Source organism: Corapipo altera, unplaced genomic scaffold (genome assembly GCF_003945725.1).
Source record: "Corapipo altera isolate COAL_440 unplaced genomic scaffold, ASM394572v1 60935, whole genome shotgun sequence".
Lineage (NCBI taxonomy): Eukaryota > Metazoa > Chordata > Aves > Passeriformes > Pipridae > Corapipo > Corapipo altera.
This window is the reverse complement of record NW_020885003.1, coordinates 998,170-1,121,284: the sequence shown is the minus strand read 5'-3', so window position 1 is coordinate 1,121,284 and position 123,115 is coordinate 998,170. Positions and strand designations below refer to the sequence as shown.

At 39.5% G+C, this 123,115-nt stretch overlaps 2 protein-coding genes across 3 annotated transcripts; one reads left to right on the top strand and one right to left on the bottom strand.

Moving 5' to 3' along the window:
- The first annotated feature begins 9,631 nt into the window (after window positions 1–9,631).
- CAMK4 (calcium/calmodulin dependent protein kinase IV) lies at window positions 9,632–97,980 on the top strand. Its single transcript, XM_027667220.1, has 10 exons — window positions 9,632–9,706; window positions 31,900–31,962; window positions 32,515–32,597; window positions 47,411–47,483; window positions 81,832–81,922; window positions 83,008–83,082; window positions 86,417–86,492; window positions 91,584–91,710; window positions 93,777–93,929; window positions 96,289–97,980. Exons 1-10 carry the CDS (start codon window positions 9,692–9,694, stop codon window positions 96,451–96,453), a joined length of 921 nt encoding a protein of 306 aa, XP_027523021.1. The 5' UTR covers window positions 9,632–9,691; the 3' UTR covers window positions 96,454–97,980.
- A 12,630-nt stretch (window positions 97,981–110,610) lies between these two features.
- Window positions 110,611–118,128, bottom strand: STARD4 (StAR related lipid transfer domain containing 4). Of its 2 annotated transcripts, none has more exons than XM_027667236.1 (6): window positions 117,776–118,128; window positions 115,223–115,272; window positions 113,998–114,124; window positions 112,805–112,919; window positions 111,971–112,252; window positions 110,611–111,876 (listed from the first exon to the last, which is right to left on the bottom strand). In XM_027667236.1, the coding sequence occupies exons 1-5, from the start codon at window positions 117,878–117,880 to the stop codon at window positions 112,026–112,028; spliced, it is 624 nt and encodes a 207-aa protein (XP_027523037.1). In that variant the 5' UTR covers window positions 117,881–118,128; the 3' UTR covers window positions 110,611–111,876; window positions 111,971–112,025. The 2 variants fall into 2 exon arrangements, with proteins under 2 accessions (XP_027523037.1, XP_027523039.1); XM_027667238.1 differs by lacking the exon at window positions 117,776–118,128 and adding an exon at window positions 117,576–117,743.
- Window positions 118,129–123,115: the final 4,987 nt, after the last annotated feature.

Below are 123,115 nucleotides of genomic sequence, written 5' to 3'. Positions count from 1 at the left end.
TTTCTGCTGTACACCAGTGTAAAGTAAAAGCCACATAAACAATTACATCCACAAAGGCACAACAAGATATTTCTGTGCAAGCATGAAACTAATATGGTTAAAATTTATTCTGATGTGAGATTTTTCATTCCAGTTATCACTCTGTTTTGCCCATGACAGTGATTTTAGTAGACCTCTCTGTCCTTATCTCCACACTTATCTCAGATTTTCTGTCAAATTTCACCCACCACAGTCATGCATGGGGAACATGTGTCTCTGAGAAGGAAGGTATGTGTGGTGAACCCAGCTTCCTGCCCTCTTTGTCCCTTGGAGTGGGTGAGACCAGAGTGGGTGGAGGGGAGTGCTCCAGGGCATCTGCAGGGATAGCTAAGGACTGATGCAGCACCATTCCTCTCTGTGTTCGTAGAAAATCCAGTATTTAGAGAAGATCTACACCTACTTAAGTCTTTCCCAGCCACCAGAATCAAAGTCTACACAGATAGAAAGTTTGGGCCTTATACTTTTGGAAGATCAGGCCTGACTTGATACCTCCCCTACCCTTTCAGTAAGTTGGCATTCAGTCATCAGACTTGGCAGGACTGCAAAACTTATCACTCTAATGGAAATAACCCCTCTGACAAAACCTGTACTAGAGTATATTGCCTTAATGTCATCTTCATTTTCTCAAGCATTTTTTTTCTGTTTTATATGTAGTAACAATGCCTCTCTGCTGCAGCTTTACTGTGTGCAAAAGCTTACTGTAAAAGCTACTTCCTATAGCTTTGTTAATGCAATAAAATAACAACCAAGTGTAAGTCTGCAGATTATTGTTATGACAATGACAAATTAGGTTTTCTGACTGTTACAAAAATAATAGAACAGATAAAAAGTACTTTCTCTCTTATGGAAAATCAATTATTTCAGCTTATCTTTTGAGAATGTATATAAGTATGATCAGAATACACAAAACATTATAAAAGGTGTTCATTTAGGGAGCATTAGCAAAATACCATACATTCCTCCCAACTCTTTTGCATTGTCTGGCTTTCAGTCTTATATCTTATGTTTAGAAATGTCTGTCCCACTGGTTTTAAAGAAGAAAATATGGAGAGTGGCTAGAAAAAAGCCCAGGAACTTTTAAATCTGCTATGTACTAAAATTTTATTTGTTGTCTTGTGGGAAAGGATTTTGGGATGGCACTGAACATAAACTTCTTGGGAAAAGCAATTTATTTCAGAGAAGCCATTGCACAGGAGTTGATGATTCAGGAGAACACAAAACCTCAAGGGGAAAGCTGTGTAGCTTACCAAAATGAGAGCTATTCAGGATAACCATGGGCACAAGAGCTTGTGGAATCCCAAAAATGACTAGGCCTAAATTAGCTGATTAAGAAGTTTGTTCAAAGCTGGATTAAGCTATACAGACATGAATAGCTGAGAGTTTTCCCCTATCTGATTTTAAAAGGTTACTTTTTTATATACAGGGCAAGATGTTAAAAGTTCATAACCTCTGTTCTACTCCCCTTCCCTCGACCAGGAAAACCAAGAGTTATTAACATATGTGTGAAGATGTTCATACTACCACATGTTGTCATTTAGTGAAAAGGCCAGTTTGCCTTCTGCACCTGGAGATTATCATGAGGAGCAGTAATCAATGATGTTGACACCTGCTCAGCGTACAGGCTGTTTAAAACACTTCTTGAAGGAATGTGTCACCAGAGAAAAAACAGGCAGGTAATTCTGCAATGACCCAGGAAGGAAGGTCTTGCAACCCACTTCAGAAGGTTTTACAACGTTTTTAGTGCTCAGTGCTCTTTCTCCTCACATGTACTCTTCATTAGGATTGAATAAACGATGTTTATTCTTCATCAGTATCTTTTAAGAGGAGAAGAAAAAAGTGCTGCTTATGAGATAGTGTTTTAAATGGTGTTTAAAGTAAGACATGTTTCCAGGGAAGCTGTGTTCATTGTTTCAGTCATCAGGCTTCGTGTTGTGCTTAGAGAGGGCCAGCAGCTGCAGGGAATGTCACATGGACAGGAAGTGTAGGCACAGCATCTTTGGCTGTAAGAATATGTCGAAGACCGCCAACCCAAGGATTTGGGTCTGCATCTTACACAGATAGTGTAAGCACCTGATTTTGAAAACATGCCTCACTGTGTCCAAAATTCAGTACCAAGGACAAAAATATGCATGCGATCTTAAAAATTACTTTACTTTGTCCACTCTTCTACCTCCTTTTCTTTGTTCTCCCTATTTCATTGAACTGCCTAAATGTGAGTAGGTAAGTACTGCCTGGTCCCTGAAGAGAGAATAGTACTCTCAAATAAAACTCAGTTCTAAATAAAATATTCAAAATCAGTTTCAGGATCTGTTGGACTCGTGAACTTCATGTTGAAAAGTCAACTTCACACTATTATGAGTCCATTTTCAGCCAACTTTCAGTGGCAGGTTTTTTCCAGACTTGGTAGCAAAGAAATTGGTTTTCCTGTTGAGAACTTGCCTGCTGTTTTAGAAATACAGCTTTTCTTACGTGCAGTCTAACTCATCTTTTTGAAGAGGCTACAGGAAAAAGAGGAAATAGTGAATATATTTTCTATATATTTTTCTTACTCAGTGCTGTAGGAAGTACTCTGATCTTCACCTCATATCTTCATTTCAGCAGTCTTACTGAAGGAACAAACCTTCTGAAAGTTCAGTTATTCTGAGGAGCGCAATGTACGCACAGTATAGTAGTAACCTCTGAAATTCAGTGTAGTCTAAGTTTTCCTTCCATGCTTTTAAATCAATGTCTGACATAATGATTCTTGCACTTCTAGTAAGTTTGAGTCAGCTGGTTCTATTTAATGAAAGGCAGGGAAGACAGACGCAGTCTGTTTATGGTTCTCAGTATTTATCTACCAGCTCGACAGATTTAAGTAGCATTTGAGATGGGGGAAATAATCAGATGTTAACATGGGTATTAGACAATGCAAGTTAAAGCTAATTTGACTCCTAACTGAAAGTCTGCTATTTAAAAAGGCAGTAATTCCAGGTGTAACAAGAGAGTGTTTAGACTGCTTGTGGAATAGAAGTTTTTTTCTATAAATTTCCTGCAATCCTTGAAGGAGAAGCCCCACTGGAAGTGAGTTAGAAATATACTGCTGCAATCCCAGCAGGAATTAGCAGCTGCTGGTCTAGCCACCACAGCAGGAGTGGCTTGGACTCCTGTATTTTAATTAGTTTTTCACCAGCCAACCTAGACCACGTCTAAGAGATTACAGTTCTACAAATTGTTATCTGTAGCAGTTATGGGTTCAAGAATATTGGCAAGCACTAGTTTGATTACAGCTTCTTTCAAAATGGTCTATGTCTTTTGTTGTGCTCCTTTTGTTTGTCTGCTGAATGCAGTGAAGGCTGAATATAAAAAATATATTGTTGGTTTATTGCACTGCCTTTGCAGGCCAGCCTGAACAGAAATCAATTGCTAAAAAGGCTTTTCACCTCAAATACTAGAAAACGAACTCAGCAGCTTAAAGTCACAGAATGAAAAACTGAAAAGGTATGGATGTTTTCATTCTCAAAATCATGTTTTCATTCTCAAAATCAAACCAGCCAGAACTTTGGAATGCAATGGAATTAGCTTTCTTTTCCAGAACTGTGTATGCTTTTTCCACTAACCTTGCCTTCTTTAAAGATTAGTTTCATTCCTGGTAGGATGTGGGAGTTCAAAGGTTTTTTCCTTCTCCTAAGTTATGTACGTTTTTTGAAATTTTACATTCTCTTTACAAGTTGTAAAATAATGAGGGGGAAAGGAGGGCTGCATTGTGTGCAGTTGCCTGTAAGTCCTTTATATGTTGGTGTTGGTGTTTAGAAGAAGCTTTTAGATTAGATTTGAATAATTTAAGAATTGTTTTCACATGAAACGAAAGTTGTGAGAATTTCCTAATTTGCATGTATGTGCTTTTCTAAGTGAAACCAATAGCAGTAATGCCATGGAGTATGCATTTTTATTTTATTTTCATTTCTGTGTGTGTCAAGAGCTTTGTCTCTTTTTTTGTTTGTTTTTTGTTTGTTTATTTTTGTTTGTTTTTTTCAGTAGTTAACTTCAAAAAGGACATTTAATTTTGAAGTCTAGGAACAGTAATTTCACTTCTATAAATGCATTTGACCTAGTTTATATGTAAGGAAGAGTAAATTAATGTGGTTTAACTTTATACTTCTGTAAACTGTACAAAAAAAATCAGTATTCTTTGTGGAAACCAATACTGGATTTTGACCTGTTACTGCAGTTTTGGTAGCACAGATTTCCATGGCTTTGTACCAAGTACAGTTTTTTGGGGACTGATCATTCTTTCACCTGACTTGTTTTGGACAAATTAGATTGTGTAATCATTGTTTGACTGCATGAAGCACAAATCAATTTATTTTTCAAAAATCAATTCAGAACTTAAAGAATTTAATCTAAATGAAATTTGCAGGAGATTACATAGAGGACTGTATTAGTCCTGAGTTGATTCAAAAGGCAGTATAAAACCCAGGTTGAGGGAGCATGGTGTGGAGATGCTGACCTACTTTTGAAAAGACCACATATCTTTCTTCCAGTAAAATAAAGTCAGTGTCTGTTTATTTTATTATAAAAACTGCAGCTCTAGGAATTCACCTGTCCTAATTACTATGAGCAAGTAAACACATGGCTGCATTTCATTTTGGTCGCCATTCCTGTATCAGAGGCAGAAGCTTTTTGTGGGTTTGGGGAAGAAAGGCTTTTTCCAAACTGGGTCAAATTCTCTCTTTTCTTGCTTTGCCTTTTGTCTCTCTGCCAGTCTACACTGTGGGATCCTGCAAATTCCATCTTCTCCTTTATGTGCAAATTCTGCTGATCACTTCCACCTCCTTAACACCCCTCCTGGGCGCCTCTGCCTTCCTTCCATCTGTGCTGACATCACTATTTTTGACTGCATGTATTTGAAGTGTGACCATGCCTTTTCTCTCCGTTTCACGGTCTGGACTCTGTAGCACAGGCAGGGCACTGTGGTGCCACTGTCCATCCTCTAAAACAGTGTCCTTCTAAACTAATTGGAAATTCAGTAACATGTGAGGATAATAAGAAGAAAAATAATCCATAACACTCAACAAATTGTATATTGGGGAAGGGGGGGAGAAGTTTTGCACATATATCTTAAATATTTCAAAAATTTTTTTTGAATTTGTGTGGAAAGCAATGCAAATGCAGAGATCAGTCATTAAATCTTAGTCTATTTTCACATATTAAATGGCACTTTTAATACCTTAAATTTTTAAGGCAATCATTTGACTAATGAGTGAGTTTATCGTGTGCTGAAGTATTTGTACTTCAGTATTTTGTACTTCACTATTTCTGTGCTAATACTGACTTTTTTGTGTCACAGCTGTGATACATTCCATGCACAGGACATCATAAACTTTCTCATGAGTTGTTGGCCTCATTTTAGGTGGTGCTTTGGTTGTTCATTCTGACAAAGTAGTTAAGATGTATACATTATTTTTAGGCTTTTTGTAAATTCAAAACTGAGTATAAAAGTACATTTATGTAGTAAAGTATATGCCACATGCAATAAAATTATCTGGGTTTTTAGTAGTTGTTGTTGCTGTTGTTCTTTAGCATGTTCACACTTATACCCGGGCTTTTAAAAGTAAATCTTTAACAGAATTGTTAAGCAGCTTTCCAAACAGAAACATGAATGTCAGTAAAAGAGAACAACAACATTTTCAACCATGAAGGAATTTTAAATAGTATTCTCTAACTTGGCCAATTACAAATTTGGAGAATATGCCTTTTTTTTGGTATTGTTCCAGCCAACTTCAAATAATTTATATTTTGAGTTCAGGTAGATTGTTACAGGCAGAGATGCAAAAAAGCAGCAGCCGCTGAATGCACCTTTAAGCCTAATTTTCTTTAGAGGCAAATAAATGCATGCTTACATCCACAAATATACATAATCAAATATTTTGTATAAATCTGTACAAATATGTGCAAAGACAGATACATATGTATATATTCACGGACTATAAAGAGGGAAGAACTAACAGAATCAATTCCAAATAGACAAACACAATACAGTGAGTAATCTTATGGAATATGACAGGCTTAATTTCTGGCTTCTGGGCTGAATTTGGAATGAGTTTCTTGTCAGTCACACACTGCAAGGTACTGCTGCAAGTGATAGTAGCTGCTTGGGCTTAGGGTCCTCTCAGTTTCTTCATAGGGTCCTCTCATTTAAACTGTTAATGCTGCAGTGTTGTTATCTGCTGCTTATCAAATCTGTGCCTTAACCTTTGAATTTAGGTGATCTCTTTCTATAGCACTATTGATATTTATCACTTAGGTGAAAGGAAACACCACCTGCAGAAAATGGGACATTGAGAGCCTTGTGGTCTTCCTATCTCGCCATGAATTCCACGCCTGAGGAAAGTGGCATGTTGCCACAAGAATTCTTGGTTTCTGCATATTTGTGTATTCTGACCAAATGTATCAAAGAAATTTTCCATTGATGCAAATTCCAGAAGAGGTTCTGAGAGCCTAGTTGATGACAGTCAAGGTTTGATGTGAAAAAGCTTAGGATAAGGGCAAGAGGTTAGCAGCTTTTCAGTTGCACGTGAGATTTTTGCAGCTGAATCTTCCCATTGCTCTTTGGTGGTGAAAGCTTGAATTGCTCCAACTGGTGACCTTCTAAGTCACACAGTCTCAGGAAAGCTGTATGTGCTGATTCAGCAGAAAACTTGCTGAGCTCAAGCAGGAAGCCAAAATAAGCCCTTATTTGCATGAGGCAGTTCTGTTTGAACATTTACGTTAAGACCCATAGGCTGATTTCTGCCCTTGAAAACCCCACCACCTCCCACCACCTTTTTTTTTTTTTTCAAATGGGGAGAAGCAAAGAGATCCTGCTATCACCAAACAGACAAGGAGTCAGGTCTACACTAGTAGTAGTTCTCTGTTAAGTTTTGCACCAGGCATGGTGTAAGCAGGTTGCCATCCTGTTCCTGAGTTCCAGTGCTGGTTTCTGGCATGGAAGATACGGCAATGTTAACTGCTACCTTGGTGATCTCTTTCCTGGCTGGTGGGAACATGACTGTCAGAGCTGGGCATAGACACATAAACTAGAAGTGAACTCCTTGAAAATGTTTCCAAGTCCTGTGATATTTTGTCATAAATATTTCCCCAAATTAGGACTCCAGGGATGTGCTGTCGGAAGTCTCTGCAACAGGGAATAATTTCTAAAGTAGTCCCTCTGTGTGTGTTTTGAAGAGTGACCAGTGAGGCTGATGTCAAACTGCTCATCTGGATTCACTCTTGTAAATTCCCGTGTCCTCAAACTGTCATATTCCTTTTTCAAGCATTATACTGCCTGTCTTCCAGCCTTGGGTACAGTCAAGTTAAAGGTGGTGTGATAATATCCTTGGTGGTGTAGCTGTCTGTCTCATCACCAAGGCACTGCTGTTAAATCATCAGGGGTGTTCTGCTGCATAGGTTCTTATTCACATTGAAGATTTTGCAGCACCAGGTTACAAACTGGTAAAGCAAACAGTGGCACAAGCATTACTGAGAGACAGTTACTGCCCTCCATTGCTACAACATCAGTGAACACCTAGAAATTTGCACAGGAATGGTAACCTATTTATTTGGAACATCAGTTGCACAGCTTATCTAATTCCGCTCTCACTCAAATACAATAATTATTAGAAAGTGCGCTACCTACTTAGTAAGAACACACGTAAACTACTGAGTATATATAAACTATAATGTTTATATTGTACTCTGCATATGTGAAGCACGGTACAAGAGTGATTTGCAGTTTATGCACTGACTTCTCCGTTACAGTCCTGAAGTGAAATACTGGAGATAGAAACCTTATTACAGCAGGTTCTTAGAATTCTACCTTTTAACATTTTTGTTTGTATTTAAAAGATGTGAGGGTTTTTTTTAATGTGGTAGAGTTTTTTCTACTTGCTACATAGAGCCTTCTTGGATTTGGCCAAGGAGAGAAGATCTAATTAAATTCATGTAATGATTCTGGGAGTCACTTAAGCTTACAGTACTCCCACACATTTATCAATATACTGTTATGAGAGACAAATCATTTTAACATTTGAGATGAAGTGAAGATTACTTTATGTGTGATGCACACAAGACCTCAAATGATTATACTGCATAACCCTTGCCATAGGTCATCCTTCCTGATGAAGAGGTCTCTCTGGAACAAATCTTCTCAATCAAATGCCAGTTCTTGTGCTCACAGATGTACTCATAAAAATATGGATGTGCCTACTCAGAGCCTTTTCTGGCACCTGTGCCCATGCTGAGGGGGCAGAGCACGCATGGCAGTTTTGTACAGCACCGCACTCAGAATAATAAAACTTGTGTCACATCTTTATTCACATAGTCAAGAATGGCTGTGCCGTTCTTGTTGCTTGTTCAAAAGAAAGCTGCTCATGTCATTGTGCAGCTCATGGTTGTCTCCTATAGACATATTGAAGTGGGTTTCCTCTGGTTCAGAGATCTGCTATACAATTTGGTGTGGGGTATATATGAAATTAACTCACTGCAGAGTTGCTGTATGCAGTTCTGAAGTGGTTATTCAGGAAGTCATGTATGAAAACTGCAGTTCCCTCTAGCTTAAAAATCTGCAGCTACTCAAAAGTGCTGAGTCTTACAGTGGGTGACAAACTTCCTGAGGGCAGAAGGCATTCAAAAATGCCTTAAATTCCTTGCTGACACATAGCACTTCAGTGCATTCATTTTGTGGTATCTGAATAGTCTGTAGTCAGTATGGTTTTCCAGAGGTTTTTTCTCTGTTTAACTAATTGACAGAGTACTGGTCCCTTCCTTGACAGTAAAAAGTAAAGCACAGCAAGTTGAGCCTGCTTCTGCAGAATGTCTAGCCCAACCTCCCACTCAGAGAAGTGCCTTCCACCTAGCAGAGTTATAATTTTATGTTATGAGTGCTCAGATTTAACACATTCAAGTGAGTACACCTTGAAGGCAACCAGAAGATGTAACTCCAGTTTACTTTTGCTATGAACAAGCCCCACCAGTTTCCACTGAATTAACCAAAAGTGCTGCTTGCTCCATCTGGTCCCAAAATTGGCTGGTTTTGCAACTGGGCAGGGAGCAACACAACAATTGTCTTTTCTGTCTCAGCATTACTGCCATCAACAGTTAGGGAAAACTCCAATGCAACTAATTTTTGCAAATGTTGCCTTAACAAAGACAAGATAGGTTGCCACAGGTTTGGGGCAAGATATGTTCACTTGATACCCTGAGGAAACCTTCAGGAATTGTCAGGAGACGGAAAAGCTGTGACCAAAAAAGTACCCTGAGCTCTCAGAAGTTCTGTTGGCTGAATAACTATTGAAGTTCACTGGTTCATCAGAGAGGTTTTTTGGTTTGTTTTGGGGGTTTTTTTGTGTGTGTGGGGGTTTGTTTGGTTTTTTGTTATTGTTGTTGTTGTTTGGTTTTTGGTTTGTTTGGTTTTTTTTTTTTGCATTTGTGGAGAAAAGTGTAGTATTTTTGCCCAAAGTGGGAGGAATAGAAAATGTAGTTTCAGTTAGGCAACTCTGTTTTCTGACAAGTTCAAAGAGTTGTATATACAACTATTCTTGTGTTTTTGTTTTTGTTTTTTTCTTAATTTAGTGGGGCTACATCCATTGTCTACAGATGCAGGCAGAAAGGGACCCAGAAACCTTACGCCATCAAAATGTTGAAGAAGACAGTAAGTAATTTTATTTTGTTTTGCTTTGTTTGCTTTGGAATATGTTTGGGATTTCCTCGGGGGTTTTTTGGTTGTTGTTGGTTTTTTGGTTGTTGTTGGTTTTTTGTGTGTGTGTGTTTGGTTGGTTGGTTGGTTGGTTGTTATTTTTCTTTTGTTTTGGTTTGGTTTTCTTTTTTTGATGCAGTTTCTTGGTGTGGGGAAAACGTGCTAGATTTAGGACACTGCTAAGCTTGTATTTTATGTGACTGAGTTTCTTTGGCTCCTTATGACTAAAACAGCTGTTAGAGGTAGCAGTACTGTACCAGGAATGCTTTATCCCCACAAATCTTGTTTATACCTTCATCTGGTGTTATCTATATAGACTTAGATTTGGGCAAAACATTTTAGACAAATACATCTTTTCCTTTCACTATAGAAAAGAAACACATTCTGAATAATTTAAATGTTCAGTGGTTTCACTTTGATTTAATATATTGTTTTGCTCAAAAAATACCATGACACAATTTATGTTTTTCAGAAACTGATTAAAACACCAATTCAAACCCAAGTAAAATTAAATATTTTGTGGAGGTTTTTTACTCCTGGAAAATTGTAAGAGAATCAGTTGAGATTATAAATTCTTTTCAGAGCTCCACATGTATCACACTTGTACCACAGCTGGTTTTGTGTGTGCTACAAAATACATGCTGTAAAGCATGAAGAGAGACTAGAGAGGAAAGAAGAGTAATGAACTGAGAGACTTCAAGCAGAAAGAGAGTGTGAGCATAGGGTAGAGCTGCTCATATTCCTAAGAAGGGGAGTTTGAGAAAAAGCAAGTGAACTGTGAGGCATGGACATGATATTTATTCATGAATGGGTTTGATTCAGTTTGTTCTAGTGTTAAATCCTTCACTTTTCCATAAAGTTCAGGAACATTCACATGTAGAAACATAATGATTGGTGGGTAGGTGTAAACATGTCTAAATGGTGGATTAACTGGTGGTCTCAGTGCAAGACATAATGAATGGGTTTCATATAAGTAAAATGTTGGTATTAATTTATCATCTTTGAAAGTAAGTCAGAGTTTAAGCTGGCACAAAAATTCAGTTGTGTGTGCTGCTTTTGAATTTGTATCTGGTGCACTGGAAGAAGCAGAGCATGTGAGGAGGATCACTGCTGCCAGCAATGATCTACCTTTCCTATGGAAAAGCAGAGAACTTAATTTTCAAGCTTTTATCAGTTCATTATGCCAATGATTCCCATAGTGTTTTAGGAGTGTACTTTCCTATAATCCTTGTTCTGAAATGCACAAGGAGGAACTGTATTACTTAAAATTATTTCTTTGCCTTTTGATTTTTTCCTTTGTGGAAATTAATTCATGCTCACAATCACCATATTAATGTTAGATGTACCTATTTGTGTCTGAAACTAGTCAATTTAGACTTTTGGTAGACTTACTGTAGCACAGATTTTTTTTTTTGTTTAAGTGTAGGAAGAATGGCAAATGAAGAAGAAAAACTTGTTATGTAAGTTGTTTTCACAGCAGCAGTAGGTTGGCTTAATGCAGCCATGATTATAACAGCAGTGTGGTTAAGCAATTCACAGAGCTAAGTTGCTCCCACTGTAATTGATATACTTTGGGATGTTTTGTTATGAGAACAAGTATTCCTCTTACACAGTTGAGCTTTTTTTGTATAATTGAGAACATGGGAGACAATGTTGCAAGGATGTGCCACTGCTTTGTCTGTCCAATTTGGAGATGTAATTTTTTTTCACAGAGACAGAACTATTTGTGTTACAGTGCTCCTACAGCAGAAGGTTTGATCTTTGCTCAGAGTATCTCAGTATAAAATTAGCTACATGTGAGCCAAATCATGCACCAAAATGTTGATCGGCTTAAGTTTTCTGCTAGCTTTTAAAAATAGTTAGAAAAATAGATGGCAGTCCGCTAATGGAGAAGAAGGGATGGGAGGAAAAGAAGAAGAGCCTGTGATTGTCTGCTTTTGATAAGAGTCTTGTTTCTTCAATTACCTTCTTAAATGCACATAAGGGATCTCTGAAGAATGCATGAAATTAGAAGAAGTCAAAGGAAAATGACAAAAGAGGAAAATACTCTGATTTTTCCATTCAAATTCACTGAGTTTAAACACTGCACTAAACAAGATTGACTCTGAGGAGAAGGTCTGTAAAAGTAGGGTGAAGGTCAGGGATAGGGTGGTCCTGCTTCTTCTGGAAGTGATAACAAGTGATATGTGATTAGGAATCTGGTGGCTGATGGTCAGTTCCAGATTTGTGAGTGATAATCACTACAGTGCTGTAACTTGAAGTAAAGAGTTAGAAATTATTACTTTCGTCCCACGGGACAGCTTAGTTAAGAACTAATGATCCCTTAGGATTGAAGTAGCTTTCTAGGAACAGACTGCAAGAAACAGAAAATGCCTATCAGTGTTCTTTTCGTTTAAATAGTAAGGGTAATTTTTAATTTGCCTGATTCTGAATCAAGAATGAACACAATTTTGGGCAAGATTTATCAGCTAGTTCTAACAATACATGCTTATTGAGGGATGTGAGTTTTTAAGAGGTTTTGTAATTAATATTTCTTCCCCATCCAGCTTAATAAAATAGTAGTAGATTATTATCTATGTTCTAGGAGGGTTTTTGATTTATGGTTTGGGGTCTTTTTCTTTTTTTTTTTTCTTCCTATTGCTAGTTAAACCAACAAAGAGAAACAGAAGAAAACATGTTTATACAAATCTTTTCATGTCAATAAAATAAAACAAAATGTTGGTAATACTGTATTTCAATTTAGAAGTTTAATCATTCTCCACTATTAGTGCAAATTGTATACAATTCCAAAAGGAGGAAGAAAAAAGGTTTTTTGTTGGTTCAAAACTACTGAAGCAGAATGCTTCCATTCCCTGTTTGTTTCGGTTTTGTCAAATTTAGCCCAAGTTTAGGAGTAGTTTTGAATCCTTTGAGTTACACTTCAGGTGAATAAAATTTATTTCAAAGGACATCTCTGGTTCTTATTCCTAAGACCTCTGAATGTCAAAGTTAGGAAACGAAGAAGCAAGTTAGAACCATAATTTCTAGAGCAGCTAAAACACGACTGTTAGAAGGGCTAAAGAGATCCAAGGAAAAATTGATTTTTGAATTAGTGGGTGAAACACTCTCTGATAATGTATAAGAAATTAAATTTGTAATAATTCTTAGAAGATACAAAAAGAAATGTATTTAAAAACCAACATCTATGAGACAGGTGAATAAGCATGTCAAATTATTGCCTTAGATTTGCTCTTCCAAACTTTGGGCTTAGTTCCTGAGTGTCATGGTCTGAAATTGGCCCCCCTTGAGAGTTCGAGGGGCTCAGAGGTGATTGGGTGCCAGGACAGTGTTCCCTGGAGAGCCAATCACTGTCCATATTGTTCGCTTCTGCTCAAAATCATATATCACAGCACCGGAAGCGGTTGGAAGTCTTGGTGTTGTGCTGTTGGTGTCTGCTGCGTGTAGGTGGAGAAGGCCAGAGGGTGGCTGCAACCCCCCAACTCTGCTTGGGCCAGAATTGAAAGCAGCATTTGGAGTGTGTGAAGGAAGAGATTTCACAGCACCTGAGGTAAGAGGAGAGAGGAAGGCTTTGCAGCCAGGCCTTCTTCCCCCTCCTTTTCTGCAGTGAAGCTGTAGAGGGGGTCTTTTTCTTTCCCTCCACTGTAAGTGGAGGAGAGGCTCAGCACTGAAGCTCAGCCAAGAGACAGGCTGGAGGAGATAGGCCCGGCGCTCGGGAGAACAATCCCAGGCGAAATTGGAGATGGGCCAAGAGCTCGGGAGCTGCCTGCCGAAGCTGACCGGGGGCAGCCGAAAACTGACTTGGAGGAATGAAGATTCCAGGATGCGTACGTTGATAAGCTACACTGCAGCAGCCTACGAACCAAGGCATGAGACCGAGAGGGAGAGATTACACAACACACCGAGGAACAAAGACTCAAAACTATCTTCTTGGACTTTGATAGGAGAAAAACTGCCACAAACAGCTGAAGCTTGGTGAGGGGGGAGCGTTCAAGCCCAGAACACTCCCACGAGAGAGAGAGACTGGTTACATATCAGCTTTGAAAGGCTCTTCCTGGACTAAAGTTAAAGGGAGGGGCTAAAAGGACTGACAGAAATGTAAAAATGTATATATACATAGTTCCTTTTAGTTTGTACAGTATATTTATTTGTGTAAATAAATGTATATACTTTCCCCTTCCCCTATAGAAGCCTCTGGCCTGAAAATTTCTCTCCGGTGTTAGTATAAATTGTGGGAAGGGGTGGGAGAAGGCCTGAAAATTGGATTTTAGATTTCTAATGTGGCTCAAACTGCCACACTTAGCATAATTGAAATGTAGGATTGTAATATATATTCATTACTTGATTTTTGCTATATTCAGGCCTCTTAAATTCCACACAGGTAGTAAATGTAAAGATTTGAATCATGTAACTTCTTTGTAGGGAAATCTATTCCATGAAGCAAGAAAGAGGCAAAACCAGATCATGCAGTACTTCAGAAAAATTCAGCTAATGAGCAGAGTACAGTGCTGAACTTTTACACTTGCAATTGCAAATATGAGATGGCTTTGCTTTTCACTATGCATTTTACCTCTTCTTGATGACTCAGTGCTTAAGAAAGCAAAATATCTTTAGGACACACTTTACAAACATGATTGATACTGCTCTTCAGCTAAGACTGAAAAATTATGTGATTATTTACAACCAGTCTTTCTGTAATGGTTGTTGTTGCAAACAGCATGTGGATCATATTCAAAGAACACAGGTTTCTCTAAGAAAGGAAATATATATATGTACTATTTATTACATGAAGCCTCTCATCTGCAGACTTTTTCCTCCATTTAGTGTGTTTTGAGGAAGCTAGGCAGCCTGGAGAGTGTGTCAGAATCTGGGCAGGTGAATGCCTTCCAAGAAATTAGATCCACTTCCACCTTAAATTTCTTATCTGAGTCTGGACAAGTTGTGTTAAAAATAGCAAACAGAACAGATGGCCTCTCTTCCACAGTTTCTAAACTAAGACACCAAGTCCCTGCCTACATTATAGGTCTACCAAGTTCTAACCACAGTAACTGAAGTAATTTGGGATCTGCCATGGCAATAAAGCAACATGCTCTGCTGCAAGGAGAGTAGGATACTGGGCTGGGTTGTCTGGAGCCTGGGTCCTGGCATATTCCCAGTTCAGTCTGTGCCATTGGCCAAGGTATTTCTTTTGGTTTCAACTTTTTCATCCATGAAAATGAGACAATACTTACTTGATTTGCTTCTCAGCAATGCTTTGAAGGATAGCCTAGTTAATATTCCTAGGTTTTAATTGATAGGTACTGTCCTCTAACAGTGATTAAGTATTATGAAATATTAGGCCCTCTATTTATCAGTTAATGAGGCATGCAAGTATAGAGGCTGCTTTGGAGAATTCTCATTTTGATTTCCGACTTTTTTCATGTGTGGGTATCCTCCCTCAGACGGTTTATGATGCTTAACTAATACTTCTTCAGTACTTTTGTCAAAATCAGTATTTATGAAGCAGCATTTTTCTGGCAGACTGGTTGATGTTCAAAATCAGACAAATGTTCAGGTGCATCAATTTTTTTTGAGAGCAACAGCTTTCAAGGAATGCCTACTGTGGAAATAGTTGTGCTGCAATTAATCTGAATGTACTAGTAAGTTGGAGAATTTGAGAGCAACAGATAGTTTGTGTCTATGAGGCAGAGAGGAGTGTGAGCAGATGTAAAGGTAACAGGCTTCCCGTTTGGATAAGTGGGATTGGATACCTAGAGTCAGGGTCTGGAGGAGGTTATAATGGTATATATAAAAAAGTCTCAATTACATTAGTGTTTGCATATATACATATATGAACATTGGGCAGGCAACTCAGGAAGAATACAAGGATGTTGTTTGGTCATGTAGAGAGAAAATCAGAAAGGTAAAAGCTCAAGTCAGTCTGGCCAGTGCTGTGAAAGGTAATAAAAACTGTTTTTATGAAAATGTCAAGAACAAGAGAAGCGTCAAAGAAAATCTCCATTCTTTATTGGACACAGGGGGGAACATTGTCATAAAGGATGAGGAAAAGGCAGAGGTACTTTGTTGCTTCTTTGATTCAGTCTTTAGCAATAAGACTGGTTATGCTCAGAGCAGCCAGGCCTCTGAGCTGGCAGACAGCAAGGGGGAGAAGAACAGATCCCCAGAAATTCAGGAGGAGGTCATTAGTGATCAGATGTGCCACTTACCTGCTCACAAGTGTGAGGGAACACGATTCAGCATGGGAACAGTTCTGGGCGTGGAGAGAAGCGTGCAGCAATTGGCAGGATTTTGTCGTGTGGACTTTGCTGTTATTATGTGGTTTCACTGTATTCACAGTACACAGTGCACAGCCTGGACAAACCCAGGCTTGCCATGAATTTGCCCCCACTCCTCCCCCTTTTTGCCGTTGTCTCTATCCTGGTTTGCCCCTCTGCTTGTCTGTCTCATGCTCCGCCCTATGTTCTGGGCGGTTCCGCTCCCAGGCGGACAAAAGGAGAGTGTGCATGCCTGAATAGAGGATTCTGCTTGCACCCTTCCTCATGTCCCATCCCCCCTTTGGACCGCGGCACACAAGTTTATGGCACTAGGTGGCATTCATCCAAGGGTGCTGAGGAAGCTGGTGGAAGAACTTTCAAGCCGCTCTCCATCATTTGCCATCAATCCTGGCTCACCAGGGGCATGCCAGATGACTGGAGGTGCCAGTGTGACACCCATCCACAAGAAGGGCTGGAAGGAGGATCTGGGTAACTACAGGCCTGTCAGTCTGACCTTTTGCCTGTGAAGCTCATGGAACAGACCATCTTGAGTGCCATCACATGGCACATAAAGGACAATCAGGGGATCAGGCTCAGGCAGCATGGGTTTAGGAAAGGCATCCTGCTTGACCAACCTGATCTCCTTGTCTGACCGGGTGACCTGCCTAGAGGATGAAGGGAAGACTGGACTTCAGTAAAACTTTTGATACTGTCTCCCACGACATTCTCCTGGAAAAGCTGAAGCCCGTGGCTTGGATAAGTGCACTGTTTACTGGGTAAAAAACTGGCTGAATGGCCAGGCCCAGAGAGTGGTGGTGAACGGTGCTGCATCCAGTTGGTGGAACCTAGTAGCATCCCTCAGGGATCCGTGTTGGGCCCAGTCCTATTTCATTATTGATGATCTGGATGAGTAGATCAATCTGGATGAGTAGATCGAGTCTACTCTCATAAAGTTCATGGATGACAATAAGTTAGGTCAGAGTTTTAACCTTCTGGATGGCAGAGGGATCTGGACATGCTGAACCCATGGTCTGAACCCAATTGTTTGAGGTTCAACGAGGCCAAATGTTGGGTCACAACAGCCCCATGCAGTGCTACAGGCTTCAGGAAGTGGTTGGAAAGCTACCTGGAGGAAAAGGACCTGGAGGTGCTGCTCAACAGCAGCTGAGCATGAGCCAGCAGTGCCCAGGTGGGCAAGAAGGCAAATGGCACCCTGGCTTAGATTAGCAATAGTGTGGTCAGCAGGACCAAGGAAGTGCCTGTCCCCCTGTACTTAACACTGGTGAGGCCACACCTCAAATTCAGTTTTCAGTTCTGGGCCCTTCATTACAGGAAAGACACTGAGGTACTGGAGGAAGTCCAGAGAAGAGCAACAGAGCTGGTGAAGGGTCTGGAGCACAAGTCTGATGAGGAGCAGCTGAGGGAGCTGGGGGTGTTTAGCCTGGAGAAAAGGAGGCCCAGGGGTGACCTTATCACTCCATACAATTACCTTAGCGGAGTCTGTAGACAGGTGAGAATTGGCCTCTTCTTCCAGGCAGCCAGTGACAGGATGAAAGCAAATGACCTTAAGCTGTGCCAGGGGAGGTTCAGGAAGAATTTCGTCATTGAAAGAGTGGTTAAACATTGGAATGGACTGCCCAGCGAAGTGGTGGAGTCACTATCCTTGGAAGTGTTCAAGAAATAACATGGCACTTAGTGCTATGGTCTAGTTGACAAGGTGGTAATTGGTCAGAGGTTGGACTCAATGATCTTGGAGGTCTTTTCCAACCTAAATGATTCTGTGATATAAAAACACATGCATATTTTATGCACACACAGATACAAGCACATGTATACACTGGCTATAAGTTATACATATATATTAAAAACTATATATTCCCATCTTTACAGAGAGTATAGTTGGCTGGGTTTTTCATTTTCTGTTGCAGTGAATTGCTGGAATTAAATGATAATCAAAAGGGTCGTACAAATATTTGATCTTTTTTCTTGAAGGAACACTGCTTTTGAGCCTTCACAACTGATGGAAGTGTCACAGTGAACTGTTTGGGGGAGGAATGGCTGGAGACTTCTGTATCACAGCTGACATAATCAGAATTAGTAAATTGGTCCTTTATTGACTTTAGGAGAAAATGATGTGTGTTTGTAGCTATAAAATTAAAAATTCTATTTGTTGCAATGTGGCCTTACAGGATTTACACTTGAAGTGCCTCCACATGCCTGTTTCTCCACAGACTTTATAATGAGTATATATTTATACACATCTATGTGTATACACTTTTCATAAAAGAGTTTGACGAAATAAACACTTGAAGACAAGTACAAAGATCAGTGTTTACAAAGCCATTGTGTTGTCTACTCTTTTATATGGGTCCGAATCATGGGTCATCTACCGCCACCACCTGCGACTCCTAGAATGCTTCCATCAACACTGTCTCCATACAACCCTAAACATCCACTGGTGAGATTACATGACTAATACATCTGTTCTAGAGCAAGCAGCAGTCACAAGTATTGAGGCCATGTTGCTGAGAACACAGCTGCGATGGGCAGGACATTTCATTCTCAAGGATGAAAGATCACCGCCTCCCTAAGATCTTGCTTTATGGTGAACTTACCACTGGCTGCTGCATGAGAGAAGCCCTGAAGAGAAGATACAAGGACTCCCTGAAACAACATCTCAGCCTTGGACATATTGCTCAACATAACTGGCCTACTCTGGCCTCCAGTTGGGAGGTCTGGAGACACACTATCTTTAATGCTGCTTCCTTTGAGAACACACACAGGATCAGTCTTGAGGAGAAAACACAGCGCAGAAAGAATCGTGTGTTGCAGAATATTCCACCTAAGGAGTCTTTCTGCTGTGCCTTTTGCAACCGGACTTGTCTATCTCGTATTGGCCTTTTTAGCCACCAGCGTGCCTGTAACAAATGTAGGTAGAGCCCTTCCCAAATCTTCATTTGCGAAGCCCAGCCATGAAGTGTACATATATATACCTATATCTAATCTAACTCCTGTTGTTCAGTAATTGTCAGTACTCACACTGGTCACACATCTGAGAGTGATCTGTGGAATACACTTACATACATATGCATATTTAAGGTAATTTTTTTCCTCACTTCATGTTAATATGTAATACTCTGATTTTTTCAAAAAAGAGAAAGAATTGTGTCATATGTAAATCTACATGGAAACAGTCAACTGCACAGCACTACTCATCATTAAAAAGGAATTATTTTGTCAGCTAGCTCACACGTTATCTTCAGTTATTCATTCACACACACACACACACATGTGCACACACCAGACAGGCCATTCATTTCTTGGTAATGAAAGGGAAACAGTAATTTCTTACTTAGCAGTCCATCTGCAGTACTAGCTATTACATATGTAGATTATTTTTCCTGGCTTTCTCATTTTTCATCATCAGTATCATCATCTCATTCACATACAGTTCACACTGTTAGGTTTTCACTGAAAGATGAAAAAAAAAAATCAGTTAAAATCAGTTTGAATAAAGAAATAAGTCAGTAAGGCTTTGAGTTTTCCATTGCTTATATCCAGTTTTCTTTCATATATAATGGAGTCTGGATTCCACTATCTGATTCACTACTTTACAAAAGTGGCTTTTCAGCAGAAGTTAAGTCCATCAAATGCATAGGGTCTAAAGAAGAACAAAGAAGTTCATTTTACAGAAATGCTGTCCAAAAGAAGAGAGAACTAAAAGATTTTTTTTTTGCACTGTAACCAATAGCTTTTTGCTTTAGAAGGTATGAAATCAGACACCTGTCAGTGAAAGTGGAAATTTTACTGAAAAATAAATTTGTTAGCCATTTTATTCCTTGAAAAGAAACAAAAAAAATGTTTTTGTCAGGACAACCTTCAGAAAAAAAAAAAATCCCATTCTACAACTGTAAAAAGCCTGTTCTACATATGTAAAGTTATTTAACATGTCATCTGTAATCCATTGTATTGTATTACATAACAGTATAGTGCAGGTGTTGTGTAAAATCGCTTAATATAGAAAAAATATTTTTTACCTGTCACCATGTAGATTGAATTGCTGTATTATTCCTGAGTAAGTCATACCTTGGATTAAGCTTTTAAGAACAGACAGTATGTATTATATCTGTTTTTTCCTTACTTAATTTATAGGTAGTTAGTTAACACTCATTTCTGGTCTTCACAGCTTATTTTTCAGAAATACAAAGATCAGCAAATAAAAAGACAAAAATATAAAGCTCAACTCATTATTCAGTTCACAGAAGCTCTACCTACTGTATGCATTGCACTGTTAAATAAGTTGTTCTGAGAAATTAAATAATATCCTTAGATGATAAATAAATGAAACTAAACCCAAACAAATGACACACGTTTAGCTTTGAATTACTTAGCACTCCTGTGAACTGATCTCAGCTGCAGATATTCTTCCACCAACCTACCCATGCACATTTTGCTCCTTCCCTGTCTGCAGTGATTTGTCTTCTTCATGGCTATAAAGGAGCCTAGAGGAACTCTGTGTGTCCAGGGTGCACATAAATGTTGAGAGGCAGGGCAAGGAATAGAAACAGAACGTGTGATGCTACATTTAATGCCTAAAGCAAAGGTGCAACCCTACAGAACGATGGCATTTCTGAGTAGTGGTGTAGGGGTGAATACTAGGTTATCCCATGATTATAGTCCTCCTCTTTGGAAACCTTTATTTACAGCCTCTTAAAGAAATCTGGAGATATACCCTGGTGGAGCTGTAATGTGGAGAAGGCAGGGCTTCTGCATAAATGGATTGTCTGTGAAGATTGTGCTGGGGGGCTCTGAAAGACTTCTCCCTCTGCATTCTAGGAAGTTGCTATGTTCAGATATGTATGCTTTCGTCAGAGGTGTGACAGCTATTCTTTTGGGGGGAAAGAGGCTGAGCTTGTGCTATGCTGTAGAGTAATGAATTAAAGAAAGCTGTCAGTATGCACTAAAATATGAAGAGGGCAAAAGATAAGAATCGACAATATTTTTTCCAATGCTGGCAGTTCAGATATTGAAATAAACCAGGAACAGTGTATGACTTAAAACGTGGCATCCTGGGTTTATTCTTCTGAACCTGTGTAGACCCTGAGAGAGGCAAGTCCAAATGAGGTCTGTAGGAGAGAGGACTTATTTTACCAAGAACTCTGTAATCAGCATGTACTGCTTGACAAACTGGTTTATTTCCAGATAAAATATATTCTCTTTGTCTGAGGTGATCTTAATTTTTTTAATGTCCTTTAAGAGGAAGACTAACCACAGGTAGGGAGGAATGGAACAGCAAGGATGTAAATTAACACAGCAGCTGTGTAAGCAGCATGATCTCAGTGTTCTGTTACAGAAGTTTCTTTGAGAAACCACGAAGTCAGCGTCTGTGTTTGATCTCCCTGAGATAACTTCACCTGGTCAGAGGATCTCTTAAGGCTAGAACTAAGGTTCAGCCCAACTTTCTAAGCTGAAGTTGATGGCTGTGTGTGGGTGAGCGTCATGACAAGTGTTTGTCAAACTAAACTTGCTGACTGCTCAAGTCACTTAAGAAGGGTTTTCTTAAGGAAAAAAAACAAATCAAACAAATAACAAACAAAACCAAAACCCAACAACATCCCACCTAAACCCCAAAAATGAAAGAATAAAAATAAAAAATAACTAACAACCTGTTTTCCTACAAATGTAAAAAACTTATCCCACTTTCATTGTTATTCCTCCCCCTTCACTTTAAGCAGCCTTCAAATACTACTCTTTGTTTCCAACAAGTTATTCCATTACACTTGGCATATATTGAATGAGCAGATGTTTCAAACTCCAACTGGGCATATGTTCAATAGATGCAGTTGAAAACAGCTGGAAGAATTTCCACAAATAAAAAGAAATAGCATAAATAAGATGGTTTATTTTGTATTTCAGTCCTATGATATTCAAGTCACTTTCATTGTTGGAGAGAATTCTGATTTCAATTTTTTTAGAATTGCCAAGATTACAGGATAACTTCTGAGGGCTTCTAAGCAGCACTCTGAAGAACATCAGCCTCCAGAAATTTAGATTTTTTTCTGCAAAATACATAACACTCATATAGGTTTCAGCTCTTTATAAACCGACAAAAGAATAGTGCTACAGGAAGAAATAGCATGATAGTAATTGTAGGTTTCTAGATTGAGTGGCAAACACAGTAGATATAGGATTTAAATGTAAATATATGAGAAAATGCAAAGTCAAGAGAACTCTTTATATGGCTTTCAAGAATTTGTGGGCAAAGTCATAATTCCTGGAGATGAAAGCCCCAATTTCTACAAATGAGAAGCCAAAAGTCTGTTAATCAGGACTCCAGGAAAATTATTCATTTCACCATTATAATTAATTTCAGTTATTCTTTTTGGGCCATTACTGTGTTACAGCTACATCATCACAGTGGGAACACACATTAGTAATTCCATGTTTAATGGATGAGAAGCACATGAGGTGCCACGGTTAGGAACTAGATCTGGAAAGTATTTGTATCCAGGCAGTTGGTACCACAGTTCATAGCACATCAACAACTACATCCTGCATGCTTTACTTCACAGGTAAAATCTCCAGGCTGTTCTCCGGTCCTTTCATCATCTTCTTGGCCCTTCACAGGACTCTCTGTAGCATGTCCTTGTCTCTCAGGGTGCGCAGAACTGCATTCACTAGACCAGGTGTGGCCTCACCAGTGCTGAGGAGCAGGATCCCTGAACCGCTGGCAACACTTCTTGTAATACAGCCCAGGAAACCACTATGGCTTTGCCACATCAGCACATCACTGGCTTTATGTTCAATTTGGTGTCCACCAGGACCCCCCAGGGCATTTTCTTACAAGCTGTTTCGCAGCTGGGAAGCCCCAGCCTGTGCTGGTGCCTGGGGATGTTGCTCTCCAGGTGCAGGGCTTTGCTCTTCCCCTTGTTGAACTGCATAAGGTTCCTGTCAGCCCCTTAATCCAACCTGTCCAGGTCCCTCTGAATGGCATCTGGTGCATCAGCCCCTGCTCCTTATTTGGCCAGTGCACCTATCCTATCATCCAGATCATTCATGAAGATGTGACACAGGATTGGACCCACTACTGATGCTTGGGGTACACCTCTATTCACTGGCCTCCAAGTGGAATTCATGTCACTCTGGGCCTGGCTATTCAGCCGTCTCACAGACTGCTTATTCATTCCATACTTCAACAGTTTGTCTGCGGTTGTGGTTGTGGTTTTGGATCTTTTTTATGTTTTCTTTCTTTCTAAGTATCAGAATTGAACCCAGATCAGATATTATGCATCAGATATGGGTTTTAGATCAGACGTGGTGTGATTTGCCAAATCTGCATAAGAATTCAGTGGCCATAAACGGAGATACAGGCAAATCTCTTGAAATTCAAATATTCCTGTTCCAGTTCAGCTTCACATAGCTTACAACCACCTCCTTTCAGCATCTCCTCCATTTACTCCAAAACTGTATGAACATCAGGGAACACAGATAAAATATGGAATGCACCCTGTGGCTCCTGTGCACAGAATTCATGGATTGAGATGACCTGTTGGAGAAGGATGTCAGAGTGTGTTCCTGCTGCTCTCAGCCTTCTCAGTCACTTGTCCTTTTTTTCCAGTACAACTCATAGATCCTGGTAGAAGAGGCAAGTTAATGTGCTGCCATTAATGTAGTTGAGACATCCTCCTTGGGGATTGGAGAGATGTAGAAACAAAAGCAGTCCTGTAAATTTTGATGTTATTTGTTGACACATAGTGCTAACAAGAAAGTCTCAGCTCACAGTTTCTAATCTATGAGGTGAGCTCTCTGTATTAGTTATAAGGTCTTGCTTTCACTTCTGCCTACCTTTCTTAACCATCTCACCATCTCTACATGCTTCTCTGTATCATCCTCCAATTATATAAAATATTTTCTTTTCATTTTCAGTCCCTGAAAATTTTCTGCAAGGGATTCCTTCCCTGTTTTCTTTTGAGAATCCACTGGTTTTCTGTGTTATTCAGATTACAAAGTATATAACCTATACATTTGAAGTAGTTTTGGGGCATGGGGTCGTGTGTATGGTTCCTGTAAATTTAGAATACTATCAAGCAACACAAAAATTATGTCAGAACCTCTTGTTATCAGCATTTGGGGCTGACCTGCCAGAAGAATTGTCTAGGATCAGGAGATTACAAGTCTCCTAGTACAGGTGTCATTAAAGCAGCAAGTCTAGAGGTTCAGGATGATTCATCAGAGGAAACACACAAGACACAAGGGGAAGAAAGGAAGCATGTAAGCAGAAAGGGCCCTGATGCTGGAAAAGCACCGCATAGGCACTGTTTAGCCATAGCTAAAACATCCCTGTATTATCAGCAATGTTTTAATCACAAATCTAAAACATAGCCTCATGAAAGCTACTATGAAAAGAATTAAGTCTATACCAGACAAAACCAGTACATTGATCACATGAAATTATTTGGTATCTGTGATGGAGATGACAATATTAATGCATCAAACGTTCATTGGGGATGATTTTCTAAGTGTGAGTTGATTGAGAGAAAGATGGGTACACAAGCTTACTATTCATGTGAAATTTCTTAAACTGTAACAAGCATTGCACTTGCTTAATAATACAAGTAGACATAATGTATCCCAGGTCTTTATCATGCAGCTGAGGACTCCTGATAAATTTGAGTAATTTAATAATAAAATATTGTACAGTGTGACAGGAAATGTCCTATCGCCTTATAGCCTTCAGTTTCTAAGGGACTACTGTTATGTGGCAATGTATTTATTCAGAGGGGTGACCTGAATATGAAGCCTTTTGCCAGATGTCTAATACTGGTTGCATCACCTAGGATAAAAGCTGAATTAATAAAGTTTCAATGAGAAAAGAGAACAATTTTGAATTTATAATTGTATAAGTTTAAAGCAAGAATGTACAAGAAGATAGCAAATCTACAAATTTATAAGTAGTCCTATAAATGCATCTATTTTGACAAAAACAAAAGGAGTGCTTACCTTTGATTTACACATTGTTCCTGCATCTTAGAAGTGTCCTTCTCCATCCAGGTTTGGGAACAGTAACAATGGCAGGAACACAATACAAAAAATGAATAGCTAAAATGAGCAACCCATTAATACCTAATAGGCTGAAATTTGTTTGCATAAACTACTCAACAATTATCTAACACATTTGCAGAAATCTATGTATAAATAGAAATATTTATACATAGATATACATAGATAAATAGTCAGGAAAAGAAGTAACAACTGAACTGTCAGATATTTAGACCACAGCATATAATGAGACCTGTTCTAATGAACATATAACTTGTTTTGTACTCAGACATAAAATGTATTATTGCAAATGACCAGTGTTGTGCTCTAAGCACCTCTGAACATATCTATTCACTCTTTGGTGATGTCACGAACTGATGTGGGTGAACAACAAAACCCATTCACAAAGGGTTGTGTGTCTTTGGGGAACGTTAACTGCATCTGTTCACCTGTGCCATTGAAGATGCAGGTCCTCTTAATCAGATATGCCAGTGTGTGATTTACTGTGCTGAAGTTTTTACAGTCCCACAAATCATCTGTATCAATCTGATGGTTTGCCTGCAAATGTACTGTGCTTTTTCAGAAACTGAAGTGTTGCTTCTTTGATGGAGCAGTTTATTGCTGATAGATTAACAGTCCTGTCATATGCAGACAGCTCAGTATCCTTTCAGCTTGTACAAACCCAGCTATTTGCAGCCTGCAGCTTTGCATGTACTAGTCACCTCACGGGACAAATGCACGGACACTGATGTAACTGGCACTATTTCCATGCAAATGTGTTCAGTCTGAGGAACTTGCATCACTTGAAGGATTACAGCCACAAATTGGGAGTGTGGACTTGTGTGCAGAAAATAGTTGCTCTAATAATGAATAGCCTACTTTTGGTTTTTTTTATTAATAATCCAAATTTATTTATGGAGGCTCAAAATAAAATTTTGCAACAAACTCCTGTTTTTGTTTAACTCCAGCCAATAACTTAAGCCCCACACAGCCACTCCCTCAGAGTAAAAGTGAGAAAGTTCATGGGTTGAGATACAGGAATTTTAACAGGGAAAGCAAAAGCTGCACACGTATGTAAAGCAAAACAAGGAATTCATTCACTATGTCCCACTGGCAGGCAGGTGTTCAGCCATTCCCAGGAAAGCAGAGTACCGTCATGTGTAACAGTGACTTGGGAAGACTCTGAATAGCCCCCCAATTCCTTCTTCTCCCCCAGCTTTATATACTGAGCATGGAGTCATATGATCTGGAGTATCCCTTTAGTCCATTGGGGTCAACTGTCCTGGCTGTGTCCCCTCCCAGCTTCCTGTACACCCACAGCCTACCGATGGGTTCAAGTGAGAAACAGAAAAGCCCTTGGCTTTGTGTAAGCAATCACAAATACATCCCTGAGTTATTCACGTTCTTTCCAGCACAATTCCAAAACATGACCCTATGTTACGCCACTGTGAAGAAAATTAACTCTATCCCAGCCAAAACCAGCACACCTACATTATGAAAACTCCCTATGGAGTTTATGGAGGATACTACAAGGCTGTGCAATTGCTGTTGTGCTTTATTGTATTGTTTACTGTGTTTTTCAAGTACCTCATGTTAAACTTGAATGAAGACAGAGCCAAAATAGTCTGTCAAGCTTAAAATATAAAAAGATTATTTTGAACCTTTTTTTCTTTTTAGGATAATATTAGTTCATTAGGAGTACAAAGGTTGTTCCTACACAAGAGAGAGCTGCACACCTTGCTGAGAAGGTCAAACAACATCCCAGGAAGAACAGTTCTTAAAACATAGGAGGAATTCTTTGCTTGAGAGACTCTTATTTTCATTCAAAAAAAGGTCATGCAACAAATCAAATCATCTGAAGCAGCTGCTAAATAAATGTCCTAGTTGGAACAATGAAGCATCCTTTCATTCAAAAGGGTCAGTGCTTTTTAATTCTGCTTTTACCTACTGTCCACTGCCATGCTGGTTACTGAATTACACCAGAGTAACTCAGACGGAGTCACATATACCCCTCTATTTTCATTTGTTCTGGGATTTTCCTGTCATACCACTTTTTGTAGCCTCTATGATTCTTTATCACTTACGGTGAAGAATGTCATCTATATCCTCCACTGATATATAGACCAGCTCAGATACTTTCAATGGTACTACTCAGCTTTATAAAGATGTAAAAGCACATTCAGAAGTCTTCTTTAGAGTGTTTTATCCTTGAAATCTTGATTGAAAGACTTTGTGAGAAGATATGCTGTGTATGAACAGGGCAGAAACTGGAATTTCTGTTATTCAGGACATTCTGAAGTTAAAAAGCAAGACCTTAAACTGTACTTTGAGTCTTCTTCTTGTGAAGATTTATTTAAATTCAAGCCTATTTCTTTTTTTTTTTCTTGAAACCTTTCAAGAGAAGTCAAGTAACCCAGCAGTCCTGTGTGTAGATTTAACAGTTGGGAACAAACCTTTTAGATTACCAGGGAATTGACAGCTCTGCCTGTGTGTAGTCTGTGTCTGTGTAAGTTTTAATATTTCAGCTTAATTGTAGGAAAGCAAAATAATTATGAAGTTATAAATGGTAATTAGCAATTGATGCCATAAAATACTGAAAGAGTTAGGCTTCAGAGCAGTTACTTTAGCTGAGATGAATATAAAAGCTTTCTTGGAAGCACGTTTAATAGTGTGGTGGCAAGCCAGTAATGATTTGCATCATGCCCCCTGTAAGTGCAGGGAAACACATACTCAGAGCCCAACCTGCTGGTTCAATAAAGAATTCATTGCTCATATTAGAGGTGTTCATGTGAGTCAAGAAGTGGGATATTAATTAAGGAGCCGTGCAGAGCTGGGGTGAACAGGCTCACTGGGGTGGGCAGTCCTGTGAAACTCCTTGAAAGCTCTTTGCATTGGTTTCTTCACACCCCTTGCCTGGGCACTGCGTTGTCACCCAGCCTGTATGGTGGTCACAGCTGGGCAAATGTGCCCCTCCATGTCCACACTGCCCAGGGGAAAGAGGGCCTAAACATGTAGGATGAGAAATTTACTCCTTTTTGCTCTCTACTAAGTCTGAGGGTACAGAGTGTGTCTGTTGGCCACTGGTTTTAAGGGTGGTGTACCATATCGCAAGGCAGCAGCTGGGTTAATCTATGTACAGTGGCAGTTCATTTCATCTTGTTTCATTTAATTCAGAGAAAAACATCACTTTTACATCTTAGTGGTTTGTAACATCACTCCACCTCATCATCTTGGGGCAGGGAAACATGAAAGAATCGCAGCTGTCATTAAGGATTTTTCCAGTCCTTTCCTTTGTCAAAATAATCTGAAATTCATAAATCAGAAATACACTGATTATAAACCTAAGGTTACGTCACTGAATGACCAATATCAAATTTAGAAGATGTGGGGTTTGCAGACACATACCTATAAAGGGGATAAATGCCTAATTCTAGAGAAGTGAAATAACTGGAGACACAAAGTACTGTGAATAACCCAGGAATAATTACCTTAAAGTAAATGCTTTAATATAAATTAGAAGGGTGGATGGGGTTTCTGGACTGCTGCTTTCTCCCAGTGAAATCTTCATGCCTAGGGTCAGTGGTGAAGAGCTGATAAATGACTATTTCAGGATTACCTGGCAAATGACTTCTCAAATTGACATAGATTTCCACATCAATTGTTTTTTTACAGGCCTAAAGAAGCAAATGCCTCTTGATTGTTTGCAATTTAAAGTTTGCAAACAGAAAATGCAGCTCAGTAAAACTACACCAGTGTTAAAATCACCCAACCATTCATTTATACAACAGAACTAGTTTTTCACATGGTGAAATGTAGTCTTTTAAGTGGAAATCAAATTATACTGATGAAATGTCTGGCCAAAAGCATACTCTAGTCCATTTAGCATAGATTAAAAGCAAAGAATAAAGGATAGAAGGACAATTGCTAAACTAGTGGAACTGTGAAACATCTGAAAGTTAACATTTGATTGTTTTTTTCTTCACAAACAGACACCAGTTCTACCCTATTATTCTTGACTGTAATATACTCACAAAGGTCTCACTGACACTTCTGTGAGTAACGTTAATTTAAGGAAAGAGGAGGAGACAAAGAGTTTTGCAACCTCATTTTGATCAGTTATTGCATCTACACAAATTAGACTACTGCCTTTGATGTAGCCAAACATTTAATTTGCTCATATATTTGTGGTAATAGCATATTTGATTAATTATCTAAGTTTTAAAAATTGTTACTATAGCAACTTACACCCTAGAGTGAGATTTCTGACTCTTATCCTACCAAACAGTTTCTGTCAGGAAATTATTTGATAGGATGATGATAGGAAAACACAATATAAGTAGTTGAATTGCTGCTACTCCTGCCCAAACTAAAAAGAAGCCAAGTTTGGCCCTGATATAAGTAGATACACTTTTTTGGAAGGAGCTGAAATAAATGTTGATACAAATTTATCTATATTTCGTGTAGGAGAAGGTAAGAAAGTAGCAGTGATAAAACTGTCTACTTGTAATAAAATGCCATGAGTAAATATGGTCCTTCTTTTACTCTAGAACAATTCATGTCACTTATACCTGCTCATTTTTGTTGTAAAATCTACCCAAATGGCCATTTGCCAGGATGCTTGTAAGTTAGTGACCTACTGAGCCACTTAGATCTTCACAAGTCTATAGGACCAGATGGGATCCATCCTAGGGTGACGAAGGAGCTGGCAGAAGAGCTCACCAAGCTGCTCTCCATCATTTACCAACAGTCCTGGCTCACTGGAGAGGTCTCAAATGATTGGAAGCTGGTGAATGTCAAGCCAACCACAAAAAGGACTGCAAGGAGGATCCAGGAAACTACAGGCCTGTCAGCCTGACCTCAGTGCCTGGCAAGGTTATGGCGCAGATCATCCTAAGTGCAATCATACAACACCTACAGGATGGACAAGGGATCAGACCCAGCCAGGACAGGTTTAGCAGGGGCAGGTCCTGCCTGACCAATGTGATCTCCTTTTATGATTTGGTGACCCACCTGATGGATGAGGGGAATGCTGTGGATATGTGTGTCTGGACTTCAGCAAAGCCTTTGACACCGTGTCCCACAGCATTCTCCTGAAAAAGCTGGCAGCCCATGGCTTGGACAGGGGCACTCTCTGCTGGGTTGGGAACTGGCTGATGGCCAGGCCCAGAGAGTGGTGGTGAACAGTGCTGCATCCACTTGGCAGCTGGTCACTAGTGGTGTCCCCCAGGGATCAGTGTTGGGCCCAGTTCTATTTCATATCTTTATTAATGATCTGGATGAGGGGACTGAGTCCACCATCAGCAAATTTGCAGATGACATCAAGTTTGGGGGGAGTGTTGATCTGCTGGAAGGCAAGAGAGTTCTTCAAAGGGACCTGGACAAGCTGGAGAGATGGTCTGATTCCAATGGGATGAGGTTCAACAAGGCCAAGTGCCGGGTCCTGCGCTTTGGCCACAACAACCCCATGCAGTGCTACAGACTGGGCACAGAGTGGCTGGAGAGCAACCAGGCAGAAAGGGACCTGGGAGTCTGGATTGACAGGAAGCTGAACATAAGCCAGCAGTGTGCCCAGGTGGCCAAGAAGGCCAGTGGCATCCTGGCCTGGATCAGGAACAGTGTGGCCAACAGGACCAGGGAAGTGATTCTTCCCCTGTACTCAGTGCTGGTGAGGCCACACCTGGAGTACTGTGTTCAGCTCTGGGCCCCTCATTTCAGGAAGGATATTGAGGTGCTGGAGCAGGTCCAGAGAAGAGCAACATGGCTGGTGAAGGGACTCGAGCACAAGTCCTACGAGGAGAGGCTGAGGGAGCTGGGGCTGTTCAGCCTGGAAAAGAGGAGGCTCAGGGGAGACCTCCTCACTCTCTACAACTCCCTGAAAGGAGGTTGTAGCCAGGTGGGGGTTGATCTCTTCTCCCAGGCAACCAGCAGTAGGACAAGAGGGCATGGTCTCAAGTTGTGCCAGGGGAGGTTTAGGTTAGATATTAGAAAGAATTTCTTTACAGAGAGGGTGGAATGGAACGTCTTTACAGACGTTGGAATGGGCTGTCCAGGGAGGTGGTGGATTCACCGTCCCTGGAGGTTTTTAAGATGAGACTGGATGTGGCACTTAGTGCCATGGTCTAGTAACCACAGCAGTGTTGGATCAAGGGTTGGACTTGATGATCTTGGAGGTCTTTGCAACCTGGCTGATTCTATGATTCTATGAAATGGCTGATGTCCCTCAACAACATAAGTTGTGCCTGGTTTGCTAAAGAATGTAGTTTGCAAAGGGAAGAAAAGGGAAGTTCTAATCGTCTCAGAGGTTTAACCAATCCTTTGCATTAATAGACCGTTCTGTTAGATGTAACTGAAGCAAGTTGAAGTTAAACCTTTTAATCTGTGACAGGCGGGGTATTTGACCTTTGCATTACCTTTTTGTTCTAAGCAGTATGTTACACTACTTTCATGTTCACATCCTGTACGCAGAAAAATTTTCCAGTACAGTTGCCGAACAAAGTGTGTTAAAATGAAGCTATCCTAGCAAAAACTTAGCCAACATAAGTAGCAATAGACAAGGGCAGAACTTGAGTACAAATAGGAATTTGTACACCTTTTCCAGATGTCTTTCTTATATACTTCTTGGGTGACTTACAGGTGTATCTGAAATCTTTTTGCTAGATGCAGATGTTTTTCTTTTACAGCTTCTGTCTCGTATTAATGGAAAATTGTTCTTATTTGACTTGTATGTCTCACATCAACTTAGCTCCAGAGAGAACTAGAAATGCTATTCCTACGTATTTTCCTGTGATGTAGCTAGAAGTTTCTATGGTGACCATAGAAATAAATTTTTTCACTCTTTCCTTCCCATATTTTAACCAGGTAGACAAGAAAATTGTCCGCACAGAAATTGGAGTTCTTCTCCGCCTTTCACATCCAAACATTGTAAGTTTAGCCTTGTTTTTTCACTCCACATTTGTTTCTTTGTTTTTTAAAATTCTTTCTAGTCATAAGAGATGACTGTTCAGGTTCATCAATATAGACCTGGATTAAAGCTTTGCTTTCTCTTCATGAGCATGCTAGCAGCTTTTTATGAAAGCTTGTTGAGTTATACTTACACTTTAAAATAAAATGTTCTTACAGACATGAGTGAGAAACTATGTGAAAAAAGTTCTGCAAATGAAAGTGGAAAGTTTGATTTGTCAGTCCTTGAAGGGTAGGAAAGGTTTTACTTTTCAGTTTCTCTGAAAGATTGGCAGATAGCCTCTTAAGCTGCTGTATTTCATAGAGATTACTGAGGTATGAGTAAGAAAATAACGAAAAGAAAGAAAGAAAAAAAAAAAAGAAATGCAAAGGAGATAAAACTAGCAAAACAAAAAGTGGGAGAGAACAAGGTACATCTACCAGCTGTGGTCTGTGTCCTACTGTTGATGCCCTGACAGTGCTCACCAAGAAGACAAATAAGCAAAATAAATACTTTCTGTTATCTTTTACCAGATAAAACTGAAGGAGATATTTGAGACTCCTACAGAAATCAGTCTTGTTCTGGAATTGGTCACAGGTGGAGAACTATTTGACAGGTAAGTTACCTGTACACACCTTGCTCAGTACCTTCCCCAAGGTCCAGATTCTTCTCTATATGTAATCCTCGTGTTAATAGTTACTGTTATTATTTCATCAGCATAATAGTTTATTCACATGGACAAATGTCTGCAGAAAATAGCTTAAAAATGTGCTTGGAAATGTAATTATCAGGCAACTTTTTGGAAATGATACATGAGTTGAAAATGGAGAGTAAAAAAGTGGAAAAATATTGAAGAAAGGTACTCAGCATATGCCCAGCATTAAGTGTGCTACAGTAGAAAAAAGGTAGGAGAAAATGGCAAAATATCATTGACAGATCATCATGAAACATGTGGAAATCAGCATGCCAGGAGCATAGCTTTATGTCAAATAAAAATTTGATAAGCAGACTAACCAGAAATTCTCTTTGGTATTCACTGTGTTTATAAAACCTCTGGTTTTGCTGCAAAGGTTCTGCAAGACAGCTCTTGAGTTCTGAAGGTTTTACACATGAGGCTGCACATGCTTGTGGAGTAGGTGCATATGCATAAAGTGAAATAAAAATAATTCTGTAATAATGCTGGGGTGATATTTTACTGGTAGGAATTTGATTTTTTAGAGCAAGAGACGATATGAAAAACATTTGATACTGGCTTGAGTAAATTAATTAACTCACTAGTATTGATGATTTCAAGTTTAAATAAGGAAGGGTTATTTGATTTTCCTTCTTCTATAATTAAAATTTAGTATTTTAGAAGGTTATTATACAAATACACATCAAAGATTCAGTCTAAAAGTATCTTTGACTTGAAAAAACAAAATCATACCTTTTTTTTTTTTTTTTGGTATCACAGGCTTAGCTCTGAAAAAGAACTATTTGTGAGTAATAAGAACAAAAGCAACTGCTCCTATGACGTCTTTAGTTCGTCAGAAGAAGGTGCATGCCCCCTCAATACAGTGCTAAAGCCATGAGGAGAGATGTGCTGCAAGCTAAACAACCAGTGAGGGCTCAGTCCTGAGCTGGAGAGAACCCTGGTCAAGAACCATAGCCCTACACATAGCCCGTTATACATCCATGTGGTTTCAGATTAGGTCATTTTCAGGAAGGCTGGATACTCTACAGGACTCCTTGACGAGAAGATTTAGCAAAGGGAAAATGCAAATGTGCCAGTGAAATTGTTGGTTCCTGAGCAGCAAACACCTGTGTGGTAAAACTGAAAAGACTTCATGGGATCCAGGATGGGGAATTGCATTATTTAATGGAACCAGGATTTAATATTATGACATTTTCAACATTCTATGATATACTTGGCAGTGATTATGGGACTTGAGCTGTCAGATTGATCTTTTCAAAAAAATTTAATGCCTGATCCAGTAGTTTAGACAGCTAGGATGAGCTGACACTCTAGCAAGAAGCAACATCATTTAGTCACTTAGTTGAACTGCGGTTCCCTCTTGTGATGCTACTATTTAGCACCAATACTGTGGAGATCTGAACTCGGCATCCTCCTCTACTCCATGTACAACAGAACTGGAACTTTGTCAATACAGATCTCTCTGATTTGTGATTTGGAAAAAAATAAAACAACCAATGAAACAAGAAACCATAACAAATTATTTTCAGCTCTTCAGCTAGCAATAGGAGTATTACTCCACTCCTAAAATTTAAATTAAAAATAATTAAATATAAATATGCAGCAAAGATGTTTTGCACTAGTGACTCCAACTGAGCATCAAACCCTTTCTCAGCTGGGCTGAAGGATTAAAACTTGTTTTGTGCTATGCAATGACTGCCCTCTGAGTTTTAGTGAGGGTAAATTTAGCTTTCTACTTGTGGTGGGTTCACCTTGGCTGAATGTCAGACGCCCACCCATCCGCTCTATCCCTCCCCTTCCCAGCCGGATGGGGGAGAGAGTAAGATACGAAAAGAAAACAACACAAATCGTGGGTTGTGATAAGGCAGTTTATATTTATGCACAAAAGAAAGCAAAAGCAGTGTGTGCACGCACAAAGCAGAAGCCAGCAGTTAATCTCTACTTCCCATAAGCAGCGATGGTCGGCCACTTCTCTGAGAAGCAGGGCTCCAGCACATATAACAGTTGTCAGCAGGCAGCCATTAGAGACAATTAATGCCTCTGGTCCTGCTCCTTGCCTCAGTGTTTATATCTGGGTTGATGTCATATGGTCTGGAATATCCCCTTGGTCAGTGTGGGTTAGCTGGCCTACTCCTGTCCCCTCCCAGGATCTCACCCTCCCATTGAAGAAGGAATGTTACAGTGTTGGTGCTGTGCTCAGCAGTAGCCAAAACATGGGTGTGTTATCAACACTTCCTCTAGCTACCAATGCAGAGCACGGCATTGTGAGGGCTACTATGGGGAAATAAATTTCGGCTCAGCCAGATCCACCACAGTACCTTAGGTCAGATTCCCCTCTCATGTTTCATCTTTTCATTCCTTACATTGTTTTATCATACTTCAAGAAAATGACTGACTTGACTGACAGAGAGGCCTTGTGCACTCTTTCCTCTGTGCTTGCATGACACAAACACTACTGTTCTCCTTGCTCTAAACATCGTCATTGCTGCTACTGCTAATTCTTGTAATGTGCTGGTACTTTTTATATCAACCATTTTATTGCTCTATTTTTTCTGCCATTCCAGCAGTCCATTCTTCCATTGAATATGTTTGAGCTGCGGATAAGTAAGTTCTTTCATGTAAACATCCCTCTTATCATGAAGATGATTTTATAAATACCCAAGATCTGATTAGTTTTCTAGAATCCTATTATCATTGTTGACGTGTTGTTGGTTTCAAGCCACTCAACATAAAAGTTCTGGGTAATGAAATTATTCACTTCCTTCATCATATTTAACATTACTGTCAAGTCATCCATGTTATTGCTAAAATAACTCTCATTATGACAATTTTTCAATTGTGTTATTCAAAAGGAGATAAATTCAAACAAATGTATCAGTTACACATCTGAGTTAATACAGCTGAAATCAGGGTGGCATTGTATTTATGAAAAGAAAACTCTTTCCCAGACTTCATAAATCACATTGTAAGTCATACTCTGACATACCACCTCATACACAATAAATAAAACTCTAAACTGAACTGGAGAAGTTTGTGCAAATTAAAATATTTATTGCCATTTTACATGACAGTTTTTGCCAACCCAGTAAATGAGGACTGACAAAGAGCTTGTGACAAAGAATGACAAAGAGAGTGACAGACCAGTGGAGGAATTTTTAACTTAAATGTAATTTCTTGGTACTGTTACTTTAGCTTTCTTGGTGTATTTCATCAGATTTTGGGTGTCTGTTGATTTGGCTTTGCTTCTAGTAATTAACCTCTGTATTATTATGGGCAGTAATAGCTGTTGCAGCACTGTGAACTCTGATCTTTGTTTTTTGAAGGCTAAATTTTGTTGAAGTTGGTTTATTCCATTTAGATTCTATTCATATCTATTGCTTTTCACCTGAATCGCTTTTACTAATATTAATTCCAGTAAAAAAAAAAAATCAATTCTCCTTTACCTTCATTTTACTCAGAATATCTGCAGATTGCTAAGAATAGTTTTTGTTAGAGTCTTTCTTTTTTCTGCTTCAAATAATAATGGCAATCCATAAATTGTCCTTGACGGTACTTTGACATCTTGACCACAGACTCTTCTGTTTCTTCTTTCATCTTATTATTAAGTGCACCAAACAATGTCTAAAGGTAGCACTTACACCTGACGATCTCTTGCATCACTTCCATTTCAAATTTCACATTTCCTCTGAAATATAAGTTCAAACTGATATTCTCTTCTTTTATGGAGTGTACATTAACAAAAATATTAATTGTTCTAAAGAACTTGCCTTTCTAAGGGAGGTGGGAATTGTTACCTCTTATGGATGAAATCTAGTGAAGCCTTCCCAGGCTTCTCACACACCTTTTTGTTTGTGCTTTTGAAAGTTAGAATTGCTAAGGGACATCAATAACAATCAAGGAACTAATCAGTCACAAAAATGATTATTAGCTAGTGTCTTTTATTAGCTAGGGTCAGAATAACATCTTTTATTTGCTTCAGTGTTCTGGTCTTATCATGTGGTGGCAGCCTGTCTTCTGAACAGGGGTCAGAGAAGTCCTTTGGACTCCGTCCTAGTTACAGAGTCTGGGACCAATTTATCATTATGTGGGTATAACCAAAACTGTGTATTCTACACACTCCATGTAATTTCTGATGAACTGTTAGTAATGGATCATTTGCAGCAGCTCCCCAGGGCACACCTGACACCTCAGACTACAAGCTGAAAAAGAAACCCTGCAAGTTAGGGGAGTGTTCTTTTCTTTTCACACCAATGACTTAGCTCCGGGGAGGCATTAACACCTTCACACCCAGTCTGAGGGATCATCTCTGCTAAGGGGCCACAATGCCTGGCATAATAGGCAGCTGCAACACCTAGACCATCCAATATCTCAGAAATATCCCATGACTCACAGAGTTAAATCACCCACTGTGAAACTCCCCGCCCTGGGGGAGGTAATGGGCATTCCCACCTGAACTTGAGCATATATAAACTTCGGGCTTTGGGAGTTCTGGTACTACTTGTCGTATCCAGAAGAGGACCAGAACTTCGACAGAACTGCAAACATCATCTGGACAAACAGGGTTTTTTTTCCTTTTACTTTGCATCCAGGAGGATAGTGCTCAGCACAGGGGCCAACAAACACTGTTCTGTTCTTGTCCCAGGGTGCTGGGTTATATATCTGCTTTTATGGGTTAAAACCAGTTTTTCTCTGTATCAATTTATTGTAATCTTTTTTAGTAAATTGTAACTCTGACTTGTAATCTCTCTTGAGTTGGGTTCATTTCTCCAGCTGGTTTACTTTTAAACCAGCACAGACTCCCTACTTCATATGATCATGTTACTGTCCCGAAACCCAGGACTGGCAAAAATAAAAAGCAGTTGGTGACAACTACATCAACTATTCTCTGAAATGGGAAGACAAGACAAAACCAGCTCTGGAGAAACTGCTCCTTGATGGCATTTAGTTTCTATAGAATTTAGCTCTAGTAATGATAAACCCCAGTATTTCCTTGTACATTTGTAATAATGCCTTTACACTTTTTTTTTGTGTTCAGTTCCTAATTTTCTGTCACTCTGGGAACTGGGAAAACCTTTTGTAAATTGGACACATCAGTGCCTGTGAAGTTCTTCAGTTTATTAGGTGTCGTTAATACTTTAAGTTCCTATGATTACAGCACCTCTGACATAAGTATTTTCAGTTTTTTCTGCCACAGCCTCACTACTTTAATATAGATATACATAATCTGGATGCCAGATGAACTAGGAGGGATATACCTGTTAAACTAAATAGAAAGTTGATTAAGGCTTAGCTGAATTCCTTAATTATTACCATATTTAAGTTTCATATTTGTTTGAAATTCAGAGAGTTTTAACAGCCCTGTGCAGGTGACAAGTCTAGGTATATATACCTACAGCCTATATAGTTGTACCCTATATATATATACATATATATATATATATACACACATACATACATACATACATAATGTATATATACACATACATACAGAAAGTCTCTGACTGACCCAAGTACTAACTATGTCTTCTGTGTCTTGATTCAACACCTCTTCTGAAATTAATAAGTCACTTAGAATGTGAGTGCTTTGTACATTTTTTTAAATTGCTTTTTTCTCTGTTTAAATTATGACAAGAGTGTAAAGTGAAGTCAAAATGTTTTAGGAAGAAATAAAGTTATCCTGAATATTTAGAGCACCGAAATGCTTGTCCTAAATGATAATTGAGGTGATTTTTTGATGAAAGCCTAAAAAGCTTTTAGATAATGTACTTCTCAGTTCAATGTTGAAATTTAGCTGATATCATAAGGAATGTATCCCAGATCCAGACACCGTGTAAGAGGCCAGGGCCACCAAAGGAGTACTGGAAGGGTTGAATCTGAAATAATCCTGACCAGAATAACTGAATGATGTAAATACTCCTGTGAACTCGGACATAGAGGAATATAAGTACAATCTGTGTTGTGCAAGCTGTTCCCAGTTTCAGAAGTTGACGGTCAGTTGTTTCACTCTTATTGGGAAGTAGGTGATGTGCCAGAGTGAGCCCCAGTGAAATGTGTTTAAACTGTCATGGCAGCTACAACTGTGCTGGTTTGGCATGAAGAGGTGGAGCTGGCAGGTGGGTCACCTGAGCTCAAAGAATATTTTTCAACCACACATGGGCATCCAGGTCTTTGGGGTTTGTTTCTTAAATACCTCTGTAGTCTTCTTGTGTAAGCTATTCCAGTGACTCTCCAAATTAGGTTCAGTGTCAATATCAGGAAAAACTTTCTATCTGCAAATTTGGCCAATATTTGTTTGCCTTGTCACCAGCAGGTAGGAAGAAGATGATCACTTTCTTCTTTACAGCAAACTTTATATCAAACTTTCAGGCATGGAAGACTGAGGAAGACTCTATTTTGTCAGCCCCAGCAATCTTTTGTCCCCAGTTATGTTTTCTGTGTGTCTGTTACCGTCTAGTGAATTTCCCCCACATTCCCACATCTTTCTCATATTGTGGTGCCCTCAGCTAGACAAAGAAATCCAATTAAAGCCTCAGCAGTTGTTGGCAGGGCAGCTTCATCAGCCCCTTCAGTGCAGCTCTCTTCCCCTCCCCAGGCCACTGCCTCTTTTTCAAGTTTTCAGTGGTCCTTCACTTTGCCCCCTCTCAGTTGCTCAGACAGGAGCTGTGACATGCTGCAGTTACTCAGTTTGTTGCATTGCCTCACACAGTCAGTTAACACAAAACTTTTGTATGAGGGAGGAGCTTGAGCACTGTGGCTTCGTGACCTCTAGAAAAAAGGACTATTATTTTTTTAAAATATGTTCTGAAATTAAGCTCCTGAAAGATCAACTTGTCTAATTCAGTGGGTGCTATAGAAATGCTGAGTTGGACGTGGAAGTTAAAGAGGGGAAAACAAACCCCAGTACAAGATACAAGAAATACACGATTTTCCTCTAAGTTCTCCTGCATGCCACATTTATCAGAGTGCCTCTTGTTTAATAACAATGGAGGGAAAAGAGTTTTCCTGAATGGCTGCATTTCATTTCTAAACAGAGTATTGAAGAAAAACTTCTAGTTTGTTTGACTTGGAGTCAGATCGAAACCCAGGTTTGTATTTTCCATTATCCTTCTTCAGATCAGCGGTAGGAGGTTTGAGTTGTTAGAGACAGTAACAGCTAGTCTGCTCTGGAATATGAAACTGGTTGTATAATAAGGGAGAAGCAGCAAACTGAAATAGAGCTACTTTTAAAAATATTTTATTACACTTCAATTCTGTAGTATGGAAAATACACAAATATTTAAGAGGGAAACTTTATTTTTAACTAAACAAATGCATCAGAGCAACAAGGAATTGGCATCACCTCAGTACAAACATGAGCCAATAGATCTGTGAACCATTCATTGAGAAACTGTCTCATGTGGAAACCATTTTGCTACTGAATAGAGTGATGTAACTTTCTTTTCCTATTTCTGCTAGTTTTCAGTCTCACTTTAGCTTGTATAAAGCTTCTAATTTCATTTTAATTAAATAGAAGAATTTACATAAGAACTAAGTGAATAAGTCAGAAAAATCTCCATGACAACCAAAACATTTTAGATAAATTACCATTTATTATGTAGAATCAAATAATTTTTTTAATTGTTAGCACATACTGGCATTGGAACACAACTTGTATTTATATAGGCCAGTGCCTTGTCTGAGACTGTAGATGATGTAACATGATGCAGCCCACAGCTAAGATGTGGTGCAAGGATTTTGAGTAAAAGCCAGGTAGAGGCAGAATGAAAATGACCCTAAAAACAGTGAAGACTTTTATTGATGTCACGATGTTTATAAAGAATAGTCTAAAAAGCAAATTCAGACATTGCTTAAAGAAAGAGAAACAATATTTGGAATTGATGTAATAAAAAATTTTATTGTTTTCAATGGCTAAACAGATTTAGCAGGACTTATACAAGCCACATTATATGTTTCTAAATTCAGCTAATACTCAAGTGCTACTGACTGCACATTGTGGAGAAATAGGTTTTATAGCAGCAATATTAAATGATGGTTAAATATTGCAAGTTTTAGAGTAACTGTTTAGATTAATTGGCATAAAACTAAGTACACTTACCAATCTGAGGTAAGGGTAGTAAGAAACAGACTTTACCTGCTCACATTTCAGGCAAAATTGGAGTATGGGTAGGGTGGCCCGTGTGGGAAGGAAGCAGAGAAAAAAAGCTAAGAATAGGAGAACTAGTACATGTAGGGCATGGGGGAGGAAAAAGTGAGTTTGTTAAAGTGGTAAGATTTCAAATTTTCTTGATCGCTGGGAATCGTGAGAACAGCTTGTGTTTAAAATTGAAGGAATATTCATTGCACTGTATTCTAAATACCCAAGAAAAACAAATGAAAAATAGGTTTTGGTTTCAGGGTCAGGGAGCTGGTAAAAGTACCCATTTCTTGTGCTGTTTTGCTCCTCTTCTGTCTTGTTTCTTCCATCCCCTGGTGCCCTCAATTGCAGGTTTCAGGTTTTGCTCCAGTGAAAGGCCTGGAGTGGTTCTGTGGGCTGTGCTGCCTGGGGAAGGATCAACATCCTTCCTCAGTCTTAGCTGAGAGGTCTCACTGTTACAGCAGCAGCAAGTGCTGACTTAGAATTTAAGATATGGACAATCTCACACAAAGAGGAGCATGCCATCAGTGACTATCCCAGTCTAGCATCCTCTGGCACTGGATGAGTCCTCTCCTTAATCAAAGCAGATGGTTTTGATTTCTTTTTTTTACCACTGCACTGTGCAAGCACTGTTTCTCTTGCTAGACTTGGAAAGAGCTGGCCCTCTGTTTTGTTACTCATTGAAAAATCCCACCCAAAACTTAGTCCTTTCCTTCTCTGAAATGTTCACTTGTTTGTTCTTATAGGAAATTGATTGTTTCCACTTGCTTGACATGCTTGTCTTTAACCCCCAGACACATGTATTCCAGTGAACTGTAAAACTGTATATCAATATAATTTTAATATTCCCTGAAAATTGATTCTAAAATCACACACTGGGTTCCCCATCTCTTTCCTCAGCTATTTTCAGATCCCGTGTGTTTAGTTTAGTTTAGCAGGACTTCACTCTTCCTTTTTTTTTTTTGTTCCTACCATTAATAAAGTTTCTGCAGAACAAGTGTGGCCACTACTTTTCTCCCTTTACTGGGATATCCCACTGCTTTACACAGATACAGTGAATAAAAGCATAGTACACCAAGTCCTAAGAAGAATGTCCCAAAAGGAGTAAAATCCACTACACGGTGTTCCCAAATTATACTGCTTGTTGCAGGGGTATGTTGAACACTGGTAAGAGCTTATGCATCTGCTGATGTGGACTGATGAAGTTACACATAATGGAAACATTACAAGCAATAAAGCAAGCTCTGTAATTCTATGGTGGAGAGGCTATACTGAAAACCATCTGCAAAACTGAAGAATTTATATTGCAAGAAAACTGGAAGTGCTCACAGGGAACAGAGGTGTTAGAAAGGCTGGTTGGAAGTTGGCAAGGATTACTGCAAATTATGAAACACTTGAACACATACATGTGTTTGATCATGTGGAAGCTGTCAAAATTCCAGTTACCCACTGTGTATAGGGATAGCATGCATCAGGAGAGACATTATACCATTTCCACAGGCTTGCTGGGCAGGGTAATGCTGAGGGCGGTTTTGTTACAGCTCCGTTACTCAACAAGGCTTTTCCACCTCTGAGCGTCAGCAGCAGCTGAGAGCATTACAGTTGCTTTGATGGTGCAGCTGAGGGCTGTAGGCTGGGGAGCACAGGGGAATGGTTTCTGTTGGGTGGCCGGACCCTACAGGGAGGCAGAGGTGCATCTCAGTACCCTGGGGACTGGGGCTGTACTGAAAGGGCATCTCCATCTCTGCAGGTAGCGGGAAGGGGCAGAGAGGAGGGAGCCTTGGGAAGTACTTCACTGCTTCTCTGTATAGAATGAAGAAGATTCGTCTCAAATATGTTCATATGTGCTTGGAAAGACAAGGTTAAAGTAGGTGGTGTCTTAGGAGACCTGTGGTTTGACGTCCATCAGTGGTTGCTCTGTTAAACATGTCTCACCACATGCAAGTGTAAACAACTGAATAAGCATATTTCAGTAAGTGTGTGCACACAAGCATGAATGAAAAAGCGATTCTGCACAAACCAGTACTTCATTTTCGCTTGCTCTAGAATGTCTTAATTTTGGACTTCTGTCTTGAATTTCCTGGATCCTTGCAGCACCAAATTCAGTGTTTTTCTGTTTGTTTATTCTGTTTGACTTTAAGCATTTCTGGATTCCCAGATGTTTTTCTCAGTTTTTCTGTCAAGCACTCTTTTGGTATACTTGGCTCTTCATTTGCGTATCAAAGAGAGTATTTAATTAGTTCCTTATTGTTGCTGTTCCTATCTTTCTGTCCTTTCGGCAAAGGTTTAATCTACCTCCAACCATAGTTTTCTTAAAGATCGTTCTGCAAACTAGCTATAAATAGCTGGGTTTGCTTCAATAATAACAAAATAAGTCATTTCTGCAAGTTTCCTTCCCATTATGGGGAAAAAAAGAGCAATGAGTCATATTTAATCTGCAGGTTAAAATTGAAAAATCCCTGTAAAGAAGCTTCGTTCATCTCAGGTAGGAGTGCTGTTATAAGGAAGCAAACTGGCACACCTACCATTTGTCTTATGTAAACTATTGCAAGGAAGATGCAAAAAATAGATATGCAAATGATCTCCCAGTATTACTACATGATCTAAACTACATGATAATCTTCTTTCAGTACTCTTCCTTGTTGTGTAATAACCAGGTTTTAGGTCTAAATCAGAGTGCCCTTAGAAATAAATTTTCATCTTTAGAAAGCAATATGTCTTTTTCATTAATTGCTGTTACAGAAGATTAAGTTTTCTATTGGCTAGATTATTACTAGGAATTAGATGTCTATTCTCAATAACTTCCATTTCTTGACTTCTGGAAAACTGGAAAGTTAACTGTATGTGACATAAGCTGTAACTGGCCTGACAGGGTACGTTATTCACGTGTAACATTAGAGGATGGGTCAAATGCATTGCACAATAATTCTACAATTTGTTTTCATTACTCTCCTGAAATATGGACCTGCACTTCATTACATTTATTACTTTAAAGCGTAAATTTACAAAGGCTTATCTACAATGTCTGTGGGATTCTTGTGCTGTATATTTAATGTAAATAATGAGAGCAGCATGCTATCCTTACGCCCATATACTGTCTAAGTCAGGGTGGGCTCCTCTTGAGGTCAACAAGAGGGCAGTCTTGAGCATCTCTTTGATCTCCTTTCCAATGGTCAGGTAATTAGTGGTTTTCACTTCTGCATTAGTTGGGCATTGGCAGAAAGCTCAGAACTTCATCTCTTCTTTGGTTTTGTTGAATGGAGAAAAATACAAAGAAGTAGACTGCATTTAAGAGATGGGGTTTTTTTTCCTTCCCCCAGTTTATCTGTTTGAAAAAGATAGAAAAAGGATTATGTTGCCTTACTGTAAAATGAGAAAATTGTTGGATTAAGGGAGAAATGTAAATTGAATTGTAGCTACATTACTTCATATTTCTCTGATCTTAGTCACATGTGTGACCCAGAGAATCAGAAATCCTGTTGAAACCTTAAAACCTGCCTCATATGTTTCTGAAGTCAGGTGCACAAGGTCACCCTGCACCTCTTGGACCCAATGCATGGGCAGGTGGGATACTACAGACAGGTATGCCTGGCTGACACTAAATACTTTACTTGTGTTCAAAAGGAGGAGGAATCAAAACTAGCATCCTTGAGGGGAAAACAAGAACTAAGCAAAAGCATCACTGGGGCTCAGGTCCCACCATGTAATGTAATAGAAGAGGATAATTCAGCCTGAAATAGCTAAGGAGGAATCTTACCTTCAAGTATAATGTAGCATTTTATTGTGTAATTTATGGCTTTTTGTAACCTCTTTCCTACACTTCACGCTAAAAGCCTAACATAATGGCTCCATGAGATAAGCTTTGCTTTGTTTTAACCTTGTGATGATAATTTCCAGTAAGGCTCTCCCTAACAGTTTAAACAGATGACCAAAGCAGAGAGGTACAAAAAAAATCAAAGGTGTTAAAGCAGCGCATATGTGACGTTAGCTATAGGGCTGCCAAAAAAAAAACAACAAAAACCCCCCCAAAAAAACCCCAAACCAAACAAATTTCTAGAAATCAGGCCAAGGAATTATGCAGCTAAGAAATCATGGTGAAATAGAAGAGCTGCTCGAGAGGAATTACTTGCTGCTACTGATGCCACAGAAGTTCTCTATCAATCCGCACCTCAGGAAGTCTTCCATCATCCCCATATCACCATTGGCGAAGCAGAGCTCAAATCAGTCCAGCAGTTTAATTACCTAGGTAGCCTCATCTCCTCAGATGGTAAGACTGATGGAGAGATAGACAACAGGTTAGCAAAGGCATATAGAGCTTTTGGAAGACTCCATAAAAGAGTCTGGCAAAATAAACACTTGAAGAAAAGTACAAAGATCAGTGTTTACAGAGCCATAGTGCTGTCTACTCTTTTATATGGATCCGAATCATGGGTCATCTACCGCCACCACCTGCGTCTCCTAGAACACTTCCGTCAACGCTGCCTCTGAACAATCCTAAATATCCACTGGTCAGATTATGTGACCAATACACCTGTTCTAGAACAAGCAGCAGTCGCAAGTATAGAGGCCATGTTGCTGAGAACACAGCTGCATTGGGCAGGACACGTCTCAAGGATGAAAAATCACTGCCTCCCTAAGACCTTGCTTTATAGTGAATTTGCCACTGGCTGCTGCAAGAGAGGAGCCCCGATGAGGAGATAAAAGGACTCCCTGGTACAACAACTCAGCCTTGGCCATATTGATCATCATAACTGGTCTACTCTGGCCTCCAATTAGGATGTCTGGAGACACACCATCCATAACGCTGCTGCTTCCTTTGAGAACACACACAGAATCACTCTTGAGGAGAAAAGACAATGTAGAAAGGATCGTGCCTTGCAGAATATACCACCTAAGGAGTCTTTCTGCTGTGCCTTTTGCAACCGGACGTGCCTGTCTCGTATTTACCTTTTTAGCCACTGGTGCGCTTGTAACAAACGTGGGTAGAGTCCTTCCCAAATCTTCGTTCCCGAAGCCTAGCCATGATGGTGATGATAATGATGTCACATCAATAGACTTAGTTATCTGTGAACATGATGAATGTTAAGGTAAAGCAATTGCAGCCAGTTAGGAATATCCCTGAATAGACTATTTTCCACAGTGCCATGCTTGTTGTATCAGTTTCTGTTGGAGTACTATCTTTGCATGGTTTCTTATTGCACCTGATCTTCTAATGAGCGTGTAGTAGTGCTTTTCGTATGTACATTAGTCAACACCTTTCCCATCAGCTTTTGTGAAGCTATGAGGTGTTGCACTGATGGCAACTAAATATGAGTCTATTGTTACAGAGAAAGGAAGTGATAAAAAGTTACTGCAAAGCAGGAGCAGTGGGGAGAAAGAGGTATAGGCTTCTTGCCACCAGAGAGTCTTTTTATGGACCTTAAGCAGAAGATCTTTCCAGTGACTTCTGACTTCAGATATTACAAGCTTCTTGCTGTATAGCTTTGTGGGGATTTTAGGGTATTGTTTTGTAAAACTGGCTTGTGTGCTTGCAGGACATAACTTTGAAAAACCTCTCATAGGCACCACTGGTTCTGTTTCTAGACAAGACCTGGCTATGCTTTTTCTTTAAAGTGACTCTCTGAGGGAGAATTATTGCAGTTCACAAATACTGTGCACAGTTAAAAACAACAGCAAAAAGACTGTTGGGTGTCATAACCATGATATTGTCCATCTTAATGATAGATCCTTCTTTTATTAACTTCTCATGTGTAATTCTGCAAATCTGTATCTTCTGCTGGCTCTGTTTAACCACACTATGCATTTATAACGTTTCATTCTCTAATGGCAGTTCTTGCAGAACTTAGTCTTTTCATCATGGTAAGGTTCCAGGGAGATAATACTGAAGGAGAAAGTTGAAAGTTTCTTTATTTTGCAAGACTGAACTGATGTAAAAGCAAAGGGAGAAAAAAATATGGATTTGCAGGACCTTCAGAATCCATAAATTGCTGGACTCCCCATAAGCAGCACATGGTCAACACATTAAAAAATTAAACTATCACATCTCATCTATACAAAATAAGCATAGCATACTGGCTGTTTATGTTAAGAAGACAGAAAAGGTAGTTTTAGTTGTAATGAAACTGTTTCTTTGACTACAGCAGCCCCAGTTTTCTACTGAGGGGGGAAAAAAGGCAATTATTCAGCACATTTCACTTGAGGGATAATTTGAAACTAGTGAACCCTTTCTCTTGAATAATTCAGATCTGTGTGTGTTTTGTTTCATAAAGGGCTAGCTAAATTGAGGGGAGACTAAGTTAAATATAAAAGTGAAAAAACAGTTCCTAAAGGATGTCTAGTTTTGTCTGAGAGTAATTCAGACCAGAACCTTTGAACTGAGTATGTACGTATTACAAGCATCTTACTTAGTTGATATTTTATCTCCTGTTTTTCATTTAACTGGGCAACTTAAATTGCAAAAAGGTTGGTTTTAAGTCTTTTGGGGGCACTCTAGCATCCTGGTCATATTTAAATTCGATTGCTTGCTATCTCATTTTTGAAAAAGAAGCCTCTGCCTGCACTATTTATTTACCTTAAAGCTTAATCCTTTTTTTTTCTGTAGGATTGTGGAAAAGGGTTACTACAGTGAACGAGATGCTGCTGATGCTGTTAAACAAATTCTGGAGGCTGTTGCTGTGAGTATTGTCATCATATGCTCAGCACCTGATCTTTCACCTTTAGTGGTTCAATAAAAACTTACGTGTGAAACAGGCAGAGTTTACCGGAGACAATCTACACGATAATGTTGTATTGAATTTTTTTTAAGGTAGTGGCACTTCGAAGGGCAAAAAGTGACTTTGGATGGCAATATTTTTAATGCACTAAGTCACCTGTTACACCAGAGTGTGTGCTCTGTCCAGTCTCTGCTGTGGAATTCAGCACTGGTTGTTTTAGCCCCAAAAGTAATTTGAAGTCACTGACACTTGCATAGCTCATTTTGTTTTGATGAGTATGTCATAGTAACTTATTTGGAGCCTTAAACAAAAGAAAGTGCAGTACTTTTCATCTCAACTTAAAAGGATAATAGATCAGCTGAATGTGTTAGCTGATGTGAAGAGTCACAAAAATTTAAGTCAGAGACTCCTGCAGAATATTGCCATGAAAATAGTTATGCTTCATTTGCAGTTGTTACCTTAAGGTGACCCATCACAAGTTTTGCCACTATGAAGAAGCATTTATACAAAAAAGGTTCTTTGGAAGGAAGTGGCCACAGCACTAAGCCTTCCAGAGTTCAAAAGATGTTTGGACAATGCTCTCAGGCACACGGTGTGATTCTTGGGGCTGCCCTGAGCAGTGCTGGGAGCTGGACTTTGATGATACTTGTGGGTCCCTTCCAACTCAGAATATTCTATGATGCAAAGTGTGGACTACTGTGAAAAGCGCATAGTGTAGATTGCAACATATCTAATAAAAAAACAACTCTTCTTGCTCATCATATTGCATATACATGTTCAGAATGAAAGCAATATTGAGAGAAAGCAGAATAAGAATTGGTGCCAGTAGTTTATGCAGTTTCCAATATACCTTCTTCCTCTATATTTTTTGTGATTTTCAAATAATTTTGTACAGCTATTTCACATTCTGTCACTTTCAGAAAGTTATAAAGATTCTTGAGGCAAGAAGATGAAGGCTTCTAGTGTCTACATAAAATGTTTCCATACATTATCTGTTCTTCTTAGTCACTTGTAGCTCTTCCATCTAATTTCACACCAGACATTCTCCAAAATAGCTATCAGATGCTGGGAAAGTACTTAAGAAATTAATTTGTCAAATATCTACTCTGTATACTAGCACCAATCACTTCCAGAACAGAAGAAAGGAAACATGTTGGACAAGGAAAAAGTATTCCAGTTGGGACTCTTAAAGGCTTTCAGACAGGTAACAATATAGAGGTAATCTTACTTTATGAAACTAAGATGTTATCAAGGCTGCGAGAGAGATGGATACTAAAGATTTTGCATTCTGCTGTGCCTGACAGTCTGACTTCAGAGTCAGCAGGTGATATTTTGGATTTTATTCAGTGGCGCTGTGTAGTTGTCGACAGCAGATGAAGGTGCTTTGGGGTAAAGCAGCCAGGTAGCAAAAAGACTACAAAGATCTTGGAGTCAGAGGTGTGTAAGTAGTGCAGATGGAACTTGCCTGACTTTTGGTATATCTCCAGACTGTCAATCTTTTCAAATAAAGTACAGCTGTTGACCACATGGGGAAAAGAGAGGTCAGCCTGAAGGGCTCATTTGAAGGATCTGTACAGATCATCTGAGGGGATAGTGCCAGAGGAGCTGTCCCTGAGAATGGGCTGGTGGTCCTGACTGACCTCTGTGGAAGGTGTCTAGAGATGAGGAGATTACTGGTTACATCAGTAATTCAATTAATGAGAAGGAACAGGCCAATTTGGGCATATTTCCCTGGGATGGTAACAAAATACTTCAATGTAAAAAGCTGCTATAAATCATGGTTTGGTATTATTTGTAAGCCTGTTCACACTAAATAAGATGTGAGAACTACTGTTTACTACACTAACTACACATACTGCAAGACCATGCATGTTCACTTCATGTTACTTTCTGAATGATCTGATGTTTTCTGAGTCACTCTTATTCAAAGAGATCTAAATTATGTATTTTAATTCAGGGCATAATGTATTTGCATAAACTTTTAAAATTGGTTCAAATTATTATTTTATGACCAACTTTTTCTTTCAGTTGAAGTGCCCCAGTTAAGATGGTTCTACATTATTTAACATTCTTTTTGCAAAAAAAAAGAAAGATGATGATCAAGTTCTGCTGAAAGATATTTCAGGAGGTGTTTCAGCTCTTTATTTTAAAAGCCAGAAACTAGATGAAAATCTTCAGTTTCTTTGAGTTGTAGTAACTTGGCTGAACTAAATGGAATAGTGATGTGTGAAAACTAAAAAGCTCACCTTTATATGTAAGCAATAATTTGGATTTCTGTGGATCCTTGTACTAGATCCCTAGCTAGGATGAACTATATCCACTTCTGCTCTTATGGTTGAAACTGAACATCTAAGACAAAGCCGAAAAGCTGTGGAAGTGTCAATTCCCAGCTTGGGATCTTTGCAGCCCAGCTGAAGCACTGTGACAGACTGGGGCAGTAAACTTGACAGAATGGTGTTTGTGAGAAGAAAAGGAATTACTGTTAGGAACCGGAAAATGCTACTGCAGAATAATAATCTATCCAAAATAAAGGGAAACATGTCCATAGATCATTCTTAAAACCAAATATTGGTACAATCTGCAAAATAGATAATGCTAACGAACACCCTCCTGGCACAACCACAGGCATTTTGACATATGCAATTTTTACTAACTGCTCTTAGAAAAAACAGCATTCAGCCTTCCTCTTGCTGAGCTCTCTTGGACTAATTGTTTTATCAGTCCCTTTTTAAGGGCTGTTACTCTAGTTATGGATCTGTCCTCTCAGTGGATCACTGACATGAGGAGATATTATGCTTTTATACAGCAAAGGTTTTTTGAGACAAGTCTAAAGGATTTAGTCAAAATTGTAGAGTGGGATATTAAAAGCACATAAGCATTTTTTGTTCAATTCCTTGTTCAATTCCTTTTGAAATTGTTAAACCAAATGGACTTACTTTCTTAAAAAGAAAATCCATAAAGCTTCTAGGTCTGTCTGTTTTTTATAATACCTGAGACTTATAAGCCTACCTCTGATGGGCTTATCAAGAATTAATCAAGCAGCCAGAGTAGAACACAGAAAATTAATCTTAATCTTCATGTCGCAAACCATCATAAATACATCCAACATCTGTCCTCCCAAGATCAGAGAAAACAACAAAGCCAGTATTTTTTTGTAGACCTCTGCATTCATTTTGCCCTTTTTTATGATTTTTCTTTCTACTGTTTACAGTTGATCTGGTGTTCCCAGTCCATGGGGGAACAAATTAGCCTTTTTTTCTTCTGTCTTTTCTGCACTTTTCCATTATTCTTCCATTGTTCTTCAAGCTGGGAGATAGCTTCATTCATAAGATGAAAGGTTTGTATAAAACTAGGTCAAATCAGCGTTCATCTTTTTAGCTCTTTTGCTGTGCTATGCAGAACAGGTTTTGTTGCTATCTGACATCTCAGAACAGGGTAGTTTCAATCCTAAAAGAGGATGCATTTGAGGGCAGTCTATCGTAGCACATCATTTCTGTCCTGAGCTATTCTTGCAGAATGAGTGATTGATGTTGTGATATTCAAATAATCCTTGAAATAATGCTCTCAAAAAGTCTATTGCACATTTCTGTAAGAGATATCTATTTTTTAGCTGGTCAAACTGAAGAAAATTACTCTGATTTTTAAGTGTACTTTGTCACTAAATATAAGCACTGTTTCTTCTTGCCTATTCTACATTAGAGTCAAAGTCATAGCTTTCTGCTTGAGGGTTAAATTACTCTTTTCATTTTATTTAAGTTTAATTTTTAAGTTAGGGTAGTTACTAACATACCTATTATATATAGTTTTGAATTCATCCAGTAGTCTTTAAGTTAATTTCCAATCACATTTTACAATAGTTTGTTTTCTTATGACTGGCTATTATCTTGTCTAGATAGGAAGATTTTCCTGAAGTTATATGTGGGATCCCCTCTGTTTCTATTATCTTATTTAAATTTTCTACCATTTCAATCTTCACTGTATGGCTACTCTTCTGTTCACTTACTTATCATCTCAAATTCACAGGGAGCACACTGAATTCTCAGCTGTGGTTGCAGAGCCTGAAGGCAGTCAAGCAATTTGCAGGTTTGAGAGAGAAAACCTAGATTAAACATTTCTATTCATTTCAGTGAGTGTTGATCTGTCTGATAATGAGCTGTATATTAGTAGGTAAGAACACACTATGAATGTGCAGCTTGCAAGTATATTTTACAGTTCCTGAGGCACTGGTGTTTCTGCAAATTAGAGCTTAGGCCAAATGAGGTAGGCAGACTTCTAAGGACAGGCTGAGGCACAAGCAAATTCATTTAGCTATTTGGTGGTTTTGGCATTCAAAGAAAAGCGTACAATGTATAAAGATTATGAAGAGGTTTCATGTTTTCTGTACAGCCATTGAGTTGTGCTTGCTGGAGATAGAGGCAACCAACGGATTTAGGTGAACTTAATCAAGGTGCATCATAAAATTCTGAAATTTTGAACAAGGGAAGTGTTACATTACCAATATATACTTAGCAAGGCACACTGTTAAGAAGAATAAGTGGACAAATTGGAAAGAAACCTGGAGCTCAGTTCTGTAGAAAATGAAGAGAATGGCAAGGATGCCTAGGTATAACAGCACAGAATAAAGACCTGTTAAAAATAGTAACAAATCTTGGGAGTGCTGTGTGTAAGAGGAGGAATCCTATGCATAGTTGTAGATATTGAAGAACATTGATTCTCTCTTTAGATTTTGCAAAAGATTTCCGTTTCATTAGAGGAGGCATTTGTATCTTCAGACGTCTCCCCATTCCCTGATGAATCCTGGGGTGTTTTCCAGTCTCCCTCTGGCAGTAGAGAGTGGTTTTCTGAGTCTGTTCCTGGTACAGGTGTTGATATCCATAAGGATGTGGTTAGGAGACAGCAATTGTTCTGATCTAAAGCAACTCAGCAACCTCTGCTTTTCTGATGGGGAAAGAAAGGGAAATATAAATTTTTTCGTCAATTTTCAGTATGTTTGCTGAAAATAGTATTTCAGTAACTTGCAGGTTTAGGCCAGATTCAGTGTGGTTTTTGGTTGTTATTAAGAGGACAAATGCTTGATACTGTAAGACAAGGAGCAATTTGCTGTTCCAGCTGTAGTTCTTTGCTAAGGATTATGACGTTTTATTGTATTTCCTGACAGTATGGGAATACACTTTTGCCATTCCTCTTCTGACACACTTACAGGAACAGGAGGAAAAGCACAGAGATTTTTGATTTCAAAGTTCAGATTTCATTTGTGCTCTGGAACACTCTTCACTTTGGGAAATTTGCATGGTAACGTTTTAGAGTAAGAGGCAGCTGAACACTGAGTTCAAAAGAGGTACAGCAGCTCTCTGCAGTTAAGAGCACCATCTGAAATGTAACTGGGGAAATCTATTTTGAGGATACTTACTTCTTCTCTTCCTTAGAAGAAAGGTTGCCTATATGCAGGAGAAATTCTGTATTGCTTTTATGGCAATCCACACAGGGAAAAACACAGCATAGAAAACCTAGACACTGAACCAGTTTGCTTTCTTTGTGCTAATTCTTCAGCTATCTCCCGTCACTGAGGTAGTGTTGGAGCACTGTTAACCTTAAGCTTGCCTGGGAGGTGAGGATTACTCACAGAAACTGAACTTGAATCTTCCAGGAAATGTGGTGTGGATACGCATGTCCCTGAGTTGGGAGTTTTTCAGAGCAGTTATTGCCAGTGACTCAAAACGTTCAAAAGCTGTCTTGGTCATTCTGATTTTTGTGGTAAGCAGATCTTGGAGTGTTTGGTGCCCTTTATTGGTGGATGAAACACCAAGTCTTTAGTATACCTTTTCCCTACAAGATTATCACTTAAAATATCCTGGAAAAATTACTCTGTAGATAGATTATATTATATTACATTGCCTGCCATATTCCTCCCTATATTTTTGTTGTTGTGTTTTGCTTGTTTTATACTTTTCCATATCACGTGTTGGGCAGTTCTGTACTTCAGTCGTTTCAAAGGGGTTGCAGGTGCAAATCACATGCAAAATGTGATTATTATTACATTACATATTTATGTGATTATTATTACAGCCTCATGACTGAGGCTGTAATAGACACCCTGTCTCCTGACCAGTTTCTTATATCATGATCTTCATCTTTTTTAAGCTAGCTTCCTCTCAGAAAACTCCTGATAGTGTAACTTTACCCAGCAGCAGGCTTTGCTCTCTGATGTCCTTCTGCCATGAAACCTTGTTCAGTGTGCTCCCTAGCTGTCCACCTAGTTACCTAAAACTGTGGTCTACAAAGGAAAACCAGAAGAATAAGTACAAAAATACATGTTTCTGGTCAGAGTAGCTGTTAGTGCTAGCTGCTGTTGTTTCAGACAATCCTCTTATTGTCAGGAGAAGGACTGGAAGATAAAAAATCTTTGATCTTCCCTGGACCACATGAAAAGAAGAAGAACCTTTTGCAAGTGCAGCTGTCTTCTGGTGTCCTGTCACCTTGAGGAGTAAGACATAACCAAACCAAAACAAAGTGCCCTTTCTACCCTTTTTGACTGGGCAATATTTTGACTAGGCTTGTTGATAAGGATAAATTGGAAAACCTACTCTTCTGTGTGACCAGCCACATACTCAGCCTGACTTGCAGGAATGCCTTTCTGCAGCTCTGGCGTTGACACTGCTAAGTGCTCTCCATCCAAGAAGCAATAGTAATTTCATAGCACTGTTGGTTCCTGTCCTGTTCCTGATAAACACCAAAGGAAAGGCTTTTTCAAATTGCATTAACTGTAATAATTAGGTTAGATACCAAAAGTTTTGAAGCTATTTAGATCAAAAGTTGAAGATCTACCACCTCAATATTAATGCAGTGGTGTTTGTGCACTCATATATGTCACATTTCATTACTTCCTCTGGTATCTCCAGCTATGATCACTCCTAGCAACATACCTGAGTAACTAGGTTTCTGTGAAATGCTGTCTTTGCTTACAAATTGTTAATGTCAAAAATTTCACGTTAAGGACAACTGCATGGCGTATAGCAGTAGGCCTTGCACAAATTGTGCATATGGAGCTCTGCATGGTTCAGAAATCAGGTATATGTTTTCATCCATTTCCAGTTAAAAGCCCCTCTGGAATTAAGCTTAAGTGAATAAGACATTTGCATGTGTACCTGATATGCAAGCATGCTGCACATAAACCTGAGAACTTTAAAATAACACTGAGAACATCTGGTTTTTATACAAACAAATTTACTAAAATAGATGCGAAGCTGTAATTACAAATTGGTCTCTCTCATCTGTTAAACCATTGAAATTATTACTATCCTCTGAAATTTACTTTTGCTTAACTGATATTTTGTTTTCTGAAAGAGATAAAAATATATTCTGATATGTAAGCCTCCATGGTGTCAGTTTTATCCGCTTTTATTAAACTGATTTTGTGGATGTGACAAAATTATATATACTTAATATAGTATTCAACATGACGGTATTCATAATAATTACTAACTACACATACAATAGCTGTACTTCATGAGTTATAAAGAAATGCCTGGCCTGAAGATGGATATGTAAATGAAAGGATTTTCAAAAAGCCTCAAAGCAACATTTCTGTGATACACAAAATAACATAAGGAATGTCACAGCAGATACACTGCTTCTACCAACTGATTTAACAAAGTTTGGGTAACTGACAGGTATTCCGAACTCCTTGTGAAGTCTTGTTCTAAAGAAAGGTAAGAGACAGTGACTAAAAAGGATACTATAATAGGGACAGATTATTGCAAAGAGTTTTACAGTACACTTGAATTCACAGTAAGGGAAGAGAACATATACAATTGTATTTTTACTATTTATAGTAATTTATACTTTTAAAATTTTTGTGTAGGCAAATGACAGCATGAGGAAAAATACAGAGATATGTCTCCATAATGAGAGTCATATACCATCTGCTGTGATCTTGCTTGTAGCCTCTTGAAAGAGTATAAATAACCAGTCTAATAGAGGTTGTATTAGACTGCAGAATAGAGGTTCTAACATTCTTTCTAAAAAGGACTTCCATAATAAATCATGCCTTATATGCATAATAAACCCTACATATCAAGGCAGAGTGTCAAACAGAGGAGGAATAACATAATGTTTGCTTGCATTGCACCTTCTTATAATTGCAGTCAGTGAAGGCAGGAAGGACTGACGGTTGGACTGATATGAAGATGTGTTTTGCAGGTCAACTTTGTACATTCTTCCCTGAACTGGAAGTATGTATATATATGGAACTTGGCATACAACTTAATGACTCGTAGGAAAAAATAACAATATCCATCCTAAGACACTGTTGTTGGCTTTTTTAAATTAAAAAATACTTGCCATTTGATGTAGTACAGACACAAGATATTTATTTCTTCAAAATTTGTTTGTGTGGCTTGAAGGTGAATCCTCTGAGAGATGGGTGGTTTAACACATTATCTACAAAGATGACCCCTAGGGAAATTGTCTTGGCCTTCTCTTCTACTTGATGACAATATTTTAACAAGGGTTTCATGAATGCTCTGGGAGACCTTTCTATCACATTGCTGTCAAGAACAAATAAGCAAGTAGGTAAACTGTTGTGTAAGGAACCTATTGAAGTGCTGCCACTGCCTAGGAGAGAAATGCATTTCAAATGTGCTCTTTCTGAAGCAATATTCAGTAATGCTTTCATACCTGACATAATCTGTTTAGAATGTGAAGATATTTTGAATGAGTAGCTTTGCAATTTTGCTAGTTTGATTGTTTTTCTTGGTTTTTTGTAAAGAGATTTTAAACTAGTTTTTCCTGTTATCACTGTGCTTAATTTGTTGGTAGGGAAACAGAATGGGACTTATCAAACTAACCTTATTTATCAGTACCTTGATTCAGAATTATTTTGTCAAAAATATTTTTGAGATCTGTTTTAGCTGAGTACAAAGCTCCTTTTGCAACATATATTCAAGACACGTTACAGCCAAGAGAGTCTAGCAATGCTGCGATCAGCAGCGAGGAAATGAGGGTATTGTATTTGCTATTATCTCCATTAGAGGAAATGGAGCAAGCACTAATGATAATGTTGCAGATTTACTGTATTACAGTTAATGTCCAGTGCAGCAAAAAGTCAGGGTTGTGTTTGCCTAATTGTTACTGGTCTAAGTTATGCTTCCATCTAAGTAAGCTGTCCTTCTCTCATTTTGGAAACAAGCCACTACAGTATTAATTTGGGGAAATATTTAGAAATAGCAATGAAAGTGATTAATTAGCACTTGTTTTAACTCTCAGGACACCACAAATAAAAGCCAGATGCTGCTGTATTTGAGCCAGTACATGATTCTTCTTCCAAGACATTGACATTTACAGGAAAGTTGCTATCTAGAACTGATTGAGGACTTGAGGATTTGACCTCTTCCCAGTTCACCCTGGGGAGATGGGCAATTTTCCTGCACCTTCATTTGTAAGATGGATTGTTAAAAATATGATGTGAGCAGAGTGCTGACCAAGCCCAAAGGCTGTGTCTATTTGCCTGATTTACTGATCCTTGGGGTCTTATTTGGTGATGGCCTGGACATCCCCTTCAGAGGGGGAAGAGCCTAGCACAGGAACAATAGTGGGAGTGAGCCTGAGTCTTGGCTTTAGACAGCCACACATCTCACTCCTGTATGTTGCCTTGCAATTAAGAAAGCATCAGTAAAGGAAAAAGACTGCATTTATCTCAGACTTTAAACTGCTAATACTCTTTTTTTTTTTTTTTTTTTAAATTTTTGTTGCATGTATTGTGGAAACTGTCATGCAGGAACATGGTATCTGTTCTTGTGGGACAATACTGTACAGTCTGGATCTCCAAAATATACATAGCAACCCTGGTAGGGCTCTGAAGACTTTTGAGCTGGAGAAGCTCCTAAAGCTTCCTAAGAGCCTCACATACTGTGTAGAAACAGTAAAAAACTAGCAACTGGATGCTACAGAAAGGGTCAAGAGGAATTCGTGAAGACTGAGGAGGTCTAGCCTCAGAAATTGCCCTAGAGGAAATACCAAAGTGGAAAATCATGAATAGATAGAGGAGAAATGCTGACTGGCACTTCAGGACTGTCACCAGTAACTACTGCCCTTCATGCAGACTGTGCAGCCTTGATGAAATGATAGCTGTGAGGACAGATATTACATTATTTCTCTGAGGACTTAAAGGTGTCTACTTAAATGTTATATGAAATTCCCCCAAACCTTTCAAGGTTTGAGAAAACATATAGAGGTTTAATAACTTTTACAGTGTGCCACATAGTGAGAAGGACCTGAATAAATCTGTGTATAAGAAACCTCCCCCCTCCGCCCCCTGTGCAGACACCAGATAGAGGACTGGAGCAGTTCTTGTCCCTGCAGTATGTTACCAGGCAGAAAATTTCTTACCCAAGGAACTGGGACAAAACAGAAGCAACCTTGCAGAAGTCACTGTTTTATCATCAAAAAGATTAGCTGAAGCCTAAGGAGACCCCTTTATTCAGCTCTCCCTGTCCACAGGGCTGGGGTTTTTCCTGTCTCCTAAACCTGCCATGCCTTTAGGCCTAGGCTAGGTTAGGCTTGTCTCTCTGTGTCTTGCTGTTCCTGACTCAGTAATGATGGTAAGGAATAAAGAGACATTGATTGTTCAGGAGTAAATTATAAGGGAACCTGTGAAACTAAAGACATATGCCGAAAAAAATTGCTCAGAAGTACTATCATAGCCTTATGCAATTTTTCATCTCCAATTTCAAAGTGACATACGGAGTAGATAGCAGGCTCTCAGCAAAATGGTTGCTTGCAAAATTGCATTTTTTCACTAGGTAGTAGGGAAAACTAGAATCCCTATGCCTGTGATTTGAAGAAATGCTGAGAGAATTTATTCAATCTTCAGGGGAGATTCCTGGCATGCCAAGGAGGTGGCACGAACTAAGATTGATTGACATTGATCACACTTAAACAAGCTAAGTAATAATTTTTCATTCATTGTTTCAGTTCAGTGGTTCCATTTCTGTGGCCCTGATAGCATGAGTGAATCAAGATTCCTTACTTAATCCCCCAAGATCCCTTACTGATCCTCTGAATTGTCAGCAGCTGTGGATATTTTGGAAACTGTAATGAATCTGGTTTTCTCCTTTTTAATTTACTCTTTCCTGATGCTTTTTATGTCTCTGAGTGACTGTTTTACATGATGTTGTCATAGTAATTTGCTGGCATGTGCAGGTTGCTGCCACGGCCCGAGGGTATAAGGGATAGGGACGCGGCACCACACAAAAGGGTTCAGACTCAGTTGAAAGTCTGGATGCAATGCCGGTTTATTAAGAGACAACAGGGACTTATATACGGTAAGGCTGAGGGGAGGATTCATAACTGGGGCGGAGCATGAGATTGACTACTAGGGGTGAGACAGGATTGGGAGACAGGGAAAAGGTGGGTGTAATTTAGGGGTATCCAGGGGAAAGGACCAATGGGAGCTCACTCTGCACTGCAGCATCCATCAGCCAATCAGTGACAGAGGAGCGGGAAAGCCAGGGGAGAACAGGGGAGTAAACAACTTTTGGTGGGAAAATCTGAGGGACCAAGTGGAATAACATTAGGGTACATTAAACTGGGTATGAAACTGGTATTAAAATGGGGGATAACAGGTCAGTCCAGTAGAATAACAGTCCATTCAGGCTCCGTACATGTCTCTCCATGCCTGAAATCTTTCCCAATCGGATTTTCTGTCCTCCTCAGGTTGCTTTCTGAAGCCTTTCACCTCCATTCTTATTGTTTCTCAGTAACTATTAACAAAACCAGGGAGTGTCTTGACTTTAAATTGTGCACACTCTTCAGTTCAGCTTTTCACAGACTTGTGTCTGAAGAGGCGAATATTGAAGCTGATGTTTTCAGGAATCAATGCCGCTCCACACCTATCACTTCATTAGATTTGAGTGCATGATGGTGCATTTTACTTCATGAGCTAGAAATAATGAGATTAGATATATGTAAGTATCAGGGTGTCTCCTTGGCTCAGATGGTGGGTGATCAGGGTTTTTTGCAGGAGAATTGATCTTCCAGATTTGTCAGACGGTATCTGAATGAAGGGCAGAGCTAATGGTTGTTCTATTTCTGGGCATTGATAAATTTTATTGTCTGATGAACAGTACTGCTGTGAGGACTTTGGTGTATTTTCTGATGTAAAGTCCTTGTAAAATAGTAATGATGGGCAGCAGCTGGGTTGTAAACAGTGTATTTATTTCACTATTGAAATGTGCTTTTCCAGATACCCTGATCAGCTGAGTCCATCTGATAAGCTGCAATAGCAGAAATTCAGTATGCTTTAAGTCAAAGAGCAAACATACACATCTTTTACTTCTTTGGTTTTAAAATTACTTTGTTTTACCATTGTGGTTTCCTGTCTATAAAATACTATCATACTTTGTAACTACTGTCATACTTTATGGTAATGAATTATGATAATTCTGAATTTTGTTTGTGCAAAATTTAGCAACTATAGAGGTAGTTTCAGACAAAATACTCTTAACAAATAAGACGTTATCTCATTAATTTGAAGGATTTATCTAATTTTCTGTGCAAGCATAACTCCTTGCAGTAATTTTAAATGTGTGGTTATCTAGAAGGGCAAACCAGTTAAAAAAAAAATCCACAAATTAAAAACTTCAATTTCTAGTACACTTTGAATTCTCTAATCATATAAGGTGAAGAAAAATCTGGTAACATGGAGACACTAGCTCAAAGGTAAAATCTGATATATTGTGCCTTTAAATATCTGTATGGTCACTGAAACTTGCAGCAAAGATAAGCTCCAGTGTGTCATTTTTGAATATAAAATAAACATTTCCAGCCCCTAATGTTTTTGCAATTGTTTCAATGTAAGCTGTCCATGCAGCTGTCCTGTGCTGGGTTGTCACAAGTGTCATCAGTGGAGGTGTTCAAGCTGCCACTTTCCTAAGCTAAATTTCAAAGCAGGGTTTGCAAAGGATGCCCTGTTTAGACAGATACAGACCTGCTTCCATTTCAGACTTGCTGCCTTATCCCCATATTCGCTAATGATGTGGAGGAAGCAGCAGACTGAAGCCGTTTATGTGTCTGAGCAGATCTTTGAGTGCGTGCTTCAGGAACATGTGAAAGATCTTTATAGTTTTGTTTTAGTGATATGAAGAAATGTTCAAACAACATAATAAGAGTACTTTCCAAGCTATCAGACAAAGTATGCAGAAGAATAATGTAGTTGGACTAACACCACTGCAAGAGCACTTGTTGAGAAATAGGTACTTAAATAGCCAGTAAAGCATGTCTCTTTCGCAGATGTTTTAAGATCTGTTGCAGGTAACTCAGTAATCCAAATTAAGGACCACATGTTGGAGGTGGTTTATGGTGCACCTGTCAGGCAGGACAGTGCTCTAATCATGTTCTGTGGCTCACATCACAAGTCAGGCTTTGGAGGTGGCAGCAGTGTGGCACTGGCAGGGTGGCCTCTGCTCCTGTATCCCCAACAACACACAGATGTGTAAGACAAACCCCCTGAGCTGCACAGCTCCCCGTGCTCCAGCCTGCTGCCAGCTTCCCCACAAAACAAATGCCAGAGCCAGCTGGAATAGGTTTAGATCTGTAACTCAGACAACTCCATCTTCACCAGAAGGCCTTTAATATATGAAAGCAAAGATTCATGAAATGCTGTCACCCTTCAGGTTTGATGTACTTGATATGATGACACACAAAATGGGCATATGGCACTTTGAAAGTAAATTATTCATCCTTTACTATACTACCTTTTACCTACTGTTCTTCCTGCTCTTTATTTTCCATGACCTCTTCTTTTTATTGTTTCTTAGAATTGTTTTTTTTCCAGAGGAAATACAGACCAATGTATCTAAACAATGAAAAATCATGGCCCAGTTCATAGCTGTCAGCCAGTTCATCACTGGCTTTCTTGATTCTGTTTCTTGTTCTACTGTAGCAAGATGTTGTTTTGTTAACATTGCAGCACTCACAGGGAGTGTTTGTATTTTGTCAATATTCTGAGCTCCGAATTGCACATGGGGAAAGAGGTTATCTTCCAGGACAGGGAGACAGAATCCTTCAGCGCTGTTCTTGGGCATATCAGAGACCATGTGGACCTTCTCTCATTCCTCCTGTAATCCTGTCGAGTGACAGCTGCATTCGTGCTTTTGGACTGATCAATAAATACAAAAAAAAAATGAAGGATGAGAGACCATAAATACTCTCCAGTTCTTCCTCACAGAGGAAGTGACCAGAATAGAACTGCAAAGAAATGTGTCTGCTGTGTTGGGAGATCAAGGATCTGGTTCTGAGTCCCTCTCTGGGTGTAGTGTTTTCTTCTGAAACAAAACTGAATGTAGCTTTATACCTATTGTCCTCCCCTTCCAATGCAGGCGTACGCCCCTTGAGTTATTTAAATCTGTGCTATCTCAAAGGAGATTTGAAAATAAGCTGTAGCACCTGGCATACTGTAGTTTCTTCAGCTACTAGCAATGTTGATTTTCTCTGAATTTTATTTCTAAATGTTTAAAATTTATTTGAAACATGAAAAGAGTGAAATCTTCAAGCAAGATTTGTGCTTTTGAGAAGCTCTTAAGTTGCCACGGTCTGAGGGGGGACGGGGCCGTGACAGAGTACGGACGGGTCCGGAGACAAGGTAGAGGTGCAAGTGGAATACTTTATGAGGTGTCCAGAGGTTTTATGGGTTTCAGGCGGGAAAGGGCTAGAACGTGGGATGGAGCATGAGACAGACAAACGGGGGAACAAATCGGGGTAGGGACACAGGCAAAGGGGGAGGAACGTGGGAGGAGCCGGGGAAGGAAAGGGCGAATGGCAGCTGTCTCCTCTCCGCAGCTTCTTCAGCCTACCAGAGAGGGAGCGGGGAAGCAGGGAAGCAGGCGTGCCTGGACATTCCCGGGAGATACAAATCCTGGGGAAACATACAATGTGTATATTTATAAACACATAAGAACTGTAAAGTCCGTATCATAAAGTCCTTTCAATCGCTGTACATCTTTTTCCACTCCTGAAATCGTTCCCATCCTGAATCTTGCTCCTTCACATTAAGTTACTTTTTTTTGTGTGATGTTTGGCAGTGCAGGCAATTGTACATAACATTTCATAATAATTAGATTCAGGGACTGCTGTTTCTGTAATGGCACAGATGTATGGTCAGAATGAACAGCTTATTTTCCTTGTGTGGTTTCACTAAATGATTATTTACTAATGTAAAGTGACCAGAGAATGGCAAAGAACATGTGATGAGATAGCTCAGAAATTCTGTTTTTCTTCATATCTATCCCAGGAAAATATAATTTGCATGATTTTCAACTTATGGGGAAGGTAACATTTCTCAAAATGAAAGATGTATGCCTTTCTTCACTGATGTGCATGGGTTTTGTTCAGTGTCAGGAGGTTCTATCCCTAGTTGACTTCTAGCCCTGGTAATGTTTGGTTTGAATTGAGAGCTGGTATCCCTGTTGCTGTGGATGAGAGAGAAGCGCCAGGAAGTCAAGTGTTACAGCACTGAAACTCCTGTCTCTACTCTTGGTTATTATTCAGCCACAAGAGAAGGCTCTGGGTTTTCTACTGTAGAATCACGGAATGGTTTGCATTGTAAGGGACTGTGAAGACCATCTAATTCCAACCCCATCCTCAATACTGAGGATCATTTGGGTGTCAAGTTCAAATCACAGCAGCTTTAAAGAAACTGTTTCTTTAAAAGAAGATAGTAAATATTATAGATATGGAAAGTACATCACTCTACAAAAAGGCTGCGCACTCCTGGCACCTTGTTGCCCTGCAGCAGCATCTCACAGCCCTCTTTTGGATCTCTCTCTGGGGTGGATTTGCCCCCTCCAGAAAGAGGGTCCATGGCTGCTGGGGCAGTGATGGTTGCTTGGAGCCTCAGTTGTGCCCTGTTGGCTGGTGGAAAAAGAGAAGAGAAATCTTTGGATTTTCATCTTCCCAGCTTTAAAATGAAATAGTATAGTAAAAAACTCTGCAAGGCTGATAATGACCTCTAAATTCTTAGTGTATATAACTCTCATTTTGGTCTTGCATGATAGAATTAAGGGTATTTGTCAACCACAGTCTGTGTGTGCTTCTGCCTTCTCTCTGTGTAATGATTGTAAAGAGAGGAAGTATTTTAAAAGGCCCTGCAATAGAGAGCAGTACAGTAAGACTGAATGTCAGTTTGAATTCTTATGTATTTCTGCCTTCAGCCACCATTTTTTTACCCAAGATTGGCCTTGAGAAGATGGTGTTTTTAAAGCAAAGAAAATGGTGCTTTCCGATGTGGCTGGAAAAAAGATAAAAAATGGCCTGCAGCCATTTACCCCCCAAAAAATAAAATAGCTCTCTTGATTGCTAAAATAAAAGCCTCTTTTTAGTGTTCATTTTTTTAGTATTTTGGTTTTGGCACTTCTCTTGAAAAGAAGTAGCTTGTCTTGATAAAAGGATTGAGATGTCACAGATTCACATATTCTAATGTTCACTATAGAGAAGTATATTCAATCTTTAAGGTATAACATTTATAGCCTCAGGTGTCATATACTGATAAGCTTTGGTTGCAGCAAGTAGGACTGTCTTGAAGACCAAAGCCCTTCAGGCTACAGATTGCAGATCCTGTCCTGAATTTTAGAACACTTTTGTTTTGGCAAGTCATCATGGCTAGGCTTCGCGAACGAAGATTTGGGAAGGCTCTATCCACGTTTGTTGCAAGCACGCTGGTGACTTATGAGGCCAATACGATACAGACATATCCAATTGCAAAAGGCACAGCAGAAAGACTCCTTAGATGGTGTATTCTGCAAGACACGATTCTTTCTGCGTTGACTTTTCTCCTCGAGAGTGATTCTGCGTGTGTTCTCAAAGGAGACAGCAGCGTTATAGATGGTATGTCTCCAGACCTCCCAACTGGAGGCCAGAGTAGACCAGTTACGGTGATCAATATGGCCAAGGCTGAGTTGTTGTTTGAGGGAGTCCTTGTATCTTTTCTTTGGGGCTCCTCTCATGCGGCAGCCAGTGCACATTTTCATAGGCATTTCATTAATTCATTGTGGCATACTTAGTTCACAGTCAGTAATCATACCTCCGGAACCAATCCTTTTCAGTTTCATGCAGGGTTACACAAAGGGAAGGAAGATACTCTGGATAGGGAACTACAAATCTATATGCTATTTCACCAGCCACTAAAAGCAAATAAAGCCTCATCTGAAGTCATTTTACATCTCTCTTTCAGGGTTTTTTAAAAGAGGCATTCCAGCAGAAAGCAGCTAAAATGTAATATTTTCCTGGCAGACACAGTTATTACACAACCTCTCCCTTTGCTTTTATAACTCTGCCTACATGAGCCACGTGGTAGGCAGCCAGCTGCCTGGTGTCTCCTTCCAAAATAGTCACAGCTTACCAAACTGGGCCTTAAAATACCGGTGAAGGATGTTGTCCCTCAGCTGTAGTAGGGGTTGATGTGCCACATGAAGTACAAAGCTACAGCTCCACGTGGAAATGATGCCAGTGTGATGCACACTCCTAATTTTGCACTAAAGTGTAACAAATTAAATGCACTTGCGTTCTTCTAAAGGAAATATGTCTGCTTAAGTTCAATTCGTGTACCATGTGCTGACATATATTTATATGCATACAGTAATCCATGTAACGTGACAGTCTGTAACTTAAGACTTCCTGCTCTCAGTAGGCTCTTTAGTAATTTTTTTGTGTGGAAAATAATCAGCTTTGGCCCCCAGTTCATATGTTACAATTCTATGATAAACGCTTCCAAAACCTGGGATAAGTTAGCTTAAGCACAGTGGCAGTTACGATAATTAAGCTTGTCAAAGAGGTAACAACAGTAAATTCATTTTAATAGTGGAAAATGTAGCCATTTTCATCAGTTTTCATAATATTTTTGAGCTATTCCTGCTAAATCTTATTTTTGATGGAGTGTCTTTTTCCTTTTGTGGGAACCACATTGGTTTATATGAAACTGTTGAGAATTTGTTTAATAATATTTGTCCAAATACAGTCAACTCTCGTCTCTGCAAGTTCATAAAAGCTGAATGATGACTGCAACTATCTACCAGCTAAAGCTGGTTTTGTTCACTGATTTAGCAGAGTTAAAAAGTGCATGCCTGTTCTGAAACACAAGCACGTGTTACATAAAAGTACAGATTTTACTGTGATTCAATCCCCCATTCATGGGGATCATCAGTGCTGCACTGGAATCAGTGGAGCAAACAGCCATTAAGTTTGGCCTTCTTTGGAAAAAGAATTCCTGAGTTCATAGGGGTGTTTGCTTTTGGATCCTTGGAAGGATGCTCAAATCCGAAATCCTCTTGGAAACTTGTCTCTCATCTCAGAGATCAGTTAACAGCTGTGGGCTGTCATTCCTCCTTCCATCTTATCTGTTCTAGATGTTTGCCTGTTGTTTTGACAAATAGCAGTTTTTTCCCCTCCAAGCATACAGCTGTTGTTAAGCTAAATAAGCCCATATATTTAATCTCTGCTCATAAAAACAGGGACTTTAAGGTTAATAGATTTGTTACTGGGAGATCTGAACCTGATTTCAACTTTTCTGGGATACCTCCAGTCCCAGACACCATTTCAGGCACCCATGTTCAAGGTGAATAGCTCTCCTGATCAATCACACAGACCTTACCTTTACACTTATCTCCTTATAAATATAAAATATTGCATCTCATTTATTGTTTTTTCCTTGATAAAATGAGAATTCTCATGTTCTCCAAAAACTCCTGCTTGTTTTTCAGTCAAGAAAAGACTTACTGTATAAGTTAAATGTTATAGCATACAGTAGGACCATCAGCCTGTTTTGGCATCTGGTCTAAACAAGAATCTTGTGCAGCAGCACCTCTCGCCATGAGAATACTTTCCCTGTTGCATCTGAGGCTGTAATTCGTCTGTTGCAAAAATGGTATCACACTAGGAGTTCATCTTGTACATCTGGGACATCTTGTGGTGTATAAATACACTTAAGTGTCTCTCCTCCTCTTGCATTTCCAGCTCATCTGTGAGCTCAACAACTTTATACAGATGTCCAGTAACAGGAATTATTACTATCCTTGAGAAATATCCTTGATATTTTACAGACTTCAGTGGACCTGCCAATACTGAATGGGACCTGAGCAGAAGGAAGTGGAAAGGCTGCAACAAAGAGTCAGTGTGATAGCAGAGAAAAGGGACAGGCCTCCAAATGAGCAAGAAGATACTGGTGGTTTAACTGTTTAGCCCTGTGAAATGAAGGAAAGAAGGGAAAAAAAGGTACCTTGAAACAAGGTGTTGGGTTTTTTTTAAAAAAAAAGACCAGCAAGAGAAGCAAAGGTGTTTATAAGCAATTTATTAGCAGAATTATGAGAGCTAAGTTGAAGAATGTTAATTATCCAAACTCAAAAACATAAGCAAAAGTATGTACATAAACTGGATACTTCATCATAGACAAACCATGTAGAAGCTCGGCCTCATAGTCTGCAGTGCTATCTTTGGTGTCTGACAAAAGCCTAAGTGAAACATATGTTTGCCCATTTTATCTGGACCTCAAAGATTGAAATATGTAATTTTCAGCAGTACCTTTCCTTTTTATCACTTCCTTAGAGCTCCAAGATCTCTCTACACTGCATTCCCTCTTGAACTAAGCATACCATTAAATCATTCCCCTTTGACGTTGTTAGCAGCTTGAGTTGTTCTTACCTAACAAAAGACATTCTTCATCAGAACTTCTTCCAGTGCAGCCCTGAGCAGACAGAAAAGTTATTTTCTCTTACTTGTTTGCAATGTTTTGTATACTGGAGCTTTGGCTGAGCAGAGATCATCTTCTCAGCATGATGCTCACCCTTGCAAGCACTGAACTGAGATCAATACTTAAGGATGTAGTTGTCATTTCCAGTTATTAGTGGAACAGAGTCCTCCTTGATCATCCTTCTGGCCTTCCTACTTCCAGCCTGAGTGTCCTCCTTCAGTCAGCTGCTCAAGTGCTTGCAGCCTGTTCTTAGCTGAGAAACAGGATTTGATGCATGGGGTGAGATTCCCTATCTATTAAATCCTCTTCTGCAGTACAATCCACAGAGGCCACTAGAAATTGCAACTAAAAACCATTCAAAAGGCTATATGTGCTGTGTTGACCCTGGATGCCCAATTCTGCCCACCCAAGCCACTCTATCCATTCCCTCCTCAGATGAACAGGGGAGAAAAAATAAAACAAAATGCTCATAGGCTGAGATAAGGGCAGGGAGAGATCACTCTGCAACTGCCATCAAAGGCATAACACACTCGACTTGGGGAAATTAGTTTAATTTATTACCAATTAAATCACAAAGGGATAATAAGAAAATTAAAACTGAATCTTAAAATCTTCTCTGTAGGATCACAAAGTCAAGCAACACATATTTGTTGTTATCTCTGCTGCAGTTGCCCCTAGGAGTCGTATCATGTAGTCTTTTTCATAGCTGTACTGAGCATCACCTTAGAAACAGTTCATGATTTGAGTCCCCAAAAAATTCCTGGAAGGTTGCTCTGAATACTTATGACTTTCACACTGAGGAGCCTTCTTCTCATTTCTACCCTAAAAATATTCATAGCTAGTTTCTTGTTGTTTTTTTGTGCCAGGAATCCCTAAGTATAAGCTTGCTCTTTCCTTCCTGTCTGGTATATACTACTATGTACTTACAGAGTGGTCACATTCTCCTTCAACCTTTACTTTTCATTGCTAAACAAGGCAAATTTGGCATTGTCTCACCACACAGCAGCCTCTTCACTCCTCAGTTGATTCCAGGTTCTCCAGAAGAGGTTTCCTCATACCAAGTACTTTACCTCCTGGAAATACTTTCCCTGCTTTGCTGTTCTGTCTGTTCTGCATTTCTCCTACTAATTTCCTTCAGTGCAATCATCAGCTAAACCTGCAAGAGACCTGAGGTAATATCAGATACCTTACTGAAATCCAGACATATTCATGTCTGCAATTGTTGCATGAAGTTTACTGATCAAGACTTCTGAACACAAGGACTTTTTTTCTGTGAACAGTCCACAGACAGAGCATTGGTTTCTCCTTCAGCATTAGTGTTTACATTCATGTTTGCTATTGAGCCCAGGGTAGCTGTGGTTCATGTGAGGTGCATCTGAGATAGGAGTGGCACTCTATGTTCTGAAATATGATAAAATTAACATTGATTTATCCTCTGTTAGCACTTTTTAGTCTAGCAAAACTGTTCAATTATAGCCTGTAGAGGCTAAAGGGGGCTCAGGTTCCTCTTTCTTATTTATATCATGCACAAAAAGGGAAAGGCTTTGAAGTATGAATTTTATTTTTCTTCATAATATTTCACATTCATAATACAGTTCATAACAAGCCAGAAAACTCTGTGATGAAAAAACCCAGAAATAAATGCATTATAAACATTGAGATGATGAAAGCAAGGGTGTTAAGAGGGGATATAATTTTCAATCAGCATCTTCATAGTTCTTCAGTCAGATTGTTTTCTCTTTCTGTTCAATAGGAATTTAGCTGTTTACTTTAATGAGGCCAAAATAGTTCGTTCATGTAAATACTGATTTAAGTTTAGATTCAGAGATGTTAGACAAAAAGTTTTTTGTCCTACTTGACACTGTTGTTTTCATTACGTTTTAGTTTTATCCACTGATATTCTGAATTTTTATAAACAAGATTTTAATATTATCATCCCCTGAATTTGGAAATTATTCAAAAAAAAGAAATATATCTCATGCTGATCACTAGACTAATCGATAAAAATCAAACTGTGGACCAGATTCCTGATTATCCTGTTGCTTTTTTTATAGTATGGGAATAAAGTTAAGCCCATCCCTAATATTTAAGTCTGCTATAAAAAGCACAATCCTATATTAAAATACAAAAAGAAAAAGAAATTGCCACTCCATCTCTCAGAGCACAGGGATAACCTCTGACTGAGTGATGGTCATCATATTTAATTCCACAGCTTTAAGACAGAAGATCTCAAGTCTCTCTGAGAGTTACAGTGGTGACTGTAGGCTTATCAAGGCTACAGAGGTATTTGAATAATTAGTGCAGTAAAAACCCAAAAAACTTTACTTTCTTTGAAGATAACAGAAACATTTCCACTAATTTCATAGGATTATTTGCCATTTGTCATGTGTGGCTGATGGTTTTTCTAGCTCTAAGTCCTAATTGAAAATTGTTGTTTACCAGTGACACATAAGACAGATACCTGAGCTGGTTTTCACCCCAGGCTCCTCTGCTGTCAGCAGCTTCTCTGACCACAGAACCTGAGGCAGATGCTGGAGGTGGCAGCATCTTCATAGAATATTTCATCACTATTCACTGTGGAAAGCACTTGTATTAAATGAGCTTGTTGCAAATTATTGTCACTCTCTTACAGAAACAGCTCTGAAAGTTGCAGTTGGGAAAAGGTTGGCTTATTTGCATAGAGATTACAATCTATCCCCAAAGTAAAGTCAAAATGCTGAGATTTTCTTCTCAGTTCATGGCTGTGAGTTGTGGTAGAATATGTGATCTAGCACAGCAGTGTTGTTCAGATTAAATAATTTTACTAGGATTTTCTGAACCCTGAGAAGAGTACAGCACAACAACTGAGAAACAGAAATTTAATTTTTATAGGTTCTTATATTATTCATTATAACAGCAAACTTTGGAATCAAGACAGATCAATGTAGAAACTAGGAAAAATATGTGGAAACAGGAGTCTGAAAATCTTTCACTGACAAAAATAAAATTCTAAATGAAAAGTCTTACTGTGTCTTACAATATTAGCAGATCTCATTTGTAGCCTCCTGTACATTAAACAACAATTGTACAGTGTGTTTTAAAACTGGCAATGTTAATTGAAGTTCTGGACTAGAGCAGGAAATCCACAGGGAGATTTCTTTGTTAGACAGAAATTAAACATCCCGTTTTGACTGTTGTTTACCCTTCTGAAAAGAGGAGCTGATAGCAAATTCAGGTTTACAGTTCATCATTTCACTGGATGGCACGTGGTATTTCAGAATTTCAGTTGTCAAACAGTGAACGTTGAGTGCCTTGATAAAGTTGTCCCAATTTTTCTTCCGCATGCAAGAGTCTGCACAAACCATGTATTAAATCCTTCCCAGAAAATTCATAATTATACTAGTGTGCAATCTGAGATAGTTTTTCAAAGGAAGCAGTCACCTGCACAATAGAGATGTCCATAGGTTAATCATCCTGACTTCCTCTTTTTAGTAGATGAAAAATTTTTAACTTCTTCCAGTTATGTTCTTACAGATATAACTAATTTTTATGGTTTTTATATTTTAAAATATATGATTTCTTCACAAATGTTGCTGGCATCTTGTCAAGTGTAACAAAAGTGTATGTTCTTAATGTTATCATCTGGAGGAAAATTCAGGCTTGGAAACCTAGAATGGAAGTGGATCTTATGAATTTAATCTGTTTTGGGGATCCTAAGTAGCTGTCCATGAAGTTGTTTGGGTTTTTCAGCTGAAAAGGGCACTGAGTGACCATGATGGAGCACAACAGACTTCTTTTGGGGTTGTGAGTGTAAATTTTGTGTTGCAAAAGCAAGAAAGTTGGGGATAGTTGGCAGACCTAGCCTGCAAGGTGCACCTAGATCAAGGTCTGAGGTATGGTGTTGTTGACAGAAATGATATATTGATTCTCCTACCTCATTTCAGAATAGGAAAGTGAATGCGTCACAGTTCTGTGAAGCTGAAATCAGTCCAAGGTTGCCACACCACCACTATGGTTTAATGTAACAGCACCTGGAAGACTGAGGTGGGCCTCTGTATTGAATGGGATGAGGACTCACCTCTAGCAAATGAATAAATGGAGACACTTCTGTGCATTTAGACATTGAGGCCTGTGCTGTCTGTGACAACATTCCCTAAAAAGTCTCTAACAAAAGTAAAGGAATATTTTTTTAAAAAAAAAGAATATGGTTTAAGAAGTTATTTCTTAAATGTGCCGTCAATATTAGGCTTAGCAAGGGATGTTATTACGTGTAGGCCAAACTTTACAATTCAAGGAAAGCAACATAATTAACCCAGAACAACATCTCCATGTTACTTATTCATAAAGAAGAATTCAAGGATTATAAGTATCCTTAGATACAATGATGCATTAAAAGTGATAGACCTTTTTTATATACATAGTTTTGTATAGATGGACAAGAGAGATGTCATCCTCCTCGATTGTTTTATTACCCTGAAATCTCACCTTTGAAACAATTTTAAATCTGACCCTACCAAAACACATCACCTCTGTCAGCAATACCAGTATCCATACCATTAAATTGTGTCTTCAGAGAAGGGGCCAATTTCAAGTTGCCTGGTGGGAACGATCTTTTGCTTGACTAACAGGATGTTGTTTTGATCAGTGCTAATCTACCCAGTGCTGTTCTAAACATTTGAACAGTGTAGATAATAGAGTATTAGCACCCACAGGAGCTCTTCTTGGTATAGGTTAATTTACTAATGTAACTGTACTGTACAGGCAGAACAAAATCAACTTAGTCTCCAAAAGCATGTAGGATAGACTGTAATCTACCCATTTAAGAGTTACACTGTTTTGTGAAATATCTTCTTAAAAAAGGAGATAAATTAATCAAAAGCCATGAAACTTAATGTTTTGATTAGAATACAAAAAAAATTTGTTTGCAAGGAAACTAAAATGTAGATGCAGAATGAGCAGATGTGCACCTGTAGTTAATAAGAGCATTCTATTATGGCCCCATTACAGGTCTCCTAGAGCTATAACTGGTGAATCTCTGTGGTTGGTGAAACCTGATGCTGCCAGAAATAGTGTTCCATTAGCCAAATCGCTATCTGATGGTGAAGGTTATTGGGGTCTGAGCTAGCACCAAGCATTATTGGCAGCAGCTTTAGATGTAGTCTAGATTGGTTTTCATTTGTATCTTTTTAATTTCTTAATAGCAAAACCAAAGAAGATTGCTGGCTTGCAAAAACACTACTTGTTTTTCAGTAACCTGCTCAAAATAGAGAATCTATTTCTTTTTTTTGATTTGCTAGAATTATAGTGATGAAGTTTGTATTCCATATAAGGATGGCAAATTGATAAAAGACTTCCTGTAGATTTATTCCATTGACTAAAAGGAAGAAGCCTGATTTCAGAAAATTCCTCCCTGCTTCCTTTTAAATTTGCTATGGTTGTATGAATTTACAAAGGCACGTTAGTGTATTTATGAAGCTTTCGAGATTTTTTTTTTTTAGGTTAATCTTAAAATAATCACATCTCAAATAGTATTTAAATATTTTGAAGTTAATTAAAGATTTTTGCTTATTATTAATTCTTTTTTCTATTTGCTTATACCACAGCTGTGGTCAATAAAGTAAAAAATGCTGAGGACAGAGAGCAAGTAGAACAAAGCAGTAGCGATTTAATGTCCATTTACTGCTTTTTTGTCTTCTGACCTCTGTATAAACAACAAAACCTCAGGACACTATGGAAAGCTGTAAGAGCTGTGCTAAGTGAAGTTAAGTCGAGCAGAGAGGTTCTCTGAGTTGTACAAAACTACACAAGAAATGGTGCCAAGGGCAGACCTGCTAGGTTTTGGCTTTTGTTTTAGGGAGGGAGCTATTTGTTGGGGCTTTTAGCTCTCCTGTTTTTTAGGGGGAGTTTTTTGCAACCCACAAATTAGTGTGCTGCACTTCAGCAGCTCCGACAGATCAAATTGCACATGTTAAGCAAGTTCTGCCCACTGCCACGGTCCGAGGGAGGAGGGGAATGGGGCCGTGACACAGCACGGACATGCCCGGAGTCAAAGTAGAGGAGCAGACGGAATCATTTTTTGCGGTGTGCAGGTGTTTAATGAGTTCAGGCGGGGAAGAGCTAGAACATGGGGTTGAGCATGAGACAGACAACCAGGGGAACAAATGGGATTAAGAACTCGGGAGAAGAGGGTGGAACCGGGAAGGAACTGGGGAGGAAAAGGTCCAATGGGGGGACCTTTGGGGAGGAAAAGCTCTGTCCTCACTGCAGCTTTCTCAGCCAATCGGAGGGAGGAGCGGGGAAGCAGGGAGCAGGCAAGCTCGTGGCAAGCCTGGGCATGCACAGGTTATTATAAACATAGGGGCAACATACAGCGTGTGTATTTAAAACCACATAATAACTGTAAAGTTCATAAAGTTCTGTCAATTGCTGTACATCTTTCTCCATACCTGGAACTGTTCCCATTCTGCTTCCAGCTCCTCACAGCCCACCGCAATTTTGTGGCATTACCCTGCATCTGTTATCATGATTCTTTTGAATTTCATCATAAATGACTGAGTTTTCCTCAAAGAATATATATCCTTCACATTTTCCTTATGGAACTGGAGAGAGGGCAGGTGCCCAGTAGGTCTGGAGGCTGCAGAGGGAAGATTTCCGTGCATGGGGCATCTGGACAATTGCAGGAAGAGATGTATCATCTTTGTCTTCTGCACCCCTGGCAGGCAGGCAAAAAAAAAAAAAAAAGAAGAAGATCGAGTAGAATGGCTGTATGAGGAACATGGTTAATGTATGTTAGTTCTTCACTTAATTCAGATACTCTGCAAGTGGGAGGGTCTTCTGGATGGATTTAAGAAGAAAACACTCTAGCTAAGCTCTTCTAGCTGCTCTGATGCTGTGGCCTACTTATAGTTTAAGAGGAGAATTTCATGCCACTGCAGGCAGACAGCTCTGCAAAAAGCCTGCTTATTTGGAATTTGTGTGGGAAGGTGTGTGTGTTATCATCTCCTACATATGTCAGATTGTACAGACATTACGGTACATGATTTGATGTCATCACACCTGGTATAGTGTCGTCATCCTTAATGCTGCTTTATTCTTCTAAAAGTTAGAACATTCAAAAGATAAAAATACTTCCAATTATAAAAGAATATTAATTGTGGAGAATGCAGTTAAAACTTTATATAACCTAATTTCTTAATTTAGAACTTCCTTTCTGACCTATCTCATAATATTGAATATAGTAGATCAGTAAAGAAAATAATCAGATTTGGATTTATTCATCTGTGCCGATACACTTCTTCATTCTTTTTTATAATACTCCGATTTATTATCTGAAAGCATAAATCAGTTGTGTTAGTGCATACTTACACAAAGCGCAAAGGCAAATATTCTTTGTTCCAGTAAAACAGTATTCTGTTAAATGAATTTAGCTAAGCTAATTGTCAATTTATGAAAATGTTTGGAATTCAGTTTATGACGTAGCAAACATAATGGCATACTCCAATTTCCCAGAGCAACCAGTAAAAGCAAGACAAGTGCAAAGAATTGGCTTTCTGCAAGATGTTTGGAGAAGTTTTCACTGTATGGAGCCTTTCTAAGACTCCACTTTGTTGTTATCCAGTTACAGAAATCCAAAACTTGCTGAAATGCATCAGGAAAATAAATCAATGTTGGTTTTGTCTTCTGCAGCAATAAAATGGTCCCAAAGCCAGTGTAACTGCAGGAAAAGAATGGTGGCAAAGGGAGGATGATGCTGTGATTCCAACTTGATTTTACGCTTTCATTACTGAAACTTTGTTGATGCCTATGGAGCTGGGTTCAGACATTACCACTGATGGCATCTCTTATTTGGTTTTGGGGTTTTTTTTAAAGTTCCTTAGACAAGAATTATCAGATACACCTCTGCAACACTTCTTAAAACTATCCTTGCATTTTTGAAATTATTTCAATTCTTGATTTCTGTCCTGTGAAGAAAAATTTAACCCTAAATAATGTTTTTATCTTGTAAGCAACCAACACAGATAAGTGCACTTTTCCATTATCAGCACAAATAAAGTTATCCAACATCCAAAGCTGAAGCATACCTGATTTAAGATCCTGTTCTGCATTCCGAGTTGTGTGTTGCCTGAGAGATAAATCAAAGCACAGAAACAGGCTGCTTATGGCAGCCATATTACTGTGGCTGTATGTATTTTACATATGTATTTTATTGTACATATCTTAAATAAAGTCTAAAAAAGTTAAAGCAGTGGAATTTTACATGGATTTCAGTGGGGATGGCACCATTTCAAAACCATTCCTCTTTCACTTGTCATTCAGGCATCTATACAGCTCATGTGCCAAAACAGTTTTAAAAACATGCAGAGAAACTGCGTCATTTGCTCTGTAACTTTTGTGCAATTATTGGATGTGTGAAATACAAATCAGCTGATACATGCACAAGATATAGGATATGTAATAGGATATACATACTCGCTAACTATGAAATTTTATGGATTTCTTGATTCCCTCAAGCTGCTGTGTCTTGTTTTCCAAAATCTGCATCCATGCGGAATGTATGATTCCAGGTACATTTTTGATGATGCATTTTGAATGTTTCTCTGTACTCTGTAAGAATGATGATTTTTAGACACAAATTATATAGAGACTTCCCCTGAACTGCTTCCAAATCTTTATCAATTAACCACATCTTATTCAAACCATATATAGCTGTAATGAAACCAAATTACTGTGCAGTAGCTTTCATTGTGCAACAACACTCTTTTGCACAGACTTTTGTAAGGGCTATAGAGAGAGCTTAATTACAAGTCTAGACATTCCTGAAAAGGTCAGGTTGCTCATTCTTGAGTTGGAATAACAAGAGGAGTTTGAAAGCTGAAATCAGGAAAGTCAAGGCAGAAAATAAGAATGCATCTAGCATGAGATAAGAAGGATAGCAAACTCAACCATTCTCATAAGAAGAAATGCAGGTGAAAGAGACCTGTTGAAAGATGTCTGAGAGAAGGCAGCAGTGGTTGTTTTTTTTTTCTGCTACTTTTCAGTAAAAGTTCAGCTTTAACTAGAAGCCTAGCACAATGAATAGCAGTGACTGAGCTGTAAAATGGGAGCCTAAAATTAGAAAAAACTAAGTCAGAGAGTATTGAAATAATTTAGACATTTTTAAAATTGTTTGCAGCTGGTGACCCTCATAGAACAATATTTAGAGAGCAAGTTTTAAAGATTAAAATAATTTAAGAGATAACACTCACTTCTGATGGAGGCTGGGCAGAGAAACAGATATATGTAATAATCACTTCAGGAGGAAGAAGGGAGGAATTAGCTGCCTGGAAATATCTGAAGTAAACAATGAAGGAAAAGAATATGAGAAACCTGGGAGATAACAATATAGGCAGGTTTTTGTCCAGATCAAATCATGCCAAATTAGTCTGATTTTTTCTCAAGCAGGGTAAGAGATATTGTTAGTAAGGGAGGAAGAGAAGGTATTATATCTAGTTGACATGAGCAAAGCTTTTGTACTTGTCTCATCTGACAGTCTCACAATGATTTAGAGAAATGTGATCAAGATGATGTGATTTTAACCTGGATGAAGACTGGTTGTCTGTACTGAGAGAATGTTTATCAGTGTGTCTTAAGATCAAGAGAGAAGTTTGGGAAATATCTTCTCTGGTCTGCTTTTTTAGTCTCTCTTTGACAACCTCAGATGATAGAATAGAAGGTACACTTATAGAAAATTTTAGACACCATAAGATTGGGGAAAGCTGGAGAGTAAGATTAGAAATAAAATAACGTTGGTAAAATTCAGTGTCCTTTTTGTACTGTCAAGGACAGAGGGAACAAAAGAGAAAGGACTTGAAAGTTACACTGGATCAAAAGGCAAACACGAGTGATATGTGTTGCAAAAAAATGGCAAATAGATTTATGAAGGCATTATAAATAAAATTTATCAGGCCAAACTGAAATGCATTTGCATTTTCAACACATTAGTGCAAGTTGACATTTGCCTGGAGGAGAGCAACAAGAATGACCAAAGCTCTAGAAAAGGTTGAGCAAACTAAGGTCCTCCAGTCTTTGATAGAAGACTAATTGTGTACATGGTAACAAGTACTCAAAAGGAAAAAAGGTGAATAATCTGCTTTCTGCCTATAAGGCATATAAGTAATAAGGTAATGAGCTTCATCCACTTGGGTCCTGATCCCAGTAAATCACAGGGAAGTACTTTGTAGCAGTCGAGAAAGCCTAGACCTGTAATAAATTGCCAGTGGAAATTGTGGGTTCTCTAGTAGCAGAGGTCTGTGAGCATAAATTGAACAAACAACTGCTGTAGATGTAATTGATGCCAAGGAGCATACAGAGCAGTAGATGATGCAGGTTCATTTCAGCTCTACTTTTCTACAGTTCTGTGTAATAGGTACCATAAATAAAATTAAGGGAAAAGGCTAGAGTTTTAAGCAGTCTCCATTTGTTCTTTTGTCATAAAATCATTCAATTTAGGTACCTAAATTATTAAGGAACAAAACAAAAGAATAAAAGAAACTTACAGCAATTGGAAAAAAACTTAGTAAAAAAAAAAAGGGAAAAAAGTCTTTCTGCTGCAGTCATAAGTAGTCATGGCAATTATTCTTTCATGAGTTGCTGCCTTTATTCCAAATGCCAGCATGAAGGCTGACTTCATTTTAACAAGTAAGTTCTGTAGAAAAGGGCCTGTATGTCAGACTCAGCATCACCTGGTGTCATGACGAGTCTGACCTCAAAATTTATCGAGAAGTAAGGAAGACTATGATAGTCAATTTTGCTGTAATACTTTTCTCCCAAATTATCTGAAACGCCTTACTTTTCTTTTATTAGCTGGTATTCTTTATTGAAAATCGGAAGTGAAAACAGGACATTTTAGCTACTAAAAGAATATCACATAATGATCACATTTTAACAAGCATACCATGTTTAACTGTTCTACAGTGCTGTGCATCTATAAACTCTTTATTCAACCACAGAAATAAAATGTTTTCCATATCTCATCCATATCTTATAGGTGGAGAAAGTGATGTAATTCAGCAATGCTTAGATCATAAAGTGAGTCACTACACTACTCTGGCCTGATACATGGACCCAGATCTTCTCATCTAATCACATTAAGAGACATAACGTATGAAATTAATCATTAAGAGACACAGCATATAAAGAGTAGAGCAAAGGCTATCTGTCTTATGAGGAGAGTGCACAATGCCCAAATCTGTACTCCGTGCTGGGAGAACTTATGCTGCAGAGGCACTGCCTACAAGGAAACATGATGTTTATTAAAATCAGTATGTGACAAATTAAGTGAGAGCAACCAAAATATAACATATATAAATTGAAAAAAGTGCTAGACAAAGTGGATCTTGCTAATTTAACTAAATGTGTTTCTAAGCCAAGATAGTTTAACTCAGAATACTGTTTACACTTTGGCAAGATAATGTAATTACCAAGTAGCCTTCAATACCAGGAGTTACATGGGGAGCATATTGGGACTCATGAAAATTTGCAAAGTCCCAGAGTATCTACTAAGTAAGGAAGCAGTGCTGAAAATGGACACAGTCTCACAAGATCTCTTTCAAAGAGGGTTGTGGAGCAGGGAACACTCTCAGTGAATGACAGGTGTCTCAGGATGAAGGACAGCAGGTCACTGCATCTGGAAACCTTTAGTACAAGACTGTCTGGAGATACCTTTTCCAGATACCTTTTTCAAATATGTTTTCCAGAAGTCCAGCCAGGTGTGTCTCCCCTCAGAGGGATGGAGATCCACCTTTCTAGCTGGTACTTTTTGTGTTGAAGAATGGGATATCTGCATCAATAAAAACGCTGGGTTATTTTTGAGTTTTGGTTTGTTTGTTTGTTTTTTTCATTTTGCCCTTTAGTCTGTTAATTCACAACAGAACTATTCATCCAAATAGCCATCACAACAAAATTTGACATGGTATGGAAGATACAAGATGCCAACAGTAGGTTTGTTAAACATATGACCTGGCAGCTTGAGGCAGCCCCAGCCACACATATGCCTTGTCCAAGCACAACAGGTATCATTTGTGCCCAAATATGAAGTCAAGAAGGAGAAACAGTGCAGGTGAGAGAGAGGACAGAGCAGCAGAGGCTGATTTTAGGGTGTGTAACAACTGTGCCAGGATCTGTGTGGACTGCAGAGACAGTGGGAATACAAGAGAAAAGACTTGAAGGTTACACCAGATCAAAAAGCAAACAGAAGTGGTATTGTGTTACAAAGAAATGGCAAATAGGTTTATGAATACATTATATATAAAGTTTGTCAGGCCACAACTGGAATGCATATCAGAGGAATTAGTGTGGCTGGGCAGGAATTCTGGACTAGGATACTGGAAAGATAAAGGGAAGTGAACTGCAGAGGTGTGCTGGCAGCTGCAGGCATTGTGAAGACGGTAAATAAGAGAGAGCGCTCAGATTATTGCAGTGACGGTGTCTGAAAGGCATGGGCTAGGTTATTGAGGCAATTCTCATTTGTTGGCACACCCATCCTATGAGTTCTCTGCAAATGCTGGGCTGGACAGAGAAAGGAAATTTTCCTGGGGTATTATGAGCCTGTAATAAAAAAACAGTTCACACTCCAAGTTCAATACAAATCAGTTAAAAAGTCAGTCATGAAATTCAAGTGTCGTTAGCAGATGTTGTCAGTTATGGTTCTTGCTATGTCTGAGAAGAAGCCCTGTGAGCCGGTCTCACTTTACAACTTAAAAGGGAGGAAAAGTTGAACAGATTCTCACAAAGTTTTTCCCAAATTTACCTCCCACAAAAATGATTTTCTGGGAAGACACGAAAATTTTGATGTTTTCAGCCTCACACCATAAGATGTTTTTAAGATTATGGGCATGTGTGAAAAAGGACCTGCTAAAAGACTTCAGACTTGGCTGGAAAAATTCTCTGCACATATTTGGTCAAAGATTTTTTTGTAGGAATGAATGGGAAGTGTCTGCTTTCCACCACCTGATTGTGGAATGTCTGATCTTTCTCACTCCTACAGAGGCAGCTAAACTGACTTGCAGTGCATGAACACAGATCAGTTTAGATTTCTTTTTTTCTGTCCAGATTTCTTTTTTTCTGTCCACTCCATACTGATGGCTTTTGCTGCACTCCCTTTGTGCCACTATTACCTCTACACATCAAACACATCACTGCTGCACTGTGAAAGCATCTTTTTAAAGTTATGCCTTCACTGGCAAATGAAGATACATTTTTATCCATGGAGGACATGGTTGTGTGCAGTCGTGCAGATGTGGTTGCATTAAATGATGTAGCAGTGTGCAACCTATCAGTTTCCATATATTGTTGCCTGGTTTTACCTTGGATAACGGATTGGCTATGTCATTGTAGAAAACACAGTTGGAACAAACACTGTGAAGTAAGGTAGATGATGAGGGGTTTTGACTGATCTCCAAAAGTCACACCATGGCAAATACTGTGACTTCAGGATTTTAAAGAAAGTCAACAAAAAACATTTATTACATTATGAGAAACACACATGTAAAAAGCCCACACTATCACTAAAACAATGTCCAAGGACAGAGCAATGTATTCTTCTTTACTGTTATTTAATCACTGAAAATTTATACCAACTAAAATTCCAGTGAGATACACAGTGAAGAGTTCATCTCAGGTGCTAACTCAAGTGCACACCATAGCTGTGTTGTCTAGGTGAATATTCAACCATTTGTCATTTGCTGCATAACTATGCACATGGATTGGTTTTCCTTTTATAGTATAGAAATGCTACTAAAATGCAGTCCATGAGACCTTCAAATAAGATAGCTACCCTACCCTTAAGCATCTCTCCTCTAAGACTTCAAAGGTTTGTGTGAATGTTTTAACAAGAAATACCGAATTTATTACACTAATTTATCCTTTTTTTCCTCTGTCAATAAATACATATATTTCTATCCATAGCAGTGTAAGTGGCAGCCATATGTTCTAGAAATTTTCCCTTCTGTTAGTGCAAGGAAGGAATTCAGTGGTGAGTGAATTCGTGTGTACTGCATGTGCTTTGTCAAGACAGACAGATTTTTGAGACTGCGGTTGGGTGATTGTAAAACTCTCGAGAAGTCTGTGCAAGGGACCCCAAGTATTTTGTAGTTGGCCCAGGATGTATACTGCATCCTTTCTACTCAAATATGTCTCTTTAATAGATTAATAGTTACGTGACCATTTTCTTATCTCCCAGAATGTTATAATGTGAAGAAACTACTTTCCTCTGAGCCTGACTTTGGTATCTTAACATCTATTAGATTACTTCCTAGAAGCTATGCTTGTATTTAAAATTCAGTAATACTTTCTGAGGTGTTTTTGTTCCCAAATGGACATGATGCCATCTTTGCCTTCCCAAATTTTAGTTTCCTATTCAGATTACAGTGTGCATCCAAGGATTCTATGCTGAGCAAGTTTGCAGAAAAAAAGCTTCTGAAAGTTAGTTAAGTAACCCTGTGTCACACATATATCATATACTAATCTGCTGCTAAATATTATTAGAAAGATGTCAACTCGTACTTGACCATAGCATCTTATTCTCACTTAAATGTTTTGGCTTTCTCTTTTTTTCAGTACCTGCATGCTAATGGGATTGTGCATCGGGACTTGAAGCCAGAAAATCTACTCTATGCAACACCAGCTCCAGATGCACCACTAAAAATCGGTAAGCAGCATTAAATATATGCTTCCCTAATTCTTTTGTGTCAGTAATATGTGCTAACTGATGTTTGGAGTACATGTATCTCACAATCCCTTTAGTTGAAGTTAATGCTTGTACTCAAGTGAACAGCACATTACTTCTTTGGCAACACAACTGTGCATGGTAGTTTCTAAATCAATAAAACTAGGTGCTTACAGAATTTATACCAAAAATCATGCAGAAAATGGCAGAGAATAAAGCAGTATTTGTAAAAGTAAACACTATTTCTGATTAGATAAATAATACTACATAAGCAATAGCTGTTTGGGGACAAGTGACCTATTTTTATGCTGATATTTGAGTTAAAACATTTCCTTTCGTATTCAGTATAACAAAGTAGATATAATTTTATTTTGGGGTTTTTAAGACAAAGATGTCATCATCCATACTGAAATTTGAATAAATCAGTTTATTTTCAGTGAAAATTAAGAGTTGTGAAGACTTTAGTTTTTATGAGCTTTACAAAATGAGTCATGCAAGTACAACATGTGATACCACGATGGTCCTTGCTGTTTGAGTAGTAATACAGGGTGGAAACTCTGCAGAAAGGATGATCAATACTTCTTCTGTCATCATCTTTATGCCCCCAGGCTTCTAACAAAATACTACTGGGATTTTGTCTTGCAGGGTCTGCATACTCTGACCCTTATCCAAGAAATTACTGATGCAAAATTTTTTAACTCGCAATTATTCTGATAATTTTATTGGATTATTCACAGAGTGGAAACTGAATATATACCTAAAATGCATTTCTGGATCTCTGCTTGTATGCCCTTAGGCGTCCCACTGTGCTGGCTTTGTGTAGTCTCCAGAATAAAATACAAGCTACGTTTCTGTCATGGAAAAGACAGGAATGCTCATTGTACAGCAAATTTTACTTCTGGATTGCAGTCTGGGTATATTCTTTAAATCAATGCTTATCTCTGTATATGACAGTACTGTTCACTTCATGCATAAATGTTCATTTAATTGGTTATGCGATGGAAAAAAACCCCCCACGTTATTTTACAAGGAAATAAAAACATTAATATTCCTAATTATCTTAATAGCTGACTTTGGACTTTCTAAGATTGTGGAAGATCAGGTGACCATGAAGACAGTTTGTGGAACTCCAGGGTACTGTGGTATGTTGTTTCATTATTTGCATTTGCTTTTATAATGGTAGAGGCAAAGGAAAGAGGACACTGGAGAAGACCATAAGATCATTCTGTTATCTCGTAGCACAGATGATAATGCAAATCAGGAGATATATCCTTTTACCTTGTATGACATTCTCTGCCAAGCACACATGGGTGCCAGTCATGCTTTAGAGCAACACCTAATTCCTGTCCATTTAGTTTCATAAAACTATACTTTACATATTAGTGTTTAATGTTCTGGTTGTCTTCTCTTGAGACAGTTATACTACAAATGCTCTACATCTGTGGTTAGTATTTAACCCTTTTTATGCCTGTCTTTGTATATGATAAAAACAGTATATAAGGCTTATTCCCATAGAAGAACCCTCAGAGTCAGGACGACTTGGTGGGGAGGGTTGAGGGTGAATATCTCTGTGGAGAAGAGAAGAGAAGAAAGGAGCTTTGTTCCTCTAGTCATGGACCTGTGATCCTTGGTTTACAACCCAAGTTAACTGCTCATACAGAATTCCTGGTGCCCAGAACATATTCAAGTATTACTTTCCAGAACTAGAGGAAACCCAGGAGGAATACTGTTGAAATGCCAAATTAAACTATGAATAATTGGCAGTCTCAGGCTGCTAACTCCCACATCCTGCCCACCCAGCTATCAGCAGCTTTTCCAGAAAGGACACAGCAACAAAAACACATACTGGAGTCTGGATACTCTGGCATCAAGACTTGCCAGTCTACAGTTCCGGGGATGTGCAAATTGATGCAGAGGACTGAAAGCAAAAAGATGGTCATGAAGAACTTAGTTTACTGCAACACTGTGCTTTCAGTGAACTTAATAAGAGGAGCGTAAGTGATTTCTGACAGTAGCACATAAAATAAAGCCAGTGCAGAGCAGTGATTCATGATCAGTCTGTTACAGGAAATATCTAAACTCACAGCAATGTGTCAGACAAATCCATTTACCAAAAGCAAAATTCTGGAAATACTAAAAAATATTAAAAGACCTGGTCTTCATGGCCATGCAAGAGTAATGCAGGAAGGGGAAGAAATTGCATACATGCTGCAGTGTTGGTGCATATAGGTACAAGAAGTCCACTGTCCTCCAGAAATATGACAGCCATCCCACATGCATCATAGATCCAATGGGACCAAGTTCCTCAAGGTGTTTCTGTCAGGCTGCTTGAGCAGACATTCATTCCTCTTTACCATTGCAGAGCTGGAGTCCCCCAAAACTGCCTGGCCTTTCTGTCTGCTCCTCAATGCAGCAAAAGAAATTGCCTGAAGCAGTCTGTCTTTCCTTCCAATTAAAACAGAATATCAAAAATAAAGCCTAAATAAAATGCTAAGTAAATGGAATCATAGAATCGTTAAGGTTGGAAAACACCTCCAAGATCATCAAGCCCAGCCTTTGAACACCACCATGTCCACTAAACTATAGCACTAAGTGTCCCTTCCAGGGATGGCAACTCCACCATCTCCTTGCTCAGCCCACTCCAATGCTTAACAACCCTTTCAGTGAGAAAATTCTTTGTGATCATTAACCTGAACCTCCCCTGGCACAGCTTTGAGGCCATTTCCTCTCATCCTATCTCTTGTTCCCTAGGAGAAGAGACCAACCTCCACCCTGTTACAACCTCCTCTCAGATAGCTGAGAGAGTGATAAAGTGTCCCCAAGCTTCCTCTTCTCCAGAATACCCCCACCTCCCTCAGCCACTCCTCATCAGACTTGTGCTCCAGACCCTTCATCAGCTCCATTGCCCTTCTCTGGACATGCTCCAGCACCTCAATGGCTTTCTTGTAGTGAGGGGCCCAGAATAGGATTTGAGATGTGGCTTCACCAGTGCCAAGTACAGGGGGACAGGCACTTCCCTCATCCTGCTGGCCACAGTATTGCTGATCCAAGCCAGGATGCCCTTGGCCTTCTTGCCCACCTGGGCAATGCTGGCTCATGCTCAGCTGCTGTTGAGCAGCACACCCAGGTCTTTTTCCACCAGGCAGCTTTCCAGCCACTCTTCCCTCAGCCTGTAGTGCTGCTGGGGGTTTGTGGGACCCAAGGGCAGGACCTGGCATTTGGTCTTGTTGAACCTCATACAACTGGCCTTGTGCCCTGAATCCAGCCTGTCCAGGTCCCTCTGTAGAACCTTCCTAATCCACACCCAACTTGGTGCTTTCTGCAAACTGAATGGCAGTGCACTCAACCCCCTTGTCCACATCATGATAAAGAAGTAAAACAGGACTGGCCCCAACACTGAGCCTTGGGGAATCCCACTAGTGGCCAGCCACCAGCTGAATGTAACTGCATACACCACAGCCAGTTTTTTACCCAGCAAGTAGTGCACCTGTCTAAGCCATGAGCAGCCAGTTTCTCCAGAAGATTGCTGTGGGAGTCAGTCTCGAAGGCTTTACCGAAGTTCAGATACACAAGAGACACAGCTTTTCCCTCATCCACCTGGCAGGTCATCTGGTTATAAGAGAATATGAGGTTGGTCAACCAGGACCTACCTTTCCTAAACCCATGCTGGCTGGGCCTGATCACCTGGTTGTTCTGTACTGGTCCCCTGGTGTGATCGCTCTCAAGACAATCTGTTCCATGACCTTTGCCAGCATCAAAATCAGGCTGACAGGCCTGTAGTTCCCTGAATCCTCCTTCCAAACCTTCTAGTAGGAGGAAATCACACTGGCTCGCCTCCAGTCATCTGGGAACCTCCCCAGTTATCCAGAACTGATGATAAACGATGGAGAGTGGCTTGGCGAGTTCCTCTGCCAGCAACATTAGTACCCTTGGGTGAATCCCATCTGATCCCATAGACTTGTGAGTATCTAAGTGGCACTAACTACCTCCTCCTGGGTCTGTTCTGCTCTCCATCTGTGTCTGCCAGCTCAGGGGGGCTGGTTGCCCTGAGGATAACAAGTCTTTCTATTAAGACTGATGCAAAGAGGGTACTAAGTACCTTAGTGTTTCCCTCATCCTTGGTTACAGTGTTTCCCTCTTCATCCCATAAGGGAGAGATTTTCATTGACCCTCTTTTTGTTGTTGATGTATTTATAAAAGCACTAAGTAAAACAGTGTAGCTTTCAGTGGTTCTTTTCACAAACCTAAAAAGCATTTTGAAACCAAAGTCCACTTTACATTTTATTGTGGCTCTGCTTGGGCATAACTTCTTTGGTTTTATATTCGGTGAAGGGAATCATTTGCCTAATTGAGGGCTTAAAGAAACAGAGCCTACCTTTTTAAGAGACATGAATGTTCATGGACTTTAATTGACTTTTTGACTGTTACTTCTTCATTCAACTTTCATCTTACTGACAAGTGTTTTGTCATCTGCAGCACCAGAGATACTGCGCGGATGTGCCTACGGCCCTGAGGTGGACATGTGGTCCCTGGGAATTATCACCTACATCCTGTAAGTGCAGAAGGTGCTACAGAGCAGCTAATTTGTTAACACTCTCAAGATTTTATGATATTATGAGCTATGCCATTGAAAAAGACAAGATAGTGAACTTTAATTATGATATTCCTAATCTTACTGAAGTAAGTTAAATCCTAGAGAAGCCTGGAAAATACTCAGGTTATGTATTTGATAGATGTAATACTCCTTCCTGAACAACAGGAAGACCTGCACAGAATCATGCTGGTAAAGTAAATGAGTAGCAGTGAAGATGCTGAAAGCAAAAATACAAGCATGCAAGTGTCAGAAATCACTGGAGGCTTCTTCTCATTCACATAAACTGTGAGAGGTCCTAAGTTGTTCTTGACTACAGATGAGACAACAAGAAGCTAAAGTGCTTGCAGTAGTTTCACAGTGCCTGTGAATATTCTCAAATGCAGCTGCCCCACCTGTGTCAGCCACAGACACTGACAAAGCTTCAGCTGCAGCATCAGTGTTGCTGTCTTATAGCACCTCAACCAGGAGGCAGGGAACAGCCCTGGACTCTCTGTCTGCAAATCAGTCTGATGGGTTAATGTCAAAGTGTTCTTTTTCTTACCAGATAACAAAAGACCATGTTGAAAAAGGGGTTTGAGCAATGCTGGCCACACATATTTTAAACAGTTGAAGTTGCAACTATAGACCAAAATTTTCAAACAGTTATGTCTAAAGGTAGGCATTTGTGTCTACATCTTAGTATGTCTAGTCATGATACAGTTGGTAAGCATTGTAATTACTTTATTGTGTCATTGAATCTTTCAGAGGAAGATTATTGAGAAGGCAAAATTTTATATAATATATTGATACTTCCCTTTATGGGAGAATAAATAATTTAGTCTCTTGACAATGACAATGCTAAGATGGCTTGTGTAGTTATATACAATACTTGCAGGATGCCTTTTAGGAGAAGAAAATGAGATTTTACATATGTGCATTAAAGATATGGAGGATTTTATACATCTGGGTCATTATGTTTCCCTTACTAGGACTCTTTAACTGTGTCCAGCAAGTACAGTGTGTAATAATAGAATTATTTCCTTTTTGTCTTTTGCAAAGAAATAATTGCATTCTCTAGAATGTATACTAAAAGTTCATGTAAGGATATGTAAACACTCTGATGGAAATATCAGAAAACATCTTTTGTTGTGTATATAAGCTTCATATAATCCACAGCTCTCCTTTGGTGTGTTGGTAAATAATAGGCTACAATACTTCCATTTCCCATTTTTTTATGTTCTCCATTTTAAACGTGACCCTTTGTCTCAAGGTCTGATTTAAGATCCAGACCTTATGTAAAAGATCACATCTCAGAAACTGCCTGCCAGGTGCTCATTTCTTGTCAGTTCTGGGGTTTCCACGCATGGCAGAGAGATGTGAATGTTGTCAGCAAAGCCGTCCCTGAGATTGGAGAGATGACTTTTGTTGGCCCTTTATAAAGCCACTTAGATTAAGCTATGGTCTTTTCTAGTTATTCAAGGCTTAAAGAAGTCGTCGTACTTGAAACTGAGCTCCTTTCTTAAGCAGAACTTGGTTTCAAGTGTAGGCAAGCTCCAAGCAAGAACAGAAATAAAACTCCTATTTGAATATATGGAGTGGCATTTGCTATATGCAGCCTTTCAAAACCTTCCAGCTGTTCAGAAGATGCTCCCAAAACATATTAAACTTCTGCACTGGTGTAAAAACAAATGTGTGAGTTGCTGCTCTGAGTGGAACACTACCAGAATGGATATTCTTCCACTTCTGAACATGAGCCAACAGTGTGTCCAGGTGACCAAGAAGGCCAATGGCATCCTGGCCTGGATCAGGAACAGTGTGGCCAACGGCACCAGGGAAGTGATCCTTCCCCTGTACTCAACGCTGGTGAAGGAACATCTTGAGTACTGTGTCCAGTTCTGGGCCCCTCAGTTCAGGAAGGATATTGAGGTGCTGGAGCAGGTCCAGAGAAGGAACGAGGCTGGTGAAGGGACTCGAGCACAAGTCCTGTGAGGAGAGGCTGAGGGAGCTGGAGTTGTTTAGCCTGGAGAAGAGGAGGCTCAGGGGAGACCTCATCAGTCTCTATGACTCCCTGAAAAGAGGTTGTAGCCAGGTGGGGGTTGATCTCTTCTCCCAGGCAACTCTTAGTAAGACAAGAGGGCATGGTCTTAAGCTGTGCCAGAGGAGGTTTAGTTTGAATATTAGGAAGAAATTCTTTACAGAGAGGGTAATCAGGCATTGGAATAGGCTGCCCAGGGAAGTCGTAAATTCACTGTCCCTGGTGGTTTTTAAGATGAGAGTGGATGTGGCACTTAGTGCCATGGTCTGGTAACCACGATGGTAGTGGATCAAGGGTTGGACTTGATGATTTCGGAGGTCCCTTCCCACCCAGCTGATTCTATGATCCTATGATTCTATGTTTCTTCCTCCTTATGATCCTTCCTACTCCCAACTCAAAATCCAATTTGATGTGCAGGAATAAGCCAGGCAAAAATCCACTTCGCTATATTTTCCTTTTAGCTTTAACAGTAGTCCACATTTAAAGCTTTTCTATTGAATGTAAATCTCTGTGGGTCAATATAGTCTGGTGGTACATGTACAATAACTAACTCATTAATCCTGCAGCCTAAAGGACAGTGTTGCATATCTTGGTCTCATTGTTTAGTAGAAGGAATGCTCTTCAGTACAGTCCAAAAATTGCCTTTCTGTATGTGCCTCCAAACTGGAATGAATGTAAGAGCAACAACCATGTTACAGAAGATCTGCATAAAACTTCTCATTAGTCTTCTTGTTAATCAAAGTGGACTTAGCATTTGATTAAGAAAAACTTTGACACATATTTTGACTTAACAGTTTTTCCTGAGGCAAATTATATTAAGATCTATTGATGACAACTGTCATAATTCCAGGGAAGCCACATGTTACAGTTTTAAAAGGTAAAAAGAACAGTCCTTGTGTATTCCTGTATTAGAAATCCTTCAGTATGTTTGAGATGCAGATAGAGGTCAACAAATACAGAGGCTTTACCTGTAGTTTTAATTGCATGGATTTAGTTAAAGATGGTTTTTCACTAACTTAAAAGGAGATAAACCACCATTTGGTAATTTTTTAATTGTTTTTGTAGCTGTTTGCATTGTTTTTTTCTCTATTTGTATGTAATTGATATAAAATGAGTCATCACAATAAAATTATATTTCAAAATAAAATTAAATCAAGAGCAGCTTGATTGAATCTTACTCTGCTTTAATTAATCTAATTTGAAATCACACCTCTAGTTTTATTCATCTCATTTGGCATGTAGCAAAAAAAAATCTGTCTGCTGAAATGGATTTTTATTTTAAGTAGAAGCATATCTGTAGAAATTGTAAAAAGACAAAAGATGATAATAGTGAGTTACAATGAAAGTAGAGAAAACTTAGGAGATTTTCAGTGTAGTCAGATGAAGTCTTAAACATACTGTGTGTATGTATGTGTGTATGTAAATGTACTGTGTGTCACCCGGTATCCAAAATCCAGTTTGGGCTGACCCAGTGAGGGCCCCCAGTGAGGGGCCCAACAACCCTTCTCAGCAAAGGTGTTCCATGGGGACGGCAGTGACCTGATGCAAGTCCAGAAATGGTGATGGGACAGGAGGCAAAGAGGAGGGCAACAGCTGGGGTGCTGTGGCCAGCTCCCACCTACTGAAGCACATGGTGTTTGGAGGCTGGATCCTGGTGTTTTAATCCATCTCTACCAGACCTGGAAATTAATAATGTGCCCAGAAGGTGCTTACAATGAAGTGTTTCTCCTCTTCAGCAGTGGAATGTGATGCAACTGTTCATCCACAGCTATGCACCACTCCCAAAACCACAATTCTTCCTTGAGCATCAGGCTCCTGTTTCAGGACAGTAAGCACATTGATTAGATTTAGAAATACAAAACCAAGTTAAACTATAAAGTTACATTTTGTAGACTTCTTACTGTCTTGATCATTATATCAGCTGTTGTTTTCCTGTCATCATCTCATTGCTTGTTGCATTTTCTGGAGGCAGAGTAGCAGATAGACTTTCTGTTTAGCTCAGATCACATTCTGTTTGAATAGGAAATTCACTTAAAAATATCTGATTATGTGTGCAAGCATGATTAAAGTGAAAGAAAGCAATAAAAAAGGACATTATATAAGTGGAAACCACTTCTGTGAGTTTGCTTTTCCTGAGGCCAGCAGTGTGGATCTGTGCTGGGATCTGTATTATTCAATATATTCAAAAATGCAGTCATTAGTGAGATCACAACATTTCTTGTTTGTACCTAGGTTACCTAAGTAAAGATGTGGGGTGATTAATAAAACCTGACAGAGGTTTTTACATTTTGTGGATCATAGGATGAAAGAATGTACAGGGATGAACACAATCAAAAATCAGTCCTAATAACTGGATATATAAAACCTTCTAACTTCACAGGTAAAATGAGGTTCCTCAGCTAATTCCTATTCCTCTGGCAAGAGTTACAAAGATTCTGATAAACACTCTGTGATCACGTTCACTCTGTGCTTGTAAACAGTCTAAAAAAGTAAGGTCAGAAAGTTCTAGCAAAGAAACTAAGACTAAAATAGAAAACATCATTACACTAATTTGTGACTTAGTAATGCGCCCATTTGCACCCACTTCAAAAAGGCACATAGTGGGAGAAGCCTCACTGAGACAGCAGTGATGAGCAAAGGTTTCAGACTGAGGAATAACTGGTAGTTCAAGTGACTTCAACCTGAGACCAGCAGAGCAAAGAGCTGCTAGAAAATATTTATTAGCATGTAGAAGGTATACAGATACCAACTGGTGCATGGCTACCCTTACGGTAAGTCCATGTACTAATAGTTCCAATTAAAGACATGTGAAAATGGAAAATTTACAATTTGACCAGCCTTTCCCAGTGTTATGAATACTTTTGACCACATTTTTCTCTGCTCTGTAGAATTAGGAGTTCATGAGTACAGCCAGGTCTGGTTTTACAAAGGGGTCTACAGAATACAAAGTAGGGAAAAATAGTACCATGAACTGTTCCTAACAATCCAAAGACTAATTAATCTTTGATAAATTTATTTCTTTTTTATCCTTGCAGACTTTGTGGCTTTGAACCATTTTATGATGACAGGGGAGATCAGTACATGTTTAAGAGAATCCTGAACTGTGAATATGACTTTGTGTCCCCCTGGTGGGATGATGTGTCTCTGAATGCCAAGGATTTAGTAAGTAAAGCAAAAATCAGATCAGAGTACCTAGTATCACTTCCACTGAGTCAATTTTTGGGGTGGGGGAAGAATAATTGGTTAATTAATTGTTCATACAGCCCCTTGCTGTTAAATATCCCTGTTAGTCCAGTGCTGTAATTTTGCCCTCAAAACCATGGATGTTCAGGTCCTTCTCTGAACAAGCCAGATTGTTAGCAGCTGTCACAGTGTTCATGTATGCCTGCCTTTTTTTCCAGCTCTGAAGCTCATTCCTCTTTTCTGGGCAACGACTTTCAGGGGAAAGTAAAAACAAGCCTTTTATTTTTTTTCAGTTTTCAAGCCTGAACTTTAGGGAAAGAATATTAAAGGAAATGAAACTTTTTTTCCCCCTGCTTTTTCTGACAGACTTTTTCTGTCCATTTAAGATTTTTTCTCAGTTGATGAGAGAAGATTGATTACTTTTAAATATGGTCCATTAGCAAAATGCAAGAGCTGGCATGCTATCTGCACTGTATTCTTTCATTACTGGATAAAGTAATTTGGATTCAGGAGATGCTGATCTGCAGAGATAGGTATGCTTGAGTCTGATTTTTAGTCAGTGATCACTTGCATAATTCAGTTATTTCTAACATTGAAAACACAAATGGTCTGTTCCATATTTCTTATACAAAACTCTGTCATGAAATACTGTGTAATTGGTGTTTGTGAAGTACTTCAGGACATTTCAAATGGAAGTACGGTAGAAGTTCAAAGTACTTTTTTATTGTTTGATTAGATGCGAAGTTATTCTAAAGTCAAAAAAATATCATTTACTGCCAGATAAACAGCAGCCTTAAAGTAAAACTGCTTATTTATTGTGTATACAGAGCTTTTGTCCAAGTTGCTCCATACTGTTCTGGTACAATAAAGCTCAAAGTTTCAGGTTTGAACATTGAATAGGAAGTTGTAGATAAGGATGAAGGCCATGACTCTTAAAACCTTCTGCTGTGGGCAGTTCTGGAGGTCCAGTTGAAGGGATTTGTTTACCTTGACTTCTTCCATGGAGACACAACAGGCTGGATTCATCACAATGCCTGGCACCATCTTTCTTTAATAGTTCTTTGTAGGGAAATTTCAGAGAACCCTAAAGCGAATCTTCCCTCACACTTGAGTACAAAGCAGCAGTGGAGCCCTGTGCCATCGCTTGCACTCTGCTCCAGGAGGGTGTGCAGTCAGGAGAGCTGGGTAAGTGTGGCTCTGCAAAGTATCATCTGTGTACTTTGTTACTCCATCCCCACCTTTCTTTCTCTTTTTTTCAAAACTCTACTAGTCCAGACATAACAGCAAAACCCATGAAAGATGGCTTGACTGGACACACTTTGTATTCAGCACTTTGTACCAACCCCACTCCCAGGGGTATGTTTGCAGTGCCTTTTTCCCAAAAATGTCCTACTCTCACGTTTGGAGAGGTGCAGCTTCACTGGCCTTGGTGACAGAAAGACTGGTGTGAACAGCATTAGTTTCAGGGTGGGCTAAGAGAAAAATACTTGTACAGTGGTTTTTAGTTCATGTGTACAAGAGGTTTTAGAGAGACTGAAAGAAACATTTCCTTTATGATGTACCTGATAGTGACTGCATGGTACAAGTCTGCATGAGCTGCACACACTATAATTTAAACTTTCTAATCCCATTTAAAACTTGTCCAAATACAAAAGTAGAGACACTGCTCAGAGAAACTACCTGGTTGGGGTTATTTTGAGAATCAGTTAGGGTTTATGTGGTAATTCAGACATGCAACACCCTATGGCAGATACAGGTCAGCTGCATTGGTACCTATTCTTAATACGTTGGTAACCGGTTGATTTGTTTTTCTTCTCTCTTCCCCCTTAATGGCTGTCTTACTCAGATGTTATTTATGGAGGACCAAGAAATGCCAGAAGCAAAATACTTGCAAAGACACAAATGAAATTCTTGTTGGTTTCCTAGAATGCCTTTCACCTAAGGTGCTTCCCAAAACCAGGATCAGAGCCCCAAAATGCAAAGCTAGGTAAATATAAATGAAGAATAAGGTTAATAGTCTTTTGTGTTTCTTGCTTGTGATGCAGGTTAAAAAGTTGATTGTTTTAGACCCCAAGAAACGCCTCACCACTCTACAGGCTTTGCAGCACCCATGGGTCACAGGGAAGGCAGCAAATTTTGCACATATGGACAACGCACAAAAGAAACTTCAAGAATTCAATGCCCGGCGTAAACTTAAGGCAAGTCTCTGCACACAGTCTCTGTTTTGGCTATGAAAGCATGCAATTAAATTAGTAATCTTGCAGAAAACTTACATATCTTTTGAGGACAACATTCCATAGTGGTATGGAAGATTTTTATTTAAGGTAACTGATGAAAATTGAAGAAGTGGAAGCTGATTTAGTCGATAACTGAAACCAAATAAATAAAAATTGGTGAAGCGGATTGATAACTCTGTCTACACAGATAGAACTGCTGAGAATGCACACAACTTTCACAATTTTCTTACCTTCCTTCCTTCCCTTCTTCCTTTCTTCCTTCTGTCCATCTGTCTGTCCTGTACTGTTTGGCATCCTTATAGTACTGACAAGAAGGAACAAAATTCTGAATAATTTCTTAATGAACATCCATAAATCTGTAAGAAATTTAATCTACTGTAGCATATTTTGGTCTTTAAACCACCCTGAGTTACTCTACCAGCAGGCAGCTAGGCATCTAACTGACATAACATCAGGAAACTTTCTTCTCCCAAAATCCCTTTTTCAATTGTTAAAGATTTGTGTCTGCTCAAAAGATATTTCCAGGGATACTTCACCACAGAAATTATTACCAACGGTTACAGTGAAGCTGCCCTTGTAGCCCTGGGGAATAAGGGTTATAAGCATCTTAACTGAGAGCTTTACAAACTCCATGCAAACTAAATTCACAAAAAAAATTACCCTTAACTTTCCTTTTGCTAATTTTTTTCAGTATTAATAGGGAACTGTGACAGAGAATCTCTACAGGGCAAAGAAAAACATTTTGTCATTTACAAAATTCTCAGAGACTGTAGATATTGTTCACATTGATGTTTTGATTTTGTGTTTCTTTATAGTTTTACACCTTTGATCACCAAAAAGATTTTTTTTGAAGACCAGGTTATTTAGATCTCTGTAGTCAATTTATTCTTTTGTGACTAAAAGCTAATGCTTTTTATAAGTTTGCTTCTTCGTTGCTTTTCTGTTAAAGATTAAATGATCAAATCTTCAATTATTAAGAGAATTAAGTGAAGTTAGCACTTATTGTAGAGTTTAAAGTTTTACACATATATACATGTAAAATAAACCATAAAAGTTTAGACAATTGATTGCTAGCCAAAAAAATAAGACCAAAGCAGAAACTCAAGCAGAACATGCTTTAGTTGTTGTTTTGTTAGTAAGAATAATATGAAATTATCCTCTCTTTCCCAACATACAAATTCAGAGACAGGCTTTCTTTATGTAAAGACATATTTTTATTAAATAACTCTAAAGGTCTCAGTCATGATTTTGTTTTTCACGAGCTGTGTTGAATTTATTTCATAAACATCCATATGGCTTGTGAGAGATACACTAAAAGTATCTTTGGACATTATAACATCATTGAGTGGCCTATTCTTGTAATCAGTTGTCCAAAGTCCTCTCACCACTAAGTGGATCTCTGTGAATTTTGCTTTAAGAGGTCTGGACTCTCACTTTGAAAACTCTTGCCACTTTTTATTGGTACTTTTCCTTCATATTCTGTGTTAGCTGATTCGTTTTTATTGACAATGACTATGTAGTCTGTTTGTCATTAGCATCTTCTTTTTTTTCTTTTTATTTCCTTGCTTCTGTTTGTTTGTTTGTTTGTTTCAGCATGATTACCTCTCCAAGGTATCCACAAAACTTACTCCTCATCTCCTCCCACCGACCCACTTCTGTGACGCCTAAGCAAAAAGCTAGCCAAGTCAAAAGTAACTTGAGCTGTCATACACAGAGATTAGTATTTCTTTTCCTCACCTCTGTATTTTTGTTTTTTCAGGCAATAAAGCTCTTTGAGGCAAGGGCTAATATAACTGTCTTCATGAGCGTCTTCATTTTGTGATATTTGGTGTGATATGAAAGCCTACCCGAATTAGTGGTTTTATATGTATATCCTTAGGAAGTTGCCTGTATGCTCTGCACCATTGTGCTTGGCATATGCATTAGTTCAATAATAATAAATATTGTTTTCCTTTGTGAAATTTTCATGGAATAATCGGTAGTGATACTGTTATTATTATGGTAGAAGATGGTTTTCTCTTTGCCATCTAACTTCAACATGAAAACCTGAAATAGTTTCTAAAAAAAAAATATGCAGCACTTGCAGCTGAAAAAAGAAGTCATGTTCATGTTGTCCAACTTGTAACCTTGTGACAGCAGCAATTTTAAACCTCAGTCTAGAATTTCAGATGGTCTTCTGAATCTGTCCAAGCCCAGGCAGGTATGTGATGTTACCAGGAAGACTAAAGGTAGTTACATTCCCTACGGGGAGTATGCTGAGGCTGCATTGCTGACATTTCGTGCCTTTTAAGGAACATTTTCTTGGTCCTCTCTCTCCCAGGCTGCAGTAAAAGCTGTTGTGGCATCAACGCGCCTTGGCAGCGCCAGCAGTCACAGTGCACACGACAGCAACAAGCCCAGCCACAACCCATCTCCCGTCCTCAGTGGCAAACCTGAAAAGAAACCCACTCAGGAAGCAGAAGCAGCTCCAGAGGAAATGTCTTAGGTCGATGTACTTCCTCCTGTCAACGGAGATCTGTCATTTCACACACCAGCTAATTTGTCATTCAGCAAGGAGATTTGTAAGCTTGACCTCTCTGGTTCTGCTTTGGGGTGCCAAATACTCTGGCTGGTGATCCTACCTTCAATGCATGTGACTGCTTATGAAAATAGTAAACTGTTCCATAAGGCATGTCATGGAAACAGTGTGATTTGCAGTAATACCGGCAGGTGAAAATATGGGGATGAATAACTACCTACCATAATGTGTATGCTTCATATACATCTATCTAGATGGCATTTGAAACAAAATGTTGTTTCATTTAATTTTATGGAAGTAGTTGTCTTATATGTGTTGTGAGTTTCTTTGGACTGTTTCTTTCCAGATCCATAGTCCTTGAGCAGACAAAATGGAAGGAAATACCAAACCAATGCTTTTAAAACTGATGTATGAAATAATGCTTTTTATCTGTAAAATCGAAAAAGTATTTGGGGATTTATGTGCAAAAAAACCATTCCACTACTTCTGGGAAGAAATTGAAATGTTAGTTCCACTGGGCGTGAAAATGTACATTGCTCAAGCTTGCATTGAGAATGCCTTATTCAGATTTTTCCTGTTTATATACAATATTTTAATAATAACCAAAATTACTCAGATTTCTGCCATTTAATTCTGTAGTAAAGTGTTAGTGAAATAAAATGATAGACTAAACAAGGATTAGAGTAAATGCAAATTTTTGACACCATATTTATTAATTAATTTCTAAACTGTGCAGCTAGAAGACTTTTTATAGGGCCTGAGGGAGTAATCTGCAATGTAATAGGTTGTAAATGCTTAAAGGAAGCTATTCTACAGCTTACTGATTTTACTTTGGGAAAATACTCTTATACAAGGTCTGGGAGCAAGTAGTGTAATCTAGTTGTTTCCTGGGTAGTTTAACCTCAGGAGTAACCAGTTTCTATTTGTCAACATAAACAGTCCATATTTTCCTTATAAAGGACCCTCCTCCGTGTAAAGTGATCCACCAGCACAGATCTTGCATCCACCCAGAGCTCCTGTGTCTTATCAGCTATGTGCATTGATCAGATTGCAAGAGTAGGGTCAGGCTCTTGAGCTGTCTTGATGTTTTTGTTGAATGTCATTGAAAGGAACTGAAAAATTAACATGCATCAGGATGTCTGACCATTTATACTTGTTATCAATTTGACAGCATGTGACTGTCATAAGGTTATGTTACAGAAACAGCAAAAAGAACCTGATGAACAACAATATAATTTGTGCTCGTTAAACTTTTTAATACTGATATTACCTAACATCCTAATACACTCAACATTCCTCCTTTGCTTTTGTTGTTTTTATGTTGATGTTAGGCCTTGAACAGCTTGTTTTGAAAAAATATATCAGCTACTGAAAAACGAATACTTCAATAAAACATTCAGAAGCTGTATATTTCCAGATTAGATTAAAAGGTAATACAATGTTATTCAGATGGTAGGTTTTATAAATAAAATGTGCTCTAGATTAATAAATAAAGGAAGATTAAAGATACTGTCTTTACTAGGTGCGAATGCATGTTAATGAATGTATTGTACTTGAAATTTTTTATCCACTTCTTAGAACTCTTTGAAGTTGTACGAAAAGGTTTGCTAACTAAGTAAGGTTGTAATTTAAAGTACATGTATCCATCCTTTTTTGAAGTGCACACTTTGAGGTCATCTGAAGCAGCTGATGGGCTCATGGCAGCTATGTAAGGCCAACAAGACACTTTTGCAGATTTTTCCCAGTGCAGTAAGACTAATCACTCTGGAGAAGATGATAGGTACCTCCACCTGTCTCACTTTTCACTGTCTTACTTCCTGTGAGGTGGCTGCAGGACAAATGCATTTCCACCCACTTTCCTCATCCCTCTGGTACTGTGGTGAAACCATCAAAGTTTGGTCACTAGGGAGGTTTGATGGGAGACACTGGATTTCTGTAACATTTCCTGCTTCATTTGGTATAGTTACATCTAATCTGCAGGAGTGGAGCTTGCTGAGCAGTCATTGTGCATCTATGAGAGCAGAAATATCTTCATCTGATGGTTTGTTAAGTTGAAAAGTAGTCCCAACTGATTCCTAAAGTTACCATTTTGCTAAATCTACCATATCATGTAGTAACTGTGAACTGATGCCATGGAACAGGAGACCTCTCTGTGATAGCATGATCTCAGAGGCAGCTCTGAGGCAGTGTGTAAAGGCTCTGGGGATTTGGTTGTTTTTACTTCATTTTCTTTTGTTGTGCTCAACATGAAACAGGGAAGATGCCTGTGCTGAATGGATTATCAGTTTATGACTCAGTAAAAGAGTGTACCTGGATGATGTTTGACAGCACCACACATGTGGAGGAAGAGGACCAGGGTGTATGCATGCAGTGCAAGAGAGGAGTCTTACCTGCATTGATTTTGTCTGAAAAACCACCTCCCAGCAGCATCTGCCGTAATTCAGACTGGGGAGTGCAACACCAGTGTCTAATTGTGGCTGAAAAATATGAACACACTTGAAAACTAGTGGAGATGGACCAGTTTCATGTCTGTGGTTATAAATTAGGTAGAAAGTCACTGATGCTCTTTTCTGTTGAAATCCTAAGCTTTAATTTTAAAAAATATTTAACATATTAACCAACTCCTTTAAATACAAAAAGGGAAATCTTGCCATCTTTTTGAAGTATTTGAATTGAGCAAAACTTCTTTTAATCACAGATTGTAGCACTGGCCTATTAAAGTCTAATATGTGAGAGCTTGCCTGAGGATCTGATGGCTGTTAAATAGCCAACAAAGTCCTGTCTCTGTGGCACAACAAGATTTTTCACAAGTTCAGAAAGATTCATCCCAAAATAGAACAGAGCTCCCATGATTTTGCAACTTTGTGGATGACACAGTAGATCACACTGCATGAGCCTGGTGCTGGTTTGTTAGCTTAAGTTCATAGTTTACATTGTGCAAGTATGCTGTAAAGAGACAGGCATATGCTACAGTCAAACTTCTGAATACAAAAGAACATTAAGGCAAAAGTTTTTGTTAGAGCATGTAGTTCAGAAGAAGGATACTAAGGACTCTGTCCCCAGAAGCGAGCAGGCTATCGGACACACAGAGAGATAAAAACTGCTCAGTATTCCCTTTGCCTTGGTGAAAAATGCAAAGAGTTCTGAAAAGCTGTGTAGCACTAGCGGAGGACAAAAGTGGCAACCAAAAACTTTTTGAAGAGGCCCAGGCCAGCAGGGAGCCCCAGGCTGGGAGAAAGGCTCTGGCTCACTGGTAGCCAGGCTCTATACTTGCCAAATAAAGCATCTTCTCCTACAACTCATACTGTAAGCACAGACACAACTGGCAGACACAGGGGGATGAGGAAAACATCACATTTTCTTCAGCTCAGCAGCAGGGAAAGGGAAGATGGTGCTTGAAGTTGTTAGTGTCCAGCTTAGCAGAAGAATGGTACTATCTGCTAAGCAGCAAATGCAGCAGGACCCTGGAAGATAAAGACTCTTTTCCATGTAACAAAGTCCCTCAGCTTCTGCACACCTACTGAGGCACGTTGATATGCAGAGCACTGCAGTGCAGCTCTCTGGGGTTTCAGGAGTGGCATATGAAGTTGTAGGGTGGAGGACTCCCACCAGATCTTTGCAAGGTGTCTTGCACATTGCCTGCTTACAGAATGACAGGCACAAGTCTCAGCACAGTGCCTTGACTCCAGCCTTGTGCAGGGGCTGGCTGTTCCTCCTGATGAAGAGCTCAGTTTTGTGTGGCTGAATATACCTTGTTGCTGCTGAGGTTATGAGTGCATAGCTCATGTAGGCATGACATTCATGTAACAAAAAATATCAGGCTGACCAAGCAAGATGCAGAGTTAGACCTGGAGCACAGCAGCAGTGCAAGTCCTGGAGATGCAAAAGGTGAGCAAGGAGATAGGGAAGAACATCCTTAAAGTTGCTTTATAAAACAATAATAACTCAAAGAATATCCTTTCTTCCCTTTTTGAATAATTCCAGGTAGAACATAAAACCACAATAGTGAGAGCTTATTCTGCTTTTGTATAAAGAATCTAACTTCTCTGATAATTCCCTGTACAATACCATGTTTCATTGAACCAAAAACATCAGCTGTGTTGCAAAATAAGAAGAAAACAATAAGGAATGAAAAGGAAGAAAATAGGAATAATATATTTACCTATAGGAATAAAATATTTACCTCTGCACAGAGCTCCTGGCGCAAGGTCAGCAGATGGCTATGAAGATGATGAGAGGATAGAAGCATCTCACTTATAAAGAAAAGCTGAGGGAGCTGGGCCTGCTCAGCCTTAAGAACAGACAGCTGAGAGGGGACTTCATCAATGTATACAAGTATCTGAAGGGAGGGTGTCAAGAAGATGGATCCAGACTCTTCTCATTGGTGCCAAGCAACAGGACAAGAGATGATAGGCAGAAACTGATGCACAAGAAAATCCTGAATATGAGAACTTTACTGTGGGGATGACTAAGCACTGGAAGAGATTGCCCAGAGGGTGTAGAGTCTCCCTTCCTTGAGATACTTCAGAACCATATGGGTGCAATCCTGTGCAATGTGCCTGAACAGGGAGGTTGGACCAGATGATGACCAGATGGTCACTTCCAATCTCACCCATTCTGTGATTCTTTGATTCTGTGATCTTACTTTCAGAACAATTCAGTGTTTACTGGCAATACTCTAGGTTCTCCACATAAGCAAAATTTTGCTTTATATCTGAGACGTAAAACTTCTGGCCAGAGTACTTCACCAAAGATTGCTGGTGGGTCAGTGAAGAGCATCCTTTGGAGCGTGAATCCTCTAAACAATATAAGGATAGAACAATGTGCATACATATTACTAAAAGTCCAGGAAACACATACAAGTAAAACCTGCATTACATCCTCTTCTACCCTCCAGAGTGGAACAGAGAACATGAATGCAGTCATGAACTTAATCATTATTGGAAGACATTCAAATATTGTGGGAATAGGCATAGTACAGAAGGTGAAATACAATGGAATAGTCAAAGTGGCCCAATTCTGAACTTAGCAGATTAAAATATGAATATGTACCTGCACACACAAATATATAAATTCATTAAAAGAGAGGCAGAGATTGCTGAACAATCTGTAAGAGCCATGTCTGTATTAACAGTTGCAGTACCTTTTAAGCCATCTTTTGTCCTTTGCCAGCATTACTCAGCTGGAACTGAAACTGTAATGATTAAAATCTTGTATACATGGATCACTGCTGGATGAAATTCAGAGTGAAGGATTTCAGAGTAAAGGATATCAGAGTATGAAAGATAATGGCACAAAGTTTTGCTGAGCTCTGGCTTCTTCCAAGGCACAACTGGGAAAAAGATTACTTCAGTGCCCTTGTCCTTTTGCATGATCAGGACATGGGTTGAAGTGGGGCAACAACACAAGCACAACATTTTGTGATGAGTTGCCCTACACTGCACCAGAGGCTCCCGACCAGTAATGATCCATCCACAGCATGTGTGGCAGAACTGACAATCTGGCCCTTAATTTGTTATCAGGAAGACATTTACTGGCCAAGGTATATTAAACAGCATGTGTTTGCCCCTGTGAAGTAGCACAGAGCTTCTCCCATAGATACTTCTTTCTGTCCACCTGAGACATTGCAGCATTCCAGAGTGCTGTATGACAACACACAAAGAGCAAAGCTTAAAAGAAAGGGATCTTATTTTTTCCATTTGAAACTCTGGCTTCAAGAACAAGTGTTAACATGCATTCATGGCCAAATGGCTTCTTTTTATTCTTCCCTTTTTTGCTTCCTCTTTTTTTTCTGGCACTGGCTGACAGAAATAGCTCAGTGATGTGCAACAAATGCCAGACAGAAACAGAAAATAATTCGGCTTCTTCGGTTAGTTTCCCAATAGAAAAGGAAGGCTCCTGGGCTGCTGTAGAAGCTGCTAGTATTTGGAGTGAGGATTCAGAGCAAAGTGACACAAGAATAACACTATGCCATGTTCTGCTCCTCAGCACCAGGAAGCTCCTTTGTCAACAACACCTTTTTCCTTCTGTAGAAAAGACTTTTAGGTCAATCGAAAGAAACACATCAGGTTTAGGAACTCTGAAAAATATCATGTGTGCTATGACCAGTGATCTTAATATCATTTATTTAATACCAATTGATATATTTAGTATCGTATTTTATGCAGCATTGCCATTTACAGTGTTGGCAGAAGAAACTGCAAAGTCAGTTCAGAACACTTGGTCCCTTTTCTTGCCTGAACTGTAAATAACGATCTGCTTTGTAACACAAAACTGTGTGGAGCTAATCATTGCACACACAGGGGAAGTCTATCAAAGAGAAAAAAGACTGTAATTCTTATCCCTGTGTTGTGTGGATTTGGGATGGCTCTTCTAATTGAAATTACTATGTCAAATGACTTGAAGCAGTTATTCTGGTAAACCCAAAAGCTGAAGGCAAGCCATTGAGTGTGATTTACAGCTGCAAATGGCATGTGATCTGTCTTAGAGACAATATGCTCTGGTAGGCACCAAGTCATATCTATTCATCCACAGGACTGTGCATAGGTGCTTGCATCCTCATATCAGTCCTCAGATCCTCAAGCATGATGGTGTTACTTACAAATGTTAACTTTACATGAAGGAGCACAATGTCACAAATCCCTAAGTAACACTGAACAGTGAATGCCTACAACAGAAATGGCAGAAAACTTTGCTACAGAACACACCAAAGAGAGCTCCTTCTTAGCTTTGTGTCGACAGGGAACAAAGTGAAAAATGTCTGTAAGTGTTTCTTCTGAGGTCTCATGTTCCTTGATTTCTGTTATTTTTCAGACTTCCCCACCAGACATGTATATGAAAGTATTGCAAACGTATTCAGTGGCAGCCTCCTCTAGGTGGATAAACCTCACCACTGACTCGACTTTTCATTTGTCAGATATCAAAGTTTTATTGTTTGTACTATTAATATGGCACCCAGTCTCTTCCTCAGCTTATCATGGGGCCTGAAATAATCTTTTATGGAGAAGTTTGTCAAGAAACATTTCACGAAACTACGCAAATGGACTGTATGTATATTTAGGAAAAAATATCTTTGAAAGATTTCCCAACTCCTTGCTGCAACAGTGTACTCCCTGAGAAATATTTTCCTTGGGAATGACAATGATCCATGGGACCCTGCAAAGCATCCAAGCTGGTGCCACCACCAACTTACTGCCCTCAGTGTAGTGGTAGTGCCTTATTTGCTCTGCTCAAGTCTTTACCATCTTGGCTGCAGGGAAACAGTAATTACAAACTAAGAGATTTTTAATGAAAGTAATTTGAAATAAGAACATTTGAAACAACTGGCTACTGAGACCTAACCCAAGCTGTGGTTTTGTGCTGTTGTGCACAACAGAAACCACTTCCCTGTTCATGCCACATCCTCCTGAGATGTCATGCTAATGCTTTTGATTAAAGCAGAAATTTTATTTAGTGTTCCATAAGGAAACCTTATTTTGGGCTTTGGTTGGAAGTTTTTTTGTTATTTCTTTTTTTTTTCAGAATACGCAGTCTTGAAAGGCCTATGCTCGTGAGAATATTACCTCTGAAATGATTAGGTGCTCAGGGAGAAGGAAAGATGGAGAGGTGGAGGATGAACCCTAGTCATAGAACCACAGAATCATTCAAGTTGGAAAAGACCTTTAAAATCATTGAGTCCAACTGTTAACCCAGCACTGCCAAGTCTACCACTGATAGGATGGTCTTGCAAAACAGCAATGGTGTCTGGTCCAGCTTATGAGAGAGTGGGAGGAGGGGAAGAATCATTGTGGGGAGGAGTTTGTTAGTCTCAAGGAGCTAAACCACCATACCCTTGCAAGCCCATGAAGTACCAAACACAGATTGGCTGGCTGCTCCACACCCACAGTAAGGAGCTCATCAGCTTAAGCTGGTTTTAACCTGAAGAAATGTGATACACTAAGGGCTTGTGTCTGGTTTGGCCTTTCAGGTGGCTCCTGGCTGGATGAGGACCAGACCGTAAGTGGGGAATTTTGTGATTCTGTTAATTCAAGAATAGTATATGCTGCATGGTTAGGATATGTGCTGATTCTTCCAAGACAAACAGACAAATGGTGCTATTGACTAGTAACACAAAGTATTTTATAAGCCTGTTACAGAAGCTCGTTGATCTCAGAGCAATGGTGGCTGGATTCTTATTAATAACAATGAAAAATATGTTATATATATATGTATATACATATTAGACTTTCTCAAATTAGCTCCATGTCCTGTGTGCCTGTGTCCTTCTTTTACTGCTTAGTTGTGTAAGAAATCCTGTACTGTCAATGCTGCCTGCTTCTATTAGCAATGTTAGCAACTAGGTAGAAGTTTATGGACTGCTTTTTCAACTGTACACTTTTACTTCTGACTAAAAGCCTGTTTGTGTAGTAACTTTTCTGATACTGTACAAATGAACCAGAGAGAACTTTGAACTGGAAAAGAAAAATTGGCTGTTTTGTTATTTCAGTGTATTGTGTGTGGGACCAATGTACCTGCCTGTGTGCTTGCATGGGAATGCTGATAAAGACCTGAGAATATGCTCTGATGCTGGGACATCAGTTTTCAGTAAGTGGTTTGCATGACCGATCTGATGCTAAATAAACTAGTAAACCTAGAAATGCTTACGTCTATTATTTGCTGGAAGCTAATGCTCAGCATAAGTAAGGAACAACAGTCATCATTCCAGAGAGATGTGATTCATGGGTGTTACCAGTTTATATTGCAAAGCCTAGAACGGTTTCCAACTTGGCATAGCATTTCCCCTGTTCCTCTTCCCTCAAAAACTTAGCAGTTGAGTAACAAACTAAATATGTTATTAGTGGTGGAGTACAGAACCAGAGGGCTACCCGGGTTACCCCTGTGCTCTGGAGAGGGTTATGTGAGACAGAAGCTTGTGTCACATTTTGCTAAAGACTTGATGAAGATGCCACCACTTCCTTGTGCACTCTATCAAATTGTTCTGCTACTCTTTTAACTGAGAAGTATTTTATAAAGTTCTGAGTCTTTTTGTTGCAGTTAACAGTTTGTCTATCATGGTGATTATGAAATCGAAGTTGTTAAAATGGTCCCTCATTCAGCATCCCCATCTCTCAGCAGAACAAACCAAGTCCTTCCCCAGAGTGCATGTGCTCTTTCACTGCTCTTCTTGCTTGCATATGGATTTTCTACCTGTAGCTGACTACTCTCTTTCTTGAACTATGTTGCTAAAAGCTATGTAGCCCAAAGCTGCATGTGGTACCTGAGTGGAGGCCTTTGCATGACCGAGGTGTTAAAAGGATTATTTTTTGTTTCTCTGTGCTGTTCCCACACCTGTCATTCAGCACCCTCAGTGGTGTTCCCTCCTCCTCAGTTTGCAAGAATGGAAGCTTGGCCAGTTAGTTACTGTCCTGTACTGGTGCAGCTTGTTATTCCTGCCACCTACGACCTACAACTCCTTAGTCTTGCAAACTGCTTGAATGCAGAGTCTCCACATATCCGATTGTGGGAGAGGATTTTTCAAAACTTCGAAGAAATATATCACGCTAAACTCCACAGAACATTTTGCATGGTAACAGTCTTCCAAAAAAAAGTCTGATTTGGCACTTCCACAGATGTAGCTGAATCTTTTCCCAAACTAAGGCAAGGCATAGGTTCTTACTACAGTTTAATGAAATCATCTTTTTCATGCCTCCATAGAAGAATGGGAAAGGGGAGTGGAAAGTCCAGGGGAGGGAAGAGGGCATGTATCAAGGTGATTTTCAGCCCCCCCTGGAGCTCAAGGTGTTTTTGCTTTGGACTGACCTCTTAAAAGTAGCACATCAAACAGCTCTGCAGAAGCTCATGATACAGCATAACATTATTCTAGTTTTACAGAGAGCTTAAGACAAACAAGAACATGGGAAGTAAGAAAGAACTAACAAGTCAAGAGGAACTTCTCATAAGTTAGGATAGCTGGGCAGTTAAGCAAAATCATGCTGCTCCATAACTAACAAATTTCTGCATTTCTGTTGATGCCAGTGCAGTCTTCTTCAGAAAGCTCCAGGGTTTTGCAGTTATGTCCTTCTGAGCAGTTCAAACACCTATTTCCTTCAACACGTTGTACATACTGTGGAAGCTTTATGTCTGAAATACCCAAGGGTGCAGATCATTTTAGGAAATGATTCAGTATTTGTACACACACTGTGAATTCTCTATACTTTTATTTGTTATATTTCTGCTCCAGAACAGACATGCTGTGATTTCTTTCCTTCTTCCTCCAAATTGTGAGGCATATGGCACCCAAATAACATAGATACTCATATTTGCTGCTGCTCAAATCCCCTTGAGCAGTGCCCTGCATCCCCAGTGTACCTTGGAGCTAGAATTAGTAACAACACTCTGGCTGTAATCCTGATTTGAGTCCAAATGAAAAGCAGCACTCAGACTGACACACTGAGAGAGTCAGGGAGTCTTAGCATAGTAGTTTGCTCCCTAGGGTCATAACCTGCCTCAGAGAGGGGTCTGTGCTGGCAGGCAGGTCAGCAAGGCCCAGGTACAGAGCTCAGGAAGTGCTTTTTGTCACACATTCTAGGGCACAGGCAAACTGGTCCACAGAAGGCTTGAGCAAGGTCACTTTCTGATAACACTTTGGGCAGTAAATGATTTTCTAACAGTTCCACCTATGACGTCTGTATCACAGAAACATTTTCAGGGATTATTAGGTCATCATAGTGACTTTACACACTGAAAGAAACATTTTAAAGAACATTACTTTGGAGAAGATTTTTCTGGATGATCTGTTGGGATGTGAGGCTCCTTAACCCAGATATGACATTTCTTATTGTGTGGGTCAGCTGTGAAACATGTACAGCTATCTCCTGTCAAGTGCTGTTACGATCTATGCCTGATTTCCCCCTACTAATGACACAATCCTGAGGAAGGTCAACCCCATGATAATCAGTCCCTGTACTGTAAAACTAAATCACCAGCACAGCTCAATGAGGACTGGAAAAGGCAGAATGTATTCCAAAGTTTAAACTGTGCTCTAGGACTTTGGTTAATATTTAGCATAGATTTAATCTCTTCCATTGTCATATTATCTTTCATCAGAAAATGGGTCTAAACATCACTATTTTCTTTTAGTAATTCTAACTAGTGACTTTAATAATTTTGCAAAGATCTGAAGTGGTCTCTATACCTATTCCTACTCCACTTTGCAGAAGGTGACATGATACAAGCCCTACAAGAGCCTGCCATATCTCAGAGGTCACAGTTCCTTTTCTCATCTCTTTCCATTGAAGTCAAATGCTACAGAACTCTACTGCTTTTATGCCAACTTAGTAAGAGAAACAAGAAAAGGTTCTACATAAAATACAGGGATTTTCTTCCTTTGTTTCTGTAGGTGCTAATTAAACACATGTCAATACACATGTTCCATGTTTTATAAAACCTAATCTATATGCCTTCTTCAAGGTGCTACATGCTCACGTTTCTAAGATTAACTTCATTTTGATGGTTAATAAACCATTTCTTAAACATACTAAAAGGTAAGTAATACTAAGCCAAAATAATAAAGTTCTTCCACAGCAATCATGTGGTCATCATAAAAAAAAACCCTCTGTATATATATTTTTAGAATTGAAGCATTGAGAAAATTCTATTTGTACAGTTTTCAAGAGATTTCAATCTAGAAGAAGTCTGAGTTGGGCATCTTCCTTGGCCTAAATCAAGTTTCTAAGTAAAAATAGGCTTTATGGCTTTCAAATTTAAGGGGACAAGTTGATATCATTAGAGATCACCAGAACTACATTATCAGATATAACTCCCTAAAAAGTCACTGGATGGTACATCTAGTTTCACAAGAATTGAAAAAGCTACATGACCAGTCTGTTGGAATCCAGTACTTGAATTTATTCTGCAATTGCATTTAAAATAGAAATACAATCACTTATGTGCTGAACACAGTAAGTTAAACACTGTTAAAATAGACTGACACTGACGTTCTGCAGATAGGCACAGCTCACCTGGTTTCACTGGAATTAGGGCTACTTTTACAGCAGTGAATCTCCTAAGCTGAATCAACAGCTCATACCATCAAAACCATTCTGGTTACTCATGATTAGTGGAGGAATTATATGATCCCTTTGTGTTTTACAAATTGAATCCGAAAAATCCGGAATAATGAACTGCCCAGAGACTTTTGATTTTTGAGCAGCAAAGGTATTTATTGACAGCGCTGGGAGCAAGCCAGATATTGCTGGAAAAAACTTGCTCAAAGGCTTCACACAAAATCAGCAGTTTTTATACAATATTCGAATATGATTAAATGCATATTCAAGTGATTACAGCATCTATCTATACATATTAATAACAGGCGGAGTATAGGTGGAGCTCAGGCGGGGCTTAGGGCGGTGCTTCTCTCGGCCCTCAATTTTGGTGGTAGTTCTGATCTTCCTCCCTTGGGTCTGGGGGCTAATTTCATCTTCCTCAGCTTGACCTCTCTTCCAGTGTTCTCCACCCACTCACTGAAGCTTGGAAAAAGCCTTGGCTTCCAGCCTGTTTCTTCTATTCAAATGTCTACCTTATCCTACTGCATCTTAATTTATTACTTCTTAAGCCTATTACATGTTCTTTTACCATTCTCTTAAGTTTTGGTCTAGTAAGTAGAACAGAACAAGCACAGATTGTTTTGGATGTTAGTGGCTTGTTATCAGGCCCAAATTTCTTAGTTAACTCTTTTCGGCCTGGCCTCCTGTTTCAAAATACACTGTACTTCACATACATGAATTCATCAAATTTGTGATCAGGGCCTGTGCAGATAGTATCTATCTGAAGTCGTGGTCCACCTTCCCAGCAAGCTATGGTAGAGCTCCTTGGACTGCCCCCAAATTGTACTTTCTGCCCCCAGTCTCTACTTTCTGCATATGTAAAATAAGGAGCACAACTACAGGCAAGGTTTAATGCTGGAGGTTTTAGAGGAGGAACAGAAGTCAAACAAGAAAATTGTCTTATCTTTAGTCACTTCTCCCATACACACACAAAGCACCTAGTTAAAGTGCCAAAGAGTAAAGCATCACATTGCTCAAATCCCTAAAAAAGTTAAGATTTCTTTAAAAAGTATTAGCCATATAAAAATAATTTTGATGTGTCTATATACATGCTATTTCCCTAAAAAAACCAGGTCTCTGCTATTCTTGGCCACCTTATTCAGAAGTTGCTTCTGGATAACTATATTTCAGGTTAATTGAAACGCTCTAAAACTCAAGAGACAGAAATCTATACTAAACAATTTACTTTGTCTCCCATTTCTTCTGCGTAAGCAAAACATGGGTTCCTGTACTTTGTCCTTTCAAACTACTTTCCTGTTTTAACTGCCTTGGCTCCACCTAGATTGTCACTAACTTAGGAAGAAAAGAATGCCAGGGTGGGAAAAGGCTCTGATTTTGTGGCTTTCAGTTCTGACATACTCTTGTTAAAGAAAACCTTTGCTTCAAGATCTAGCACTCCTCTCCACCTGTAGCTATACAAAACAAATTTAAATTTTGGTTTCAAAAAAATACAACAGACTATGAAATTAGACATCTTTCTTCTAGTTCTGTATTATTCTGTAGCTGAACTGAAATTTTTATTAAAAACATCAACACACTTAAAATACACTGGCAATTTTTTTTTATTTAAGCTCAAGTTCTTCTTTCTGTAGCTGTTCTGTGCTTCACAAGCCTGTCTTTACTGAAAGCATAAAAAGACATTTCACTGAATACTAAATAAGGATAGATATTCTAGAAGTGTTAGAGCCCCTAAAATGGGTGTTTGGAACAGGGGCCTCTCAAAATTTTCTGCAGTGCCTAGAGCTCATTTACACCAAGGAGTGTAAAGGGAACTATAGAATAAACAAAATCCAACAGGGAGTTAACATTTTCTGCCTATGAAGACACCAAAGGCTGCTTAATGCATTGTTTTTAACGGTCTTTAAAACATGAAGCATGTTGGAAAAGCCCTCACTGTATTTGGTATCATGTTTTTTCTACCTCTTTTTGCCTGAGCAATGAGAAAGAAAAGTCCTCACTGTTCAGAGTTCAGCTACAGTGGCCAGTGTCAAAAAAGCCAATGTTGCAGGGGAAAAATTTTCATCTGAATTTTTTTTTTCTAAGAGTTCATTACCAGTCCTTGGATTATGTGCATACAACTGGCTCCAAAATATCAGGGCTTCAAGGTACCTTCCCTAACTACTACACAGTTAACCTCACTCCTGTGAGCACTGGTGAAGCACAGGGATAATTAAAATCTCACCTGAGCACATGACACATACCAACATTAAAAGCCTAATCTCGGGTTTTAAAGAGATTTCAGGTTTCTAGCAGCACAGAGTAATCTTTTGAATGCCCCTCCTACATACCTGTCAGAATGACTAGGTTGCTGAATATCCTGAAAAATCTGGACCTTGAGAAAGGGCCCTCCACCCTTTAGCACATCTGAGCAATTTTGCAGCCTGAGCTTTGGCCTTCAGTTGCTCACATTTTAAGATGTTAATCTCATTTATTGCAATGAGTAATCTAGGGGTAATACCACAGAACACTCCATAGCACCAGCCTGCTGTCAGTCTGTGCTGGCTACAGCAAGGCCCATACCTCAAAAAAAATGACTGGCTCTTTCTGTTGCTTAAAAAATTCTGAAAAAAACAGGTTTTTCAGTTAAGGAAGAAACAGACACGCACACATAGACCCAAAACCAAACACACACACACACACACAAAAACAATTGCATGCAAATTTAAGTAAAAAATTCTTTAGAAGTGCAGGGTATCACTGAAGATCCATTGGAAGTTTGCTCTTTTGACAACTGTGTGATTAAAAGCCCACAAAAAAACTATGGAAAGACAACTGATGACTTAGATGAGCTTTGGATCAGCTGTAAGGGCATTTCTTTATCTATGCACTCAGACTATTATACACAACAGTAAGTTACAGTTACAACATCAATGCCAACAATGAACACTTATTTTTGCTAACAAGTGCAAAGAGCTTTCTTATGAATAGTATCATTTAACAACTTAGCTATATAATATTCTTATGATAAATCAAATCAAATTAAAAAAATACAGATGCAGCTGTACAAACTAAACAAATTGAAAATGTTAATATCTATATCTATCTATATATATAACAAAATTACATCTTCAGTAAGATGCTGCCGGTACAGCAACCTGCACCAGCAAAATCCTGAGCACTTGGCCACCTATACTGTTGGATCGAGCTGAGTTCATGCTGCATTTTTCAAGAGCACACACGCATCTTGTGTTTTCTACGGACGAAGCCGGGGGTTTATGGGTTCAGGATATTTCTCACACAGCTGCAGAGTGCTGAGCAGCAGAAAGAATCTTGCATTGGGAATGTATGCTAAGGATCACCTCAAAAAGTACTTGGTAAAGTTGTTCCAATCCTCAACATAAAGGCTCAGGTATCATTCAAGAACAATGTTGCCTCAACTCAGCAGGGTAACCTATGCTAAACTAAATAATATAATCTGATTGCAAGGAATGCACGGGGTTTTAAGTCACTGTTTGTCTACGATTTGAGTGCCTTTTTGAGGTCAGAGTAGAAATTGGCCAAGGTACTGGACATGGCAGTGTCTACTGCAGATTGCGGCAGCATCCCCCGCAGTTCAGTCTGAATGTAGCCTGTCAAAAGGCTGTGGCTGGGACAATCCTTGAGGGGGACGCAGAACCAGCCGCAAGGGTGATTGAATCCACGCACAAAGTTAGGCCTCACCTCCTCATAGTTGAGGCTTATACCTATCAAAGAAAATAAATAAACAAACAGAGAAATTAATTTAACACAAATAAAAAAATACAGGTGCAGTAAATTTGAAATATACAAGCTGCTTCTTCAGGAATTTAGTAGAAGGGACAGACACATTTCAAGTTTCTGGGTACTTTCATGAATGAAAGTTGCTCTTCATCCAAACTCCACAACAGAGCATGGAGACCATGATGAGCAAAAATTCAGATATTAAAAAGACCTTCCTCCCATTTACTAGAAGACAATTGCTGCTCCTCCCGGTTTGCTCTGAGTCAGAGGACTCAACTTGTCTCTCCCACTCCTATCCCACAGTTGACATAAGTGAAACCTGGCACACGGTCAAGCCAGTAACTTGTATGCTCCTTTAAGTATGTAGAACATTAAAATATCTTTGAAATTGTTAAAATGCCTTGAATTTATTTGTTGGAGACAATCTTACACCATTTTTGGAATGTTTACTGCAGAACGAAACTGCATTTGAACCAAATCTTAAGCCAAGCAGCTGTTGAAAAATAAGAATTAAGCAGAGGTAGGAGGTGGCTTACCACATGTTAGAAGCCCATCTGCATAGCTTGTGGTGTAAGAGAAATCAACAAACTCCCTTGGTGCTATGATGTTCCAGAGCTGGCCAGCAGTTGTATAGCGCATCACACAGCAGTTCTGGTTGAGTGACAGAATAAAACAAAAATATAATGAATACAGGGAAATTTATGCTTGTAGGCAGCTAGCATTTCTCACAAAGGTCACAGCCTCTGTCAACTATGCTGTGCAAACAAATTCAGTGAAGTCTGAATGGCTGTGCCATTTTCAATCTAGATGCTGGAAGTTGTGAGGACTTTTAGTCTACAGCCAAGAGCAGAAAATGTCTGGCACCATAAGGGTTTAAATATCTAAAACTAGAGAACTGTGCCATGCCTGGGAACTGAAAGTCATGTGGCTCTTACGTCACTATTACTTAGGAAGTCTGAAAGGACCATGAACACATTGAAAGAGGACTCTCTTGCTACTAAGATGCTTCAGTCAAATACTTTTAATTTACCAAGTGAAAATAAAATGAAATGTGAACAATTCTTCAAAACAGGCTTTCTTACAAGATACTAGAATTTGCATAGATTTTAGGGAATAATTAGCAAAAATACCATGTCATATAAATCTTCCTAAAGAAACAGAGCAAAAGACAATCCACATTCAAGCCAGATATCCAGAGGGGGTTTGAAGTGATACTGAATGTCTGCAGTAACGAAAGAAATGCTACTAGCTCTTCTGTAATCAACTTCAAACCTACCTTTCTTTATTTAGTCCTGACCCTCAGTTTGAACTGTTTTGTGTCTCAGCATAAAGCCACACTACACAAGTCAGCCTTTCAGAAAGAGGAAGAGGATGCAGATTCCATAAGTGTGATTATTATTGTTTGTGGAATGGAAGAAAGCTGCAAGAAAAGGCTTTGGCATATACAATATCACACTGCAGCTCTTCATATGTGAATTTTATCAGAGTTCCCAGGTCCAAGAGAATTGCGATTGACTATTTTTAGCATTGATGGAAAGATGCACGTCAAACTTCAGATTGGGACTGTGCTGCCAGAAAGCCTCGTCTGAGGTCACACACAGCATGTATGCAGAATGCCTCATGCAGAATGAAAAATGTTACTATTTGTAGGAACTACTCCTCTGCTGTACTGTTAAATTCACATATTCATCTATACACATCTCCTTTAAGAATCTAGACAAGTCTTCACCTCTTCAAATGTTTCCAAGATGTCCATTGAAGTCATTAAGCTGTCCCAGTCTAGCCTGTAAGGTCCAGGGCGAATATGATCCACTATTCTGTTAGCAACATCTTCCACCACTCCTTGAGCTTTGTAGCTAGAGAAATATATGTTTACATTTAAAAGTGAGAAATTTTTTATATCCTATTAATTTGCAGCAGTAAAATTACATGTTAGTGTACCTGGAGGTACAGACAGTGGACAACTGAATCAGAAAAACAGCGCAGAAGAAGACATATGGGTGCATTTCTCTGCAATACATGTTATTCTGAGAAACCTTGTCTTTTTTTCTGCAAATATTTTTAAATGGCAAAATCCTTCCTTAGATAAAAATTAACCTGGTTATTTCTCTAATAACTTGTTATTCTGCTCCTCTTGTTGGGCTGGCAAGGGAATTCACCAGGGACAAGTAAAACTAAAAAGGAAAAAATAAGATCAGTAATACAATGGGAACAATATTTGTCATAAAGAAGAAGTAATAGCAGTAAAAGCAAGCTAATGAGAAACTATATTATGCTTTAGTGGCATATAAAAGTATCAAATAAAATAATTTGGTACAGACATTACAGAACATCCATTTGTTATCAGGTCTTTCTAGAATTTTTGTTTACTCAAGTTACTGGGCCTCCAGTTCCTGAAGGTGAAAAATCCATCAGGACCATTATTTTCAAAATACTTTGTGTTAACTAAGATGTTCTTATTTACTGCAGATAACTAGTCAAACACTACCTTTTCACATGACTTTTTGTTTCTTCAGAGTAGCATTTTCTAGTAACTGTTTCTCTAAACAGTCAGTAGCCTAAACCTACAGACACCAAGAGAACCCAGAGACAGAAACTCACACAGGAAGGGCATTCGTGTCACACCTCTTTCCACAACTAAACACTTGATATTTTACTCTATTGCAGGCAGGCCATCATTTCTGGGCAGATGCTGTTGCCCACTTCAGCCAATGGGAGTTTTGTGATGTGTTCCACAGATTTCACTGTCTGTTGTTCTAAATACGATGCAGCACTAAAGTATCAAAGTGTAACACTGCAAAGAAATAATTTAGGTACAACAGATAATCCATTTAGCTTCTACTCTGGAGAATCTCTGTAGCTGAGGGCTGTAGAATTCACAATCTTAGTTTTTAAATTCTATAAGGTACATCTGTGGAACCTTAAAAAATCATCTACTCTGCAGGCAAACTTACAGGTATCCACTGAATTCTTCTGACGGTTTACGCCACACAGTTGCATCTTTCTGAAAGAAAATATAAGATATGATGTTAATTGTCGCTTATATATAATTATAAGATGTTCAAAAAATGCTTCAATTTTCCTGATGAAAAGCAACCAATTTTACCACTAACTATGGTTTACCCCAAAGTCTCATTGACTGGGGCACCTGGGAGATGTTTCAGATATCTCTTGTAATATTCTATTCTTTCAAAAAAAAAAAAGTCAGACAATTGCTTTCCTCAGTGTAAAATGCTAAAAATCTGCATAGAAATAGGGCTTCGTCGGCCAAGCCAGTTTGCTATGAAAACACACAGAATGATGGAACCACATTACCAGGCAAAGCCTTACAGTTAAAAGGCAAATGGAAAGCCATTATCTGGATGCTACTTGGACAGGAAGACCACACAACTTCTGGTTGCACTCCTGCAACATATGACCAAACAGATGTGTGCAGGAGGTGCTGACAGTGGCAGAAGGGGAAGCTTAAGTTACCCTTCTATGCTAAATGCCTCACTAAAACTCTCTTGCAAGCAGTAGTCTATTTATTTTAAAGATACACAAGGAAAATAACGAAACTAGCATCTTCTGATTTTTGCCTAAATATTAAATGGAGCCTCTGTACAACATCTCTGAATTTTGGTGTTAAAGACAGTACCATATGGCACTGCTTTATTTGGAGTCATGATTATATAAGCACAAAGAACTAAAAGTCCTAAAGAACAGTACTGTTAAGTACTTCATCCAGAACTATTTAAGATATTCTGGAGGAAAACACATCTCCTTGGTTATTGGTAAAGCTCTGAAAGTCTTTTACAGGCACAGTACCAAACTGAAAAGAAGGGAGGGAAGAAAGAGAGAAGAAAGAGAGGGAGGAAGAGACAGAGAGAAGGAGGCAAAAAGAAAGTCAAACTAGAAATTTTACAGGGGTAAAATCTGGGGAGTGATATGATTTGAAACACTGAGATGCAGGTTACTTCCTACAGGAATACAATAGTAAATGACATAACACTTAACACTGGAATACAACAGCCTTAATACTTAGTAGAGCAGAGGAGGTATAGGTGTATTGGAAGACTAAAAGGCTTGGATGCTCTGTTCTTCCCTTTCAAGACAGTGAATTTGTTAATTTTGCAAATAATCAAGCTATATTTGGACCACTTGACTCTATCCTATCAATGTCTGCTCATGAAGGAAAAAAAATAAAAATGTAAGTCCCACTCGAAACACGGTAACCAAAGGGCAAAGATAGAAATTTACCACATTAGTCTACCACATTGATACACTGAGATACCCAAATACATTTCTACCTTTTATGCAGGACGGGACTAACAATTTCACGCAGCCTAGAACTGATGCACCAGCAGAGTCTATTTAGCTTGTTGAAGCAGAACTCATAAAAATCCAGGCAGCTCAAAAGAAGAGTATGGCAAACTGCTTGGAGAAAGCAGGAACTACATTCCCTTTCATTTTAGGAAACTTAGCATAATGTAGGGGCTCTGAAGGCAACAAAAATGTGAAGCAATATGAGAAAAAGAATTGAGAATTACCTCACTTCTTAAGAGGAAGGCATTTGGAAACTGAAGTCTGATGGATGGGTTCAAGCACTATTGAGAAAAACGTTCAAGAGGCTGGCAGATCCTACCTGCAGGCTGTTGCTGGTTTGTTGGAAGTACACCTGAGCCTCTTGCAGCACTATCAATGCTATTTCACATTTTGCTTTAAATCAAGCCTATAATCCTACCCAGGCAGGGTCCTTCTGTAAGACACTTCCCTGAAAATGGGTAGAAGGAATGACAAGAGCATGACTGCAACCATAAAAACCCACTCAGCCTGAGAGCAGCAATTCTCCATTGTTCAGTCATTTTCTAACGGCCTTTACAACGTAAGTTTCTGTTCAGATAGCTGCGGAATAAGCAAGTTTCTGAATGCTTTAGTTAAAGTAGTGGCAACATAAGTAGCCAGTTTTTGGATAAGAGATGCTGAACAAAGACGCTCTATAATCAGCTGTAAATACGCTGCTCAACAGACAAGTTCAAGTAAAGTTCAAGCTCCAGACGACCACCAGAGACCACCAGGAGACCACTGGAAGACCCCCTAGTAACCAAATAAGGACCGAAGAACTTCTTAGGATTCACATACGTATAAACTTCATAAGAAAGGGAGTGAACATGTAAGACATTTGCTGAATATGTAAAATTTTAAGTAAATATTAGCACGCTGAGCCGAGAAGGGGACAAACATATGATCCTCCTGTGTGTCCAGCGCTGAAAATGAAAGCATGCCTGACCACTAATGCTCACAAACTGAGTCCTGGAGGTTTCTTACCGATTTACGGCAACATCGGTAACAAGCCATCTAGAGATGCTCTATCCTAGAAGGGAGGTTTCACAGCCCCTGTCTCACCAAAAGTCCCGCAGGAACTGGACAAGATTTTCACACAAAATAGGCTCTTTCCGCCGTAAGAGTGATCCAGAACAGCTTCCCCGGGATCACGGACCAGGAAAGCTGCCAAGGTGAGCACTCACGGTTTTCTTGGCCACCCTCCACTCTCCGTCCGCAATGCCGTGGTAGCGCACAAGCGTGTTCCGCAGCCTCGTGGCCAGGGGGGACGGATTCGGCAGCGGATCCATCTGCTTCCCTCCAAAGATGCCCAATTACACACACGCCAGGAACAAGGCAGCGGGATCAGGGATGCCGACACGAGCACGGGGCATCTGACCCCGCGCGCTCTGAGCAAAGGACGCAGAAACCACCGCCGCTCATCTCCCCGCTTGTCAGGGGCACCGGCGGAGAGCCAGCGTGAGGCACGGGAGCTCCGGACCCTTTCCGGAGCGCCCTGGGGAAGGTGGGCCGAGCGCGCTCCCGCCGCGCTCTCCCGGCCCCGCGCGCTCCCGCGGCCGCGCCCCGCCCTGCCGCGCGATGATGGGCAGCCAATCAGAGCTCGGTCGGAGCCTCGCGCGACCAATGGCGGCGCGGTCCGCCCGTCGTGCGCGCGTGCAGGGCCTCAGCCGTCCCCTCCACCCCCGCGTGCGTCACGCGAGCTCCGGACGTGTCGCGGCCGCATCGTCACAGGTCGGGATTGGAGGTGGAGTGAGTGGAGTGATGGAGCGCCGTGGACACGCCTGGCCCCGGGACGGGCGTGGGGGCACCCGCTGCCGTCCTGGTAGCGCCGGGCTGCGCTCCGTCATCTGCGGTGACTGCGCGGTACGGCCCCAGCCAGGGCTGCGCTGCTCACGCGTGCCTGTCGCTGTCGATCCGTACTAATGTCCCCGGGTGTTGGAAAGATAAATGACTTGTCGGTAGAATCGCCTTGTGTCGTGGAAATTAAGCACCACTCAGTCGCCCGCTCAAACTTCCATCTCCCAACCCCACCCACTCCTCCAGTCCCGATGGAATGGGGAGGAGAATCAAAGTAGAAGTTTTAGTTTGAGATAAGAACAGTTTGGATAATCGAAAATGAAGTAAAAATGCAGTAATAATGGTAAATGAAAGTATTATAAGGGAAAAAAAACCCACAAGTGATGCACAATACAATCGTTCACCACCCACAGACTGATGCCAGACCCCTCTTCCCAATGCAGATTGGCCCCTTCCAGTCCATTCCCCCAGTTTATACACTGGACATGATGCCTCCCTGTAATCCAGGAGGAAACAGTTAGCAACATGCTGAGCCACTTGGGTCCTTGCAAGTCTATGGGACCAGATGGGCTCTACCCTAGGGTGATAAAGAGCTCGCCAAGCCACTCTCCATCATTTACCAACAGTTCTGGCTCACTAGGGAGGTCCCAAATGATTGAAAGTTGGTGAATGTCACAGAGATCCACAAGAAGGGCTGCAAAAAGGACCCAGGCCTGTCAGCATGACCTCAGTCTGTGGCAAAGTTATGGAGCACATCATCCTAAGTGCAATCACATAACACCTACAGGATGGACAAGGGATCAGACTCAACCAGCACAGGTTTAGGAAGGGCAAGTCCTCTCTGATCAAACTGGTCTTCAGGTGGCCCGCCTGGTGGATGAGGGGAAGGCTGTGGATGTGTCTATCTGGACTTCAGCAAAGCCTTTGACACCATCTCCCACAGCATACTCCCAAAAAAGCTGCAGCCCACAGCTTGGACAGGGGCATTCTCTGCTGGGTTAGAAACTGGCTGATGGCCCAGAGAGTGGTGGTGAATGGTGCTGCATCCGGTTGGGGGCTGGTCTCTAGTGGTGTCCCTCTGGGATCAGTGTTGGGCCCAGTTCTATTTCATATCTTTATTAATGATCTGGATGAGGGGATTGAGTCCACCATCAGCAAATTTGCAGATGACACCAAGTTGGGAGGGAGTGTTGATCTGCTGGAAGGCAGGAGGGCTCTGCAGGGACCTGGACAAGCTGAAGAGATGGTCTGATTCCAACAGGATGAGGTTCAACAAGGCCAAGTGCCGAGTCCAGCACTTTGGTCACAACAACCTCATGCAGTGCTACAGACTGAGCACAGAGTGGCTGGAGAGCAGCCAGGCAGAGAGGGACCTGGGAGTTTGGACTGGCAGGAAGCTGAACATGAGCCAGCAGTGTGCCCAGGTGGCCAAGAAGGCCAATGGCATCCTGGCCTAGATCAGGAACAGTGTGGTCAGCAGGACCAGGGAAGTAATTCTCCCCTGTACTCAGCACTGGTGAGGCCACACCTGGAGTGCTGTATCCAGTTCTGGGCCCCTCATTTCAGGAAGGATATTGAGGTGCTGGAGCAGGTCCAGAGAAGAGCAACAAGGCTGGTGAAGGGACTCGAGCACAAGTCCTATGAGGAGAGGCTGAGGGAGCTGGGGTTGTTTAGCCTGGAGAAGAGGAGGATCAGGGGAGACCTCACTCTCTACAACTCCCTGAAAAGAGGTCGTAGCCAGGTGGGGGTTGATCTCTTCTCCCAGGCAACCAGCAGTGGGACAAGAAGGCATCATCTTAAGCTGTGCCAGAGGAGGTTTAGGTTGGATATTAGGAAGAAATTTTTTATGGAGAGAGTAATCAGACACTGGAATGGGCTGCCCTGAGAGGTGGTGGATTCACTGTCCCTGGTGGTTTTTAAGATGAGAGTGGATGTGACACTTAGTCCCATGGTCTAGTAACCACAGCAATGTTGGATCAAGGGTTGGACTTGATGATCTCAACCATCTTTTCCAATCCGGTTGATTGTACGATTCTGTGATTCCCTAGTGTGGGAGAGAGCATGCGATAAGGAAAAAATCCATTGGCTAAACACGGCTTAGCAAAAAACCTCAGTGTGTTATCAACACCATTCTCATTAGGAGTTAAGGTTTAGGGTCCAACATGCTTCAATGTAAAGACCTAGCAGGGCAGTTAGCAAAACCCGGGAAGAAGGATGAACTGCTGAAAAATGTGGACTACGTAAAATTTTCTTAAGAAAATTCTTTAGTGTTTTATCTTTGTGTACTTTCAAGCCTAATAACAAGAAAGGAGATTTAATCCCTGAAACATCAGCTAACGAGCAAGCTCTAAGTCATTTCCAAGTGTTAGATAAACAAATTACTTATTGGTAGAATTGTCTTATTAAGGTTTAGGGCTTGACATGCTCCAATGACCTCAGGCCTAGGGAGAAGTTAACAAAGCTTAGGAAGAATGTTGTACCATTGATAGTGGATACAAGAAATGCAGAACTTACAGGCTACAAGGACATTTGGCAGAACCCCCAAGATAAGAAAGAAACTAGAAAAGCCAGCTCAGCAATTGTGCTGAAACCACCACAATTACCTTGTACCTGGGTACAAGGTAATTCCGGCAGGAGCAGATCACAGCTGACTCACGACTACCAACCCAAGAAACCCATAGGCTCCAAGGAAGAGAACGACTGAGCAAGCAGATTAATTAGCATGAGAAGCGAGAGAATCATTAAGCAATAGAAGATAGAATACTTCTTAATAAGGGAACTAGGTAACTTGTAGCCAAGGAAATTAATGCCTTTGTTTGCTAAAGTGTATCAATAGGTAAAAGTATCAGTGGCAGTTGTGGTGCTGTCTTTGTGGATTTGCCACCCAGCGCCCCTTTCTGTGTAGAACTGTGAAGAAATCAAATTCCTTGACTCTGTATATGGGCTGACCTCTTGTACACTGGGTGGATGAATCTATTTTGGGACAGCAGAAAAGGCTTCTTTGCAGTGGCCATATAAAGTTTAAACAGGGCTTCAGCTTTCCAGAGTCCTGTGGATTTGCTGTTCATGTGAAGCGTGTTCTGCAAGTGCCAGTGTGGTGGGTAGGAGGAGTAAAAGCTTCCCTGGGTCAGCACTTCCAAACGACTGTAAAAAGACAAAACTCTTGTAAGGGCAGAAAGATAAATGAGTCAAGAAGCAGATGATTAGAGTGGGGGAACAACAGATCTTCTTTGTGTGGTAATACATTGTTCATTTTGAGCAATCCTAGCTCCCAAATTGAATGTTTTGAACATAGTTGTGTTCTCAGTTCAGGACTTTACACCAGGCCTTTTGAACTGTCCCTAGCTTTGCAATTTATAACTCTTGATCATTTTTCCTTAACTGAGCAAAGAATGAAGATGCTTTACATGCAGTCCTTGAAATTTTACAATACAGAATCAAAACAGTAGTTATGAGTTGAAAGCATAGTAGCATTACAGGAATGTATTTCACCATCTTCCTTCAGACTCCTATCTTTCTCTGAGGGAAAAAGTGTACATTTGACCAGTCCCTGGCTGTTTTCTCCATTCCTCCCTGCCCTGTTGCTCTCCTTAAAGACCAAGGTTTTCTTGCCTTTGAGTATGACTTTCCTTCCCATGGGCTGAGAGACAGCTTAAACCGCCAATGTAAATTGGTTCAGTTTTTAAAAGGAAATTTTGTGTTTGGTTTTCTTGTTGTTGGGGTTTTGTTTGTTTGTTTGTTTAAGGATGAAATGACAAGTTTTTATTGAAAAATGCTGACTTTTTAAATAAAACTTTGTTTGTAGAAATGTTTCATGTTTCCATGGGCTGGATGGATTTTAACAGATTGCCTGGTCTCTTGAAAGTTGCTCTGGCAGCTCATACAGCAAGTTTCTTAAGCTTAGGAGGTCTTTAAGCCTTCTGTAAAGCCTGTAGATACTCTTTATTCTCATATTAATATTAATTTTATGACTTGAGCCAGCTGGATGCCTTCAGGGCTTTTAAACTGGTTCTTGCTCACAGTGAAATGGGTACTTCCATATATTCTGGGCATCCCACCTATGCAGAGCAAAGTGTCAGTGAAGCACATGAGATAACTGATGTTCAAGTAACGCTGTATATATTTCCTGTGCTATAATCCTTCACTAGGTACAGCATTACCTGCAGTGCTACCCTAATCTTAACCCTAATTTGTGCCTATTGGACAAAAGTGATGTGAAGAGGTGAATGTGAAATGTTTCCAACAATGCCATAACTGAGCTTTTGCTGCTCCTTCCTGCTTATCTCTGTGGCACTTCTCTGCAGCAATAACTCCTGAACCACTCTCAAAATTACACTGTGTCATGTCTTAGGTATGGAATATTGCTGTAGAGTAACATCTGTTCCTCTTCTTACACCGTACCTTGTACACAGGCATTTTGATTATCATGATTTGTGAGACCCACAAACACTGTTGAAAGGCCAAAATTCCTCTGTCCCCCAACTTGAAAGTAAATAGATAAAATATTTTTTTCTGCATTCACCTCTGAGGAGGAATGGTTGCCTTAGAATGCCTGCCATTTCATGCTAGAAATACTGTTGTTTGAAGAGCTGTGAGACTAACTACTGGTACTTAATTTTAGTTAACCCATGCCTAGTAATGGGTTTGATCACTGAATGTGCTCCTCTGTAGAATGCATAACAAACAGTAAGGAGGACAATTTGGGTGGGTTTCAAACACAAGGAACT

Bases quoted from the DNA above. Each gene is read 5' to 3' on its own strand.
- CAMK4 (XM_027667220.1), top strand. The intron at 32,598-47,410 runs GTAAGTTACCTG...TTTTTTCTGTAG, and splicing joins GGTGGAGAACTATTTGACAG to GATTGTGGAAAAGGGTTACT. The intron at 86,493-91,583 runs GTAAGTGCAGAA...TTATCCTTGCAG, and splicing joins GGAATTATCACCTACATCCT to ACTTTGTGGCTTTGAACCAT.
- STARD4 (XM_027667236.1), bottom strand. From the start codon at position 117,880: ATGGATCCGCTGCCGAATCCGTCCCCCCTGGCCACGAGGCTGCGGAAC. The intron at 114,125-115,222 runs GTAAGTTTGCCT...ATATTTCTCTAG, and splicing joins GAAGAATTCAGTGGATACCT to CTACAAAGCTCAAGGAGTGG. The intron at 112,253-112,804 runs GTAAGCCACCTC...TTTCTTTGATAG, and splicing joins AGATGGGCTTCTAACATGTG to GTATAAGCCTCAACTATGAG.